At 46.5% G+C, this 144179-nt stretch overlaps 1 non-coding gene across 1 annotated transcript; it reads left to right on the top strand.

Annotated features, from left to right (window-relative positions):
• Positions 1 to 45647: 45647 nt before the first annotated feature.
• Positions 45648 to 45736, top strand: trnap-cgg (transfer RNA proline (anticodon CGG)). The gene is given in 2 exon segments: positions 45648 to 45683; positions 45701 to 45736. It is a non-coding gene; the product is annotated as a tRNA-Pro (tRNA).
• Positions 45737 to 144179: the final 98443 nt, after the last annotated feature.

Raw genomic sequence — 144179 nt, 5'->3', positions numbered from 1 at the left:
GACCAGCGCTGTATCGTTGCGCGAACTGTTTTCTGTAGATCTGTACAGAAAGTTGAGAGAGAGAGAGGTTGTACTTGACATACAAACTGTTAAATTGCAGGAACGGTCCGTCCCGCGAGTCACGGGGAACTGTTGGGCTTCCTGGTTGATAATCAAAAAGATATAGCATCCCCAATAACGTCTATTTGGTTGGTAAGGTCCGATTACATTGCCCAGTTTCAGGCGCGTTGTGACGATGAGCGCTCACCGCCTGCAGAGCTGTGGTTCTTCTTGTGTTCCAGAGCCTCAACTTTTTTTTATTGTTTTAGAAGTTTCTACTCTGCTAAAGGTCGGTCCGGTCTCGTGCCTCAAATTAGGGTGCCCCTTACCGCCTACCCCCCAAAAATGTCTTGAACGCGTCCCGACGTCTTCTATTTCTCCTAACGCCCAATTGACACGTAACAGTCCACGCTGGGAATCACTGCTCTACACCGTCCTATCACACACCCACGGCGTCAGACACAGAGTGAAGTTCCCTGCGCACCATAGCATCACACACTCCCGGGGTCAGACTCAGAGCAAAGCTCCCTCCACACTGTCCTATCACACACTTACGGCGTCAGCCACAGAGTGAAGCTCCCTCCGCACCGCCTTATCACACACGGCGTCAGACACAGAGTGAAGCTCCCTCCATTCCGTCGACACGCTCCCAGGGTGAGACGCAGGGTGAAGCTTTCTCCCCACCGTCAAATCGCAGACACCCGGGGTCAGACACAGAGTAAATCTCTCTCCACACTGTTTTATCACACACTCACGGCGTCAGACGCAGAGTGAAGTTCCCTCCGTACCCTATCACATACTTCCGAAGTCAGACACAGAGTGAAGCTCTCTCTACACTGTCCTATCACACTCCGGGTTCAGACACAGAATGAAACTCACTCCACAATGTCCTACCACACACTTCCGAGGTCAGACACAGAGTTAAGCTCTCTCCACACTGTCTTATCACACACTCACGGCTTCAGACGCAAAGCTCCCTCCACACTGTCTGATCACATACTCCCGAGGTCAGACACAGTGTGAAGCTCCCTCTACACTGTCCTATCACACATACTCGGGGTCAAGCATAGAGTTAAGCTCCCTCCACCTTGTTCTATCACGCAGTCCGAGGTCCCACACAGAGTGGAGCTCCCTTCACACTGTCTTATCACACACTCACAGCGTCAGACACAGAGTGAAGCGCCCTCTACACCGACACATCACACAATCCCGGGGTGTGACATAAAGTGATGCTACCTCCGCACCGTCCCATCACAACTCCCAGGGTCAGTCACAGAGTAAAGCTCCCTCCAAGTTGTCCTATCACATACTCCCGGTTTCAGACACAGAGTGAAGCTTTCTCCATACTGTCTTATCACATACTCACGGCGTCAGGCACAGAGTGAAGCTCCCTCTCACCGTCCCATCACACAGTCCCGAGGTCAGACACAGAGTGAAGCTCCCACCGCACCGTACTATCACACACTCTCGGGGTCAGACACAGAGTTAAGCTTTCTCCACACTGTCTTATCACACATTCATGGAGTCGGACACAGAGTGAAGCTCCCTCCGCACCCTATCACCTACCTCCGAGGCCAGACACATAGTGAAGCTCTCTCTACATTGTCCTATCACACATTCCCAGGTTCAGAAAAAGAGTGAAGCTCACTCCACTATGTCCTATCACACACTCCCGAGATCAGGCACAGAGTGAAGCTCAGTCCGCACCGGCCCATCACACAGTCCCGGGGTCAGACACAGAGTGAAGCTCCCTCTACACTGTCTTATCACACACTCCCGGGTTCAGACACAAAGTGAAGCTCACTCCACACTGTCCTATCAAAGAGTCCCGGGGTCAGAGACAGAGTTAAGCTCCCTCCCCACTGTCCTATCACACACTCCGGAGTCAGATACAGAGTTAAGCTCCCTCCCCACTGTCCTATCACACACTCCGGAGTCAGATACAGAGTGAAGTCCCAGCCGGAACGTCCAATCATCAACTCCCGGGTTGAGATATAGAGTGAAGCTCCCTTCACCTCGTTGCATCACACACTCCCGGAATCAGACACAGAGTGAAGCTCCTTTCACATGTTCCCATCACGCACTCCCGAGTTCAGGCACAGAGTGAAGCTGCGTTTGCACGTTTGCAATCCCAGCCTGCTGTTCTGTGCCGTTGCCATAGTGGATGGACTTTCCCAGACTGCCCTGGTCAGGTGACATCGAGAAGCTGAGAATGACTAGGTGGGTCTGTGGGTGAGAGACGGCAGTGAGGTAAGGGTGAAGAAAATTACACTATCCCTGCCCTCCCTTCCTGTGAGTGGAGAATCTGATCTGTCCTGATGCTTCCGATTGCATCCTCTCGGTCTCGGAACGTGCCTCCATTCTGCTAGGACACCGCCAGCCTTTGTTCCCCTGCAATGCGGGCTTTGAGGAGCTGATGTGACAGCTTTTCTGTCCTGTTCTGGTGGAGCTAGAAGATGCTTGGAATTTTTTTTCAGTTTCAATGGGGAGCCTCGAAGTTTCGCCCAGAAACTGCCATTCAGTTATGTGGTATCCGTTTCACATCCTTTCAATCTCTCCGTGGATTGTCACCTTGTCGTGGTGGAGAAGCCGGTGTGGTCCTGTGATACAGAGAGCGATGTCGTCTGGAGCTATGCTCCTGGTAGGGTCACCCATGGCTGTAAGGTCGAGGGTGAGGTCCCTGACAAAGAACAATCCAACCAAGACCTCAACGGTGGAACAGGCGGACGAAGTTACTTCGAACTAAATGGCTGTGAAGGCGGATGAAGGATGCAACAAATCCATCAGCTCCAGTCGTCGTGGTTTCCATGCCATTGGAATCAGTTGGTTGATTTGTGAAGTATCGTGTGTTTCTTGGAGTGCGACATCAAGTACACGTTAAACAAATACACACACAGGCGTCTTCGCTCTGTGGGCCGCTTCTTCAGAACGAAGACCATCGTCCTCGACCTCGCCAGTAATTACAGATGCACTATAGATACGGGTGGCAGGACGGAGATATGTCTCTACCAATGGAGGTGTAAAGCGCTTTTTCCCTCGAGCCTGCAGGTCACCCTTGGGCAAGGTGTAGCACCTGCCCTGCCCCACGATCAGGGTCACGTGAAGCCATGCGAACAGCTGATAGATGGTTGTATGAGCAGATTATGCATGTCACAAGTTCTGGTTATGCAGTCAATTAAGCCAGGCAGGCAATCTCTGAAGAGTATTGACAATGGCTGGGTTCACCCGTCTTGTAAAGACACTGTCCAGAAGAAGGCGAACCACTCTGCAGAATAATTTGCCAACAACAATCATGGTCATGGAAAGACTATGATCGCCTTCGGCATACGACAGGACACATGGTGATGATGAGTTACAGAACATCTTGTGGAGAATAATTGAATTGTACAGAGCCGGTGGGAGCGCAATAAGGGGTGGAGGGAGACTTATTTAATAGCGAGACAATGGACAAGCTCATCCCTCCAGAGGAGTCCCTCTTGATACCTGTCGTGGAGATCAAAGACTTCATTCTCACCTCTGTGGCTGCAAATTATCGGCTGAAAGTAACGTCCTAACGCTGGTCGAGCATGCATTGGTTAGTCACGTCCATACGCGTCATTCTCAGACGGAAGTGGAAGGGGATGAGGAATGCTGTGCGTGGGATTGATAAGCGACAGGTTAATTCATTCCTGGATGATCTGGTGATAGACATTAGTGTGGGGCGCAGTCTCACTCCTTCGGGGAATAACGGGTCACAAGGTGGCTTTGGCACCACTCGAGCCGGCAGAGCAAAGAGCATTCTTGCTCTTTTGGGGGAGAGCAGAGTAGAGAGTGGCTCCGCTCTTGCCGGGAATGAACTGGTGCAGAGGCCCAGTTATTGTCGATGAGCAGCTCACCGTAGCTAGTCTAAATGTGAGTGTCAGCAGGGGTTCTCTCCGCAGGTTTAATAATCTCTCCGTCCTGCAGGAAATCCATCACCATCCGAGGAGACGAGTGGCACAGAAGAGTCCACATGAGCCACTTCAGCTCTAAATCTAGAGGGGTAGCAATCCTGTTGGCCCGGTCTTCCAGCCGGAAATGATAGAAGTTCAGGATATCGGGTATTTGTTATCGGCCGTCTGCTCCACCTGGCTGTGCGCCTGGATAATTTACCGCTGCACTTCATCAACGTGTATATAATTACGCGCAAGGTGTTGCAGACACACTTATATTTCGTCAGGTGTCCATTCTGTTGAGCTCCATCGACAGCGGGGATTGCCTCATCTTCGGGGGAGATTTCATCTGTACTCTCGAGGCGGGTGACAGTTCTGAACTCCAGGGCAACCCAGCATCGGCCAAGAAGTTAAAGGAGCTAGTGGGCTTCTTTGACTTGGTGGATACCTGGTGGAATCTTCACCCTGACTCTAGAGGGGGAGATTTCTGCATGGACCGCCTCATTATAGGAAGGATGTGGAAACCATAGAAAGGATGCAGAGGAGATTTACAAAGATGTTTCCTGGATTGGGGAGCATGACGTATGAGAATAGGCTGAGTGAATTCGGCCTTTTTTCCTTGGAGCAACGGAGGATGAGAGGTGACCTGATAGAGGTGTATAAGATGATGAGAGGCATTGATCGTGTGGATAGTCAGAGGATTTTTCTCAGGGCTGAAATGACTAGCACTAGAGGGCACAGTTTTAAGGTGCTTGGAATTCGGTACAGATTCGATGTCAGGGGTAGTTTTTTTGATGCAGAGAGTGGTGAGTGCGTGGAATGGGCTGCCGGCGACGGTGGTGGAGGCAGATACAATAGGGTCTTTTAAGATACTCCTGGACAGGTACATGGAGCTCAGAAAAATGGAGGGCTATTGGTAACCCTCGGTAACTTCTAAGGTAAGGACACGTTCGGCACAGCTTTGTGGGCCGAAGGGCCTGTATTGCGCTGTAGGTTTTCTATGGTTCTACATCTCTCGGGCGTACATCTCCCGCGTGTCAACGTCCTCCATGCGGCCGGTGTTGTGCTTTGTGTGGATGGAGTTAGCTCCCCTGTACTCTCGGGTGGGATCCAGGCATGGCATTTTAACAACTAGCTGCTTAAGTGCCGAATTCGTTCCGCAGCTAGTCACATGGAAGGAGAGACGAGAGGATTTCTGGGTCACATGGAGGGAGAGAAGGAGCATTTCTGCTCCTTATCAGGAGTGCACTAGGGGGTTGACAGAGAGGCGGGCTCTGAGATTGGGCGGCTTGAGAGAGAGGGGCTTGACAGAGTTCCGTTCGCGGTCTGACCGCTGGGAATAACAGATATGGCAGGAACTACAGGCGAAGGAGGACCCAGTAAGGGATCTGCAGCTCCAGCAGTCCCGAGGTGCCTACGTAAGGTCGCGGATCCAAATGCTGCAGGATTTGGAGAGTGGTTCACCCTTCTTCTAGTCGTTGGACAAGTGACGAGGAGTCTAAAAGGAGGTAATAGAGTTACTAGCTGCTGATAGCGACTCTGTCACAGATCCTGACAAAATGAGCACACAAGTCCACTCCTTTGTTCTCCCCAGACCCGTGCAGTGAGGTCTGGAAAGGGTTAAGAATGGTCAACTCAGAGGACGTAGAGCGGCTGGATGCTCCTCTGACTCAGCCTCTCGGCAACTCCGGAGGGACAAGTTACCTGGCCCACATGGCCTCACCGTGGAGTTCTTTCAGGCTTTCTGAGAGATCCTGGGAAAATAACGACAGCCGTGAACTAGAGCCCAATCACTGGAGAAATGCCCAACAAGGAAGACCTCCGCTTGCTAAAGAACTAGCGTCCGGCCTCGCTCAATTGCGCCGACTACAAGATTTTCGCCTGAGCAATGGTCAACCGTCTTGACTCAGTGTCGAGACAGGCGATCCACCCTGACCAATCTTACACAGTGTCGGGCTCGTCCATTCAGGACTATGTCCATCTAGTCCAGGATCTGATCCAGCTGCTCCAGGATACTAGGTCCCTCTATTGCCAAGCAGAAGGCGTTGACTGGGCAGACCACAGTTTCCTGCAAACATTTGGGCTAGGACCAAATTTTGTGGCCTGTTTATGGCTCTTATACTCCTTTTTAAATAATAACTATAAAAGATTATTTACAACACATATACACAAAGGTACACACAATGAATATTTACAAGACAGTAGCTATACTCAAATTACAATATGGTTACTACTGTCTATAGAACAGTCTATACCACGAGGACACCACCGCTCACAGTAATCCCCCAATGTGCCCGCCGCGACCGCGTGCTCCCTCTCCAAGGACAGCCAGTCACACGTATCCTCGTAAAAGGGGTAGGCAGTCGGCCCGGGCAGCGCCCTCCACCTTCCGCCACCTAGACCTGTGAAAGGCCATCTCGGCCAGGCTGAGGACCAAGCCCACCAGGAGAAGCGGCTGTTATAGAGTGCTCTGTCAAGGTCAATGGATCACTGACAGGACCCACTCCCTTTAGAAGAGAAGTACGTCAGGAGTACCCCATGCCCGGGCAGTTGTACGCCGTCTGTGCAGAGCTATTTCCGTGTTTTTTTCGGTTGAGGTTAACGGGTCTGTTTCTGCCGAACCGGAAATGGAGGTTGTCGTCTGGCATAGGCCGACGACGTGGTCCTGATCTCAGTGACCTGCAGAGAATGCGCGAGTGCCAAGAAATGTTCTCTTCGGCGTCCTTTGCTAGGATCAACTGGGTGAAAGGTTCTGGACTCTTACTGGGTCAGTGGCAGGTGGACTTCCTGTCGGAGCAGATGAGACCTTTTGAGTGAAGCACCACACATTTCCTCTGTCTAGGAGTCTACCTTAGTCATTCTGGGAAGACCTGGCGGGCAAACTAGCAGGACCTGGAGGCGAGAGTCATGACCGGCTGGGACACAGGTCAGGGCTTAGAAACAGAGAAACATAGAAAACCTACAGCACAATACAGGCCCTTCAGTCCACAATGCTGTGCCGAGCGTGTACTTACTTGAGAAATTATTTCGGGTTACCCATAGCCCTCTATTTTTCTAAGCTCCATGTATCTATCCGGGAGTCTCATAAAACACCCTATCGTATCAGCCGGCAGCCCATTCCACGCATCACCACTCTCTGCATAAGAGACTTACCCCTGACATCTCCTCTGTACCTACTTCCAAGCTCCTTAAAACTGTGTCCTCTCGTGTTAGCCACTTCAGCCCTGAGAGAAAAGCCTCTGACTGTCCACACGATCAATGCTTCTCATCATCTTATACAACTCTGTCAGGTTATCTCTCATCCTCCGTCGCTCCAAGGAAAAACGTCTGAGTTCACTCAACCTATTCTCATAAAGCTATGCTCCTCAGTCCAGGCAACATCCTTGTAAATCTCCCCTGCACCCTTTCTATATTTTCCACATCTTTCCTGTAGTGAGGTGACAGGAACTGAGCACAGTATTCCAAATGGGGTTTGACCTGGGTCCTATACAGCTCTAACATTACCTCTCTGCTCTTGAACTCAATCCCACGGTTGATGAAGGCCAATACACCGTATGACTTCTTAACCACAGAGTCAACATGAGCAGCAGCTTTGAATGTCCTATGGACTCGGACCCCAAGATCCCTCTGATCCTCCACACTGCCAAGAGTCTTACCATTAATACTATATTCTGCCATTATATTTGATCTACCAAAATGAACCACCTCACACTTACCTGGGTTGAACTCCATCTGCCACTTCTCAGCCCAGTTTTGCATCTTATCAGTGTCCCGCTGTAACCTCTGACAGCTCTCCACACTATCCACAACACCCTCAACCTTTGTGTCGTCAGCATATTTACTAATCCATCCCTCCACTTCTTCATCCAGGTCATTTATAAGAATCATGAAGAGCAGGAGTCCCAGAACAGGCCCCTGAGGTACACCACTGGTGACCGACCTCCATGCAGAATATGACCCGCCTACAACCACTCCTTGCCTTCTGTGGGCAAGCCAGTTCTGGATCCACAAAGCAATGTCCCCTTGGATTCCATGCCTCCTTACTTTCTCAATAAGCCTTGCATGGGTAACCTTGTCAAATGTCTTGCTGTAATCCACATACAATACATCGACTGCTTTACCTTCATCAATCTGTTTAGTCACATCCTCAAAAAATTCTATCAGGCTCGTAAGGCACGACCTGCCTTTGACAAAGCCATGCTGACTATTCCTGATCATATTATGCCTCTCCAAATGTTCATAAATCCTGCCTGTCAGGATCTTCTCCATCAGTTTACCAACCACTGAAGTAAGACTCACTGGACTATAATTTCCTGGGCTATCTCCACTCCCTTTCTTGAATAAAGGAACGACATCCGCAACCCTCCAATCCTCCGGAACCTCTCCCGTCCTCATTGATGATGCAAAGATCATCACCAGAGTCTCAGCAATCTCCTCCCTCACCTCCCACAGTAGCCTGGTGTACATCTCGTCCAGTCCCAGTGACTTATTCAAGATTCAAGATTTAAAAAACTTTATTGTCATTCTAACCATACATCAGCTCTGCAGGGCAGAATGAGACAGCGTTTCTCAGGGGCAGTGCAATCATAACATAACAAATGCAACACTAAATAATAAACATAACAATAAATAGTAAAACACAACAGCCACATCCAAATCAATTATAAGTGTCCAGTGCAAGTTAAAAGTGTCCAAAGCAGAGTCAGGTAGAGCAGCTATTTAGCAGTCTGACTGCCCATGGGAGGAAGCTGTTTAGTAGCCTTGTGGTTTTGCTTTGATGCTCCTGTAACGTTTGCCTGATGGCAGAAGAACAAACAGTTCATGGAGAGGGTGTGAGGGGTCTTTAATGATGTACCGTGTCTTCTGGAGGCATCGACTCTGAAAGAGGTCTTGGGCAGAAGGTAGGGAGACCCCAATAACCTTCTCTGCTCCCCTAACCACCGTCTGCAAGGCTTTTTTGTCGACAGCACTGCAGCTGGAGTACTAAGCTGTGATGCAAAAGGTCAGCACGCTCTCAACCACGCCTCTGTAGAATGTAGTTAAGATGTCAGTGGGGAGTGATGCTTGTTTAAGCTTCCTCAGAAAGTGCAATCTCTGCTGGGCCCGTTTCACAATCCCAGTGGTGTTCCTGGACCAGGTGAGATTGTCTGACATCTGCACCCCAAGGAACTTGATGTTTTCCACTCTCTCCACTGTGGAGCCGCTGATGCTGAGGGGTGTGTGCTCAGGCTGAGACCGTCTGAAATCGACGATCATCTCCTTGGTTTTGGTGACATTAAGCATCAAATTGTTATCCTTGCATCAGCTCTCTAGGTGTCTGACCTCCTTCCTGTAAATAGTTTCATCATTTTTGCTGATGAGCCCCACCACTGTGGTATCGTCTGCAAATTTAATGATCAGGTTCTTCTTGAATCTGACGGCACAGTCATGTGTTAGCAGTGTAAACAACTTATCCAACTTGATGCTTTCCAAAAGCTCCAGCACATCCTCTTTCTTAACATCTACGTGCTCAAGCTTTTCAGTCTGCTGTAAGTCATCCCTACAATAGCCAAGATCCTTTTCCATAGTGAATACTGAAACAAAGTATTCATTAAGTACCTCTGCTATCTCTTCCGGTTCCATACACACTTTTCCACTGTCACATTTAAATGGTCTTATTCTCTTACGTCTTATCCTCTTGCTCATCACATACTTGTAGAATGCCTTGGGGTTTTCCTTAATCCTGTCCACCAAGGCCTTCTCATGGCCCCTTCTGGCTCTCCCAATTTCTTTTTCAGTTCCTTCCTGCTAGCCTTACAATATCTCTTCTTTTTTTCTTGACTAGATTTTCAACAGCCCTTGTACACCACGGTTCCTGTACCCTAACATCATTGGAACGTACCTATGCAGAACTCCACGCAAATATCCCCTGAACATTGGCCACATTTCTTCCGTACGTTTCCCTGAGAACATCTGTTCCCAACTTATGCTTCAAGATTCCTGCCTTATAGCCTCATATTTCCCCTTACTCCAAATAAATGCTTTCCTAACTTGTATGTTGCTACCCCTCTCCAGTGCTATGGTAAAGGAGATAGAATTGTGATCATTATCTCCAAAATGCTCTCCCACTGAGAGATCTGACACCTGACCAGGCTCATTTCCCAATACCAGATCAAGTGCAGCCTCTCCTCTTGTAGGCTTATCTACCTATTGTGTCAAGAAACCTTTTTGAACACACCTAACAAACTCCACCCCATCTAAACCCCTCGCTCTGGGGAGATGCCAATCGATATTTGGGAAATTAAAATCTCCCACCAGGACAACCCTGTTATTATTACACCTTTCCAGAATCTGTCTCCCTAACTGCTCTTCGATGTCCCTGTTACTGTTGGGTGTTGTATAAAAACACCCAGTAGAGTTATTGACCCCTTCCTGTTCCTAACGTCCACCCACAGAGACTCAGTAGACAATCCCTCCATGACTTCCTCCATTTCTGCAGCCGTGACACTATCTCCGATCGGCAGTGCCACGCCCCACCCCTTTTGCCTCCCTCCCTGTCCTTTCTGAAACACCTAAAGCCTCGCACTCGAAGTAACCATCGGAGTCTCTGTAATGGCCACAACATCATAGCTCCAAGTACTGATCCACGCTCTCATCCACTTTCTTCGTGATGCTTCGTGCGTTAAAATAGACACATCTCAAACCATTGGTCTGAGCGCATCCTTTGTCTATCACCTGCCTATCCTCCCTCTCGCATTTCGCCAAGCTTTTGAACCTTTCGTAAGCTTTTCTTTTCTTCTTGACCTGATTACCAACAGCCTTTGTACACCAAGGCTCCTGTACCCTACCAACCTTTCCCTGTCTCATTGGAACTCACCTATGCAGAACGCCACAGAGATATCCTCTGAACATTTGCTACATGTCTGCCGTACATTTCCCTGAGAATATCTGTTGCCAATTTTGCTTCCAAGTTCCTGCCTGATAGCCTCATATTACTCCGTACTCCAAATGAAAGCTTTCCTTACTTGTCTGTTCCTATCCCTCTCCAATGCTATGGTAAAGGAGATAGAATTGTGCTCACTATCCCGAAAATGGTCTCACACTGAGAGACCTGACCGACCAGGTTCATTTCCCAATACCAGATCAAGTACAACCTCTCCTCATGTAGGCTTATCTCTTTCGTATTACCTGCCTATCCTCCCTCTCGCACTGTCTCCAAGTTTTCTCTATATCTGAGCCAACCATCCCTTTCTCCGTCTCTTCAGTTCGTTTCCACACCCAAAAGTCTATTTTAAACTGTCCCCAATAGCATTAGCAAACCATTCTGCCAGTTTATTGGTCCCCCTCGGATTCAAGTAAAACCCTACCTATTTGTACAGGTCACGCCTGCCCAAAAGAGGTCCCAATGATCCAGAAATCTGAATCCCTGCCCCCTTCTCCAATCCCTCAGCCATGCATTTATCCTCCACCTCATTCTATTCCTATTCTCACTGTCGAGTTGCACAGGCAGCAATCCCGAGATCACTACCTTTGAGGTCCTGCTTCTCAACTTCCTTCCTAACTCCTGTAGTCTGTTTTCAGGACCTCCTCACTTTTCCTACTTTTATCGTTGGTACCAATACGTACCATGACTCTGGCTGTTCACCTTCCCACTTCAGGATATTGTGGACGCGATCAGAAACACAACCTTGCAAGACGGGTGATCCCAGCCGCTATCAATACTCTACAGAGAGCGTTTGCCTGGCGTCAGATTTCGCATAATCGGCAATTGTGATATGCATCCGCTGCTCCTCCGTCCATCCACCACCTTCTCCCATGGTTTCATGTGACCTGGATCGGTGAGATGTGTGTGTGGGTTGGGGGGCTGTTGTGGGACTAAGCCGGAGCAACATCTTGCCATAGGCTGACCGGCAGACTAGCAGAGGGAAGAAGCGCCGAACTCATCCTTTGGTGAAGACGTATCTCCACCCCGCCAACCTGTTCTGTAATTACATAGCTCATTATAGACTCCGGCTCCATTCCCACCACAGGTCAGACTGCCCCCGTTTCCTCTCTCGTTATGTACTGCCTTTCTAATCTACACGGGGGCAGTTACAACGTAGAACAGCACAGCAACAAACCACATTCAGGCCATTGTGTCTGTGCGGACCACGTCATCAATTTGAACCTGTTGTGTCTGGCCGTGTCGATCTCTATCCCTTCACTCCCGCATCTTCACCTCTCTGTCTGAGCACCTCTACCGTATCTGCATCCACCACTGCCCCCGGCACAAGCCACGCTCCTGCAGGTGTAAAATCAAACTTGCCCTACTCATCTCCCTTAAACTTTCTTCCCTCAGCTTTAATTCACGCCCTCCTGTATTTGAAACGACTGACTCTGAGCTCTATCTATGACTTCGCCGACGGTCAGGTTCGACCATGGATGCTGCGTCCTAGTCATCTAGATATGCAAGCCTGTGCAGTACGGTATGCGGAGGAAGTTGTTGCCCGTACCGCAGGTCCCACTCCACACATGTGATGAACCCAAAGGAGCATCATAGGACGATGCAGTTTGAAACCAGCAACGTTTCATGACTTGCCAGGCAACGGTAAACACAACGACTGCCTTAGGGACTCCAGCTACGGGTTTTTACACAGCGTTTACTCCTGAAACTTTCCCCATGAGTGGGTATAGCTGCAAGGCAGGAAAGATCAGAGTTTATCTTCTCCTAGAGCAGCTGCCAACCACAGCTGTCGAGCCCCATCTGCCCGAAGCCACTGGTTTTAATACGAAGGTAACCCGCCTATGTCCATTCTCTTGTCTATATAAATGGTTCCGCCGAGCTTAGCTGTGCCATTAGTCGAGGCCATGAGCTGGCTTTCATTTCCATAAAATAGAAGGTTGGGAAGCCCTGGTTTAGTCTATCATCACCGGAGGACAAAAGCGGGCAGGGAAAAAACACCCCCATCCTGCAAACTGCCTTTTCCAAAAGTTCCCTTCTGGGAAGCGGTGTAGAGCCTTTGACACAAAAACTTCACGCCATCTTAAACGTTTCTTCCAGCAGGCAGTTAACTTGATCAACCATTATAATTAGCCCACGCTACCTCCACTATCTATTGGCCACATCAATGTACTGTCAACCCCTTAAACCACTTTTCATAATGCTGTTTACATTGTCAATGCATTCTGGTATTTACTTATTTCTGCACATATTCTATTTCTGTCCTCTAACCTCTAACTTAATTAGCTTTTTATTACGTATAATTCTTTATCATATATAATTTTTATTCTTTATAATTGTTTAACGTTTTTTGTTGCAAGAATGAGGGGGCCTTTATTAAACCTATCGAATTTGAAAGGCCCAGATGGAATGGATGTGGAGAGGATGTTTCTGATAGTCGGAGAGTCTAGGACCAGAGGGCACAGCCTCAGAATAGAGGGAGGTCCATCTAGAACGCAGATGATGAGGAATTTCTTTGGTCAAAGGCTGGGGAATCTGTTGAATACTTTGCCACAGGCGTCCGTTCATGATAGGTCATTGTGTGTATTTAAGAAGGAGGTTGATAGGTTCTTGATTAGTCAGGGAGCGAAAGGTTACCCGGAGAAAGCAGGAGAATGGGGTTGAGGGGAAATTGGGTCAGCCATGATGAAATAGAACTGACGCGACAGGCCGAATGGCCCAATTTTGCTCCGTTGCTCTTATGGTCTCATATCGTGCCCTGGCAAACTCACCACGGTAAATTCCTAACATGTGAAATTGTAATAGGCAGTTGATCCTTAATTCTTGATAGTGAACGGATATTTTTGCGTGCCACCCCGAGAGATTATTCGATAAGTAAATCTATCGAGGTGATGAAGAGAACGCAAAACATAATGTTAGAGAGAACGTGCACTGCAGGGAGACAAAGTATCGGAACCACCACTGCTACAGAGACGACTGCAAGATGGGGTAGCACATAACTGGAAGGCCGAAGGACTTCAAGGCAGAGATAAAAACCTCCCATTGCAAATGAGTACATTTTCTACGAATCTTCTGGCTCCCCAGAACAGGACAAGAAAGCTGTCACATCAGCTCCTCAAAGCAAACATTGCAAGAAAACAAAGACGGGCGGTGACCTGGCGGAGCAGTGGCACATTCCACGCCTGAGGGAGAAATCGGAAGAAGCAGGGCAGATCGGATTCTCCACACTTGGGAGTGGATGGGCAGGGATGGTGTAGTTTTCCTCACCCTTAACTCCGTGTTGTTTCTCACCCACAGATCGTCCTATTCATTCTCAGCCTCTGGATGTCACCTGATCAGGGAGGCTCAGAAATTTCACCCAGAGTGGGAACGGCACAGGACAACACCAGGCCAGGGGGAGCAGAAGTGTAAACGAAGCGTCACACTGTGTCTGACCCCTGGTGTATGTGACAGGACGGTAAAGAGGGAGCTTCAGTCTGTGTCTGGTCCAGAGAGTGTATGTTGGGACGGCGTGGAAGGACATTCACAGACACAGTGTCTTTTTTACAAATACGGTGCTACAAAGACTCACTGGTCAATAATTTCCTGGGCTATCTCTACCCATTTTCTTGAATAAGGGAACAACATCTGCAACCCTCCCACCGTCTGGAACCTCCTCCGTCCTCATTGATGATGCAAAGATCACTGCTAGAGGCTCAGCAATCTCCTCCTTCGCCTCCCACGGTAGCCTGGGATACATCTCTTCTGGTCCCGGAGACTTATCCAACGTGATGCTTTCCTCTTTCTTAATGTCTATATGCTTTATCTTTTCAATCCGCTGTAAGTCATCCCTACAATCGCCAAGATCCCTTTCCCTAGTGAATACTGAAGCAAAGTTTTCATTAAGTACCTCAGCTATTACCTCAATTTCACACTTGATTGGTCCTATTCTCTCACGTCTTATCCTCCTGCTCTTCACATACTTTGTAACATGCCTTGGGGGGTTTTAAATCCTGCTCGCCAAAGCCTTCTTATGGCCCCCTTCTGGCTTTCCTAATTTCATTCTTAAGGTCCTTCCTGCTAGCAATATAATCTTCTAGAACCCTATCATTACCTAGATTTTGAAACTTTTGTAAGTTTTTCTTTTCTTCCTGACTAAATTTTCAACAGCCTTTGTACACTAAGGCTTCTGTACCCTACCATCCTTTCCCTGTCTCGTTGGAACGTACCTATGCAGAAGGCCACGCAAATATCCCCTGAACATTTGCCACATTTCTGCCGTATATTTCCTTGAGAACATCTATTGCCAACTTATACTTCCAAGTTCCCCCCTGATAGCATCATATTCCCCCTTACTCCAACTAAAAGCTTTCCTAACTTGTCTGTTCCTATTTCTCTCCAATGCTATGGTAAAGGAGATAGAATTATGATCACCATCTCCAAAATGCTCTCCCTGTCAGAGAGCTGACATCTGACCAGGTTCATTACCCAATACCAGATCAAGTGCAGCCTCTCCTCTTGTAGGTTTATCTACATATTGTGTCAGGAAACCTTCCTGAACACACCTAACAAACTCCACCCCAACTCTAGGGAGATGCCAATCAATATTTGGGAAATTAAAATCTCCCACCACGACAACCCTGTTATTATTGCACCTTTCAAGATTCTGTCTCCCTATCTGCTCCTCGATGTCCCTGTTACTATTAGGTGGTCTATAAAACACCCACTAGATCGTTTGACCCTTTCCTGTTTCTAACTTGCACCCACAGAGACTCAGTAGACTTCCTTCATTTCCACAGCGGTGACACTATAGCTGATCAGCAGTGCTACGCCCCCACCGCTTTTGCTTCCTCCCTGCCCTTTCTGAAATATCTAAAGCCTGGCACTCTAAGTAGCCATTCCTGCCTCAGAGCTATCAAAGTCTCTGCAATGACCACATAACATCAAAGCTCCAAGTACTGATTCACGCTCTAAGCTCATCCGCTTTGCTGATGATACTCCTTGCCTTCTCAGGGTGTTTTCCTATCGAGGCAGCGTGGTGGTAACAAACCAGCTTCTGGTACGGGATCACCTTGGACCCACCCGCTCTGCAACGATATAGAGGAACATCTTCTTGGGCAGCAGGAAACACTGCAGCCGTCCCGATTTTCCCAATGGAAGAGGACGCATCCTTGGACGCGGGTGGTAGCTCTCCGCCTCAGGACTTTGCAGAGGTTAGCACCCTCCCAGGTAGCACGTGTTGGTGATGTACTATCTCCCGGGTTCCGGCTTCTATCAGGGCCTGCTGAGAGTCTGAAACATGGTTCTCAGGCCAGGAAACCCCTCCGCCAGCAAAGAGCGGAGGCCAAGATATCGGTGAGGCGGCTCCGGCTGATTTCACCTCCGCTCAGCCAGAGCTGCTTGTCGGACCTAAGCTCTGGAATCTTATCCAGGCCTACAAAACGTGATCCGTCTCTCATCGACACCCACAATCCTAATTTGTGATTCAGGGAGGAGGTACCTCTATGGGCTGCTGCTCCACACCCTCCACTTCCTAGCTCTTGTCTACCGTCCCGGCATGCCATGGAGGTCTGCCTGTACACCCGGGGGCAAAAGGGTCCCTAATAGCAGTCCCTTTACGAGGGAATTATTACCCTGCTCCTTGGGGACCTGGGGTGCTGGCTGCTGCACTGAGCCGTGGCCGGCAATAAGTTTATTAGTTTGTACGTGGAACTCCCAGACACTTCTATGGGCTGGAGGAGACCGGGACATTGAGTGTGAGAGGCTGCAGTCGCTTTTCGCAAATCCCATCGCCTTCTGGTTGCATTCTAGTCAATCCCTATGTGTATATGGTCATCCAGTAAGGAGGGGGCAAGGAGAGATGAGGTTGTCCTTGTCACCCTGCTCTCGGCGGTGGCTAAACAGCTGTCAGTGGGTCCTGAAAGCGGGTTTCAGAGGGTTCTATCCGGACAGACTGCCTGGCAAAGTTTAGGGGCTAAGTCCGTGCCCGAGTAACCTCTGAGAGGAAACACGCACTGTCCACGGCGATCACAGAGACATTTCAGAACCGCTGGGCTCCGCGGGGTGTTAGGGCCGTCATGGATAGCGAGGGGAACATTTTAGTTTAATTTAGGTTGTTGAATAATTGAATCAGTCACTGTTTTCCACATGTACTTGTTGCACTGTATTTGATTAAAAGGAGGGTCAGACAGAGTGCAGCTCCCTCTTCACCATCCCATAACACACTCCCGGGGTCAGACACCGAGTGAAGCTCCCTCCACACCGTCCCATCAGACATTCCCGGGACCAGACACACAGTGAAACTCCCTCCACACCGTCCCATCACACACTCCCAGGGTCAGACAGAGAGTGAAACTCCCTCCACACCGTCCCATCACACACTCCCGGGGTCAGACAGAGAGTGAAGCTCCCTCCACACCGTCCCATCACACATTCCCGGGACCAGACACACAGTGAAACTCCCTCCACACCGTCCCATCACACACTCCCGGGGTCAGACACCGAGTGAAGCTCCCTCCACACCGTCCCATCACACATTCCCGGGACCAGACACACAGTGAAACTCCCTCCACACCGTCCCATCACACACTCCCGGGGTCAGACACCGAGTGAAGCTCCCTCCACACCGTCCCATCACACATTCCCGGGACCAGACACACAGTGAAACTCCCTCCACACCGTCCCATCACACACTCCCGGGGCAGACAGAGAGTGAAGCTCCCTCCACACCGTCCCATCACACATTCCCGGGACCAGACACACAGTGAAACTCCCTCCACACCGTCCCATCACACACTCCCGGGGTCAGACACCGAGTGAAGCTCCCTCCACACCGTCCCATCACACATTCCCGGGACCAGACACACAGTGAAACTCCCTCCACACCGTCCCATCACACACTCCCGGGGTCAGACACAGAGTGAAGCTCCCTCCACACCGTCCCATCACACATTCCCGGGACCAGACACACAGTGAAACTCCCTCCACACCGTCCCATCACACACTCCCGGGGTCAGACACAGAGTGAAGCTCCCTCCACACCGTCCCATCACACATTCCCGGGACCAGACACACAGTGAAACTCCCTCCACACCGTCCCATCACACACTCCCGGGGTCAGACACAGAGTGAAGCTCCCACCACACCGTCCCATCACACATTCCCGGGACCAGACACACAGTGAAACTCCCTCAACACCGTCCCATCACACACTCCCGGGGTCAGACACAGAGTGCAGCTCCCTCCACACCGTCCCATCACACATTCCCGGGACCAGACACACAGTGAAACTCCCTCCACACCGTCCCATCACGCACTCCCGGGGTCAGACACAGAGAGGAGCTGTGCTGACTGAGCTGGGAGAAATCGAAGGAAAACTACTGGATAAAGTTCGTGGAATACTTTGGAGCTGGCTCTAAAAGTCTCTTGGACAACTGAGTGAGTGACGGTGTTGGTGTGGAAGCTCGGTGTGGAGTTTTACTGCCGGTTTGGACTGAGTTTGTTGGCGGCTGCTAACTGCGTAGCTCCCAGCTGCGGCCGCTGGCAACTCGCCAGGAAGCCGGTTCGCTCCAAAACCGGAGGCAAACGCCGTCGTTCCCCCTATTGACATCGGGGCAACGTTCCTCCTCCATTATTTTCCTGATTTTCGTCCGGTGTCGGAGCCGGAGCATCTGGAAGGACGTTTCGACCTCTCCCGGCCTGGGTCTCTGCAAGTCCGACGGAGCCTTTCCTGGCGCCGAGCCAGCGAGGAACTGTCGACTGCAAACTTTCCCGGCCAGTTATTCGACTCGCTCCAGGACTTCTAACTGGCGCCGCTGTAAAATTCGCGGACTGGAAACAGCGCCAGCATGCCGGACCGGTCTCCAGGGAGTCGCGGGCCTTCGGGGAGTTACGCAAGGGCGGCTGCCTCCCCGGCCTCGGACAACGCCCTGTTTCGGTCGGTGAAGGTGGAACGTGGGGTGCAATGTATTTTGCGCCCTGGAATGACACTAGAAAAGTGTGCGGACGCAATGGAGGACCTTGTGGGGAAAGGCGGTATTCTGGCCACCGAAAAGGAGTTCGGAAAGGCGGTGTTCTATCTGGCGAATGAAGAGCTAGTGCACCGGGCCCTAAGCAGGGGAGTCACGGTAGACAACATCTTTTTACCGATGGAGCTGGTGACGGCCCCCACGCAACGTATCGTGCTTGGGCATGTTAAGCCTTTCATTCCAAATGAGGACCTGCTTCCCCCACTGGCCCGTTTAGGGCAAGTAAGGTCGGAGATCACTGCCATCCGACACAAATTTAAGAGACGCACGCTCCGCACCGTAATCTCTTTTCGGCGTCAGGTATTCATGCAGCTGGAAAGGGAGGACGACGTTGAGGGCCGGTTTACTGTCCGGCATGGAGGTGTGGACTATCAGGTGTATTGGAGCTCCGAGCGCCCACGGTGCCATGCGTGCAGGGAGGTGGGGCACTTTCGGAGGGACTGTCCTACCACCCGGAACCCGAGGGAGCCCACTTCGGGCACCAGTGCCCCAGCTATCTCTGCCCCTGATCCTACTCCTGCGCGTGCGCCTGCATCTGACCCTGCCCCCGCACCTGATCCTGCCCCAGCCCCTCAACCTGCCCCTACCCCTGTCCCTACTCCTACGGTTGGGTCGGTCCCTGCTCCTCTCCCTGTGGTTCAGGTGGGGGATGGGGTGGAGTCTGTGCGGAGTAAGAAGGCAAAGAAGAAATCCAAACACCCTAAGAAGCCGGCCTCTGAGGCCGCAGAGCTCACGCCCATTTCGCCTGAAGTGGAGCGTGGGGCTCGGGGAGGTGCGCAAGCAGACGGGGCGATGGAAACAGAAAGCGCCGCCCCATCAGTAAAGCCTGCACCTGTGTGCTCCTCCGGCGTGAAGAGGAGAAGGGAACGTTCCCGCAAGAGGGCAGGGGATGTAGATGCGGGGGAGTCCCAGGAAGGGGTGGGAATCCGGGTAGGGGTTGGTTCTAAACCTGAGTCCCCAGATGTAGCCACCAGTCCTGGGGTAGATGGTGTGGTTGTGCAAAAAGCTTGTGACAGCCCTGTTTGCACAAATGAGGCAGCCCTGGAGGCCTCCACCCAGGACCTAAAAGTCTGTACCTCTCTGGAGGCAAGTGTACCGAATAGTGTAAGAGGAGACGAGACAAACTCTCTCATTCTCAGCACCAGGCTGCTTGTGAATCCCTTGGACCAAAGGTGCCGGGTTCCCCTCTATACCTGCCCCCTGGGGAGGACGATATTCTATGCACGTCGACCCCAGCAATAAATGACTTGCAGGGAGTCCCTGGGGATTGTCCCTCCACTGTCGCAAATGTAGATGAGGCTGATGCGACGGTGGAGCGGGCAGTTAAGAGCGAGGTGCCCGCTGCGCGGTATGGGTCACAAGCGCAGCCATCTATTGGAACATGCGGGGAGGCCGATGGGGATTCTGTCTGCAGTGACGGGTTGGAGGGGGACTCCTTCGATAGTGAAACAATGGACATCCTCACCCCTCCTGAGAAATCCCCATTGATACCTGTAGAGGAAATTAAGCATTTCATTCTCACCTCTGAGAGTGCCAAGCACCGGCCTCAACTAGCCTCGCTTCGCTGGCCCAGCATGCCGAGGCTGGTGAGGTCCCTGCGAGTCATCCTCAGACGAAAGGGAAAGGGAAAGAGGAATGCGGTGTCGGGGAACGACAGACGGCAACTAAAATCTTTCCTAGATGACCTAGTAAGGGACATTAGAGGGAGAAGCAGCCTCGCTCCTACGGGGGATGGTGGGTCACAGGGTGTCGCTGGTACCGCTCGAGCCCGGAAGGCAAAAAGTATCCTTGCTTTCTTTCGGGACAGTGTGGTGGAGGGCGCCTCCGCTCTCACCGAAATGGGCACAGCTGCTGAGACCTAATGTGCTCCCGCCATGAAGCTTACCATAGCTAGTCTCAATGTAAACGGCAGCAGGGGTCCTCTTCGCAGGCATAACAATTTCTCAGTCCTCAGGGATGGGCGGTATACGGTGAGTTTCCTGCAGGAAACCCATACCATCCCTGGGGACGAGTCTGCTTGGCACCTGGAGTGGCGGGGCGGGGTCTACATGAGCCACCTCAGCTCCATTTCTAGCGGGGTGGTGATCCTGTTGGCCCCAACCTTCCAGCCAGTAATTGAAAGAGTCCAAGATGTTGTGCCCGGCCGTCTGCTCCACCTGGTTGTGCGCCTGGATGGCGTACCATTGCATTTTATCAATGTGTATGCTCCCAGGCGCGGTGTGATGCAGACGCGCCTATTCTGCCAGCTGTCCACCCTGCTGAGCTCCATCGATCCTGGGGATTGCGTCATCCTCGGGGGAGATTTCAATTGTACCCTCGAGGCGGAGGACCGCTCGGGCCTCCAACGCGACCCAGCATCAGCAAGAAAGTTAAAGGAGCTAGTCGGCTCCTTTGACTTGGTGGACAGCTGGCGGAATCTTCACCCCAACTCTAGCGCCTTCTCGAGAAGGTCTAGAGAGGGGGGTTCCAGGATAGACCGCATTTACATCTCTCGGGCCTACGTCTCCCGCGTGTCGGCGTCCTCCATGCGGCCGGTGTCGTACTCGGATCATCACTTTGTGTGGATGGAATTTATTCCACTACACCCTCGGGTGGGATTCGGGTATTGGCATTTTAACAACCGGCTGCTGGAGGACAGCTGATTCCGGGATTCGTTCCGAGCGTTCTGGGTCTCCTGGAAGGAGAGGCGGAGAGAGTTCTGCTCCCTACGGCTATGGTGGGATGTGGGCAAAGCCCACATCCGGTTTTTATGTCGGGAGTACACTAGGGGGTCGACAAAGAGGCGGGGCTCTGAGGTTGAGCGGCTTGAGAGAGCGTTGCTTGACCTGGAGTCCCGCCTCGGTCCGACCGCTGGAGACCAGCAGCTCTGGCAGGAATACCAGGAGAAGAAGGACGCACTAAGGAACCTGCAGCTTCAGCAGTCCCGAGGTGCGTACGTGAGGTCACGGATCCAAATGCTGCAGGATTTGGACCGTGGCTCATCCTTCTTCTACTCGTTGGAGAGGTGGCGGGGAGTTCAAAAGCAGCTAGTGGAGCTGCTGGCTGCCGATGGCTCCTCCATCACGGACCCTGATGGAATTAACAACGAAGTCCGTTCATTCTATCGGTCCTTATTCTCGCCTGATCCGTCAAATGCGGAGGCGTGTAATGAGGTCTGGAAGGATTTGCCTAAGGTCAGCCCAGAGGACGAAGTGCGTCTGGACGCCCCCCTGACTCGGGAGGAGCTGTCTACTGCCCTTCGGCAACTCCGGAGGGGCAAGTCCGCTGGTTTGGATGGACTGAGTGTTGAGTTTTATCAGGCTTTTTGGGATGTCCTGGGGGATGATTACAGCCTTGTCCTAGGGGAGAGCCCAGCCACCGGAGAAATGCCCCTCTCATGGCGAAGAGCTGTTGTGGTCCTACTGCCCAAGAAGGGAGACCTCCGCCTGCTAAAGAACTGGAGGCCGGTCTCCCTCTTGTGCGCGGGCTACAAGATCTTCGCCCGGGCAATGGCCAACCGTCTGGGTTCGGTAATTGGACAGGTGGTCCATCCTGACCAATCTTACGCAGTCCCAGGCCGCTCCATCCAGGACAATGTCCACCTAGTACGGGACCTGATCCATCTTCTCCAGGAGACTGGGACCCCGGCAGCGTTTCTTTCTCTTGACCAGGAGAAGGCGTTTGACCGGGTGGACCACAGTTTCCTGGTGGGCACCCTGCAGACTTTTGGGCTCGACCACACTTTGTGGCCCGAGTTCGGCTCCTGTACTCTGCCGCAGAGTGCCTAGTTAAGATTAACGGATCATTGACAGGACCTATCCACTTCCGAAGAGGAGTGCGTCAAGGGTGCCCCATGTCCGGTCAACTGTATGCAATCTGTGTCGAGCCATTCCTCGGCCTTCTTCGGAGAAGGCTGACAGGTCTGGTTCTGCGCGAACCGGACATGGAGGTCGTCCTCTCGGCCTACGCCGATGATGTACTCCTCATGATGACAGACCCCTGTGACCTGCGGAGGATGCGCGAGTGCCAAGATATTTTCTCGGCGGCATCCTCCGCGAGGATCAACTGGGCGAAATGTTCTGGACTCTTAGTAGGCCAGTGGCAGGTGGACTCCCTGCCGGAGGAGATGAGAGCTTTTGAGTGGAGCACCAGACGCCTTCTCTATCTGGGAGTCTACCTGAGTCCTTCTGGGGAGACCTGGCTGGCGAACTGGCAGGACCTGGAGATAAAGATCATGGGCCGGCTAGGGCGCTGGTCAGGCCTTCTCAGGGTGCTTTCCTATCGAGGCAGGGTGGTGGTCATAAACCAGCTGGTGGCCTCCATGTTGTGGTACCGGATGGTCACCTTGGCCCCCCCCCCCGCCTCTTTTGTCGCGAGAATACAGAGGAAGTTAGTGGACTTCTTCTGGGGAAACAGGAAGCACTGGGTCTCTGCAGTGGTTCTGAGTCTCCCAGAAGGAGAGGGCGGACAGTCGCTGGTGTGTGTACGCACACGACTGGCGGCTCTCCGCCTCAGGACTCTGCAGAGATTCCTGTACGCCGAGCACCCTCCCAGATGGCACGTGTTGGCGACTTTCTTCCTCCGGAGGGGCTGCTGTCTTCACGAAGATATGCAGCTACCACCGGCGAGCGTCAGCCGTGCAGCTTTGCAGAGGCTGCCCGGCTTCTATCAGGACCTACTGAGAGTCTGGAACATGGTTGCCTCAGGCCGGGAATCCCCTCCTCTGGCAGAGGGCAGGGTCCTGGCCGACCCCTGCCCTGCCTCAACGGATGTCGGTGCGGCTCAGGTGTGTGGATCGACTCAAGTTGAGCTGCTCGTCGGGCCCAGGCCCCGCAGCCTTACCCGAGAGACGAATCCACACAACTTGAGCCGTCTTTCATCGACACCCACAATCCCATTCAGGGATGCAGGCAGGAGGTACCTTTGTGTGCTGCTGCTCCACACCCTCCACTTTCTAGCATTTGTCCACCGTCCCGACACGCCATGGCGGTCGGTCTTTCCACCTGGAGGTGAGGGGGGTCCCCAGTGGAAGTCCCTTTACAAGGGAGTCCTTCCCATGCACCTTGGGGATCTCGGCTGGAGGGTGCTGCTTAGTCCCCGCCCCCCCCCCCCCCCACCTCCGCGATCCGGGTCACGTGGAACCATAGGAGAAGGTGGAGGATGGACGGAGGAGCAGCGGATGCATATCACAATTGCCGGTTATGCGAAATCTGACGCCAGGCAAACAGTCTCTGTAGAGTATTGATAACGTCTGGGGTCAACAATCTTGCAAAGTGGTCAGAGAGGCGGTTCTCTGGACGCAGGAAAGAAACGCAGATGGCAGTTTGCCTCCCAGGTGCCAGGGTCGGGGATGTTTCTGATCACCTACACGATATCCTGAAGTGGGAAGGTGAACTGCCAGAGGTTGTGGTACATATTAGTATCAACGACATAGGTAGGAAAAGGGCTTAGGTCCTGAAAGCAAACTACAGGGAGTTAGGAAGGAAGTTGAGAAGCAGGATCTCAAAGGTAGTAATCTTGGGATTACTGAATGTGGCGCGCAACAATGAGTATAGGAATAGAGTGATGTTGAGGATAAATGCGTGGCTGAGGAATTGGAGCAGGGAACAGGCATTCAGAAAATGAGGAAGTCATGGAGCGATTGTCTACGGAGTCTCTGTGGGTGGAAGTTAGAAACGGAACGGGTCAATAACTATACTGGGTGTTTTTATAGACCGTCGAATGCTAACAGGGCCATCGAGGAGCACGCAGGGAGACAATTCTGGACAGGTGTAATAATAACAGGGTTGTCGTGGTGGGAGATTTTAATTTGATTGGCATCTCCCTCGAGCAAGGAGGTTCGATGGGGTGGAGTTTGTTAGGATGTTCAGGAAGGTTTCCTGACACAAAATGTGGATACGCCTACAAGAGGAGAGGCTGTACTTGAGCTGGTATTAGGAAATGAATCTGGTTCGGTGTCAGGTCCCTCAGTGGGAGAGTATTTTGGAGATAGTAAATACAATTCTATCTCCTTTACCCTAGCATTGTAGATGGGTAGGAACAGACAAGTTAGGAAAGCTTTTAATTGGAGTACGGGGAAATACGAAGATATTAGGCAGGAACTTGGAAGCATAAATTGGGAACAGATATTCTCGGGGAAATGTACGGCAGAAATGTGGCAAATGTTCAGGGGATATTTGCGTGTCGTTCGACATAGGTATCTTCCAGTGAGACAGGGAAAGGATGGTAGGGTACAAGAACCTTGGTGTTCAGAGCATGCTGGAAATCTAGTCATGAAGAAAGGAAAAGGGTGGCGTTCTCAGGATTGCTGCCAGTGCTACGTGACAGAGATGGTAAGAATTGGAGGAGATGGCAGTTGAATGCGTGGCTGAGGAGTTGGTGCAGGGAGCAGGGTTTAGGATTTTTAGATCATTGGGATCGCTCCTGGGGAAGGTGGGACCTGTACAGATTGAATGGGTTGCACCTGAGCTCGAGGGGGAGCAATAGCCTTGCAGGTAGGTTTGCTAGCATGGTTTGGGAGGGTTTAAACTAATTTGGGAGGGGGGTGGGACCCAGAGCGATAGAGCAGTGAAAGAAGTGCATGGAGTAAAGCCAGATCTAACATATAGAGAGGCTTTGAGGAAAGAGAAGCAGAATAAACGGTGTAAAGACAGTAAGGTAGAAGGGCTGAAATGTGTGTACCTCAATGCAAGAAGCATCAGGAACAAAGGTGATGAACTGAGAGCTTGGATACATACATGGAATTATGATGTAGTGGCCATTACAGAGACTTGGCTGGCACCGGAGCAGGAATGGATTCTCAATATTCCTGGATTTCAGTGCTTTAAAAGGGATAGAGAGGGCGGAAAAAGGGGAGGAGGGGTGTCATTACTGGTAAGGGATACTATTACAGCTACAGAAAGGGTGGGTAATGTAGCAGGATCCTCTTTTGAGTCAATATGGGTGAAAATCAGGAACAGGAAAGGAGCAGTTACTCTATTGGGGGTATCCTTTCGGCCCCCTGGAAGCAGCAGAGATACAGAGGAGCAGATTTTGGAAAGGTGCAAAAAAAAATAGGGTTGTTATCATGGGTGACTTTAACTTCCCTAATATTGATTGGCACCTGATTAGTTCCAAGGGTTTAGATGGCACAGAGTTTGTTAAGTGTGTCCAGGACGGATTCCTGTCACAGTATGTGGACAGGCCGACCAGGGGGAATGCCATACTAGATCTAGTACTAGATAATGAACCGGGTCAGGTCACAGATCTCTCAGTGGGTGAGCATCTGGGGGACAGTGACCACCGCTCCCTGGCCTTTAGCATTATCATGGAAAAGGATAGAATCAGAGACGACAGCAAAAATTTTTAATTGGGGAAAGGCAAATTATGAGGCTATAAGGCTAGAACTTGCGGGTGTGAATTGGGATGATGTTTTTGCAGGGAAATGTACTATGGACACGTGGTCGATGTTTAGAGATCTCTTGCGGGATGTTAGGGATAAATTTGTCCCGGTGAGGAAGTTAAAGAATGGTAGGGTGAAGGAACCATGGGTGACAATTGAGGTGGAAAATCTAGTCAGGTGGAAGAAGGCAGCATACATGGGGTTTAGGAAGCAAGGATCAGATGGGTCTATTGAGGAATATAGGGAAGCAAGAAAGGAGCTTAAGAAGGCTGAGAAGAACAAGAAGGGGGCATGAGAAGGCCTTGGCGAGTAGGGTAAAGGAAAACCCCAAGGCATTCTTCAATTATGTGAAGAAAAAAAGGATGACAGGAGTGAATGTAGGACCGATTAGAGATAAAGGTGGGAAGATGTGCCTGGAGGCTGTGGAAGTGAGCGAGATCCTCAATGAATACTTCTCTTCGGTATTCACCAATGAGAGGGAACTTGATGATGGTGAGGACAATATGAGTGAGGTTAGTGTTCTGGAGCATGTTGATATTAAGGGAGAGGAGGTGTTGGAGTTGTTAAAATACATTAGGACAGATAAGTCCCCGGGGCCTGACGGAATATTCCCCAGGCTGCTCCGCGAGGCGAGAGAAGAGATTGCTGAGTCTCTGGCTAGGATCTTTATGTCCTCGTTGTCCACGGAATGGTACCGGAGGATTGGAGGGAGGCGAATGTTGTCCCTTTGTTCAAATAAGGTAGTAGGGATAGTCCGGGTAATTATAGACCAGCGAGCCTTACGTCTGTGGTGGGAAAGCTGTTGGAAAAGATCTTAGAGATAGGATCGATAGGCATTTAGAGAATCATGGTCTGATCAGGGACAGTCGGCATGGATTTGTGAAGGGCAGATCGTGTCTAACAAGCCAGATAGTGTTGTTTGAGGAGGTGACCAGGCATATAAATGAGGGTAGTGCAGTGGACGTGATCCATATGGATTTTAGTAAGGCATTTGACAAGGTTCCACACGATGGGCTTATTCAGAAAGTTAGAAGGCATGGGATCCAGGGAAGTTTGGCCAGGTGGATTCAGAATTGGCTTGCCTGCAGAAGGCAGAGGGTGGTGGTGGAGGGAGTACATTCAGATTGGAGGATTGTGACTAGTGGTGTCCCACAAGGATCTGTTCTGGGACCTCTACTTTTCGTGATTTTTATTAACGACCTGGATGTGGGGGTACAAGGGTGGGTTGGCAAGTTTGCAGACGACACAAAGGTTGGTGGTGTTGTAGATAGTGTAGAGGATTGTCAAAGATTGCAGAGAGACATTGATAGGATGCAGAAGTGGGCTGAGAATTGGCAGATGGAGTTCAACCCGAAGAAGTGTGAGGTGGTACACTTTGGAAGGACAAACTCCAAGGCAGAGTACAAAGTAAATGGCAGGATACTTGGTAGTGTGGAGGAGCAGGGGGATCTGGGGGTACATGTCCACAGATCCCTGAAAGTTGCCTCATAGGTGGATAGCGTAGTTAAGAAAGCTAACGGGGTGTTAGCTTTCATAAGTCGAGGGATAGAGTTTAAGAATCCCGATGTAATGATGCAGCTCTATCAAACTCTGGTTAGGCCACACTTGGAGTACTGTGTCCAGTTCTGGTCACTTCACTATAGGAAGGATGTGGAAGCATTGGAAAGGGTACAGAGGAGATTTACCAGGATGCTGCCTGGTTTAGAAAGTATGCATTATGATCAGAGATTAAGGGAGCTAGGGCTTTACTCTTTGGAGAGAAGGAGGATGAGAGGAGACATGATAGAGGTGTACAAGATAATAAGAGGGATAGATAGAGTGGACAGCCAGCGCCTCTTCCCCAGGGCACCACTGCTCAATAGAAGAGGACATGGCGTTAAGGTAAGGGGTGGGAAGTTCGAGGGGGCTATTAGAGGAAGGTTTTTTACTCAGAGAGTGGTTGGTACGTGGAATACGCTGCCTGAGTCAATGGTGGAGGCAGATACACTAGTGAAGTTTAAGAGACTACTAGACAGGTATATAGTGGAATTTAAGGTGGGGGCTTATATGGGAGGCAGGGTTTGAGGGTCGGCACAACATTGTGGGCCGAAGGGCCTGCACTGTGCTGTACTATTCTATGTTCAATGTTAAAAGCTGAGGAAAGGTTCAAAAAAACTAGCTAATGTCAGAGATCTAGAAGATTATAAGGCTAGCAGAAGGAGGCTAAGAATTAAATTAGGAGAGCCAGAAGGGGCCTTGAGAAGACCTTGGCGAGCAGGATTAACGGAAAGTCCAAGGCATTCTACAACTATATGAAGAGCAAAAGGATAAGCTGTGAGAGAATAGGACCAATCAAGTGTAAAAGTCTGCATGGAACCGGAGGAGATAGCAGAGGTACTTAATGAATGATTTGCTTCAGTATTCACTAGGGAAAAGGATCTTGGCGATTGTAGGGATGACTTACAGCGGATTGAAAAGCTTGAGCTTATAGACATTGAAAAAAGAGGATGTGCTGGAGCTTTTGGACAGCACTAAGTTGGATAAGTCTCCAGGACCGATGTACCCCAGGTACTATGGGAGGCGAGGGAGGAGATTGCTGAGCCTCTGACAATGATCTTTGCATCATCAATGAGAACGGGGGAGGTTCCAGATGATGGGAGGGTTGCAGATTTTGTTCCCGTATTCAAGAGAGGGAGTAGAGATAGATCAGAGAATTATAGACCAGTGAGCCTTACTTCAGTGGTTGGTAAATTGATGGAAAAGATCCTGAGAGGCAGGATTTATGAACATTTGGAGAGGCAATAGATGATTAGGAATAGCCAGCATGGCTTTGTCAAAAGCAGTTTGTGCCTTCCTGAGTGAGTTTTTTGAGGATGTGACTGAACAAGTTGATGAAGGTAGATCAGTAGATGTAGTGTATATGGATTTCAGCGAGGAATTTGATAAGTTACCACATGCAAGGCCATTGAGAAAGTAAGGAGTCATGGGATCCAAGGGGACATTGCTTTGTGGATCCAGAATTAGCTTGCCCACAGAAGGAAAAGTGTGGTTGTGGACGGGTCATATTCTGCATGGAGTTTGGTGTCTAGTGATGTGCCTCAGGGATCTGTTCTGGGACCCCTTCTCTTCATGATTTTTATAACTGTCCTGGATGAGGAAGTGGAGGGATAGGTTCGTAAATTTTCTGATAACAGAAAGGTTGGGGTTTTTGTGGATAGTCTGGAGGGTTGTCAGAGCTTCCAGTGAGACACTGATAGGATGCAAAACTGGGCTAAGAAGTGGAAGTTGGAGTTCAACCTAGATAAGTGTGAGGTGGTTCGTTCTAGTAGGTCAAACATGATGGCAGAATCGTAAGACGCTTGGCAGTGTGGAGGATCACAGGGATCTTGGGGTCCGAGTCCATAGGACACTCAAAGCTGCTGAGCAGGTTGACCATGTGGTTAAGAAATCATAGGGTATATTGACCTTCATCAACCGTGGGATTGAGTTCAAGAGCCGAGAGGTAATGTTAGAGCTGTATAGGACCCAGGTCAGACCCCACTTGGAATACTGTGCTCAGTTGCTGTCACCTCACTACAGTAAGGATGTGGAAAATATAGAAAGGGTGCAGGGGAGATTTACAAGGATTTTGCCTGGATTAGGGAGCATCACTTACGAGAATAGGTTGAGTGAATTTACTCTTTTCTCCTTGGAGCGACGGAGGATGAGAGGTGACCTGACAGAAGTGTATAAGATGATGAGAGGCATTGATCGTGCGGATAGTCAGAGGCTTTTTCCAAGGGCTGAAATGGCTAACACGAGAGGGCACAGTTTCAAGGTGATTGGAAGAAGGTACAGAGGAGATGTCAGGGGTACGTTTTTTTACGCAGAGAGTGGTGTGTGCGTGAAATGGGCTGCCGGCGATGGTGGTGGAGGCGGATACGATAGGGTCTTTTGAGAGAATCCTGGATAGGTACATGGGGCTCAGAAAAATAGAGGGCTATGGATAATTCTAGGTTATTCCTAATGTTAGTATACGTTTGGCACAGCATTGTGGGTCGAAGGGCCTGTATTGTGCTGTAGCTTTTCTATGTTTCTATGCTTCCATGACGTTGTGCAGAAGGCGGCAATGGCAGCCCACTTCTGGAGAACAGAAATGTGGAAAACAGTCATGGAACCATAATTGCCTATCCCATAGGACATTGCGCAACATGTTGATGAACTACTGAACACCTTGAGTGGAATAATCGAATTGTACAGAGCCGACATGAGTTTCTGAAAAGGTCATGTTGCGCATTTTTGAGGACGTGGCTATAACAGTAGATAAAGAGAGGTCTGTCATTTGGAAGTGGGAAAAGTACATCTGTGCTTTTATCTGTTAAAAAAGGCCCTCTTATTGAATTACAATGTTCTGTTTCCCTCTGGGTTTAGTTGATGCTTCTTCCTCATACCGCTGGCACAGTGACCACTTTGATATCCTGCCTGAGATCTCCTGTTGTACGGGTACATTGTGTTCCTGGCAAAGACTGAACAGAGACCACTCCACATCTGGGCGTTTTAGTGGTTTTACTAATATCCGGGTGTCTGCAATATATCGGCCCTATAAGCCTGAGGCTACTGAACCTTATCCTGAAGTTGCGTCATCATGAAAGTTGAATTTGCACTGCCCAGCCAGGCCGGCGCTCGGCGCAATCCAATTAAGCTCTACACTCTTGATTCCTCCAACGCTCCTCTAATCCCCCTTCTCAACTGGGGAGTGGGGTGCAGGAAGATGAGGGCTACAGCGTACAGGCTCAACTAGTGAGCCACTCCAGCTCCGCACCTTCATGGGACCAAAAGGCGAGGAACCCACCGAGTCTGCTCCGCCATTCTGTCACGGCTGATATATTATCCTTCTCAACCCCATTCTGCTGCCTTCTCCCCGTAAACTTTGACGCCCCTACTAATCAAGAATCGATCAAACTATGTTTTAAATCTCGCAAATTGTTTGGCCTCCATAGCTGTCTGTTGCAAAGAATGACAAAGGTTCATCACCCTCGGGCTAAACAAAGTCCTTCCCACCTCCGTTCTTCTTTTTCAAACTTTTTATTAATATCAAATTCTCAAACATTACAAAGAATTGATACAAAGCTAATGGGATTGCATTGTTAATAATTAGTATTCATAGATACAAACACAGTGAATACACAGATATTAACCTCCCAAAATCTTACAGAGTTCAAATATAGTAGCATATAGAAAAAATACAAAAATATCATGGAAAAAGAAAAAAGAAAAAATGCCCCAATAAGAAAGAAAAAAAATTCTTAATCTAAATCAAACTAATCAACTAAACTAAAAGAAAAAGAAAAAAAGGGCTATTATATTACATCAGATAAAACCAACAGTGTCATTAACTCCGCTCCTCTCTCCATATGTTTAAAAGTAACAGAATAGAATTGGAGAAGGTCAAACTATATCATATGAAAGTACTGAATAAATGGCCTCCAAGTCTCTTCAAATTTATTAGAAGGATCATAAATGACACTTCTATTTTTTTTTCTAAATTTAAACATGACATAGTTTGAGAGAACCATTGAAATGTAGCAGGAGGATTAATCTCTTTCCAATTCAATAGTAAGGATCTTCTAGCCATTAATGTAACGAATGCAATCATCCAACAAGATGAAGAGGTCAAATGACTCTGTTCTATCATTGGTAAACCAAAAATTGCAGTAATAGGGTGAGGTTGTAAATCAATATCCGGGACAGTTGAAATAATATCAAAGATATCTTTCCAATATTTCTTCAACAGAGCACATGACCAAAACATATGAGTTAAGGAAGCTTTCTCAGAATGACATCTGTCAAATATAGGATTTATAACAGAGTAACAACAAGCTAATTTATCCTTAGACATATGAGCCTTATGTACTACTTTAAACTGTATCATCTCTGTTCTAAAGGGCTGTCCTTGTATTCTGAGGCTGCGCCCTCCTGGACATCTCCACTATCCAGTCTATTTAGGCCTTTCTGCATTCGATAGGTTTCAATGAGGTCTCCAACACCTCCGTATTCTGCAAGCTGCTACGAGTACACGCCCAGAGCCATCAAACTCTCTGCATACGTTTCCCCCTTCTTTCCGGGGATCGTTCATCGTGTGTGTGTGTGTGTGTGTGTGTGTGTGTGTGTGTGTGTGTGTGTGTGTGTGTGTGTGTAGATGGGGGTGTATTTTACAGCTACGAGTGCGCTGAAGCATGGGAGAGTCCAAGGAGTCACATGGAGAACGTGGAAACCCCACGCACGCGTACATACAGACACACACACACACTCAAACATACACTCACACATACACTCACACGTCAATTCAGGCATCGCTTCTTCCCTTCCGCTATCAGATTTCTGAACGGTCCACGACCCCATGAACACCACCTCGTTATTCCTTCACTTTGCACCATTTATTTTTGTAATTCATAGATCTCTGCCTTTGCCATCACAACAATTAATCTTAGATCCTGTTAGTGACAATAAATCTGATTCTGATTCTACACATGCAACATTACACCCCGATTTCTGTAGTCTATGCCCTGACCGATGAACATCAGTGTGCCTGACACCTTCTTCAGCACTCTGTCTATCGTCACTTCATTTTTAGGGAACCATGTGCTTTTATGTCCGTCTGTTCTACAACATACCACGCTCCACCGGTCACTGTGAAAATCAGTGTTTGAACTATACGCAAATGGATTAATTTAAGATGTGTTTCGGGCCCGCACAGTGCTCCAGCAGATGGAACCATTGCCTAATGGCAGCATAATTCAGGGTTCGATTCCGACCGCTGCCTCTCTGCCTTGTGATTCTAAAGGTTCCTCCGGGTGCTCCAGTTGCTGCCCATATTCGAGTCATAGGTCAATTCAAACAGAGCGAAAGAGGTAGAACAGAAATTAATCAACAAAACTAACAAAGGCTCAGTCAAACATGGAGAAAATCTGCAGATACTAGAAATCCAAAGCGAGAGACAGGAAATGGTGGAGGACCCGAGCATCTGTGGAAAACGGTAAACAGGCAACACGTTCTTCCTGATGAAGATTCTCGTCCCGAAACATCGACTGTTTACACTTTTTCATAAATGCTGACTGGACTGCTGAGTTCCTCAAGGACTCAGGCAAACTATAAAGAACGTTAAGGTGCTGGAATCACTCACGAGATATAGACGAACTCGGTAAGAGGTTCACCAGACAATGGTCCGCAATGACCGAGCAAAGGGGGGTTGGCATGCCCCTCTGAAATACACCTTGGAGTGCGTAGGAATTCAGGACCAATCAGACAGCCCTAGTGTCCAGACCAACCAATAATACCCAAAGTTAACAGCTACAATGCAAGACATTGAAAATCCCGTGCTAATTCAATGACCCTAAATTGAATACTAGTGATAAACACCAAGAGAGCTTAAAATCCTCATGACCCCAAATGAGACACCTGCAAAATAAAGAGTGCGACCAAAGTTAGTACAAAGACAAACGATTAGATATAAAAGGTAAGCAATCCAAGGAAAATTGCGCACCACGGGGTTACGCTGAGAAAATACAATCCATATGCGCACTGAAAAAAAAACTTTTGTTATTTAACTCTTGGCAGTGTGGAGGATCAGAAGGATCTTGGGGTCCAAGTCCATAGGACGCTCAAAGCTGTTGCGTAGGTTGACTCTTGTTAAGAAGGCATAAGGTGCCTTGACCTTCATCAACCGTGGGATTGAGTTTAAGAACCGAGAGGTCATACCCCACTTGGAGTACTGTGCTGAGTTCTGGTCACCTCACTACAGGAAGGATGTGGAAACTATAGAAAGGGTGCAGGCGAGATCTATAAGAATGTTGCCTGCATTGGGGAGCATGCCCTATGAGAATAGGTTGAGTGAACTTGGCCTTTTCTCCTTAGAGCGACGGAGGATGGGAACTAAACTGATAGAGGTATATAAGATGATGAGATGATGTGGATAGTCAGAGGTTTTTCCCCAGGGATGAAATAGCTAAGATACGAGCGCACAGTTTTAAGGTGCTTGGAAGAAGGAACAGAGGAGATGACAGGGGTAAGTCTTTTACGCAGAGAGTGGTGAGTACATGGAATGGGCTTTTTAAGAGAATCCTGGATAGGTACATTGAGCTTAGAAATACAGAGGGCTGTGTCATGGTCCGGTCCGTGAAGTCCACGTCCCGGATCTTCCGGCTGTTCCTTGTTTCAGTTGGGTTTAATCATAGGCTCGTCTTGGGGCTGGGAATATAAGCGGTCCTGGGTTCAAGTGTGGTTGCTGGTTCGTCTTGTCAGTATCTCGTCCTCGCCTCTGTGGGGTAAGTCAAGCCGTCTTTGCCGTTACACTGCGGTTGGATCTGTCCCTTCCTGTCCTTGCCTCCGTTGGGTAAGCCAGGCCGTCTTTGCCGTAACCCTGAGGCTGGACTGTTCCCTTCCCTTCCCCTTCCTTCTTAAGCCTCGCCTGCAACCTGTGTCTGGAACCTTGCCTGCAACCTTGTCAAGTTTTACCGCCAGAGGAAGACCGGAGCCTTGCTGCGTCTAGATAAGGAACTGGCTATCGTTGTTTTGAACTGTCTCTGTGTCCACGCCTTCGCTAGGTAGGTCCGGCCGTTTGCCGCTACCTAGTGTTGGAAACCGTCTCGTCGTGTTCAGCATTCTGTGTAGAGCCCCGGCCCCAAGTCCCATTCCCAAGGAGGGGTCCTGGCTCTGTGTTCCGTGTCCCTGTTTTCCTGTCTCTCAAGTCCAAGGCTCCGTGCTCCCGTGCTCTAGACTAAGGCTCCGTGATCCTGTCCTGTTTCCCAAGACCATGTCATGTCTTCACCTAGTTCCGGAGTCCAAGCCCGAGTCAAGACCCAGGTTCTGGGTTCTTGTCCAGTCTCTGGCTCGGAGTCCGAACCCAAGCATCGTCATGTCCTCGCCTCGAGGAGCCCAAGCCACGAAGAACACAAGCCTCGAGGAGCCCAAGCCACGTCCAGTCTTGTAGCCACGTCATGCCCTCGCCTATTTCTGGGGTCCGAGCCTGAGTCAAGACCCAGGTTCTGGGTCCTTGCCCAGTCTCTGGGACGGAGTCCAAGCTCAGGCTCCCAGTTCCTAGTTCCCTGTCTTGGTCCTGCTTGCCTAGCCAATGTCCTAGCCCAAGTCTGTGTTCTTGTCCCAGTTCCTAGTCTGCATCCACTCACGTCCTTAACCCAGCTCTCTAGTCAAGTCCTGTTCCTAGTACTTCAGTGTATGTGTCTTGCATTTGGGTCCGCTCCCAACGCCCCCCCCCACCCCCATGACAGGATGTGTGTAACCCTAAGTAATTTCTAAAGTAAGTACATGTTCGGCACAGCATTGTGGGCCGAAGGGCTTTTTTTCTCTGTTTCTATGTTTCTATGTTTAAACAGACCCTTGATTGTGACCGGAGTATTACAGAGAAGGTGAAGTATGGATAGGAAAGTGAAGTACGAAGGCCTTCACAGGGTAGGTTGAGAGATCGAGTTAATCTTCATCATAGAAACAGTTTTGGAAGAGTCTGATAACAGCGGATTGAAACAGTTCTTGAACTTAGTGGTACACGTTTTTTAAGCTTTGGCATTTTCTTCCCTATTGGAGAGTGGAGAAGAGAGGGTGGGGGGTCCGAAGTGGAGGCAGAGTTGATGGAGGTGAGGCTGATTTGTCTGATGGACTGGGTTGCATCCACTGCTCTCTGCAGTTTACGGTCACGGGCAGAATATTTGCCACACTAATTGGCTTCCGGATACGGTACTTTCTATGGTGCGTTGATAGAGTTGGTGGGCATCATCAGGGACAAGCCTCAATTCCTTAGCCTTCCGAGGGAGTAGAGGTGCTGGTGTGCTTTCTTGGCCGTGGTGTCTACGACACTGGAGCAGGAGACGTCACTGCTGTTGGGGGCGGCACGCTAGTGTAGCAGTTAGCGTAACGCTACTACAGCACCAGCGACCCATGTTCAAGCCCCAGACTTTCTACGTTCTCCCCATGACTGTGTAGATTTCCTTCAGTGCTCCGCTTTCCTCCCACATTCTAAAAACGCAAGCTTAATTGGCCACATGGGTGTAATTGGTCGGCGTTTGCTTTTTGGGCTCGAAAAGCCTGAATTATTTCACAATTACAAAAAAAAAAGTACACCAAGGAGCTTAAGGCTCTCGACCGTGTTCACCCTAGGACGCAGTCAGGTCGTGTATTCTCCATTGCTTCCTGAAGCCAATGACTGGTTCTTTAGTTTTGCTGTCCTGACTCTTCGCTGGGGCTGGAGAGCAAATGCCAGGGTATTTGAGGGGTGGAATCTGAGGGAATTACCGGGAAGAATGTGGCGCCGAAATGACTGCGAAAGCACAATATTGCGGGGCTGAATGGCCGTTTCTGAGCCAGTATGGACTTCAAGGCAAGGATAAAGCCGTCCCATTGCAAATGAATACAATTTGCAAGCGCCTTCTGGTTCCCCAGAACAGGACAAGAAAGCTGCCAGAGAAGCCCCTAAAGCCTGCATTTTATTGAAACAACGGCAGGCGGCGCTGTGCCACATCGGAGGAACATTCCAAGCCGGAGGGGAGAAATACGAGACACCTTGATCTATCAGATTCCTATACTGTATATAGATTGGGGAGAGCGGGTGTGTATATCTGTGCTGGGGTGGAGGTGGGGGGAAGATTTGAGGACGTTACCTCTCCACTCCTCACTGTAAATACTTAAAGGACAGATGACCGAAGGCAGAGCAGATTCGAGAGAGCGGACGTCAGACAGATCCACGAGAAATGGACGCGATGGATCTCTGGGTCAAAGAGAGTGTCGGGGCCCTTGCCAAAGGACGGCGGATGATCGGGGAGGATGTCATTTTATCTTATTGTCCTCTCTTTCCCACAGGTTAGTCTGCTTATCCTCAGCACCTCGATGTCCACTAAGGTGGTGAATTCAGTGGTGAAGGGACGTCAGTACTCTTCACCAGGTTTGGAGATAACTATAGGTGCCGTGATTGGGGGAAACAGTGAGGGCGTAAAGGGAGTCTGATCCTGGGAGTGTGTGACGGGACGGTGAGGGGGGAGTTTCATTTTGTGTCTGACCCTGAGAGTGCGTGTTGGGATGGTATAGAGGGATCTTCACTCTATGTCTGACCCCGGGAATGTGTGATCGGAGGGTGCGGAGGGAGCTTCACTCTGGGTCTGACACCGGGAGAGTGTGATGGGACGGTGTGGACTGAGTTTCGCTTTGTGTCTGACCCCTGGAGTGTGCGATGGGACGGTGCGGAGGGATAGTCACTTAGTGTTTGACTCTGTTTTACCAGAGTGACCTTCCTCTTCTAGATTCTGAGTTCAACCCACACAACCTCGGTGCATAATACCCCCACTCGAATAGTGTCATCTCTAAGCAGCGCTGTTACATCGTCTTATCGAAAAGCAACACCCCTTTCTTGCCTACCTACACTGCTGTCACACCTGAGCTCCGGAATACTGAACGGCCAGTCCTCCCTTCAGTTTCTGTTATGCTGAAGCATCTTGGTCTCCGGAGTCGACAGACGATGAATTTGTTGACCATTCCTTTTAAGCCTCGGGTATTGAAATAAATGCAGTTTCATTGAGTGTCCCTTTCCCTCCCCTTACTCCCTTCCGGCCTATCCTGGTGTTGGATGCTGATATATTTGATCCAAAGTTTTTTTAGAAGTCAGGAAAACGGTAGAAAACTTATTGCGTCACGGTTGTTTTATTCATGGAACGAAGGAATATTGAAAACAGGCAGTGGCTGAGGTACACTAAGTGTGTGACAAAGAGCTAACATAGCGTCCTGCATGGAACAGCTACTTTTCTACCCACAGATAAGGAAATCCCATTCAAACTAGATAAGAGTTAACCAATGAGAAAGCAAGCATTCCGGTAATGGAGTTCCAAAAGTAGATTCAGAAATTATACGAACATAACCACTAGGGGGTCATATTAAACTGTTATAAGCATATAAGAATTAAAATACAGGGAGATAATTAATTGTAAAACTAAAAAGAAAATTACAAATAACCAGAATAGTATAAGAATTAAACAGTCAAATCCAACACAGATTACTGAGTTCACTCCCGCTGACTACTACGTTACCCCCGAGTTGTTCAGAGACCCGCTGTCAATCTGGTTTAAATCCGCCTCTCCCGTGTAGTACTGGCAAATTTTCCTACCATACCATCGGTGCATCTCTGGCTAAAGTGCACCACGTCCCTCTTGTACAGGTCGCTTTTGTCCCAGAAGAGACCTCAATGACGCAAGAAACCGTATCCCATCCCCTTGCATCAGCACCTCAGCCACACGTCAAACTGACCGATCCGCCGTTTCGTAATTTTCTGGTACGTGGTTCCGGAAGTAATCAAGAGGTCACTTCCCTTGAGGCCTGACGCGTATCGTCTTACTTATCCCGCTATACTCGTCTGGTAGGATCTCATCCCGTGTTCTACCTGTGTCAATTGTACAAACGTGCAAAATGACCTCTGTTCACCCTGCCCCTCCAGAATGTTCCGCAACCACTCAGTCATCTTTGACCCTGGCACTTGCAAGACAACTACATGTCTTTTCGGGGCCACTGCATCTCCTCTCTGCCTCCCACCTATTGAGGGAGCTTGGCTTTCTGTTTGACCCCGAGGGTGTGCGATGGGACGGTGCAGGGAGAACTTTACTTTGTGTCTGAACCCCGGGAGTGTATGGTGGAATTGCGCTGAGGGAACGTGACTCTGCACCTGACCCCGTTAGTGTGCGATGGGATGGCGCAAAGGGAGGTATACTCCGCTTCTGACCCCAGGTGGGTGTGATGGGACGGTGTGGAGGGCGGTTCTTTCTGTGTCTGACCCCGGGGAGGGGGTTGATGCGAGGGTTTAGATGAACCTTCACTCTGTCCCTGACCCCGGGACCCGGGAGTGTGTGCTGGGCTGTCGTGGCGGGAGCTTCACTGTGTGACTGATCTCTACAACGCTCCGTGAGTAGATCCAATGGAACGGATGACTCTCCTCTTGTCTCGACAGTATCTGGAGGGCGTGGAGACCCGTGTCACTGCGTTGGAACATCACCGGGAGGACCGTAAGCGCGGTTTGGACACTGCCTTCTACGGGCTACTGCTGAGGAAGCTGTCGAAACCTTTACTTCCCACGGTGTTCAATGGTTGTATGGTACTATTTAATATCAGAGAATGTATGCAGTATACAACGTGAAATTCTTACACTCCCCAGACATCCACGAAACAAAAGAAAAAAAACAGAAGAATGAATGACAAAAAAAATTAGATCCCAAGCCCTCTTCCGCCACTTCCCCACCCCGCGCACAAACAGCATCAGCCTTTCACTCCCCCTCCCCACATAGGCTGAAAACACTAGAGCAGGGGTTTGCACCTTTTTTTATGTCATGGACCCTTACCATTAACCGAGGGGGCCATGGACTCCACTTTGGGAAACCCTGCTCTGGAGCTGTTGTGCGTGAAAATCACAGGCGATCAGAAGCTTCAGTTAACTCCATTTAGGCCGCACCGGGAGTGCCGCGTTCAGGTTTGTTTACCCCATTACGGTGGCATCACGGTAGATATAATCGTAAAGAGAAGTTCTGCACATCGGCCTTTATAACTGTTGGGATACTATATTGAAGTTGTACAAGCCATTGGCGAGGCCTAATCTGGAACATTGTATGTAGGTCGGCTGGAAATATATTATTACGATTGAAAGATAGCAGAGATGATTTACAAGGATGCTTCCAGGAAGGGTGGAGCCGAATTATAGAGAAAGTTTAAATAGATTGGGACTTTATTCCCTAGAGTGTAGGAGAATGAGGGGAGATTTGAAAATATATGGAGCCTAGATAGGGTAAATGTAATCAGGCATTTTCCACTGAGGTTAAGTGAGGTCGTGGGTTAAGGGTCAAAGGTGAAATGGTTGAGGGGAACCCCCTCTTTACTCTGAGAAAGGAATGAGTATGGAACCAGCTGCCAGTAGAGGTGGTGGACGCAGGTTCGATTTTAACATTTAAGCGAAGTTTGGATAAGTGCTTCTTTGGGAGGGCACGGTCCAATTGAAGTTGGTGGGACTAGGCTGGATAGCAGATTGGCATAGACTAAACGGGCCGAAGTCCCTGTTTCTGCTCTGTGGTTCTCCATGACTCTGACACTAGGGTGGATGTGGATGCTTTCGACAACGTGCAGAAGACAATGGGCAGTATGCTCCCCGGTTTAGAGTGTACGATCTATCAGGGGAGAGTGGAGAAAACTGGGCTGTATTCACTGGAGCGACGGGGCATAGAGAGACCTGTTACGAACATGAAAAATATGATGAGGCATAGGCACGGTAGGCAGTCTTTTCCTAAGGTAAGGGAAGACCTTGAGAGGTTTATGCTATTGTGCCATATATAGCTATTATTCCTTCAGTGGGGTCAAAGCGTTTAATACCGGAGGGCATTCACTGAAGGTCAGGGGGCAGAGAAAATGCAAAGGAGAAGTGTCCGAAGCAGGTTATATGCAGTGTGCTTGGTACTTAGAATGAGCTCCTAGGGGTAGTTCTGATACGACAGAGGTATTTAAGGGGCTCTTAGAAATAGAGGACCATAAAACCTTAAGATATCAGAGCAGAATTAGGCCTCTCAGCTCATCGAGTCTTCTCCGCCATTCGGTCACAGCTGATCTATTATTTCTCTCAACTCCAATCTCCCGCCTTCTTCCCATAACGTTTGACTTCCTGACCAAACAATACACTATCCACTTCCGCTTTAAATATACTCAATGACTTGGCCTCCCCTGCCATCCGCGGCAATGAATGCACATTACTGTGCAAGTGCCCTCAGCATCCTTGCTGTATATACATTTGCAGGGTGCTGTAGACTGAGTCTCTTTCCTCTCGGTAGGTGACCGGAACTGCACACAGTACACCAAATTAGACCTCGCCAACGTCTTAAAAAGCTTCAACTTTACATCCCAAATCCTGTAGTCAATACTTTGATGCATGACGACCAATGTGCAAGGGCTCCCTTTACAACTCTGTTCATCTCACACGCCGCTGTAATGGGGTGACCCGAAATGAACGTAATATTCCAGATGTGATATAACCAGACTTGCTTAAAGCTGCAATATAACTTTGCGAGTCTTGAACTCAATGGCTTGACTAATAAAGGTAAGGACGCTGTATACGATCGGTGGCCTCTTTATTTGGTACACCTGTGTACGTGCTTATTAATGCAAATTTCTAATGAGCCAATCAAGCGTCACCAATCCATAACGACATGGGAACATGGTCAAGAGGTTCAGTTACTGTTCAGACAAAACTCCAGAATGTGGAGGAAATGTGATCGAAGTGACCTTGAGCATGTTTGGGCCAGACCGGATGGTTTGAATATCTCAGAAATTGTAGATCTCCTGCGATTTTCACACACACCAATCTCTGGAGTACCGATCCTCTGCTGTATGAATGTCCGTTCTATCATAGCATGCTCGATCCATATATTAATTACAAACCACTGACCAGTTATAGAGGTCCTACCGAGCTGCATTTGATCCTAACGTTCTGCCCTCTCTGCTCACTAGAAGAGAGCCATGATCATCTCCACGCCGTTGTCTTCGCCGCCATTCGCGGGTCCACGAGCAGCCCACACAATACAGGGACCACTATCGTCTTCGACCAGGTGCAGCTGAACCGAGAGGGAGGCTATGACCCTGATACCGGGATCTTCACCTTCCCCGAAGAGGGCATTTACTTCTTTGCCTTTTCCTTCCTGCGCGGGCGGGGCAAGTCCGACACCACCGTGGCCTTGGTGAAGAACGACACCGTCCACAAGCGTCTCTACAGCAGTCTCCCGCCCGGCGCCACCCAGCTGTCCGAGCGTAGCTGCCTCTTACAGCTGGAGAAGGAAGAACGGGTGTGAGTGAGCCTGGAACAAGGCTCCGTGATGATGCATCAAGCCTCCTTGTCATTACAGGGGTACCGCATCTCCAGTTAACCCACCCTACTTCATTAAGTAGCACTCCCTCTCTCTCCCCCTGTTCCAACCGAGACCCTCTCTCCTTCCAGTTTTTGGGATCCTTGCAGCCACCGTCTTCAATTGGAATATATACCTCCTGGAACATACGCTTGTAAATTTTTCTCCTGTCTCTATTTGTGTTGTCAATAAAGTACTGTACCCTATTTAGCGTTCAATCCCTGTCTCAGTTTCTGTTCTGGAGTCCAGGGTTTGGGGCAGTTGGGGGAGTTTCATTTATTAGAAGAAACAGAAGACACAGGTCCAATTGAAGGCCAGGAGTTGCACATGGTTATCAGAGGCTGTTTGAGGTGCACACCACTGGGAATACTTACGAGGGATTGGGAGATTCCCCCTTACCTAGCCTGGGTACTGTACCAATTAGATGGGACATTGAGTTTAAGATTGAAAGTCATGACAGGAAGCCAAGTATAGATTGACCAATGTTAAAAACCAATTAAATGCACCAATGTGACCCCGGGAATGAAAGGGTGAATGTATAAGGAGCATTTCATAGCTCTAGGGAAGTAAGCCGCAATCGGGGTATTTGTAGATGGCGTCCCTATTTGGATCTGCATATTGCGGGCGGTTTTATTTAATAAATGACGTGCTGTTCTTGGAGGGGGTCCAGAGGACTTTCACGAGAATGATCCCGGGGATGAAAGGATTAACGTATGAGGAGCGATTGCTGGTGTATCCTATGCAGTTCAGGTTACTCCATTACAGGAAGGATGTGGAGGCTTTGGAGGTTCAGGTTATCAGCTCATAAGACGGAGGAGTTGAATTAGGCAATTGGGCAATGTGGGCTATTACGCCATTCTATCCTGGTTCATTGATTATCCCTTTGAACCCCATCGTCCTGTCATTTTCCCTTAACCTTTGATGCTCTTCCTAATCAAGAAGCTATCAATCTCCCTTTTAAATAACTCAGCGACTGCGCCTCCACGGGCGTATGTGCAATGAACTCCCGATTCACCAACCCCCTCCCCGGTTGAAGTAAGTCCGCCTCATGTCTGTTCCAAATGGACGTCCTTCAATTCTGAGGGTGTGCCCTTTGGTACTAGCCATCAGTAGATCCTCCCCACATCCACTCTATCTAGAACTTCCCATATTTGATGTTCCAATGAAATCCTTTCTCATTCTTCTGAACTCCAGCGTATACAGCCCTAAAGTTATGTATTGTCCTCCTTTCCTCCCTTGCCTCCCAGGATCATTGCTGTGAACCTCCTCTGGACCCTCTCCAATTCCGACACATCCTTTCTTAGATTAGGGAGCCCAAAACTACTCACGATGCTGCAAGTGTGGCCTAACCAATTCCTTATAAAGATTCAGCATGACATCACTGCTTTTAAGGCTGATTTATACTTGTGCATCAAACGTACACTGTAGGTACGGCATGGCAGGGTACCGTACGCTACTCTGTACCAACCCTACGCCGTAGCCTAACGCGCACCTCTCCCAAAATGTAACTACGCGTAGCGGCGTCGCAGACTGCAACAACTGTTAATGGTCCGCTTGGTAGCATCGCATTTCCTCTTAGGCTGCAATCGCTTCCCATTGGGCGACTGAAGGGCAGGGAAGGAACTCTGGCTGCAATACTTTACAGACCTCCGAAATTATGGAGGACTCTGTGCTTGACGCCAGTTTGTACCTAGCTGTTACAGCCTGTTGACTTCCACCTGTAGCTAAAACTCGAATGGTGATTGCCAGTCTCAGAGTATACTGTGCGTACACTGATGCGAAATAAGTGGTTGGAGCGATGAACTAAATTGTCAAATCTACCTGCCGACATCTGAAAATATTTGAAATGCATTTCCTCGTTTCAGCGCGAAGAAACTCAACACAGTGGCACGGAAACTCCACCGCCAACTAGCGTTTTGGTGGTGAATTGCAGAGAGATGCAGACACACCAACGCACAAGTATAAATGGTCTCAACGGTGTAGCCCACTTGCGTAGGCTACGGCGCAAGCTGGTACGCACAAGTATAAATCAGCCTTAAGACGTTCGTGCAATACTGCATTTGCCTACATGGAGCGTTGAGCGAGTTTGTAAATCTGGCGGGATGAAAGGATGTTGGGAATGGCGAGGGAGGAGAACCACGGGAGGACTGTGGGATTGGTGGCAAAGAAGGAATCCCGGGGGAAGTGGGTGGCGCGTGTGCAGACACCCCCAGCCCCGAGACACCAAGCAAGGTCATTCTCCTGTGGGGTGATGCCTTATTCTGATTGTCGAAAGTTGCTTCCGTTGTGTCTGGTTAGTTTAGAAGCTGCAGCTGATTTCCCCATTGGATAGATGCCTGGTGAGCAGTTTCAAATATCATGGGTGTATAAAACAGCCCATGGAAGAGGCTTGCGCTCTTCTTCCGTTGTTTAAGGCAAGGCGTTTGGGAAGGGATGCTCTGCGCGCACTTTCAACGAAGTAAGTATGTTTGTCAGCTTTGCAATGTCTATAACTTGGAGAACACGAATGTTTGGTCGAAATTTCAATGATAAGTATAGCTATTGGAAGTCAGTGTATTTCCTCTCTCACTTGCCAGACCCGCGAACCTGATTGAACATTACAGTCACTTGACTCCAGACAATTGGTTTAATGGTCATCACAGAATGTCTGTCTACTGCCTCCTTTTTCCTCCCCTCTCCCTCTCAATTTTCGCAACCATGATTCCTCTCTCCCTGCACCCTTCCCACTCTCAATCCACAATATATTCCCAGATCAGAATCAGGTTTATCATCATTCACAAATGTCATGTAATTTATCTTTTCTGCGGTAGCAGTACAGTACAATAAATAAAATTCAAAAGCCTCTGTGCGGACGACTTTGGCAGAGTCTGTATATAAATAATATTGAGAACGTAGTTGGTTGTATAGTTGAAAGTGAACCAGTAGGTTATGGAATCAGTTCAGTGATGAGGTGAGTGAAGTTATCTACGCTGATTCAGGAGCCAGATATTTGAATGGTATCAACTGTTCCTGAACCTGGAGGATTGGGAACTGAAGCTCCTGCACCTCCTTCACGATGGCAGCTGCGAGAAGATGGCGGCGGTCCATGGCGATGGAAAAGCGCTCCCTGCAGATGCGCTCCATTGTGGGGAGGGCTTTTCTTGTGCCGGCCTGGTTGTATCCAGTACATTTTGTAGACTTTCCCTTTTAAGGTCATTGATCTCTGTTTTAAGGGCACTGATAAGAAATATCGAAGGAACGCGGTTGTTTCAACTTCGTAAAGCATTCATGAACAATTCTGTCATAAGCAGTCGTCCCGTGCCTCACTTAGTGTGGAAATGAATGAGGAATTTTCCAGTCAAAGCCATGAGGTGAACCATTCAGCCTTTGCCTCTTTCCTTCTCACCTTGCAGGATCGCAATCTCTCCAGGCGATTGAGCGATTATTTCATGCCGCTTTTAACCCAGCGCAACCTTCATAGTCGGAATTCTCAGCTCGCTGTTGTCTGCCAATTTAATTCTTCAGTCGTTAGCACTCGAACTTGCTAGCAGGGGCTCGTTGGTCTAGAGGTATGATTCTCGCTTCGGGACGTTTGTGGACAAATATGCGAGAGGTCCCGGGTTCAAATCCCGGACGAGCCCTGTTTTGAAAACGTTTTTCTGATTTCTCCGACTTGCGGTCCATGGCTTCTCCCAACTGCCAGACGATGACGGCACTCACAGCTTGGAGATCTTGTACTTCGTTTGATTAGCCTCCAACCTGATGGTATGAACATCTGTTCAACTTCTGGTATCCTCCCCCATGTCTCTCTTTTCAGACCCCGCCCCTCACCCCGCTTCCCTCTTACCTCGTCTCTTCTCTTCACATGCCTATCACCCCCTCCCCCCCGGGGCCTCGCCACCCTCCCTTTCGCCCATGGTCCACTCTCCTTTCCTATCAAATTCCCTCTTCTTTAGTCTCTCATCTCTTCAACCCATCACCTCCTAGCTATTTACTCCATCACCATCTGCCCCTCCACCACAACCATGGCTTCAACAATTACCTTGTAACTTGTACTCCATCCCTCCAGCGACCTACTTATTCTGGCTCCTACCCCCTTCCTTTCCTGTCCTGATACAGGTTTTCGGGATGAAACGTCGGCAGTTCATTTATTTCTCTAGATGCTGCATGGGCTGCTCATTTCCTACAGCATTTTGTATGCATTGCTCTGGCTTTTCAGACACAAAATACTCCGCAGATGCTGTGGTCAAAGCAACACGCACAACACGCTGGAGGAACTCAGCAGGTCAGGCAGCATCCGTGGAAACGATCAGTCAACGTTTCGGGCCGGAACCCTTCGTCAGGACTGAAGAGGAAGGGGGCAGGGTCCCTATAAAGAAGGTGGGGGGAGGGTGGGAAGGAGAAGGCTGGTAGGTTCCAGGTGAAAAACCAGTAAGGGGAAAGATAAAGGGGTGGGGGAGGGGATAGGCAGGAAAGGTGAAGAAGGAATAGGGTGGTAGAAGGAGGCGGAATCATGAGGGAGGTATTAGGCAGCTGGGGGAGGGGCAGAGTGAAATTGGGATGGGGGAAGGGAAGGGGAAGGAATTACCGGAAGTTCGAGAATTCAATGTTCATGCCAAGGGGCTGGAGACTACTCAGATAGGGTATACGGTACATGAGGTTTTTTAGAATCGGCAGAATCTTTTGAAACAAAGAAAGAAGGGAACGAAAAATTACAAGGATTTTTCTGGGACAGGTGTACCCGATTTATAGAGAAAGGCTGAAAAGGTTTACGACTTCATTCCCTAGAGCACAGGAGCTGAGGGGAGATTTGAAAATATGCGGGGCCGAGATTGGATTCATGCTGGCAAGCATTTTCCACTGAGGTTATGTGAGGTCATGGGTTAATGGTGAAAGGCGAAATGTTTAAGGGGATCCCTCTCTTCTCCCAGGTGCGAGCATGGGACCAACTGCCATTAGAAGTAGTGGACGCGTGTTCAATTTCAAAACTTAAATGAAATGTAGATAAGTGCATGTATGGGAGGGGTCGTGTCCGGTTGCAAGTCGATGGGACTAGACAGGGCACCACTTCGATACAAATCACACAGGAAGAAGTCCTTGTTTCTGGGATGTAGTTCACCATGATTGAATGACACTAGGATGGATGCGGAGTCTTTCGAGAACGTGCTGAAGGCAATGGACAGTATACTTCCTGGTTTCGCGTGCACGATCTATAAGGGGAGATTGGAGAAACTTGGACTGTATTCACTGGAGCGACGGGGGTCACAGAGAGACCTGTAAAGAACATAAATAATTATTTTGGGGAAGATACGGCAGAGGTCTTTAAAGGGCTCTCAGGAATATAAGACTATAAGACCATAATATATCAGTTCACTGAGTCTGCACCGGCATTCCGTCATAGCCGATCTGTTACTTCTCTCAACCCCGATCTCCTGCCTTTTCCCCGTAAGCTTTGACGTCCTGACGAACCAAGAAACTATCAACTTCTGCTTTAGATATACTCAATGAACACCCGTCACAGCAATCAGCATACATTACTCTGCAAATGACTTCACCACAATTGTTATACGTACATCTGCACAGTACTGTACACTGAGTCTATTTCCTCTCGGTAGGTGAAAAAAAAACTGCACACAGTACTTCAAATTCGACCTCTATATCTTTTAAAATTTGTCTTGTAAAATGTCATCTTTACATGCCAAAGATTGGAGTCAATACTTTGACTTCTGAGAGCCATGTGCAAGAGAACGCTTCACAACTGTATCGACCTATGACGTCACTGTAATGGGGTGACCCTAAATGAACGTAATATTCCAGATGTCGTAAAACCAGAATTTCTTAAAACTGCAGCAGAACATCCCGGCTCTTGAACTCAGTGCTTTGACTGATAAAGACAAGTGCGCTGTGTACACCCAGCGCCACCTGATTAGGCAGACCTGTATACGTGCTCATTAATGCAAACATTTAATGAGTCAATCATGAGGCACCAACACAACGTATTAAAGCATTTAAACCTGGTCAAGTGGCCCATTTGTTGTCCGGACTAAACATCGGTATGCAGAAGCGAGGTAATCTAAGTTAATTTGAGCGTGGAATGATTGTTTTTTCCAGACCAGGTGGTTTCAGCGGCTCAGAAACTGCTGATCAGGACAGGACGAGGGCGACACCACCGTTGCCTTTGTAAAGAACGATGATGCCGAAGAGCGGCTCTACGGCAGTCTCCCGCTGGGCTCCACCCAGCTGTCTCAATTACTGGTCTGGAGTCTGAGGGGTTAGGGGTAGATGGGGTTTTTTCATTTATTCAGAGAAACAGCGCGAAACATGCTCACAGGAAGGCCAGAAGCTGAACTTGGTTATCAGAAGCCAATTGAGACGCACACCTTTGGAGCATTTAATAGGTAATGGGACTTTCCCCCTATCACAATCTTAAGGAACCACGTAGTCGGGGCATTGAGTTTAAGACTGAGGAAGCCATGGCAGAAAGGCATGTGTGGCTGAACCAAAGCTGGGAAACAATTATATGCACGCATGTAATACCGAGAATGAAAGGGTTAACGCATGAGAAACATTCCATGGCTCTAGCAGTGTGGTGGCATTTTGGGAGCCGCTATTGGGGTATTTGCAGATGGATTCTGTATATTGTGAGCAGTTTTATTTAATAAATGATGTGCTGGAGAAGAAGGACGCACTGACGGGTCTGCAGCTCCCGAGCTGCTTTTCGAAGGTCACGGATACAAATGCTGCAGGATTTGGACCATGGCACACCTTTCTCCTGATCGCTGGAGAAGTGGCGGGGAGTCCAAAAGCAGGTAATAGAGTCTGCTCATGGATCAATGGATCATTGACAGCACCCATTCCGCTTCGAAGACGAGAACGTCAGGAGTGCCTCATGTCTGGCCAGTTGTACGCTGTCCGTGTAGAGCCTTTCTTGTGCCATCTTTGATGCAAGCTAACGGGTCTGACTCTGTGCAAACCGGTCATGGACACCGACGACGTGCTCCTGATCTCAGTGACCTGAAGAGGATTCACCAGTGCAAAGACACTTTCTCGTGGCGTCCTCTGCTTGAATCAACGGAGCGAAATCTTACGGACTTTTATTGGGTCGGTGGTAGCTGGAAACGTGCCGGAGAGCATACTCATTTGATTGGAGCACCACGTATTTCCTCTCTTTGGGAGCCTGCCTGAGTCCTTCTGGGGAGGCCTGGCAGGTGAATTGGGAGGACCCGGAGACGAAAGTCATGACACGGCTAAGGAGCTGGTCAGATCTTCTCCGGGTGTTTTCCTACCGAGGCACGGTAGTGCTGGCCTACATGTTGTGCTAACAGATAGTCATCAGGGCCCAACGCGCTGCCTTTCTGCAAGGTTGCAGACAAAATTCTCCTCTGCCGAGGTCACTAGTCTCCCAATCGGAGAGGACGGGCAGTTCCTGATCTGCGCCCGCATGCGGTTGGTAGCTATCCACCTCAGGACGCTGCAGAGATTAGCATCCTCCCAGGTGACTCGTGTTTGGCGACGTTTTTTCCCCGCAGGGGGCGCTGTCTTAACGAAGCGATGTGGTATCGCCAGTGGGCGTCAGCCCGGCTTCTATCAGGACCAACCGAGAGTCTGGGCCATGGTTCTCATTCCAGCCACCCCCTCCGCTGGCAGAACGCGGAGTCCGTGCTGAGGGGGAATGGTTGACCCCTGCCCATCAAACGAGTTTTGGTGAGGCCTGTGTGGAGAAGTAGTTGTCAGGTCACGGAAATTTATCAGAGAGCCGGGTACACGCACACACAAACACACACACACACAACCCCAATCAGAGGTGAAGGTAGGACGTAACTCTATGGGTTGCTGCTTCACAGCTTTCACTTGTTAGCCCATACCTACCGTCTCGACAAGCCCTGGGGTCCCAGACGTACACAGTGTGTATGAGGCTATCAGTGGGCCCTGAAAGCGGGTGGCAGAAGAGCCTGCCCTGGCGGACAACCTGGCAAACTTTCGGGACTATGTCCGTGCCCTGGTAATCACTGAGGGGGAACGCGCTCTGTCCACTGCGACCAGAGAACCGTTTCGGGACAGTTAAGCCCGGCAGGGGATTAGCTACATCATTGGTACAGATGACATTATTTTAGTTCACTTTAGCTTGTTTGCAATTGTGTCAATCACTGTTTTGTGCACATATCTGTGGCACTGCGTTTGCAATAAATATATTATTTTTAATAAGTGTGTTAGATGCAGTGTTAATTCCCTGCAACCCGTCCCATCAAGCTCTCCCGGAGTCAGTCATAGTGTGAAGCTCCTTCCACACGGTACCCGCACACAGTCACAGGGTCAGGCACAGAGTGAATCTCCCTGTAAGCAATTCTAGCGCACGCTCCCGGGGTCAAACATAGATTAAAGCACCCTCCACACTGTCCCATAACTCACTCGCAAGTTCATATACAGAGTGAAGCCACACACTCCCGGGATCAGACACACTGAATTTGCCTCTACACCGTCCCATCACATACTCCCGGGGTCAGACACAGGGTGAGGCTGCCTTTACACTTTTGCTCTCCTGGCCTGGTTTTGCCCTGTGCCGTTCCCACTGTAGGTGAACTTTCTGAGCCTGCCCTGATCAGGTGACATCGAGAGGCTGAGGATGAATAGAACGGTCTGTGGTTGAGAGCGACAGTGAGGTAAGGCTGAAGAAATCTACACCAACCCTGCCCATGCCATCCTGAGTGTCGAGAATCCGATCTGTCCTAGTGCTTCCGATCCCCCCCTCCCCCCCCCCCCCGGGCTCTGAATGCGCCTCCGCTCTGCCAGGACTCCGATCGTCTTTGTTCTTTTGCAATGTTTGTTTTGAAGAGCTAATGTGGCAGCTTTCCTGCTCTGTTCTGGAGAGTCAGAAGCTACGTGAAATTTTTTTTTCATTTCCAATGGGAAGTTTCTACCTCTGCCTTAATGTTTTACCGAGAAACAGTCCATCAGCTCTTCTGTTCTGTGCTACCCTATTCGTGCAGCTTCCTCTGCAGCAGAAGTGGTGAGGGATTTCGAAACTGTAGCAATGCGTTGAGCGAGTGGTATACTGTAGCAGGTGCTCTGAGGGAGGGCTTCTGGAAGTGGTGTGGAGTACGTGACCCTGAATGTATTAGTTGTACTTGGGGTGGAGAGAGTCACTGCACGGGCACACAATGCTGCCACAGTGTTTCAGACAAAGATCGAACGAGACCTGCTTCTCCCTTCATCCTGGAACGTAGTAACTTTCTGTTGGAAAAATGTGCCAAAAATAATCCAAGTCTTACGATACGGCACATAACGGTGCTCAGTTCCGGTCGCCTCACTACATGAAGGATTTGGAAGCCATAGAAAGGGTGCAGAGTAGATTTACAAGGATGTTGCCTGGATTGGGGAGCATGCCTTATGAGAATAGGTTGAGTGAACTCGACCTTTTCTCCTTGGAGCGACGGAGGGTGAGAGGTGACCTGATCGGGGTGTATAAGATGATGAGAGGCATTGATCGTGTGGACAGTCAGAGGATTTTTCCCAGGACTGAAATGACTAGCACGAGAGGGTACAGGTTTAAGGTGCTTGGAAGTAGGTACAGAGGAGATGTCAGGGGTAAGTTTTTTACTCAGAGAGTGGTGAGTGCGTGGAATGGGCTGCTGGAGACGGTGGTGGGGGCAGATACGATAGGGTCTTTTAAGAGGCCTCTGGATAGGTACATGGAGCTTAGAAAAATAGAGGGCGATGGGTCTCCCTAGGTAATTTCTGAGGTAAGGAGATGCTCGGCACAGCTTTGTGGACCGAAGGACCTGTATTGTGCTGTAGGTTTTCTATGTTTCTATATTTCTATAACGAACGTACAAGCTATAGAATGTATCCTATCCAAATGCGTCACGGCTTACTACGGTAGCGTGGACACAGCTCAGAACTCCACACAGTCCAGCCTCACCTCCGTGGACTCCCTCTACAATCCCCACTGCTTTGGGTAAACTGCCAAATATAATCGAAAATCCTTTCCAGCCAGGTCATGCTCTCTTCTGCCCCTCCCTCAGAACTTACAAAGACATGTGGTCACGCACCAGTGGGCTCGGGGATCGCTTCTAATCCATTGACAGCAGACTTGCAAAAAGGACCGCCAAGAATTGAGAGATGGATATTTGATCTCCCAATATAGTCTACGGGAGGGGCGGGGGGGGGGGGTGATTGATAAGTTCGTGGCCTAAGGTAGAAGGAGTCACATTTGGAAAACCTAGCACATTTATTTTTCAGCGTAATCCCCTCGTACATTTACACACTTAGTCCAGCGGTCGTGCAGCATACGAATCTTGGACCTCCAGGAAGTGTCCCCAGCAGGGGTGATTGATAAGTTCGTGGCCTAAGGTAGAAGGAGATGAGGTCAACTCTTTGACACATCCTCTCAATATCCACTCTGTCAAGCCTTCCAATATTCGAATGGCTTAATTAAGAGATACCCTCTCCACTTTTATACCAAAATTCAATATTAAACACTTATAAGGAATAAAATTTATATATGATAAAGAAATATAAATAATAAGAAGCTAATTAAGTTAGAGGTCAGAAGATGATGATGGAATACGTGCAGAAAGAAATAAATACCATCATGTATTTAAATGGTGCAAACAGCATCATGAACAGTGTTTTCAAGTGTTTAAAAACAAGAGAAAATCTACAGACCGCAGTCAGCATGCTTTCCTTAAGGGAAAATCTTGCAACAAACTTGTTGGAATTCTTTGAAGAAATAACAAGCAGGATAAACAAAGGAGAATCGGTGGATGTGGCGTACTTGCATTTTTAGACAGCCTTCGACAAGGAACCACAGATGACACGGCTTAAGAAGTTTAGAACCCGTGGATATACAGCAAAACTACTCACATGGATAGAGCATTGGCTAGTTGGCAGGAAGCACAGAGTAGGACTAGCGGGAGCATTTTCAGTCTGGCTGCCGGTGACTAGTGGTATGAAGGTGGATGATGCAATTGATGGCTTTCTGTCCAATTTTGCGTTCGGTAAGAACATTGCATTTGCCTGCCTCACCACAGACTCGACCTGCAAATTTACCTTTGGAGAATCCTGCACAGGCTGTCTCAATTCCCTTTGCACTCCAGATTTTTCCATTTTCTCTCCATTTAAAAAATTGTCAACTTTGTCATTTCTTCTACCTAAGTGCATGACGCTACGCTCATCTTTATCTTTTTAATGATTTTTTACTTGCCTTCTGTTGGAATTTAAGATCCATTTAGGGCGATGCACTTGGGCATCACGATACACTACAACGTTTTCGATCTGCCACTTCTTTACCCAGTCTCCTAATCTGTCTAGTCCTCTGTGCTCTCTCTTCTTTCTCAAATCTACTTATCCCTTCACCTATCATTTGCAGACTTTGCAAAAAAAGCCATCAATTCAACCACCCAATTCATTAACATATAACTTAGAAAGAAACTGTCCTATCAGAGACCTCTGTGGAATACCACTTGTCACCGGCAGCCAACCAGAAAAGGCTCCCTGTGTTTCAACTGTTAACGTCCTGCCAGTCAGCCACTGCTTTATCCATGCTAGAATCGTCCGTGTATATCTTGCGTCGTAGCGTGTTAGCAGCTTCATAGAAACATAGAAACATAGAAAATAGGTGCAGGAGTAGGCCATTCGGCCCTTCGAGCCTGCACCGCCATTTATTATGATCATGGCTGATCATCCAACTCAGAACCCCGCCCCAGCCTTCCCTCCATACCCCCTGATCCCCGTAGCCACAAGGGCCATATCTAACTCCCTCTTAAATACAGCCAATGTACTGGCCTCAACTGCTTCCTGTGGCAGAAAATTCCACAGATTCACTACTCTCTGAGTGAAGAAGTTTTTCCTAATCTCGGTCCTAAAAGGCTTCCCCTTTATCCTCAAACTGTGACCCCTTGTTCTGGACTTCCCCAACATCGGGAACAATCTTCCTGCATCTAGCCTGTCCAATCCCTTTAGGATTTTATACGTTTCAATCAGATCCCCCCTCAATCTTCTAAATTCCAACGAGTACAAGCCCAGTTCATCCAGTCTTTCTTCATATGAAAGTCCTGCCATCCCAGGAATCAATCTGCTGAACCTTCTTTGTACTCCCTGTATGGCAAGGATGTCTTTCCTCAGATTAGGGGACCAAAACTGCACACAATACTCCAGGTGTGGTCTCACCAAGGTCTTGTACAATTGCAGTAGTACCTCCCTGCTCCTGTACTCGAATCCTCTCGCTATAAATGCCAGCATATCATTCGCCTTTTTCACCGCCTGCTGTACCTGCATGCCCACTTTCAATGACTGGTGTATAATGACACCCAGGTCTCGTTGCACCTCCCCTTTTCCTAATCGGCCACCATTCAGATAATAATCTGTTTTCCTATTTTTGCCACCAAAGTGGATAACTTCACACTTATCCACATTAAATTGCATCTGCCATGAATTTGCCCACTCACCCAACCTATCCAAGTCACTCTGCATCCTCTTAGCATCCTCTTCACAGCTAACACTGCCACCCAGCTTCGTGTCATCCGCAAACTTGGAGATGCTGCATTTAATTCCCTCATCCAACTCATTAATATATATTGTAAACAACTGGGGTCCCAGCACTGAGCCTTGCGGTACCCCACTAGTCACCGCCTGCCATTCTGAAAAGGTCCCGTTTATTCCCACTCTTTGCTTCCTGTCTGCTAACCAATTCTCCATCCACATCAATACCTTACCCCCAATACCATGTGCTTTAAGTTTGCACACTAATCTCCTGTGTGGGACCTTGTCAAAAGCCTTTTGAAAATCCAAATATACCACATCTACTGGTTCTCCCCTATCCACTCTACTAGTTACATCCTCAAAAAATTCTATGAGATTCGTCAGACATGATTTTCCTTTCACAAATCCATGTTGACTTTGTCCGATGATTTCACCGCTTTCCAAATGTGCTGTTATCACATCTTTGATAACTGACTCCAGCAGTTTCCCCACCACCGACGTTAGGCTAACCGGTCTATAATTCCTCGGTTTCTCTCTCCCTCCTTTTTTAAAAAGTGGGGTTACATTAGCCACCCTCCAATCCTCAGGAACTAGTCCAGAATCTAACGAGTTTTGAAAAATTATCACTAATGCATCCACTATTTCTTGGGCTACTTCCTTAAGCACTCTGGGATGCAGACCATCTGGCCCTGGGGATTTATCTGCCTTCAATCCCTTCAATTTACCTAACACCACTTCCCTACTAACAAGTATTTCGCTCAGTTCCTCCATCTCACTGGACCCTCTGTCCCCTACTATTTCTGGAAGATTATTTATGTCCTCCTTAGTGAAGGTAGAACCAAAGTAATTATTCAATTTGTCTGCCATGTCCTTGCTCCCCATAATCAACTCACCTGTTTCTGTCTGTAGGGGACCTACATTTGTCTTTACCAGTCTTTTCCTTTTTACATACCTATAAAAGCTTTTACAGTCAGCTTCATGTGTGGCGCATTGTTAAAGGCCTTCTGAAAATGCAAACTCACGACAACAACCGATTCTCCTTTGTCCAACCTACTTCCTGTTTCTTCAAAGAATTTCAACAGATTTGTCGGATAAGAATTTCCCTTGAGGAAACCATGCTGACTGCGGCTTATTTTTATCATGGGCCTCCATCTATCCTGAGGCCTCGTCCGTGAATAATGGGTTCAACACCTTCCCAACTACTGAGGCCAGACTAACTGGCCAATAATTTCTTTTCTTCTTTCTCTCTCCCTTCTTGAAGAGTCGAGTGACATTTGCAATTTTCCAGTCTTCCGGAAACACTCTAGAATCTAGTGATTCTTGAAAGATCATTACAAATGCCAGCACAATCTCATCAAACACCTCCTTTCGAGCCCTGGGGTATACACCATCTGGTCCAGGTGACTTCTCTACCTTCAGACTTTTCAGATACCCAAGAACTTTCTCCCTGGTAATGGTAACTTCACACACTTCATGACCCCTGACACTTGGCAATTCCACCATTCTGCCAGAGTGAAGAGAGATGCAAAATAATTATTCAGTTCTTCTGCTTTTCATTATTCCCAGTTACTAGCTCTTCAGCATCGTTTTCCTGCGGTCTAATGTCAGATACATTTAATGTATCTTAAGCAACGTTTTGTATCCTCTTTAATATTATTTTCTGGCTTACCTTCATCTTTGCATTCCTAATGACTTTTTACTCACCCACTGTTGGAATTTAAGAACTTTCCAATCCTCTAATTTCACGAATTATTTCGCTAATACTGTATATGCCCTCTCTTTGGCTTTTATGTTGGCTTCTCTTGTTAGCCTCGGTGGTGTCATCTTGCCTTTGGAATACATTTTGCTCTTTGGGATGTATATATCCTGTGCCTTCCAAACTGTTTCCAGAAATTCCAGCCATTGCAGCTCTGCCATCATCCCTGCCAGTGTTCTTTTCCAATCAATTCTGCCCAACTTCACTCTCATGCTTCTGAAATTCCCTTCACTCCACTGTAATGCTGATACATCTGAATTTCTCTTCTAAAATTCAGGGTAAATTCGCTCATATTATAACACCATTGTAACACCATGGTTTCCTCGGCTGCCAATTCTGGGGATGACAATCTCCGGACCCGCCGAACTTGTCAGATTGAGGGATGATTACACCCCAAACTCCCTGTCTGCTTGGATGGTTTTTAATTCCCTGCCCTGTTATAAATTGGCGCCATGAATTCACAGACAGTACATCGCATACGATTGAAAGATTTATCTTTATAATTCTGAATGTGACGAACGTGTTAGTAAAGAAAAGAACAAAAAGGGTCCATTTTAGTGAAACAGTCTAATGTGCACAAGTTGGAGATCACAGTTTCCCCAAGTCACCGATCCTGAATCGATCTCACCCCGGACTTCGTTGAATCAAGGTCTTGCTCCGGGTCGATTCCCACGATCTCTTCTCTCGGGCGTTTTTCCTATCCATCTCCTCTCGAACAAAAAATCCCAAACCCAACTTTAGTGTCCCACACCAGTGAAACCTCCTCTTCAATTCGACAATCCTCATAGGAGGGCACTCGACTCCTCATCTCTTATCTTCAACAATAACCGAAACTTAAGCTGAACACAAGCAGCTCTCACACAACTGCGAAAATGAGATAGAGAACAGTGCAAACTGAAATATACACGGCATGACAGTAATAAATATAAACCAGGGCATTACACTACGATCACTTGCCCATAAGGGCGCTTTAGCTTAAGTTCTCTCGTCAATTACGGTCTATTGCACAACACTCAGCCCAGAATAGCCGATTCCCGGGTGGGCTCAACTATAGGCAGCCCCATAAAGCCATCTCGTACGCATTTTAGAAACTATAAGAGTCTCGGCTTGCGATTCCGCCCATTCTCCTACATTTCTGCTGTAAATTATGGACAGCCCACGGCCCCGACGTCTCCCGGGCTCACAATAGTCCCAGGCAGTTCCACCGCCGTTGCGTCAGCACTATTCTGACCTAAAACAAAGTGTTTGCTCACTATCTTATGAAACTTCCGCTCCACAATTGTAACTGTTCCTACGACTTTAACAGCACTTAAAGTTCAAATTTAAAATTCGTCAGAGATACGAATGTCTACCTTCACACCTGCATTCGTCACCTGTAACCCTGTGGATTCGCACCACTGCTCAACCCTAACAGCGTCCACTGTAAATGCCCACAGGAAAATGAATCACAGCATCTAATATGGTAATATTAACGTACTTTGATGATACATTTACGTTGAATTTTGAAATTCCGTTCCGCAGGGTCGGTGTTGGGACCGCTGCTTTTCATGTCATATGTCAATGATTAGAGGATGAAATTGATAGTTTTGTGGCGAAGTTTGCGGGTGGTGCAAAGATGGGTGGAGGCAGGGAGTCCTTTAAGATGGGTTCAGGAATCAGCGAGTCTACAGAAGGACATACATATTCAGTAAATTTGCAAAGAAGCGGCGGACTGTGTAGATAACTTCCTTAACCATGCATATTGGTAGAAGGAATAAAGCTGCTTTATCCTTAACGGGGAGAAAAATCAAAACTCCGAGGAGCAAGCTACCTGGTGGTCCTCATGAAGGATTCGCTAAGTGTTCAATTGAAGGATGAGTCGGTGGTGTGCAAGCTGAATGCAAAGTTTGAATTTATGCGACAGAAACAGAGCAAAAAAAAAAAGCAGGGATGTCATGCTGAATCCTTATAAGGGATTGGTCAGGCCACCCTTGCAGTATCGTGAGTAGTTCTGGGCTCCGGATCTAAGAAAGGATGCGTTGGAATTGGAGAGAGTCCAGAGGAGGCTGACAGGAATGATCCCGAGAGGAAACGGAGGAAAGGATATGCGATCGATAACTCCAGGGCAGTACTCGCTCGAGTTCAGAAGAGTGAGGAGGAATTACATTACAACTTATCAAATATTGTTAGGCTTAGATAGAGTGGACGTGGGGAAGATGTTTCCTATAGCGCGGGTGTCTATGACCAAAAGGCACAGTCTCAGAATTGAAGGACATCCCGCTGGAATAGACATGAAGCGGAGTTTCCGCAACCAGGAGTCGGTGAGCCTGAGAGTGCCCAGTCATTGACTTAATTAAAACTGAAGTTGATAGGTTCTTGATTAGTAAAAACACCCAAGATGAATGGAAGATGAGAGGACGATGGGGTTCAGGCGGATAATAGATCAGCCATGATATAACGGCGGAACAGCCCATATTGCCCAATAGCCTAATTCAACTCCTACTTCTTATGAGCTTATAGTCGGAACCTTCAAAACCTTCACATCCTTCTTGTAATGGGGTAAACTGAACTGCAGACAATACCCTATCAAACGCTTTCATACGTTTACATTAACCCTTTCATTCCCGGGATCATTCCTGGGCAAACTCCTCTGGACCTTCTCCAAGAACGGCACGTCATTTCTTAAATAAAACTGCGCACAATTTACAGATATTAATTCAGACGCCATCGACAAATACCCTGATTGCGTCTTAACAAATGCGAGTACTGTCCGAGAGCCATGGAATGCTCCTCGTACATTAACCCTTTCATTCCCGGTATTACATCCACGCATTTAATTGCTTTTTAACCTGGTTAAGCCACAAATGACTTCCTACCATGACGTCCTCAATCTTAAGCTCAGTGCCCCAACTATTTGGTTCCTTAAGGTCGTCATACCCAAGGAAGGCAGTGGAGGTGTGCTCCAACTACATATTAAATGCTCCGAATGATCTGCGTCACAAAGAACCTCTGATTACAAAATCCAGTTCTTGGCCTTCTTTGGAACTGTTTCCCGCTGTTTCTCCGAAGAAATCAAACACCCTGACCCGCCCCAACCCCCAGAGACTCCAGACCAGAAACTGAGACAGGGCTTTCATGCTAAACATAGTACTTTATTGATTACATATGGGAATAGTAGAGGCAGTAGATAAACCCAGAAGCGCATATTCCGGTTAGTGGGAGTTCGCCTTAAATACGGTGGCTGCAGGGTTTTCGGAAGCTGGAAGGAGAGAGAGTGTCAGTTGGAAAAGTGAAGCTGGAGGAGGGACTGGGGTGTGAGTGATCGCCAAGAAGAAGGGGAGAGGGTTAAGTGTTGCGGTAACCCTATAAGTACAAGGAGGCCCGATGCATCAACGCGGTCCCTTGTTCCAGGAAACACACATTCGATCTCCCTCCTCCAGCTGTAAGAGGCAGCTACTCTCGGAATTCTGGGAGTTGGCCAGGGATGACGGGAGACTGCAGTCGAGTCATTCTTCTATGTCGAGGCCTTATTGCAGCCCTGGCAGGTTCAGCTCGGATCAACGGCACATGGTCGAAAAGATGGTGGGACTGCTGGAGGACGTGGCGGTGATCGTGGCTCTCTTCTAGTGGGCAGAGAGGGGAGAAGGTTAGGATCAAACACATCTCTGTGAAACCTCTATAACTGGTCACTGGTTTATTATTCACACAAGAACCCAGAGAACCATGAATGAACGGACACCAGTACAGCTCAGGAACAGTATGCCAGAGATGCTCAAACCGCCCTGTCTGGCATCAACAATCATTAAATACCCTCAAGGAAATGACCTCCACAGCTGCCTATAGCAATAAATTCCACAAAAACACTACCTTCGGCGTAAAAGAAATACCCTTTCCACATCTATTCTGTCTAGGCCTTACAACATTCGAAAGATTTCAATGAGAGCCCCCTCATCGTTCTAAATTCCAGCGAATAAAGACCCAGAGCTATCAAGCGTTATTCGAATGATTATTCTCGGAATTAGCCTTGTGAACCTCCTTTGAACCCCCTCCAATGCCTGCACATCTATCTTAGATAAGGAGCCCAACACTGATCACAATACTCAAGCTGAGGCCTCACGAGTGCCTTATAAAGCCTCAGAATCACATCCCTGCTCTTGAATTCTAGATCTCTTGAAATGAAAGCTAACATTCCATTTGACTTCTTCATCACGGACTTTAGCTGCAAGTTAACCTTGAGGGTATTCTGCACAAGGACTCCCTAGGCCCTTTGCATCACAGATTTTTGGATTTTCTCCCCCTTTAGGAAATAGACTGCGCATGCATTTCGACTACTACAGTGCAATACGCATTTTCCATTACCGTATTTCATCTGCCACGATTTTGTCCATTCTCGTAATCTGTCTAAGTCCTTCTGCAGCCTAACTCTTTCCTCAAAAGAACCGGTCCCAATACCGACCCCTGCCGAACACCACTACTCACGGACAACCAACTAGAAAAAGATCATTTTATTCCATATAGCTAACTCATATTCATCGGCCAACGATTTAACCATGTTCATAACTGACCTGTAATACCATGGGCTCTTAACTTGGTAAGCAGTCTTATGTGTGGCACCTTGTCAAAGGCTTTGTAAACGTCGAAATATAGAACATCTACTGCATACTCTTTATCTATCCTACGTGTTATCACCGCAAAGAATTCCAGTAGGTTCGTCAGGCATGATTTTCCCTTGTGGAAACAATGCTCATTTTGTCCATCTTGTTCTGTATCGCCAAGAACTTCATAACCTCATTCTTAAGAATTGACTCCAACATATTCTCAACCACTGAGGTCAGGCTAACTGGTCTATATTTCCCTTACTGCTTCCTTCCTAGTAAAGAGAGCGGTGACATTTGCAATTCTCCAGTCTTCTGGCACCATGCCAGACTCCCATTATCTTTGAAAGTTCAATACTAATGCCTCTACAATCCCTACTGCTACCTATTTCAGAACCCTAGAGTCCAGTTCATCTGATGCGGCTGACTAATGTACCCATAGGTCTTTCAGCTTTTTGAGCACCTTCCCTCTTGTAATAGTAACTACTCTTACCTCTCCACACACGTTCCCTTCAACATCTGGCACACTGCCAATCTCTACACAGTAAAGGCTCATTTAATTCATCTGCCATCTCATTGTCGCCTGTTATTATTTCTCCGATCTCAATTTCTAGCGGTCCTATATTCACTCCTATTTTGTGCTTTTTTCAACATATTCGAAAAAGCTTTCAGTATCACCTTTGATATTGTTTTTTAACTTCCTTGCAAATTTTATAATTTCTCTCTAAATGATTCTTTTAGTTGCTCGCTGTAGGTTTTTAAAAGCTTCCTAATCATCTGCCTTCCCACTAATTTTTCATTTATTGTACACCATTTTGGTTTTACATTAGCTTCGACATCCATTGTCAGCCACGGTTGAACTATTTTACCATTTCACTAATACTGTGTTTTTGGAATACCACTGTCCTGAACCATTCTCATTTTCCCAGAACCTGACGCCATTGCTGCTCTGCTGTCATCCCTGCCAGCATCTCCTTCCAATTTACTTTGGCCGGCTCCTCTCTGATACCACTGTAATTTCTTTTACTGCATTCAAATATTTCTATGTCAGACTACTTTCTCCCTATCAAATTTCCATTTGAACTCATTAATATTGTGATCACTGCTTCCTAAGGTTTCTTCTACCTTAAGCTCCCCAATCACCTCCGGTTCATTACACCCAATCGAGTGTAGATGTTCCCCTGGTAGGCGCAACAACAAACTGCTCTAAAAAGACTTCTCTACGCATTCAACAAACTTGCCCTCTTGGGATCCATTTCCAGCCTAATTTTCCCAATCATCCCGCATGTTGAAATCTCCTATGATATTACAATATTGACCTCTTGACTCATCTTTTCTATTTCCTGTTGTAATCTGTGATCCACATCCCAGCTGTTGTTGGGAGGCCAGTATATAACTGCCATCGGGGTTATTTTACCCTTTCAGTTTCTTACTCAACACACAAGATTTCAACATCGTCCGATCCTGTGTCACAACTGTCGACTAATTTAATGCTATTCTTTACCCGCTGAGCCACGCCAATCCCTCTGCAGACCTTCCTATCCCTCCATACAGCGTGTAACCTGAGACATGCAGCTCCCGGCTACAACCATCCTCAGCCTAGGTTCAGTGATGGTCATAACACAGTCTGTTCACACACAACAACTCTGGAGCAGGGGTGTCCAAAGTGGTGTCTGGGACACAAGCGGTTATTGGTAGTTTTCCATGGCATAAAAAATGTTGGGAACCCCTGTTCTCAAGTATACAGAGAATGGCGGGGGGGGGGGGGGGGGTGGTGGTTGGCCTGGGGGTGGTCGGAGAGGAGGAAGGGTGGATGCTTTGCTGCTGCTTTTGCGTGGGAGGAGGTAGTTGGGTTTTTGAAGTTATCTGTCATTCTCTTTTGCAGTTGTTTTATGCTTCATGGATGTCGGTGGAGAGAATGCTGTCTGCACGTCTGATAATAAATGGAACCATTGAACCATTGACCACCTCTCGAGCTCTGGATCCTCTCCACCTCTGCAGCACCAACACAGGCAAGGACTGAAAGTAGTATGATGACCAATATTGAAATGAGCCTAAGGGTCTGTTCCCTCATGCAGCTGATTGGACAATCTATCGAGGGATCATGTTCCACGCTATCGCAGTCAGAAATGGTCGCTGCCAAAGACCGGCCACCCACCCTAGGGGCAACACGTCATGGGTAAAACCCACACGCACAAAATCCTGGAGGAAGTCAGCAGGCCAGGCAGCAGCTACTGAAATAAAATGCAGTCGACTTTTCGGGCTGAAACCCTTCGGAAGGACTGGAGAAATAAAGCTGAGGAGTAGTTTTGAGAGGTGGGATGAGGGAAACGCCAGGTGATAGGTTTAACTTGGAGGGAGTGGAATGATGAAACAGAGGTTGGAAGTCGATTGGTAAAACAGACAGCAGGCCATGGAAGAAAGGGAAAAATGGGTGAGTAGCACCGTGGGGAGGAGATGGGCGGGCAAGGAGATAACATGAGAGAGGGACAATGGGATGGGAAATGATGACCGTGGTGTGGAGGCATCACTGGACTTTGGAGAGATTGATGTTCATACCATCAGGTTGGAGGCTACTCAAACGGAATATAAGGTTTTGATCCTCCTTTCTAAGTGTGGCTTTATCCCAGCGGTGGTGGAGGCCATGGATGGACATATCAGAATTGCAATGGGAACTGGAAATCAAATGCCTGGCCACTGGGAGAACCCGATTGTTCTGGCAGACGGAACGGTCTCCTAATCTATGTCGGTTCTCACCCATATACAAGAGGCGTCAACGGTTGCACAGAACACAGTATATGGCCCAAGAGACTCACAGGGGAAGTGTCGCCTCACCTGGAGAGACTGCCTGGGGCCATGAATGGTAGTGAGGGATGGAGGGGCAGGGACAGGTGTAGCACCTTTCCGCTTGTAAGGGTCACTATCAGGAGGGAGATCAGTGGGAGGAACGAATGGACAAGTGGTTCGCGTAGAGTGTGATCCCTGCGGAAAGCAGAAAAGTGGTGATGGGGGGCGGGGAGAGGGAAAGATCTGTTTGGTGTTGGGGTCCAGTTGGAGGTGGCGTAAGTTTCAGAGAATTATGAGCTGGGCGCGGAGGCTGGTGGGGTGGTAGAGGAACACAGGACGAACCCTATCTTGGTAGCGTGGCGAAAGGATAGGGTAAGAGGAGACGTGCGTGAAAGGGAAATTATGTGGTTGAGGGTAGCTTTGATGGTGTAACAAGGAAAGCCCATTTTTTTAAAAAAAGGAGGACATCTCGGGATACGGCGGAGACGTATGCATTAAGAAAAGGGGATGGCGTTTATTCAAGTAACAGGGTGGGACGAGTTATAGTCGAGGTAGCTCTGAGAGTGTTTTGGTATATAATAGACATTTGTAGATAATCTGTCTCCGGTGAGAGAGAGGGTAGTGAGATCGAGAAAAGGATGGTAAGCATCGGAAATTGGACAGGTGAAGTTGAGAGCAGAGTAGAATTTGGAGGGAAAGTTCCTATCGCCTGCCGTTTCTCTCTCCCCCCTCCCCACCTTTCAAGTCTAATCCTCAGTTTTTTCCCCAGTCCTGCCGAAGAGATTCGGCCTGAAAATTCGACTGTACTTTTCCCCATAGACGCGACATAGCCTGCTGAGTTTTCTGTCTGTAACTCGGACTTCCAGCATCTCCAGACTTTCTCTTATACGTCATTGGCGATTCCGGCCCCGTGGGGAGCATCGAAGAGCCTTTCCTCCTCCAGCTTGAATGATTTGGGAATGCTAGAATGGATCAACAGGATGGTCCGAATGTCCTCCTCATGCGCTGTAGGAGAAGCTGAGTTGGTGGATGATGGGAAGGGGGCGGAATTCGCTTTTCTGCCTGCGCATTGTGATTGTCCACTTCCCAATGACCGTCTCGTATTCGGCCAATTCCCATGGGGCTCAGCAGGAGCAACGCACACTTACGGAACCTTGGGTAATTTGCCTTTGCGGGGAAGCGGGCCTCCTCGTCCTTCAGATCCTGCAGAGAGAAGGAGAGAATGATCGATTCCAAAAGACATCCTCAATGTACAGGTCAGACACAGAGTGAAGTTCTTTCCATACTGTCCCATCACACAATTACAAGGTCAAACTCAGAATGAATCTCCCTCCACACTATCATATCACAGTATGTCGGTGTCAGCCACAGAGTGACGCTCCGTCTACAACGCCCCATTCCACAGTCCAGAGGTCAGACGCTCAGTAAAGTTCCGTATACAGTGTCCCACAAGAGTCTCCAAGGGCAGACAGAGAGTGCAGTTCAATTACCATCCCATTACACACACCTGGGGTCAGACACAGTCCGAGGCTCCCACTCCTTCGTCCCATCACACACTCCCGGAGTCAGAGATAGAGTGAAGTTCCCACCATACAGTCCCATCACACACACCCGAGTTTAAGCACAGACTGAGGCTCCACCACACCGTCCCAGCACCCAATCCCGAGGTCAAACTCAGACTGAAGCACCCTGGACACCATCCCATCACAGACTGCCAGTGTCAGCCACAGAGTGAAGTTCCATCTACGCCGTCGCATTACACACTACTGAAGTCAGACACAGAGCAAAGCCCCCTCTGCACCATCCCATTATGCACTCACGGGGTCAGAGATAAAGCCCGGTTCCCTTAATAGTGACAGGGTCTGACAGCAGATGTTGTGCTCCCAGATTACATGCTAGCATAGTGTGTTACGTTGTAAATACCAGGATCAAAGTTGTCTGAGTGGTTGCAGAGCTTGCTGGAGGGGCATGGAGAACAAACAGAGGTCATTGTACATAGTAATGCAATTGAGTCAGGTAGATCAAGGGATGAGGGTCCTACAAAAAACGAGAAGGGAAGCGATATCAGGGTTTATTTCTGGTTCCACGTGCTAATTCCGAAATAAAAAGATCGCTCCGACGAACGCGTGGCTGAGCTGATGCTGCAGGCAACAGGATTCCTGCTTCTTGCGTCATTGGGGACACTTCTGGGACAGGGGAGACCTGTACAAGAGGGACGTGTTGCACTTGGGAACCGATGGTGTTGTAGGGATATATGCCAGTGATACAGTGGAGGATTAAATCTAGGCGGAACTCTGAGCAAGTCTGGAGATAAAGCAGCAGCCAGCTACAGGAAATTCAGTAATCTGCGTTGGATTTGACTGTTTCATTCTTTGAATTTGCTGATAATTGTAATTTTCGTCGCAGTTTAAGAATTAATTATCTGCTTGTATTTTAAATAGTTCTTAAATGTATGTAACAGCCTGACAGCGAACCTGGTGGTTATGCTGGCATAGCTCTGGAAGCTTTTCATGTTATTCTGTTATCGGAATATGTTCTTTCTCGTTGGTTAACTCTTATCTACAAATTTGAAAAGAATTGTCCTCATCTATGGGTATAAAATGCAGTTATTCCGTGCTGGGCGACATCTTTGCAGTTTGTTCCTGCCTTCATCTGGTAGACTTCAATCACTGTCCGTTTTCAATTTTCCTTGGTCCTTGTCCTTTCAATGAAACGATCGTGAAACAACAAGGTTCGCGCCTCTTTCCTGACTTCCGACAGAACGCATGGTTAAAAACATCAGGATCCAACAGCAGAATAGTCAGGACATTGTAAAGGGATGGGAAAGGGATAGACTGAAGTTGCATTTATTTTCATTTCCAAGGGTTAACAGAAAAGGTGGACAAACTCAGCGTGCGTCGACTCTGGAATCTCGGTTGTGAAATCATGAGAGAAATTGCCTCAGAAAAGGGAAGGCTTTTTAATATGAGGGTGTAACAATGCTGGTGATAGATGACACCTTTGGGGGTGTGGTATCATACAGCGGGGCTGTGTGCGTAGAGTTGAGAAACTAAAAGGGGAAGGTCACTCTCGTTCAAAATGTTCAGACACTAGAGCGTGGCTCCCTCTGCACCAACCCATCACACCCCCTCCCGCTGAGAAACACGGAGTGAAGCTCCCATCACAACATTCCAAAACACACTTCCAAGGTCAGACACAGCGTGAAGCTCATTGCACACTGTCCAATCTCACATTCCGAGAGACGGATACAATGTGAAGCTCTTTCCAGACCGTCCAACGATACATTCCAGTGGTTAGACACAGAACAAAGCTCCTTCTACACCGCCCCATCACACACTTCAAGGTCAGACATACAGTGAAACTCCCTTCACACCGTTCCATCTCACACTCCTGGGGTCAGACAGAGTGAATCTCCGTCCACACTGTCCCATCACACACTCAGAGTGAAGCCCACTCAGCACCATACCATTACATATGCGCAATCCTCCGACCCCCGGTAGATAGCGGGAGCGGGAGGGACATGTTTGAAGACAAAGTGCTCGTAGTTGTAAGCATAATAGTGTTGTGCTCGCAGTAGATTTTATATTTCTCGGTATTGATCAGACTAGCCAGGATAACAAGGGCATGAGCGTCATAGAATTTATGAAATGCGAGCTGGAAATTCCGCTGGATTGAATATAGAGGTGCTTTCGAAAAGCGTATGACACTGGACCACTTCCTGGGGAATGACACTGGACAAGTGGCGAAAGTGTCAGTTGCTCCACAACACTGGTCCCGTTACCATAATTCTGTTAGTTACAGCATAAGACCATAAGCAAAAGGATTATACTCGGCTACTCGGCACATCGACTCCTCTCCGCCAATCCATCATCGTTGATTTGTTATCCCTCTCCTCCGTTATCCTGCCTTCTCCTCGAAATCTTTGATGCTCTGGCTAAACAAAAGCTTAGAAACCTCTGCTTTAACTATACTGTTACGTACTGTCTAAAGGAATTCTTCCTCCAATCTGTTCTAAGTTGACGGCTGAGGCTGTATCCTCTGGTACGAGACCCCCATTATAGGAAACTCCTACTCACGTTCACTTTGTCTCAGTCTATCAATGTTTGTTAAGTTTCACAACACTCCCCACCCCACCCCCGCCTTCCATGTTCTTCTAAACTCCAGTGAGAACAAGCTCAGCGATATCAAACGTTCCTCAGACCTGATCCCTTTCGTTCACGAGTATGTTTCCAAAAGCGGAGCAGGACTACATTTGGTGGAATTAGGTAGACGCATCTGGTAGACGCGTTTGGCTGAAATAATGGAAGGGTTTGGAGGATGTTGTGAGGTTGTGAGCCTTAATTCCTTCAAAAGTGTTTATCTATCTATCTGTCTGTCTATATCTCTACCTCTGTAAGTATCTGTTTATCTGTATGACAGTCGGTCAGTCTAATCTTACATCCATCGAAATTTCCATTTAGTTATTGATGAAAATACAGCGGAATATAGGCCATCCCAGTCCTTCTTGCCGCGTCGCCCACCAGTTTCTCATTTAATCCTCGACTAATTACAGGAAAGTTTACAATGGCCATTTCACCTGTCACCGGTACGTCTTTCGACTGCGGGAGAAAACCCAGCATGGTTGCAGGGAGAATGTAAAAGCTCCCTACAAGTCAGCGGCAGCGACCTGAGAGGTCTTTAAAATCAAGGCCGAGAGGATCAGTTAAATCTATGTGTCAGAGGTTTAGTGTGAGAGGGAAAGATATAAAAACGGGCCAGAGGTGCAACATTTTCATCCAGAGAATACTGGATTCATGGGCCGAGTTCCCAGAGGAGGAGGTTGAAGCATTCGCAATCCTATGAATTAAGACGAGTGTGGATAGCGTGGGGATTGGAATGAATGCAGGGAACTTGGACTAGCTGCGTGGGAAACGAAATCAATATGGACTAGTTGGGGCGAGGTGTATTAATCAACACTGCATTACACAGTGACACTAAATGTCCCATCACGCACTCCAAGGGTCAGGCACCCTGTAAAGCGCCCTCCACACCGTCTCATCACACAGTCCTGGTGTCGGACACAAAGTGAGGCTCCCTCTGCACATCTCTACCACACTCCCCCAGGGGCACATTCCCATCACATACTCCCGGGGGCAGACGTAAGGAAGATCATAGGGTAAGACTCCCTCCACACCATCCTATCTGACACTCCCGGGACCAACCGCAGAGTGGAGATCGATCAACACTGTCCCATCACGCACACCCGGGGTCAGTATCCCTCTATACCTTTCCTCCTCCCCGCAATCCCCGTCATCAGTCTTTATCATCCAAAATAGTGATTGAAACTGTTGAGCTGGGGTGGACGTGAATCTGTCATCCTGGTGGACATCGAGATGCAGAGGACGAACAGGACAGTCTGTGGGAAATAGACGACAATTAAGTACGAGTCAACAAACAGTCCTCACCCCTTCCTCCCCGATCATTGACAAGGTCCCCGAAATTCACCTTAATCCAGAAATCCATCTCGAGCATTCCTATTGATCTTCCTTACGTCTGCTCTCTCCAATCTGCTCTGCCTTTGCTCGTCTGTGTTTTAAACAGTTACGGTGAGGGCTGGAGCAGGAGGAGGAGATACGTCAGCTTCCACAAAACTTAAGCTCCCCCCCCCCACACACACACATACACGCCCTTCCCAATCTGTATATAGGAATCAGATAGGTTAATGTGCCTCGTATTTCTCCCCGCGGTCTCGGACTGCGCCTGCGATGTGCCAAGGCACCGCCTGCCTTTCTTTCAATGCAACGCTGGCTTTAAGGCGCTGATGTGTCAGCTTTCTGGTCCTGTTCTGGAAAGCCAGAAGGTGCATGTACATTGTATTCATTCGCAAAGGAGATTCTGTTTCTCTGCATTGACGTCCATTCCGGCTCAGAAACTTCCCTTTGGCCCCACAGCGTTGTGTTATCACATTCACTTCGGCATCACATTCTTTCCGTAAATCCCCCCAGATCCCACCACTCAAACACCCTGGCGTCTGCCCCCTGGCCCTAGCGGGGATCCAGTCAGCATAAATAAAGACATCATTAGCTTCTGGAAACTGTGGTGAGTCTCCGCCACTATTTGCGTTCGTGGTTCTCGGATGTTTCCAGGTAATGCTCAGTAAGCGGCGGGACGGAGTAGAAGTCCCTGTCCGTGTCAGTCACTGGTGTTGTGGTGGAGATGGTTGAGAGCATTACGTACCACAGTGTATTTTCTTTATTTAGAGATGCAGTTAGATTTGGAGAGTACTTTACCGAGCATCTGCGCTACATCTGCCAGAACAACCGGTATCCCCCAGTGAACATCCATTTTAATTCCAGTTCCCATTAACATTCTGATATGTCCATTCATGGCCTCCTGCATCATCGCGATGAAGTCACACTTCGGTCGGAGAAACAACACCTTATATTCCCCTTGGGTAGTCTCCAACCTGTAGGCATGAATATCGATCTCAGACTTCCCGTAATAACCCCCAAAACCCCCACCCCACTCACTTCACTAGTTCGCATCCCATTTTATATTCTTGCTCACCATCTATTCCGGTGTGTGTGTGTGTGTGTGAGTGTGTATGTGTGTGTGTGTGTGCGTGTGGTAGTGTGTGGGAGTGTGTGTGTGTGTGTGTGTGTGTGTGTGTGTGTGGTAGTGTGTGTGGTGTGTTTGTGTGTGTGTGTGTGTGTGTGTGTGTGTGGTAGTGTGTGTGGTGTGTTTGTGTGTGTGTGTGTGTGTGTATGTTTGTGTGAGTGTGTATGTGTGTGTGTGTGTGCGTTTGGTAGTGTGTGGGAGTGTGTGTGTGTGTGTGTGTGTGTGTGTGTGTGGTAGTGTGTGTGGTGTGTTTGTGTGTGGTAGTGTGTGTGGTGTATTTGTGTGTGTGTGTGTGTGTGTGTGTGTGTGTTAGTGTGTGTGGTAGTGTGTGGTGTGTTTGTGTGTGTGCGGGATTGTGTGTGTGTGTGTGCGTGTGTGTGTGGAGTTTACATGTTCTCCATGTGACCTCCATGTGTTCTAGCTTCCTCCCATGTCCCAAAGAACATCGATTGGCAGCTGTAAATTGCACACACCCAGCCACACCACACACGCACACACCCTTACTGAAGGGTCCCTGGAATGAAATGGTTTACGAATGAGGAGCGTTTGATGTCTCTTGCTGGAATTTAAAAGGACGGTGGGGAGGGGGGTCTCATTGAAACCTATCAAATATTGAAAGGGCTAGACAAAGTGGAAATGGAGCAGACGGTTTGAATAATGGCGAATTCTCAGACCAGAAAGCAGAGAAGCACAGCCTAAGAATACAAAAACGCCCTTTTCAAACAGATATGAAAAGTAATTTACTGAGCCAGAGGGTGGTGAATCTGTAGGAGCCATTGTCACGGACAGCAGTGGACGCCAAATCCTTTATGTATATTTTTAAAGCGGAGGTTGATAGTTTCCTGATTAGTCAGGGAGTCAAATGTTACGATAGGAAGGCAGAAGAATGAGGTTGAGAGGGAAAATAAATAAGTCATGTTGGAATGGCGGAGCAGACCTGATGAGCCGACTAGCCTAATGCTCTTCCAATGCCTAATGGTATTATGGAGTTGCGGAGACGGAGTGGTTCAGTGTTTGAGCCTGTACCCTGTAGCCCTCCTTTTCCTGCACTGCACACCTCAATTGTGAACGGCATTTATAGGAGCGTTGACCTTGAGTTCAGAGATTAAATGGATTGTGCCGACAGCAGGCTTGGCTGGGCACAACAAACCCGACTTTCGTAATGACACAATTTAAGGATAAAGTAGAAAAACCTCAGGCTGGTGAAGCTGATATATTGTGCACCCGCCCTGACATTAACAAACACTCTAAGATACAAAGGGTGAAATGAGCAGGTGATTTGGGTTCGATCTTTGCCAACAGCACAGTGGGAGAATTGTGTGCCCAGGTAACGAGAGGACTCAAGCAGAGTGTCAAGGTGATCAATCTTGTAGAGGTATGAGGAGGAACCATCTACTAAAAGTAGCAGCAAGCAAAAGAGCATTATAATTCAATAGAGGTCCCATTGACAGAATAAACAGATATGCACCTTCTCACTTCCAAAAGACAGAACTCCCCTTATCTATTGTTACAGTCATGACCTCAAAGAATGCCAAATATGAACTTTTCAGAAACTCCTGCTGGCTCTGTAAAATTCAATTATTCTATTCGAGGTGTTCTGTAATTCAACATCATGAGCTGGGCAATCATGGTCTTTCCATACCCAGGTTGTTTTAGGCTATTTTCTCTGCAGAAGTGGCTTGCCATTACCTTCTTCTGGGCAGTGCCTTTCACGACGGGTGACACCAGCCATTGTCAATGCTCTTTAGAGATTGTCTGCTGAACTTTTGATGTTCACCAGCAGCTCATACAAACATCCCGACCACCTGCTCCCGTGGCTTCACGTGACCCTGGTCGGGGCTATACAGATGTCACACTTTGCCCTAAAGGCCACCTGTAGACCAGCAAACGTAAGGAGAACCTGACACCTCCGTTGGTAAAGACGGATCTTCTCATCGCCAACCAATTCAGTAATTACCTCTTTCATTCCCACCGCAAGTCAGACTGCACAGGAACAGACCTCTCAGCCCACCGTGGTGAACCCTATCCTTTCAGTCCCGCCTCTTCACGTGTCTATGTAATTGTCTATATTGTATGCTCCTCCACCACTATCCTGGAAACCCACTCCAGCATCAACCACTCTCTGAGTAAAAGAAAACTTACCCCCTACTCAAGTCCTGAAGCCTTGGTACGTGACCACAAGGCTTTCTAACTTTTGAGCAATGGGAAGGGGCAGAAGAGGGAATGACGGGGCTTGAGGGTATTTTGGTTTTGTTGGCAACATTTCCAAGGCAGTGGCAAGTGTAGACGGAGTCCATGGAAGTGAGGCTGGACTGTGTGGAGCTCTGGCAGTTTGGGAAACAGTACTGAGCGCACTAAGCGGTGGTTAACCCGGATAGGTTGATTTTTAAAAACGCAAACACAAGGAAGTCTGCAGGTGCTGGAATTTCAAGCAACACACATAAAAGTTGCTGGTGAACGCAGCAGGCCAGCCAGCATCTATAGGCCAGACATACCTCTTCCTTCCCCAGTTGTGTTCACCAGTAACTTTTATGTGTGTGGCTTGCTTTTTGTAGCTTTTACGTGACATAAGACCTGGGTGATCATGGACTTTCGATGACCATGATTATTCTTGGCAAACTGTCCAACAGAAAGAGGTCGCGTTCCAGGATGAAGAGAGAAGCAGGTCTCGTTCGATCTTTGCCTGCAACGTTGTAGCAGCCTTGTGTCCCTGTGTAACGACTCTCTCCAACCCAGCAGAACTAATACATTCAGGACAAAGTACACCACACCACTTCCAGAACCTTCCCTCAGAGCACCTGCTACAGTATAGCACTCGCTCAACGCATTGATAGTGTCGAAATCCCTCACCACTTCTGCTACAGAGGCGACTGCACGAATGGGGTGGCACAGAGCAGAGGAGCTGGTGGACAGTTTCACAGCAAACTTTCAAGGCAGAGATTGTCATGGTCCGTGTTCCGGTTCATAGTCCGGTCCATGGTTCCTTGTTCCGGGGTTTCTGGTTTTCCCCAGTTTCTGTTGTGGGCACATGTTTCTCGTTTAGGGACTGAGAGATAAATACCTCTGCAAACCAGGGATTCCTTGCTGGACTGTTCTGCTCCTTGTCTTTCTCCCCTCTTGCCTGACTCTCTGCCTGGACTGTCTGCCTGCTCACCTAGTCTGGATACCCCGCCTGTGTCGCTGAAGTTTTTTCGCCAGAGCAAGACCGGAGCCTGGTTAGGTCAAGATAAGGAACTGTCTTTCGTTGTGTGGAAATGTCTCTCTGTGTCCACGCCTTCGCTAGGTAGGTCCGGCCGTTTGCCGCTACCTAGTGTTTCGAACTGTCTCTGTGTCCTCGCCTTCGCTAGATGGGCTCGGCCGTTTGCCGACAACTTGTGTTGGGATACGTCTCTTCATGTTCAGTGTTCTGTGTATGAGTCCTGGCCCTATGTCCTGTTCCCAAGGAGGGGTCCCGGCTCTGTGTTCCGTGCTCCTGAAGGCCCTCGTCCAGTCTGTGCCTAGTCCAGTCCTACCTGAGTCCTGTCCATGTGCCTTTACCTGTGCTTGTGTCTCGCCCTACCCTGGAGTTTCTCACCCAAGCCATGTCCATTCCTGTAGTCTCGTCTTGTCTTCGCTTAGTTCTGGAGTCCGAGTCCGAGTCAAGTCCCAGGTTCTGGGTCCTTGCCCAGTCTCTGGCTCGGAGTCCATACCCAAGCCTCGAAGTACCCAGGACCCAAGCCCCCAGCCTCAAGCCTCAAGACCAAGACTCCAGCCTCAAGTCTCAAGACGAACACCCCAGCCTGTCTCCAAGCTCAAGACCAAGACCACAGCCAGTATCCAAGCCTCAAGCCTTAAGACCCGAAGCCTGTCTCCAAGCCTCAAGCCTCAAGACCCCAGCCTTCAGTCCTACAGTCATGTCCATATCTGGTTCTGGGGCCGGGACCCGAGCCCGAGGCAAGACCCAGGTTTGGGTCTTTGTCCAGTCTCTGGCTCGGGGTCCAAGACCTAGTCTGCGTTCTTGTCGCTGCTCCTTGTCTGTGTCCTGTCACGTCCCTACTCTAGTCAAGTCCTATTCCTTCTACTTCACTGTCTGTTTCTTGCATTTGGGTTCGTTCCCAACTCCCCCCACTGTGACAGAGATAGAAACTCCCCATTGCAAATCAATAAATTTTCCGCATATCTTCTGGCTCTCCAGAGCAGGACAGGAAAGCTTTTCAAAGTGAACAAGGACGGTCGGTGTCCTGGCAGAGCGGGGACACATTCACAGCCCGAGGGGAGAAATCGGAAGCACCAAGCCACATCGGATACTCTACACTCAGGATGGCATGGGCAGGGTTGGTGTAGATTTCTTCAGCCTTACTTCACTGTCGCTCTCACCCACAGACCGTTCTATTCATCCTCACTCTCTCGATGTCACCTGATCAGGGCAGGTTCAGAAAGTTCACCCACAGTCGGAACGACACAGGGCAAAACCAGGCCAGGGGAGCAAAAGTGTAAACGCAGCTTCACCCTGTGTCTGACCCCTGGAGTATGTGATGGGACGGTGTAGAGGCAGCTTCAGTGTGTCCGATCCCGGGAGTGTGTAGCTTTACTCCGTATATGAATTTGCAAGTGAGTTATAGGACAGTGTGGAGGGCGTTTTAATATATGTTTGACCCCAGGAGCGTGTGATAGAATTGCTTACAGGGAGATTCACTCTGTGTCTGACCCTGTGACTGTGTGCAGGTACCGTGTGGAAGGAGCTTCACACTATGACTGACTTCGGGCGAGTTTGATGGGACAGGGTGCAAGGAATTAACACTGGGTCTAACCTACTTATTAAAAAATAGTATCTTTATTGCAAGCGCAGTGTCACAGATATGTGCACAAAACAGTGATTGACACAATTACAAACAAACTAAATTGAACAAAAATATTCGCATTTGTACCAATGACGGCGCTGATCTCACGCGGGGCTCAACTGTCCCGGAACGTTTTTCTGGTCGCAGTGGACAGAGCGCGATCCCTTCAGTGATTACCAGGGCATGGACATAGTCCCTAAACTTTGCCAGGTAGTCCACCCGGGCAGGACCTCCTGCTACTCTCTTTCAGGATCCACGGATAGATGTTTGAGCTCGCCCCAAGACAGGTTCACCAGGGCATTCTCATCCCTTTTGCCCCCGTTCTTTTGGATGACCATATGTGAATAGGGTGGGGCTAAAATGCAACCATAAGGAGACGTGCGAAAAGCCTCGCACATACTGTGTAGATCTGGGACCCCAAGGCTTGTCGGCAAGACGGTAGGCAAGGGCGAGCAAGTGGAAGATGTAGAGCAGCATCCCATAGAGTTACCTCCTACCTGTACTTCTCATGAGGATTGTGTGCCCGGCTCTCTGAGAAATTTCCGTGGTCTGGGCCCGACAACCAGTTCTGCACACGAGTCTCACCAAAAACCGTTTGATGAGCAGGGATGGACCATTCCCCCACAACATTCCATCCAGCGGAGGGAGTGGCTGGAATGAGAACTATGTCCCAGACTCTCGGTAGGTCCTGATAGAAGCCAAGCAGCCTCCGCAAAGCAGCCGGGCTGACGCCCACCGGCGGTACCGCATCTCTTCGGTAAGATAGCGCCCCCTGCAGGGAAGGTACGTCACCAAACACGAGCCACCTGCTAGGATGCGAATCTCTGCAGCTTCCGGAGGTGGAAAGCTGCCAATCGCATACGGACGCAGATCAAGAACTCGTGACCTCTGCAGAGGAGACTTTTGTCTGCAACCTTGCAGAAAGGCAACACGTTGGGCACAACATGTAGGCCAGCAGCTGTTTATGGCCACAACCCAGCCTCCGTAGGAAAACACCCAGAGAAGACCTAACCAGTTCCTTAAACGTGTCCTGACTTTAGTCTCCAGCTCCTCCCAATTCACCTGCCAGGCGTCCCCAGAAGGACTCAGGTAGACTCCCAAAGAGAGGAAATGCGTGATGCTCCGTTCAAATGGAGCACCCCCTCCTGGTCGTTTCCAGCTACCACCGACCCAATAAAAATCCATAAGATTTCGCCCAGTTGATCCAAGCAGAGGACGCCACGAAAAAATTTCTCGGCACTTGCAGATCACTGAGCTCAGGAGTACGTCGTTGGCACAGGCCGAGAGGACGATCTCCCTGACCGGTTTGCACATAGCCAGACCCGTTAGCCTCCACCAGAGATGGTATAAGACAGGCTCCACACAGACAGCGCGCAACTGGCCAGACATGAGGCACTCCTGTCGTTCTCCTCTTCGAAGTGGAATGGGCGATGTCAATAATCTATTGATCTTGACAAGGCAAACTGTACCAGTGTATAACAGCCGAACACAGGCCACAAAGTGTGGTCCTAGCCCAAACCCGCGCAGTGGGCCCACTAGCAAACTGTAGTTTACCTGGTCAAACGCTTCTGCTGGTCAATGGAGTGAAACGCTGCAGGACACCCAGTTTCCTGGAGCAGGTTGTCAGGTCAGAGATGCGACGGACATTGTCTTGAATGGCAAACAAGAGAAAGTCTGCACATGCTGGAAATCCGAGCAGCATAGACAAAATGCTGGAAGAATTCAGTTGGCCAACAGCATCTATGGTAAAAAAAAAAAGATGCTGCCTGCCCTGCTGAGTTCCTCCAACATTTTGTGCATGTTGTCCTGAATGGACCGGCCCGGGAGTGGGTCAGATTGGTCTCAACAACGAGTCGGGATAGTTGGTTCTTGCGCAGGTGGAAATCTTGTAGTTCTCGCACGAGAGAGAGAGAGACCGGAAGCCAGGTGTTTTGCAGGCGGAGGTTTCCTTTCATTCGGAAGGGCCGCTCTCCATCATGAAGTGGAGCAGTTTCCCGGTGGCTCGGCTCTCCCCTGGGAGAAGGCAGTTATCATTCCACAGAAAGTGTGGAAGAACTACGGTCAGGCCATGTAAGCGAGGTGACTTACTCCCTCCCCGCCCCCACCCCCGGAGTTACGGGGAGCAGCACACACGCTTCCCAGAGCCTGGAGAGCATTCAGTTGCTCTGTCGTCTCTGTGTTGACCATTGGTAAACTTTTGCAGACCTCACTGCACGTGTCCACAATGGACGGGTCTGGCGCGAGAAAAAAAAAGAGTCCCGTCGTATGAGCGGACTTGTGTGTTGATTTCTTCAGGATCCGTCATGAAGGAGCCATGAGCAGGCAGTAACTCTATTATCTGCTTTTGGACTCCCCGCCACTCCTCCAACGATTAGAAGAAAGGCGAGGCACGGTCCAAATCCTGCAGCGTTTGTATCCGTGAACTTCGAAAAGCAGCTCGGGAGCTGCAGATCCGTCAGTGCGTCCTTCTTCTCCAGCACATCATTTCTTAAATAAAAATGCTCACAATATGCACAGGCCATCTGCAAATACCCTAATTGCGGCTTCCAAACTACGACTACACTGCTAGAGCCATGGAATGCTTCTCATACGTTAACCCTTTCATTCTGGGTATTACATCCGTGCATATAATTGTTTTTCAGTGTTGGTTAAGCCACACCTGCCTTCCTGCCATGGCTTCCTCAATCTTAAAATAAATGCCCCGAATATTTGTTTCCTTAAGGTTGTGATAAGGGGATATAAGGGGGAAAGCTTCCACCTATTAAATGCTCCAAAGGTGTGCGTCTCAATTGGCCTCTGATGACCAGTTTCAGCTTCTGGACTTCATGTGAGCATGTTTCGAGCTATTTCTCCGAGCTAGTGAAAAACCCCACCTACCCCTAATCCCTCAGACTCCAAACCAGAAATTGAGACAGCTGGGTGGAGCCGAGCGGGAGACTGCCGTAAAGGCGGTCTTCGGAATCATCGTTCTTTACAAAGCCCACGGTGGCGTCGCCCTCGTCCTGTCATATGTTGAAAGATTGGAGCGACTGGGGTTGTATACACTGGAAGGATGAGAGGGGATCTGATTGAAACATGTAAGACTACTAAGGGATTGGACATGCTAGAGGCAGGAAACATGTTCCCGATGTTGGGGGAGTCAGGAACCAAAGGCCACAGTTTAAGAATAAGGGGTAGACAATTTACAACCGAGTTGAGGAAAACTTTTTCACGCAGAGGGTTGTGGCTCTGTGGAATGCTCTGCCTCAGAAGGCAGTGGAGGCCAATTCTCTGGATTCTTTCAAAAAAGAGTTAGATAGATCTCTTAAAGATAGCGGAGTGAAGGGATACGGGGAGAAGGCAGGAAAAGGGTACTGATTGTGGATGATCAGCCATGATCACAGTGAATGGTGGTGCTGGCTCGAAGGGTCGAATGGCCTACTCCTGCACCTATTGTCTATAGTCTATTGTCTATTGTCTATTAATACATTGTATTGGTGCCTCATGATTGGCTCATTAGATATTTGCATTAATTGGCAGGTATACAGGTCTACCTAATCAAGTGGCCACTGATTGTACACAGCGTGCTTGCCTCAGTGCTAGCCAAGGCACTGAGTTCAAGAACCGAGAAGTTATGCTGCTGTTTTAAGAAACTCTAGTTATACCACATCTAGAATACTACCTTCATTTAGGATCAACCCATTACAGTGACGTCATAAGTCGATACAGCTGTGAAAAGTGCTCTTGTACATGGCCTTCATAAGTCAAGGTATTGACTCCAGTCTTTGGGATGTATTGATGAATTTTTATAAGACATTGGTGAGGTCCAATTTGAAGTACTGTGTGCGGTTCTTTTCACCTACCTAGAGGAAATAGAATCAGTCTACAGTGCTGTAAAAACGTACGTATAACAAGTGCGCTGAAAACATTTGCAGAGTAATGTATGCTCATTGCCGTGGACGGATGTTCATTGAGTATATTTAAAGCGGAAGTCGGTAGTTTCTTGGTTCGTCAAGACGTCAAAAGTCATAGGGAGAAGGCAGGAGATCGGGGTTGAGAGAAGTAACAGATCAGCTATGACGGTGCAGACTCAGTGAGCCGAGAGACCTAATTCTGTCCGATATATTATATTCCTGAGAGCCCCTTAAAGACCTCTGCCGTACCTGCCTGAACATAATTTTTCACGTGCTTAGCAGGTCTCACTGTGCCCCGATCGCTCCAGTGAATATAGTCCAAGTTTCTTCTATATCCCCTAATAGATCGTACATTCTAAACCAGGGAGTATACTGTCCATTATCCTCTGCACGTTCTCGAAAGACTCCTCATCCATCCTAGTGTCATGAAGTCATGGTGAACTGCAGCCCAGAAACAGGGACTTCGACCTGTGTGATTTGTATCGAAATGTTACCCTGCCTCGTCCCACCGACTTGAAACCGAACAAGGCACCTCCCATACATGCACTTCTCCGCATCTCACTTGAGTGTTGAAATTGAACCACTTCTAATGGCAGTTCGTCCCATGCTCGCACCTGGGAGAAAAGAGGGATCCTTAAACATTTCACCTTTTACCCTTAACATAAACTCAGTGGAAAATGCTTGCTGGAGAAGATGTAAGTGGTAAGGTTTTTACGCAGAGGGTGATGAGTGCGTGGAATGGGCTGTGGTGGAAGCAGATACGATAGGGCCTTTTAAGAGACTACTGGATAGGTACACGGAGCTTAGAAAAATAGAGGGCTATAGGTAACCCTAGCTAATTTCTAAGGGCCTGTATTGTGCTGTAGGTTTTCTATGTTTCTATGTTTCTAACCATTGAACACAGAGGAACGTAAAGCTCTCGACCATCTCCTTTTCAGCACAACTGACAAAGACACGAGCGTGTACGCCGCTCTGCTCTGCCTGCTGAAGGGAGTTTGAAGACCAACATCGAAATAGTAGACCCAAGGGCCTTATTCGGTCAAGCATCAGATTGGACAATCAGCTGAGAGATCATGTACAATCGCCGACTCAAGGTCAAATGGTCGCTCCTAACATCCGCACGCCCACACCTCCTCACCCAATGGCAAGACGACCCTTGCGGCAACTCGTGGTTGGTGATTGCTGTTCCGTGGAAGGCATTGATGACCACAGCCCACACCACGCCCTTAAATTTCAATTATTTGAGAATACTGGGATGAATCAACAGAATGGTCCGAATGTCCTTCTTATGGGTTTTAAGGGAAGGTGAGTTGGTGGGAGATGGGAATCGGGTGGAATTCCCATCCCTGCCTGTGTAATGTGATTGCCCCACTTCCCACAGACCGCCTAGAATTCTGAATGTTCCACTGGGGCTTAGTAGGAGCCCGAGGAAGTGGTTGGAAACCAAACTTACGGTCCACCAGGTGTTGTTCCATTGTGGCGAAGCGGCCCTCCAGGTACTCCAGATCCTGTAGTGACAAAGGGAGAGTCATCCATTCCACAGCATCTCCTTACAGAATGTTATGCAGGTCAAGCGCAGAGTAAAGCTCTCGCCACACTATCTCATCACACACTCCCGCGGTCAGCCACAGAGCGCAGCTCAGTCCATAGCGTCCCATCACGCATTCCCGGGGTCAGACATAAAGGGAACGTCCATCTTCACCAATCCATCACACTCTCCCGGGGTCAGACAAAACAGTGAAGCTATCTCTCCATTGTAGTATCCCACACTCACGGGTTCAGACACAAAGTGAAGCTCCATCTACACCGTCTCGACATGTACACTTGTGGTCAGACGCAGCGTAAGTCTCCCTCTGTACCTTCCCATCACACACTCTCTGGGTCAAACACAGTGCCAAATTCCCTTCTTTGTCAGTGAGGCAGGCAGGAGATAGAAGACGTGGTCCCAGAGGGTGAACGTGTTGCTGAGTTGCTGATGCAAGGGGCAGAGATAACGGTTCTTGGGTCATTGGTGTTCTTCTGGGACAGGGGCTACCTGTACAAGAGGAAAGCTGTGCACGGGAATCTGATGGGTACCGATGCTACTGTAGGGATATTTGCCTGTGCTACACGAGATGATGTAAACTAGATTGTTCGCAGGTGAGACTCTGAGCTAGTCAGGACATAAAGTAGTAGCCAGCGAAAGTAAATTCGAAAATCTGTGTTGGATTTGACTGTTTAATTCAAATTATCCTGTTGAATAGTTATTTTCTTGTATTTTAGTTAGTTCTTATATTCTTTTAACTGTTTAATATGCCCCCTGGTAGTTATATTGGTATAATTCCCGCAGCTTGTCTTGGAAATCCATTGCCGAAATACGTGCTTTCTCATTGGTTAACTCTTATCTGCAAATCTGAGCGAAATTTCCTTATCTATGAGCTTAAAAATATCTACTCCATTCAGGGTGCCATGTTAGCACTTTCACTTAGTAGACCACAGTCACTGCCCGTTTTCAATTTTCTTTTTGTTCTATCAATATCAAACAAGCTTCTATCAAAAACCATGTTTTCTGCTGCTTTCTCTGACTTCTGAAAGAACTTTGGATTAGAAACCTCAGGACCCAACACCAGGATAGTCCAGAACAAAGTAAGGGGGAAAGCAACATTCAGTGAAACTGTACTTATTTCATTGCCCGGGGTTTAACAGAAAAAGCAGAAAATCCCAACGTCGGTCTACTCCAGAGACCAGGAGACCAGCATAACAGAAACCGAATGAGCGAAAGAAAGGACTGGGGCTAAATATTGCAGAATACCGATCTGATGATCACACTCACTCTCCACAAATTCAGAGATCCGGTCTCGTTAGCCTCTCTTCTTTCTCAAATCTACCCGCCCCTTCATTTATCTTCGTATCGTCTGCAAACTTTGCAACTACGCCATCAATTCCTGCAACAAATTCATTAACATATAATGTGAAACCAACCTGTCCTAACACAGACACCTCTGGAAAACCACTTGCCACCGGCAACCACGCAGAAAAGGCTTCTTTTATTCCAGTTGATTGGCTGTTGCCTCTCAGCCATTTCCTTATCCATGCTACAATCTTCTGAAAATTCAAATACACTACATAAACCGATTTTCCTTTTTCTATCCTGCTTACTATTTCTTCAAAGAATTTCAACAGATTTGTCAGGTAAGAATTTCTCTTGAGGAAACCATACTGACTCCGGCATATTTTATCATGTGCCTCCAAATATCCCGAGGCCTTATCCTTGAATAACGTGTTACATCTTCCCAAACACTAACGTAGGACTAACTAGCCATTAATTTCCTTTCTTCTATCGCTCTTCCTTTTTGAAGAGCGGAGTGACACTTGCAATTCTGCATTCCGGCAAACACTCCAGAATCTAGTGATTCTTGAAAGATCATTACAAATTCCTCCACAATCTCATCAAACACCTCCTTTAGAGCCCTGGGGTATACACCATCTGGTCCAGGTGACTCCTCTACCTTCAGATCTTTCAGAATCCCAAAAACCTTCTCCCTATTAACGTTAATTTCACACACTCTTCAGGATCCCTGACAACTGGAATTCCACCATACTGCTGGTGGTTCCAAATTGAAGGCTACTGCAGCATAATTATTCAGTTCGTCCGCATTTCCTGCCCCAGTTACTACCTCTCCAGCATCGTTTTACTCCGGTCTAATGTCAGAAACGTTTTATGTATCTGAAGAAACAGTTAGTATCCTCTTTAATATCATTAGCTGGCTTACTTTCAGCTTTACCTTCCTCATGACTTTTTACTTGCTTTCTGTTGGAATCTCATTTCATTAATTATTGATCTATTACTGTATATGCCCTCTATTTGGTTTTTATGTTGGCCTCTCTTGTTAGCCGTGGTTGTGTCATTTTGAGATCCAGAGCAACACACAGAAAATGCTGGAGAAATTCTGCAGGTCAGGTAGCATCCATGGGAATGAATAAACAGAACATGTTTCGGGCCGAAACCTTTCATCAGGACTGGAATACAAGGTGGAAGAAGCCAGAATTAGTAGCTGCGGGCAGGGGATTGTGTACAAGTTACTATGTGGGTTGGAGAGGTGAAGATGGTGATGGAGTAAGTAGCTGGGAAGGGATAGGTTGATGTGCAAAGGGCTGGAGATGAAGGAATCTGAAGGAACTGTATTGCTCCTCGTACAGGATACACTTAAGGTTAACCTCCAGGTTGAGTCTGTAGTGAAGAAGGCGAATGCAATGTTGGCATTCATTCCTAGAGGAATAGAGTATAGGAGCAGGGATGTAATGTTGAGGCTCTATAAGGCGCTGGTGAGACCTCACTTGGAGTACTATGGGCAGTTTTGGTCTCTTTATTTAAGAAAGGATGTGCTGATGTTGGAGAGAGTACAGAGAAGATTCACTAGAATGATTCCGGGAATGAGAGGATTAACATATGAGGAACGCTTGTCTGCTCTTGGACTGTATTCCTTGGAGTTTAGAAGAATGAGGGGAGACCTCATAGAAACATTTCGAATGTTGAAAGGCATGGACAGAGTGGATGTGGCAAAGTTGTTTCTCATGATGGAGGAGTCTAGTACGAGAGGGCATGACTTAAGGATTGAAGGCCGCCCATTTAGAACAGAAATGTGAAGAAATTTTTTTAGTCAGAGGGTGCTGAATCTATGGAATTTGTTGCCACGGGCAGCAGTGGAGGCCAAGTCATTGGGTGTATTTAAGGCAGAGATGGATAGGTATCTGCGTAGCCAGGGCATCAAAGGTTATGGTGAGAAGGCGGGGGAGTGGAACTAAATGGGAGAATGGATCAGCTCATGATAAAATGGCGGAATGGCCGACTTCTGCTCCTTTGTCTTATAGTCTTATGGTCTTATAGTCTTTATTGCTCTTGTGCGGGGTGGGGATGGGGTGGCTACGATGATTTTTTTCCTGTCACCAATAAAGTAGCCAGTGAGTATAAGTTCGTAGTTTTCTGCTGCTGAAACCCATCTACTTCAAGTTTTGATGTGTGTGTTCAGAGACGCTCTTCTGCACATCACTGTTGTAACGTGTTAGGTCAGGGACTGTCGTCTTCCACTCAGCTAAACCTGCCTGGCCATTCTTGTCTGGCCTTTTCATTTGCAATGCGTTTTAGCCCGCAGAACTGCCACTCACTGATATTTTTTTTCGTTTCTCTTACAATTCTCTGTAAACTCTAGAAGTTGTTCTGTGGGAAAATCCAAGGGATCAGCAGTTTCTGAGATACTCAAACTACTCCATCTGGTGCCGCGATCAAACTACTGCACGGTCAAAGTCAATTAGATCAATTTTTTCCGTATTTTGATCTTTGGTCTGAAATTCCTGATCATGTCTATATACTTCTATACATTAATTTGTTGCAACAGAATTGGCTGATTTCTTATCTTTTTTTAGATTATGAGGACACTCAGTCCTCGTTTATTGCCATTTAGAAATACATGCATTAAAAATGACAAGATGTTCCTCCAGAAAGATATCACGGAGACACAGGACAAACCAAGACGAAAACTGACAAAATCACATAATTATAACATATAGTTACAACAGTGCAAAGCAATATCGTAATTTGATAAAGAGCAAACCATGGGCACGGTAGAAAAGAAATTCTCAAGTCCCGATAGCCCCATCATCTCACGCAGACGGTAGAAGGAAGACACTCTCCCTGCCATGAACCCCTAAGCGACGCAAACTTGCCGATGCATTAGAAGCACCCGAACGCAGCCGACTCTGAGTCCGTCCGAAAACTTCGAGCCTCCGGCACCGAGAACCGAGCACCATCTCTGCCGAGCGCTTCGACAGCGCCCCAGCTGCCGAACGACAAGCAAAGCCAGGGACTCGGGGCCTTCCACTCCGGAGATTCTGGATCACACAGTAGCAGCGGCAGCGAAACAGGCATTTCAGAAGTTTCACCCAGATGTTCCAGCGTGCTCTCAAGTCTGTCTCCATCAAATCAGCATTGTGCATGGCACCCTACTTGACAGATAACAGATCTCATTCACCGAAGTGGCCGCTGCAAGCTGCGTCGCGCCGCCATCTTCTCCTCCTATTAGCATGAATGACGTGTGTACATAATCTAGTGACCACTGAGTGCAATACGTACATAGTGCCCATCATTCCACTGGCGAATAAGGCAGGGGTGATGGTCATCTATTTCTTTTTGTCTTTGGCTATCTTCTCTATTGTGCTCCAGATATGGTTCAGTGTCCTCAGTCGCACACAGATAGAGTAGGATTTCCATTACATTTCTGTATGACCAGTCAGCGTTGTTAGTTCTGATCTGAACCATCACACCTGGAAGATCGGTGGAACATTCTTGCTCTGGCCAATACCCTTTGACCCGTTTGGCACGGCTGACCCTACCAAGAGCCAAAGCACAGGGACCTGACACCGACCTACATAACTCCCCAGGCCACTGAGGCAGGCAAGCCTCCAAACCCTATGACAAGGTTGGAGGCACTGACCAATGCCCTTGAAGGGAAACGTTTACAAGATATACTGGAAACAGCCCAGGCCATCACAACCAAATCCCTCCTCACCACTGAGCACATATACAAGGAGCACTGTCCCAGGTAACCAGCATCTATCACCAAGTGCCAGATTCAAAAACAGTTCAATAATCAGGCTCCTGAACCCGTATGGATAACTTCACTCCATTTAACACTAAACTGATTTCACAAACATTGGATTCACTTTCAAGAAATCTACAGTTTATGTTCTCATTGTTATCGATTTATGTACATTTCTGTGCAAAAGTCTTCATTTCTGTGCAAAAGTATTTAGAGCATGCATATAGCTCGGCAGCACGGCACAGTGGTAAGTTTATGTATTGCACTGTTACGCTTTGGCAAAAAAAAATACAAATTTCACGAGAAATCTGAGTAATGTAAACCCTGATTCCAATATGGGTCTCGATCGTGGACTGAGAGACGGAAGGGCACAAGGAGGGGGAAATCATGATAGGGGGAAAGGGAAGGGAAAGAGGAGGGAGGAAGAAGCACCAGAGACATATTCTGTAATGATCCACAAACCAATTGCTTGGAATCTAATGACCTTGCCTGCTGTCTCAGAGCTGGTTGTGTCTGCACCCGTGCCACCACACGACTCTGACACTCCTTGTCTGCCATCTGACGTGCGCACATCCGACGGCACACCACCCTCTCCATACCCAGCATCCTTTGCGTTCCGCCAGGTTTAGAAACTCGCTCTCCGCGCCACCTCGACTAGTACTGTTCTATGTCAATGTCGTAGTCACCCTAGCTGTATATATATATGTGTGTGTGTGTGTGTGTGTTTGTGTGTGTGCGTGTGTGTGAACACTTTTGCACAGTATTGTATTTCTTATTTAGTCACTGATTGACTAATTTACACATCCCTCCATCCATACACTCATTTATATATTTATTTAAGTATCTGTACCGGCGCTTATTTCTTACTTATCTATTTACTTCCATGGAACAGAGAAATTTACAGCACATTACGGACCCTTCGGCACATAATGTTTATCTTCCAGGTTTTGCTTTTCTTTTTGAATTTGCAAAATTCGTTAGCCCTTTGCGCATAGGCTAATTGTCCATCTTTGTGTGAAGCCTTTCATTAGTTCTCTTGTATGTCCTTGTATCCACTGTAAATGCCTGCAGGAAAATGAATCACAGCGTCGCATATGGTGACGTAAACGTACTTTAATGATACATTCACAATGAACTTTTGTAATTTAGTTCCGCAGGGTCGCCGTTGGGACCACTCCTTTTCATGTCATATCTCTTTTCTTTTTCAATCTTTTTATTATTTTCATAATGGTAAACATAACATAATATTGATACAAAGTTGTTGGGATTGCATTGTTGTGATTAACATAGTTAAATATAAACTCAGTTAACACATGGGTATTAAACCTCCCAATCATACAGGATGCAAATGTAATAAACAAAAAAAAAAGAAAAATATAGAAGAGGAAAAAAATCACGGGAAAGGAAAAATATATACCCCAAAAGAAAAACTAACCTAAACAGTGTTAATCAACTAAACTAAGAAAAAACAAGACATGGGTTGTTATATGACATCAAAGAAAAAGGAACCATTAGTGTCGTCGACTCCACTCCCCTCAACATATATTAAAAAGGAATAGAATAATTTTGGAAAGGTCAAATTACATCATATGAAAATGTTGAATAAATGGCCTCCAAGTCTTTTCGAATTTAATAGAGGGATCAAAAATAACACTTATAATTTTTTTTCTAAGTTTAAACACTACATAGTTTGAGAGAACCAATGAAATGTGATGGGAAGATTAATCTCTTTCCAATTCAGCAAAATGGATCTTCTAGCCATTAATATAAGAAATGCAATTATCCGACTAGCTGAAGATGGCTAAATGTCTTGATTCTATTATTGGGAACCCAAAAATTGCAGTAACAGGGTGAGGTTGTAAATCAATAATCAGAACAGTTGAAATAATATCAAAAATATCTTTCTAATATTTTTTCGTGGTATTGAGTTGGGTAGTGATGGAGAGAGAGAGGGAGAGATTTCAGTCTTCAGGTGAGCTGACGCCGTCGATCTTCTCGTTGTCCTCCGAAATCCTTTAGAAGTCACCGACAGTGACCACAACAAAGGGGACCGTTTATTCTGTGGTGTAATTATCAACTCAGGCGAGGGTTGGCATACAAAGAGCTCCCCACCGGTCATTCCCTTTTCACACTGCGAAAGCCACCTTCAACAGGATCCTCCGCAACTTCCATCACCTTGAACAGGACCCCACCACTAAGCACATCTTTCCCTCTCCACCCCTCTCCGCTTTCCGCAGGGTTCGTCCCCTCCACGACTCCCTAATCCACACGTCCCTCCCCACGGATCTCCCACCCGGCCCTTATCCCTGTAAGCGTAAGTGCTACACCTGTTCCTACACCTCTTCTCTTGTCACCATTGAGGGCTCCAAACAGTCCTTCCAGGTGAGGCAACACTTCACTTGTGAGTGTGTTGGGGTCATCTATTGCATCCGGTGCTCCCGGTGCGGCCTCCTATACATCGATGAAACCCGACGCAGATTGGGGGCCCGCTTCGTCGAGCACCTCCACTCCGTCCGCCACAACAGACAGGATCTCCCGGTAGCCACCCACTTCAACTCTACTTCCCATTCCCATTCAGATATACCCGTACATGGCCTCCTCTACAGCCATGACGAGGCTAAACTCAGGTTGGAGAAGCAACACCTCATATACCGTCTAGGTAGTCTCCAACCTCTTGGTATGAACATAGAATTCTGGTAATTCCCTCCCCCTCCCTTCCTTTATCCCTATTTCACTCTGCCCCTCCCCTAGCTGCCTATCAACTCCCTCATGGTTCCGCCTCCTTCTACTGCTCATTGTTTTCCTGCCTATCATCTCCCTGCTTCCCCTCCCCCACCCCTTTGTCTTTCTAATTACTGGTTTTTCAACTGAACCTACCAACCTTCTCCTTCCAACCCCTGCCCACCTTCTTTATAGGGCCTCTGCCCTGTCCCTCTTCAGTCCTGACGAAGGGTTCCGGCCCGAAACGTCGACTCATCGTTTCAACGGATGCTGCCCGACCTGCTGAGTTCCTCCAGCGTGTTGTGAGAGCCACTGAACGATCCGCCTGATCGATCCTCCAAAACCCACTTTTTCTGTGGGCACAACAGAGCTCATTCAGTGTCCAAAACCATGTGACTCCAGGTCTATCATCTAACCTTCTATTTATCTCCCCGTACTGAGTACCAACTATCTCTCAAACAGCTCCTCCTTTCGCTTTCTGTAAGAATTTCCAAGCAGGCAGCGTCCTTGTAGCAAGTATAAACATGCTGTGAGCAGTCTCCGCCTCTCTCTCTCTTTCTTCCTTTCTCTTTTTAACAAGGTGTTTGTGTTGGGCACCCCTCTCTCTCTTTCCAAAAGCACAGTTTCTAGGGCTAATTCAGGACCCCGTCACAATCCTGTATTAATATATTCAGACGGTTATTATGGACTGTAATAATGTATTATCGGAATATAATTTGTAGTACCCAAACTCTAGAATGGGACCAGGTCTTTAGTTATAGCAAGGAATGGAGTCCTTTATGAGTTTGTACTTTAAAGTAAGATTTTGGTGAATCATGTTTGCCACTTGATTGTGCCTGTGTAGGTAATCAGGTTGCATTAAACTGATGCATTAAACTAAATGCTCTTCTGCACACCACTGCTGTGGTTTGAGTTCCTGTTGTCTTCCTGTCAGTTTCAGCCAGTCTGGCCATTCTGCTCTCATTCCTCTCTCATTAACAAGACGCTTTCACCCTGAGGAGTGCCGCTCACTGAATCTTTTTTTCTTTGATATTTAGTAGGAGACTGCTATGCGTGAAATCCCAGACCATCAATAGATTCTGAGACAGTGAAGTTACCCCGTCTCGGACCAGCAATCCCTTCAAGGTCAATGTCACTGAGATTACATTTTCCCCATTCTGATGTATGGTCTAAACATAGCTGAACGGCTGGAACATGTCTGCTAGCTGTAATGATTTGAGTTGCTGCCACGTGATTAACTGATTCGATACTCATATTAATGGTCAGGTGTACACGTGTATATAACAACGTAGCCATTGACGTTGTACACGATAGAAACCACGCTTCCGCTACACTTGCCATAAGCGAACCCGGAAAACTAGGATGAGTTCGACAGTGGAATTCACAAGAGCAGAACAAGTGTCATGGGCTTGGGATTAAAGTTTCTGCTTTGGGGGGAAATATGCGGCAGGAGCATTTGGCATCAAAACGGTGATGACCGAAGCGGAAAAGCATGATGGTCGGCTGATCAGTAGTGTATGCTCCGGACTGAAGCGGGCACTCTATTAATCACTGGAGCACTGTAACTCAAAGGAAGCGATTGGAATTTTTAAAGTATATCTTTATTTCATTATTACACTCGTATTCCTTATTTATCTATCTTACTTATCTCTCAAATAATTCCAAAAAGTAAAAATTATATATTCCGTCTGTCGTAAACAAATTAAGATACACGTGAAAATACTGATGCTTTCGACTGGACTCAAGCTCTGGTCTGGTTGTTGCATACAGTTCTGGTCACCCCTCTATGGGAAGAATGTTGAAGCTTTGGGGAGGGTGCAGAAGAAGTGACACCATGTGCTATCGCGAGAGGCCAGATAAACCGGGGTTCTTTCCTCTGGAGCACGGAAGCTGAGGGGAGATCTGTTAAAAGTCCATAAGATTGTGGGAAGCATTGTTAGAGTAGAGAGGGAGCATCGTTTTCCGGGGGTAGAATTGTCTCATACCAGAGAGCATGCATTAAGGGTGAAAGGAGGTAGGTTCAAGACGGATGTAGGGGTAAGTTCTTTATTCCGAGAGTGGTGGGTGCTTGAAATGCGTTACCTGGCTTGCTGATGGAGACAAATATACCGGAGGCACATGGGTGTGAGGGAGATGGATGGATATGGGCATGGTGTACGTAAGAAGGATTGGGGTTTGAGTATTTTTTATAAGCTTTTTAGCTTGTTCGGCACAACATTGTGGGCTGAATCGTCTGTTCTTGAGATGTACTGTTCTATGTTCTAGGACCGTGTTCGAGAGATCAGGCTTTTCTCTCCGTTGGTTACAAGATGGAGAACGAACTGTTGTCATGGTCTTTTATTTGGGCGACAACAATTGGAGACTTTGTTTGCTCAGTGACTGTACATAATCCCAATTACGAGGACGTCTAAAGAGGTCTCTCTGGGATTTCCCTCTGGTCTAAATAAGGAGCTCAATGGGTCGCGCTACTTCATACTGTCAGCGGGGAACCTTTATCTAAGACCCACAGAAAAGAAACTATGAAGTCGACCAAAGTCATCGCACACTGGCTAGAAGTTCTACGAATCAAGGCGGCTTTTCAGGCGGTTCAGAAAGTTTACTATCCCCTCCTCGCAGCTGTTAGTGTTCCCGGTAAGCAGCAACGGTCATTACTGAACTATGTGTGTCTATTATGGAGCACGCTGTTGTAATATGTTATGGGCGCCACAATGACAGACCTACTGGACCTGTGTTGTTGGCGTGGGAGTATTTCAGTTCCTTAGCGGGAACAGTGCTTGGGATTTGGGTCGCCATGGCAGCGTAGCAGTTAGCGCGACGCGATCTCAGCGCGGAACTTCGTCTGTAAGGTCTCTCTGTATCCCCTCCCTGTGGAATGCGCCGATTTTGACCAAATGGTCCTGCTTCCTGTCTCAGTCTAAAGGATACCGAACAGGTTAGTTAGTACAGTAATTGTAAATAGCCGTGTGATTAGATTAGGATTAAATCGGGGTAGTCGGGGGTTGCTGGGGTGACGCAGCTCAAAAGGTAGGAGGATTCAATCCATACTGTACGTCAATTAAATAATAATAATTGATTAGAATCGACAAGAGTTAATATGGTGGCAGTGTACTACAAAGTGGCTTGTGATAATGTAGCTGGTTTAATAACGTGATGCGAATCTGTGGTATTGGTGTGATGTATGGGCGCACGATAAGAATAGTTTTATCAGCAGAAAAGAAGACCAGGAAGTGTACAGGCCAGTGAAGCCATACTCTCAGTGGCCACGTTGTTGGGTTAGGAGATTCCTGTAACCAATAAATCTGTTCGTGGTCTTCCGCTGCTGTAGCCTATCCACTTTATAGTCCTACGTGTAGTTTTGCTGTGGGCAAAAATTCGTACACGGGCAGGTTACGCGGTGGTATGCTCACGCTACTCTACATTTAATCGCTATCTTTATTATAATTTTTTTATAGATACAGCGTGCAACAGGGCCTTCTGGCTGAATGGAGCAACCTACCTACTTAACATAAGAAAAATAAGCACTTTAGCAGCTGCTGTACCATTGTGCCCCATCTCACTGAACTGACTGTACTTGACCCTTCCGTACGTAACTTTCGTGCTCAATTTTTCCTTCTTTGCAGTTAACCTGACGACAATTGTGATCCTGTCCCGAGGCAAGTGCGGCTTGTCAAGATGCGTTACTCGTTACCTGGTTGCCATGGCAGCGGCGGATCTCCTGATGGTTATCCTGGACCTGATACTGAGGCACATCCCCATCATATACTGGAGAGAGTTCAGTTTCGTGAAATCCCTCCCAGTGTGTAACATCCACGCTGCCCTGCTGTTCGCAGCTACGGATTGTTCTGTCTGGTTCACCGTCACTTTCACCTTTGATCGGTTTGTAGCCATTGGTTTCCAGAAGTTAAAAGCGAAATACTGCACAGAGAGAACGTCGGCAGTAGCGATCGGGACGGTGACTGTGCTGAGCTGTTTAAAGAACATCTTCTGGTATTTTATGCTGACGGGACAATACCTGCTGACGAACAACCCCTGGTTCTGTGCAGTAATTGACAGTGTTCGCACTTCGAATGTTTGGGCAACAACAGAGTTTATTGAGTACGTTATTACTCCGGGAGCCCCGTTCATTCTGATTCTGCTGCTTAACACCTTAACAGTGAGGCACATTCTGGCCGCGAACAGAGCGCGCCGGAGACTCCTGGGGCGGAACAGCAAAGACTGCGGACAGAGCCCCAAAGACCCGGAGATGGAGAGCCGAAGGAAATCCGTCATTCTGCTCTTCGTTATCTCGGGCAATTTCATATTTTTGTGGTCACCGTATATTGTGAATGCTATCTGCAATCGGATACTAGCTTTAGGGCATTTCTCTGTATCTGTGAATATCTTCGTGGAGCAGATTGGATTCATGCTACAGCTCCTGAGTTGCTGTACCAACACTGGCATTTACGCCGTGACACAGTCTAGGTTCAGAAGGGAGCTCAAGATAGCGGTGAAATATCCCTTTATTGCAATCCTCAAACTGATAAAGTGAGAAGGTTCTTCAAAGCCACAAGAAAATTGTGCAGGAGAAGGAAGTTTGGAGATCGATGTTCTTTCTGCGTTTGTATTTGATCTTTTGTTCGGCAGAGGGGACAGCGTTCTTGCCTTGTTTCGTGCGGGGGAGGGGATTTGGGACTTGATAATCTGTTTCCGTTCTTTTATTTTTCTTGGTTTCGTGGCTGTCTGGAGAAGAAGAATATCAGAGTTGTATAGTTTGATAATAAATGAACCTTTGAACTCTGAACTTCGAAACTTTAAAAATTCTGGTTGAACGCTAGCCTTGGCTGACTATTTTACCTTGGGGGAGTGTGGATTCTAAACTGCTTTGACAAAGAGAGTCCTAGCGTCATAGAAAAGTACACCACAGCAACATTTTGTGTATCTCCATCAAATCTCTCAATCTTCGACGTTCAAAGGAACGAAGTCCTAACCCATTCAATATTTCCTCATAACTCAGATCCTCCAGGCTTGGCAACGCCCTTGTAAAATTTCCCTGTAAACTTTCAACCTCATATACATCATTCCTGTAGGTAAGTAACGGGTTGGAGAAACGTCTCTACCAAAGTAGATGTAAGGCCTTCCTTCTACTAACCTTGGGTAAGATGTACCACCTACTTAGGCGGTCAAACAGGGTGCTGTGAAGCCTTGGGACCAGCTGATAGATGGCCGTATGAGCACATGATTCATGTCACAAGTACTGGTTATACAAACACTGACGCCAGGCAGAAAATCTCTGAAGAGTATTAAGTTTGGCTAAGGTCTCCCGTCTTGTAAAGACAATCCCCAGAAGAAGGCAATGGGACACTAGTTCTGTAGAAATAATTGCCCAGAGCAATCATGGTCATGAAAAGACCATGATTACCCACATCATACGACATGGCACGGTACCAAGGTCCACAACACAATATGTAAACTCGCGCACCTAACACCTAAGATTATAATATCACATATAAATTCACAAATAATAAAATATATTCCAGAAGACTGAAATAGTCATAGTAGTCATAGTCATAGTCATGCTTTATTGATCCCGGAGGAAATTGGTTTTCGTTACAGTTGCACCACAAATAATTAAATAGTAATATGTAAATTATGCCAGAAAATAAGTCCAGGACCAACCTATTGCTTCAGGGTGTCTGATCCTCCAAGGGAGGGGTTGTAAAGTTTGATGGCCACAGGCAGGAATGACTTCCTATGACGCTCTGTGCTGCATCTCGGTGGAATGAGTCTCTGGCTGAATGTACTCCTGTGCCCAACCAATACATTATGTAGTGGATGGGAGACATTGTCCAAGATGGCATGCAACTTGGACAATGTAGCATAAGTTGCATTTATGACACAAGTTAATCAGTAAAGACCATAAAATATAAGTACAGAAATAGGCCATTTGGTCCATCGAGCCTGCTTCGGCATTTCATCACGGTTGTTTAATATCTCACTCATCCTCCTTTTCTTGCCTTCACCCCGTAACTTTCGATGACCTGATTAACCAATAACCTATTAACATCCGCTTTGATAAAACTCAATGCATTGGCCCCCACAGCCGGCCGCGGCAATGTATAATGCTGTGCAAATGTCTTCAGAACCCTTCCTATATGTATATGCCTTATTCTTTGTATGGTACTGTACATTGGTGAATACTTTATTGGGTACAGCAGGTACGTAATAAAGTGGCCACTAAGTGAATTTCCTGCAGGTAGGTGACTAGAATTGTAGACGATAGATAGATAGATATACTTTATTGATCCCGGGGGAAATTGGGTTTCGTTACAGCCGCACCAACCAAGAATAGAGCATAAATATAGCAATACAAAAACCACAAACAATCAAACAGCAAAATGCAAACTATGCCGGATGGAAAAAAAAGTCCAGGACCAGTCTATTGGCTCAGGGTGTCTGAACCCTCCACAGGAGGAGCTGCACGTTCGATGCCCACAGGCAGGAACGACCTCCCGTGCCGTCCAGTGATGTATCTCGGTGGAATGTGGCTGAAGTCCAACAGTAAAAAGATCAATATCCGATCTACAAACACGTTCCTCGATCGTAATATGACCCGGATTACACCATCCGTTGTTAACCAGAACAGTAAGCACCCAACTCCTTCACGCTTATCGCTCTCAGTGCACTTCCGGTCAGCCGGAACGGTCTGGAAGCCGTCCATGGAGAAGTTTTGATCGGTTATGTCCTCTTGCAGCCCCGTTCCAGTGAAACATATAACACTGCACTCCCGAAATGTTCTCTGACGCCTGGCTAGCGCCGTGAACTCGTCCATTTTATTACCCACCGAACTCCTCTTCTTTCCATAAATCTTTGTTGTCTCGACCCGGTCCTCTTTCCTCGACTTTGTGATACCCCTCTGCATCCTCTGTGTGTTTTCCTCCAGCTTTCAGCAGGGGTGTGTGCCGCTCTGCTCGCTAAACCGGCTGACATTAGCGCAAGCAGCTGGTCCCTGGAATGAACCATGCGACCATGCTTCTGTCCCGCGTGTCGGGATGTAACTATACACCAAATGACACCTCAACGTCTGTTATGAAATTTCAACATTACATGCCAAATCATGTACAGTAGTCAATACTTTGTGAAGGTAAATGCGCAAGAGCTCTCTTTGTAATTCTATCTATGACACCACTATAATGGGGTGACCACAGCAGAACCTAATACTTCGGATGTGGTACAAATGGAGTTCCTTAAAGCTCTCAGAATAACTTCCTGACCCTTGAACTCAATGCCTTGACTAACAAAGGCAACCATGCGAAAAACACTTAGTGGTCTCTTTATTAAGTACACTTGTACACCGGCTCGTTAATGCAAATATCTAATCAGCCGATCGTGTAACAGCAAGTCAATGCATAAAAGCGTACAGAGATGGTCAAGGGGTTCAGTTGTTGCTCAGACCAAACATCAGAAGGGGAAAGAGATGTGATCTGTGTGACTGTGACGGTGTAATGAATGCGGTGGCACACGGGGTGGTTTACGCATCTCAGTAAATGCTGATCTCCGGGGATTTTCTAACGCAACAATCTTCAAAGATAATTGAGAATGGTGTCAAAAATCCACTTAGCAGTAGTTCTGTGGACAACAAGGGATTGCCGATGAGAGGGATCAGAGAGGAATTGCCAGACTAGCCGGAGCTGACATTCGGACCAATTCTTACAGGATACTGTCGAGGTTGTCCTGACCAGCTGCAACACCGTCTGCCACGTGAAACGCAAGGCAGCAGACCGCAAAGAATTGCGAGGTCTGCTGAGAGAATCGGCCACCCAAGTGAGATATTTAACAGGAATACTGCGTAAGCAGGGGCAGAGCGTTGACAACGATCTCTCCCATCCGTACCACAATCTCCTTGGCTCCTTACCATTGGGCCAGATGTACGAAACATTAGGACAAGGAGTGTTAGGATGGGAAGCAGATTGTTCCCTCTGGAAGACGCAGCTCAACCCTTTGCCATTTCCCAGATCTCATCACGTAGTGTTGTACTGTTTACTTTTTAACATATGCCGTAAATTCACTTCAACTAAACATTAATCCTCTGCAATATATTTAATTACTTATTACTTTATTTGTGGTAATATTACTTGATGCGTTGCGTGTGTATTATATGCACTATGTTCTGTTGCTTGGTTCAGAGGAACGTTGTTTCGTTTGCCAGTATACAAGTGTATGGTTGAATGACAATGAGCTTCAAATGCGACTCGCAAGTATGTGCTGGCCTTGGTTGGGGTCCAGAGAAGTTTCACGTGAATGAATCCCGGGAATGAGCTGATTAAAGCACAGGGATGAAACACGAGGCGTCGGGAGGAATAGAGGGGTACCTCTGCTTGGATTTTCAGAAGGCATTTATCAAATGCCACCTGAAAATCCGGTGCACAGCATAAGAACTGATGGTTATAGTGGAAGTCAGTTATCATGGATTGAAGATCGGTTGTAGCAGAGAAGATAGAGTATCCGAATTAACGATTTTTTCATACTGAAGAGAAGAAAGAGTGGAGTTATCCAGAACGAATGAATGAAAGATTAATAAGAATCATGACTGGTAAAATCTAAGCTTAAAAGCCTTTCCTGCTTTATCTGCTACTCACCGGTTCCTCCTGGTTAAAACCTCTCGAGCTAAAGCCTTAGATCTTAGACTCCTCCACTGGCCCATTCACACAATACCCGAACCACAATAACCTCTGCCTATTCCTTTAGAAGTCCTTTGAGCCAAATCCTCAGTTCTCTCACTGTTCCATCTACAATGGCGGCTTCGATTAAATTAATCAATATAATTGTATGTCTGTAGTATGAAGAAAGCGTTCGAATACTTTTATTACAGGCTCTGTTTTCATTGTCACTTGCCAAGTGCCTAATTAGCCCACGATGGCAAGTTTACTGGATACCGAAGCTGGCATGGCTCTTATTTTTAATCCCGCTCCCAACGGTTCCGCACCATCTCAAGCCCGCCGAATGTTTCTACTGGGCCCACTCGCATTTTTTTATTCAACCCGGGTTTCGAGGCCATGTTGAGGCGTTTATTGTAATTGAAAGGGCATCCTGACGACCAATCAGCTCTATCAAATTTCTGTGAACTGCCTCCTTCTTCATTCGCCATTCTTCTATCCAACATCGCTTTCGGGAGTTTCCTGTGAAAAAGTTCCAAACCTCCATTATTACCTATAAAGATTCTTCAGTACGCGAGTGAATGGAGGATAAAGTGACTATTTCTCCGGCGCAGCACAGTAAGTATACATAGCACAATAAAAATATAAAAAAACAAATTGAAAAGCAATCCTACAAGTTACATAACTTACTCGTAACAGTATGATGCCCGAGTTTCCTCCGGGTGCTCTCATTTCCACACACAGTCCGGTTGGTAGGCTAATTGGTCACTGAAAATTGCCACGTGATTGACAGCTATGTCCGTGCCCGGGTAACCGCTGAGAGGGCACTGTCAATGACTATCATAGGGACTTCCCGGACCTGTTGGGCTCCGCTGGGTGTAGAGCCATCATTGATAGCGATTGGAACATTTTAGTTAAATTTAAATTGTTTAGTAAATATGTCAGGCACTGCTTTGTCCATATATTTGTAGTACTGTGTTTGTAATAAATATATTTTATTTAAAAAGAGGATCAAACACAGTGTGAAGTTCCCTCCACACCGTCTCATCATACGCGCCCGGGGGCAGACACAGAGTGAAGCGCCATCTACACTGTCCCATCACAGACTCCCAGAGTCAGACACAGAATGAAGTTCCCACCACACCGTCCCATCACACACTCCCAGGGTCAGACACAGAGTGAAGCTCCCTCTACACTGTCCAATCACACACTCTGAGGGTCAGACACAGAGTGAAGTTCCCATCACACCGTCCCATCACACACTCCCGGTGTCAGACATGGCGTGAAGCTGCGTTTACACATTTGCTCCCCTGACCTGGTGTTGTTCTGAGCCGTTCCCACTGTGGATGGACTTTCCCAGCCTACCCTCATCAGAGGTGACAGCAAGAGGCTGTGAATGAATAGGACGGCCTGTGGGCGAGAGAACAATGAATTAAAGGTAAAGGAAACTACACCATTCCTGCTCTGAGTAGGGAGAATCCGATCTGTCCTGGTGCTGCCGAGTTCTCTCCTCAGGCTCTGAATGTGCCTCCGCTCTGCCAAGACACCGACCGGCTTTGTTCTCTTGCAATGTTCGCTTTGAGGAGCTGATGTGACAACTTTCCTGTCCTGTTCTGGAGAGCCAGAAGATACGTAAAAAATTTCATTCATTTGCAATGGGGAGTTTCTATCTCTGCCTTGTAGTTTTGCTCAGGAACAACATTCGGGCCTCCAGTTCTGTGCCACTCCATTCATGCAGTTGCATCTGTAGCAGAGCTGGTGAGACAGTTCAGCACTGTAGCTGGGGCGTTGGGCGAGTGCTATACTGCGGAACGTGCGGTGAGGGAGGACTTCTGGAAGTGGGGCGGCGTACGTGGCCCTGTTTGTGTTAGTTCTGCTGGGGTGCAGAGTCTCGAGTTTCAGGTTCCGAGGCATAAATATCACCGAATGTTTGCCCGGGTCGCGCCACGTGACTGCGGTGGGGAAAGAAGCTCACCAGTGGTTCTACCTCCGGAGGCTGAGGAAATTTGCAAAGTAACCGATAACGCTCGCCGTTATTTACAGATACAGCGTAGAAACGGGTGACGGGGTGGAGCTAAATCTCTTCCAAAAGAGGTCATGGCTCTCCACCACTCCGCTGACCTGGGGGTCACCCTTGGACATGGTGTCGCTGATGCATGGACTCCCGCTTCCCATCACCCCCCCCCCCACCCGAACAGGTTCGCATGATACCATGGGGCAGTGGTGGATGGTCGTATGAGCAGCTGGTGCACATCACAAGTCCTGGTTAGGCGACCACTAACACCATGCAGACAACCTCGGAAGACAATTGATAATGACTGAGGTCACCTGTCTGTTAAAGACACTGCCCAGAATAATGCAATGGTAAACCAGTCCTGCAGGAAAAGATGCCAAGAGCAATCGTCATATGATACGGCACATGACGATGATGAATTACACAACATCTTGAGTAGAATAATCGAGCTGTACAGAGCCACTTGGTATTTCTGAAACAGTCATGTCTGGTATTCTTTGAAATGATGGGTGAAACATATATAAGTAAAGTTCTGTGTCTTTGGCAGTGATAAAAGTCCATCTGTGTTCATACTGTCAAAAGATGTTCTGTTAAGTTACAATGTTCTTCTGCTTTCTTCTGCTTTCAGTAGGTGGCTCTTCCTCATACCTCGGGCACGCTGATCACCTTGACATTCTGCTTGAGACCGCTTGTTACACGGGTAACCCAATGCACAGGCACACTATGTTACTGGCAAAGGCCGAACAGGGACCAACTTCTCACTTCATCCTGGAACGCGGCCTCTTTCCGTAGGAAAATTTGCCAAGAATAATCTTGGTCGCGGAAAGACCACGATTGCTAAGGTCACAGGACACGGCACATAACGAACGTACAAACCATAGAAGTCATCATATGCGGATACATCATGGCTTAGTATAGATAGGTATAGATAGGTTGAATGCAAGCAGGCTTTCCCTACGCGGTTGGTTTGGACCACAACTACAGGTCATGAGTTACGGGTGAAAGGTAAAAAGTTCGAAAGAGGGTCGAGAGAGTGCAGAATGAGCTGCTAGCACATGTCGTGCATACGAGCTTGATTTCAAAGTTTAAGATGTGATGGATATGGACTGTGCCTTTAATAAGGGGGGGAGAGAGAAGGGGAGGGAGAGAGAGAGAGAGAGAGAGAGAGAGAGAGGAGAGAGAGAGAGAGAGAGAGAGAGAGAGAGAGAGAGAGAGAGAGAGAGATAGAGAGAGAGAGAGAGAAACTGACTCCAGTACAGCTGCTTGTTTCTAGGTTGCTATGGTGAAGAAAGAGGTAGAATTATTTGATAGACTGTTTGATGTTACAGTTGTTTCGCAGCATGTTTTATTTAAGCAAGGTAGAGGACTCTCTCTCGGAGGCACACAGAGTGGAACACCGATTAAGGAGACCGGTCAACGAAAAGGAAGCCAGTGGCAGAAGAGTCACTGGATGAAACTTTCGAGTGCCCACAAGAGTGGGTTGAGGATCGATCAGTGGCTATCACGTTGTGTACAAGGGTGACCCTGTGGAGGCTACTGGTGCGTTTACCCTTGCCTGGGTGGTAGTTTTCTCTCGAAGACAGTACCCTTTGTGATATGCTACGTTTGGCTAACTCGAGAGTGTATTCGGGCTGACCACGGAAGACCAACGGCACCTATTTATTTGTTCTTCTCCTATCGTAGATTTCACCTTGGTTTAAACATACCTCTCTCACACAACAACAACAGTAACTCCGTGCATTGAACTGAACTTTGTTACATTACCATCGTAAGACTTTAAATCTTGCCACGTGAGCTTGAACGAGTTTGGGAATTATACTTACACACATATACGTGCAAAACAATGCTAACATTTGATTTACCCGGTTTAAATTACTATATTAAGTAGTTACTAATAAATAGTGGTTTTTAACATCAAAGCCAGACTCCAGGTGTGCCCTATTGCTGCCGGTTCTTGAAAACCGTTGCATGTACGGAACAAAGAGAAGTTTGTATATCAGCGGAATGGATTGGTTGCTGATCTATGGGACTGGGCAGGTTAAGTAATCCACCACGGACTAGATGGGTCGAAGGGCATACTTCTGTGCTGTCCCTTTCTATCACTTTATAACTCTGTGAAGGCGATCGTAACTGCAATAACCACGCGTTACAGAAGCGGTATGCAGGAGAGTATTTCTGAACGCACTGCACGTCCAGATTTGGCTACAACAACAGAAGGCGACACCAGGGTCTATTGCTTGACGTAAAAAAACGGCCACTGAGTGTATATTGCCCTGTGTTGTGAGGCTGTAGTTGTGCCTTTCCTTGCGTTGGAGACTGGAATGAACTGTACACTGATACACTGATGGCGGGGATGCTGCGGACCTTGATGATGGATGCTGCTTTCTTGTAGCAGCGCTCCTTGTCCATGTGCTGCAAGGCGGGGACGGCTTTGCCTATGATGGACTGGGCCATGACTTTGCCCTATTTACTGAAGTGTCCATGTACACTGGTACTTTGGGCGACTAGGGGAGGTCATCCATCTGTCCATTCATTCAATGGGTCCAAGTCGTACCAAAGCTTCATTGCGACACCCCCGCCCCCGCAAGATGTTCGAATCTGTCTAATATATCTGTCATCAGCAAATGTAGAATATATATATGTGTGTGTTTGTGTGTGTGTGTGTGCCGAATAACGCTTAATATTACTCAACTATTACAAAGCTAAGTACTGCCATTTCTGTCTTTCCAACCTTCCTATATTAACCAATATAACACGGTTTATATACACACACACACACACACACACACACACACACACACGTAGGTATATAGGCAATAACTGGAGTCTGACGGGGCTACGTTTTGTTCACAATATTCACAAGAAGTCTAAGTATTTTGAATGCAGGAGGGACAAATATTCTACATTTGCTATATTACTGAGATATGAAGGTGGTTGGGCAACAGAAACGAGAGTACTTAGCTTTGTATTAGCTCAGTAGTATTAAGTGTATGTATACACCTACACATACATAGATATACCATCTCCAGAATTTTTTTTACCGCTTTTTATCTCCACAAGGTTATTAAAGTTAAAACACGGTTAAAAATAGAGCTTTTAAAATCATGCTCAAGTGAATTACGACAGCCGAGTGAAATTCCTACTGGGACAAATTATGTTTCACTCCGATATGCATTTGGGAAATCTGAACAACAGGAAAATCTGATGACTGAGATGGGTGAGGATTGGGAAATTCATTCTGGTGATAATGCATCAAAAATCCCCAGACACGTCGCTCTAGCCCACGGTGTTTGGTTAACGTTCTTCTGTCAGCTTCATCACACAATGGAACTCCTAACCCCTTCAGACGAAATGATCCGTGTAGTCTAATGGTGGAAGTTTTGGGTTTAACCGATGGATAACTGAATTAATTCATTTAACTAACGAACACATTACATAAAACTGAAAAAATGAACCAAACACACAAAGGGACAGTAAATCAGAGCTCCTCGGCGTATTATGAAGGTCGCAGCAACGGAAGAGTTAAGATTGGGAGGCACGGTAACGTAGTAGCTAGCACAACGCTTTGCAGTACAGGCGATAGGGAGGCAATGTACATCCTCCCTGTGATTTCTTGGTTCGCCCTCAGTCCAAAGACGTACCAGTTGGTAGGTTAATTGGATGATATAAATTGTCCCGTGATTAGACTGGGGATAAATCGGAGGTATTGCTTGAAGGGCTGGAAGTCTGTAAATCAATAAAATGAAACAGTGCCCAAGCAAGGATACATTACTGGTAGTGTATTTATTTCCACAGATACTGCATGACATGCTGAGTTGCTCTTGCATGTCTGTGTGTTACAGATAGTGAACAGTCAGCCCAGGCAAGAAAGGATTTTAAAAAAATGTCTTTTTAGAGAATAGCTTCAAATCTATTTGAAGGATTTTTTTTCATGTGGTTCAGCTCGTAGCCGGCCGCTCCCTCCGGCCTTTCGAGCCGCGCCGCCCAGAAATCCCTGAAAGAGGATCCTCGGAAGGTCCCATTCCGTGATGTATCTCAATATATATGAAGAGGGATCCAAATAAAAAGAATTCATAAAGGAATAAGCGGGTAATCACTTTGAAGAAATCAAGCTTTAGTCACGCCAGCCACGGCAAAAAAGTACGCGTTTATTTGTTTGTTTGTTTGTTTGTTTATTTATCTAGCTATTTATTTATTTAAGTATTGATTAGTTTAGCAATGCATTGTGGTGGAGACCCTACGGGTCCTTCGAGCAGAGCCGCACCGGCAATTCTGAACAACTCTCATTTAACCCTTTAATCAAGGGAAACTTTACAATGACCAATTAACCTACCCGCTCCGTCTTTGGACTGTGGCAGGCAACCGGAGCCTGGGGAAAACACACGCGTTACAAGCGGGGGACGTACGGAGTCTCGTTTCAGATGACAATGGGATTGAATTCCGAATTCCGTCACCCCAAGCTGTAACAGCGTCGTGCCAAACGTTATGCAACCACGGCACCCACTAGTCAACCGGAATTCGACCAACACACAGGACGGAGAGTACATATCCGTGCCGAGAAATATATTGAAAGAGATTCTGAGAGACAAGGTATATATCCACTTCGAAACATACGGATTGACAAGGGATGTTCACCGTCGCTTTCTGCGTGGAAAATACTGTCTGGCAAATTTCATAGCGTTTTTTGAGGGAATAGGCGAGCAGAAGGCTGTAAAACGTCTCTAGATGGGTTTAAACGGGATCACTGGCAATGCCTCATATTGACAAGTCCGAAAACTTGTGGAGCGCAAGATATCAACAGTGAGCGAGCCAAATTAATACAAAAGTTGACTTGTTGACCAGAAGTAGAGTGTGGTCCTGGAAGTATTTTGTTTTCTTTTTCTTCAACTTCAAGACTTGGGAACAAAGCTGTACCACAGGGGCTGGTGGTGGGCCCTGTGGCGTGGGTCAAAGATCCTCATAGTTTGAAAGAGAATGTAGTTGTCATGATCAGTAAGTTCACAAATGACATCGAAATGCAGAGAATCTTCAGTGACATTACTGAAGATTCCGCTAAGTCACCAAGAACACTTGGCCAACTGGGAAAGTGGTGAAATGAATGTCATGTGGGGTTTAGTGTGACGTGATACACGTTACAGGGGTAAGCCAGGGTCTAGGAAAAAATGCGAAGGTCAAGGCTCAGGTGAATGGGAAATAACAGAGAAACATTCCAATACAAGTTTTTAGGGTTAACTATCTAATTGTTTATTCATTCATTCATTCATTCATTCATCTATTTATCTGTTGATTTATTTATGTTTTTATTTATGTATGCGTTTGTTTATTTATTTGCTTGTTTATTTACTTATTGCGATACAGCACGGAGCGGGACCTTCTGGCCCCTCGAGCCGCTCCACTCAGTAAACCCTCGATCTAATCCTAGCCTATTCATGGGACAATTTACACTGACCAATTAGACAACCAAATTGTCCGTCTTTAGACTGTGGGAGGAATCCGGAGCAGCCGGAGGAAACCCACCCGGTCTTAGGGTGAACAAAGAAAGTTGCTACAGGCGGAGACGCGAATTTAATCCGTGTCGCTGGTACTGTAAAACTGTGCTAAACATAACGCTACTTTGCCGCCTCGATTGTATTCTGAAGGAGGTGAGCCGATGAATAGTTTGCCGCAAGACTCAAATTTATTTCTCACTTCTACATCAAAACACACAGACTCACTCACTCATGCTTAACGGCTCAGAGACATTATGTCCTGCTTGGACCTTGAAAAGATTCATTATTTACTTCTTATTTCGAACATAAAGTTCCAAAAGGTGTGGGGACCTTTTCTTGAATATTTTCATAATTCCAGTATTTCATAATCCCTCCTTTTTTCCTTTTGCATTTAAACCCCTTACTTCCAGCTTCTTTCGGTTCAGATTTGCGGGGTTTTTTTTATGTGTAAACATATTATAGCTCAGGTAGTAGGCAATATATCTTTTGTTTTATATATACAGCACTGTGGTGATAAAAATTCTGATTAACTTTTCTATTTATCGTAAGGTTGGCTTGGAGTTGGGTAGTGGGAGGGTGGGGTAGTAACTAACTTTATACGATTCTACTATGGGTGCTTTTCCTTAACTGTTATGAACTGTACATTTGATATGTTTGTTTTGCACTGTATAAACCTTTTTTTTACTGATTTTTGTTGTTGCATTGTAGAAACTTATAAAAAGATTAATTAAAAACATACAGCGACTTGCGTATTTTGCGTTAACAGCCAACGCACTCGAGGGTATGCTGGGGGGAATCCCGCAAGGATCCCCACACATGCCCAGATACGGCAGTGAAGAAAGCGCGTGGCATCCAGTGCAATCGTTGTGACGTCACTTTATGGCTGTATAAAATGGTTGGTCGAGAATGGTTTTATGTCTGTCACCGCGACCTGTGTGGCAAGGAGGACTTGAGTCACAGCTGGGATTGAAAAGGCTGCTTATCCTTTCTTTAGATACTTCGATATCGAGAGATGATATGATGGATATTATGCCCATTAGGAGACGCAGATTTCGAGAAGATAACATACTTGTTCCCCATGTCAGAGTGTTTAAAATTTGAGGTAGTTGGTTTAAAGTTGCAAGGAGATTTTAAAGAGATTCTTCCGGTAAATACTTACCGTGAAGAGTACTCTGGGTGTTGTTATCCGGAATGATTTGTCGGCAGCGATAATGGCCGCATGAACATTAGTAGTCATTTCAGAGACACGTAATAAGTACTTGGACAAGCAGGACAGAGAGAAATCTGGTATAAACACGTACAAATGTACTTCGTATAGATAAGTATGACAGTTGCCATGGTTGCGCCTGGCCGAAGGACTTTTTCGTTCTAATTTCAATTCAATGTGTCGATAACGTGAAATATCAGTCATCGCAAATTGTCCGTGATTAGGTTAGGCTTAAATCGGGGATTTCTTGGCGGTGAGGCTCTAAGGGCTGGGAGTGCCTATTCCACGCTGTACCTCAATAAAATAAACTCAACTGCATGTGTGGATTCTGAGAAAACCGTTCAAATATTTGTTGTGTAGATTTCATCGAGTTCAGCAAATCCGTACTTGGCGTTAGCGCTGTGGGAGAGCCGGTTATGTGACCGGTATTTAATTGTACTTTTCATTTTTTTATTTATCTATTTTCTGATACACTGCGGAGCTGCTCCTTCTTTCCCAACGTGCCGCCCCGCCAAACAACCCGCCTATTTATGGCTTCTACGGGGTTAACCACGTGTTATTATCCTATTTTATGATCACAAGATCCTCCTGGACATGAAGATCTTAACATACTGCAGGTCTACGACATCGGAGAGTTGCTCCTTGGCCAAGGAAGTGAAGGAGCTGGACTTGGTGCGGACCTTACGGCTGCTTGCTTGTCAAAAATCGTCGGAGGCGTTGGTGCGTGAGGTAGGTGTGCAGTCTAATAGAGAGTGATCCACTGAGTCAGTTTTCTTGTGATCAGAAGAACCTACTGGTGATTCTTAATTTGGAATACTGCAAGACCGATATATTGAGAAACCAAAAAAAAAAAACGAGTGGGTCCAGTCGGAATATCCGGCTGGCTCGAGATGGAGAGAAACCGTTGACAGCTGGTTTAAAAATGAGAGCAAGAGCAGTTTGAGCAGCGGAGGGCTTGTGATCGTGGGCTAATTATGTTGTTAAGGGACAGAATCTACGTAATTCGCACGTGCAATTAAGTTGGTTATGTTAAGCGAAGCGGCAATTGTGGAAGTAGGATACTGTGAGCGCTCAGGCTTTGGCTGAGCGAGCTTCGGGAAGAGGCTAGCTTGGGATCGGGCATTCTATAAATGGGCCAGTGGAGGAGTCTTTGGCTCAAGATGCTTTGGCAAGAAGAAGCAAGTAAAGTTTTTATCAATATATATAATATTAGCATAATTGTTAACTGTCGTTCATTCGTTCGTTATGCGCTGTGACTTATGACGTGGGCGATCCTTTCATGACCATGAGTGTTCTTGGCTAGTTTTTGTACAGAAGTGGTTTCCCATTGCTTTTTTGTGGGCGGTGTCTTAACAAGAAGACGGGTGACCTTAGTCATAATTGATACTCTTCAGAGATTGTCTGCCTGGCGTCTGCGGTTACTTAACCAGGACCTGTGGTGTGCATCAGCTGCTTACATGACCATCCACCACCTGCTCGCATGGCTTTCTGTGACCCTGATCGAGGGCCTAAGTCTGTGGTACACCTTACCCAAGGACCAAGTGTGACCTGCAGGCTAGCGACGGGAAGGCCTTTGGTAGAGATGTGTCGTTATTTCAAGTATGCATTTCATTGGTTCGATATCTCGCTCGTCAGGCGCTGTTTACCTAGCGGCGTTTGAGTGATAGACAGAAAAAATATCAACCCACACCTTCGGGACTCACTAACTCGCAAGTCCTGGGACTGTGGGAGGAAATCACAATACGGGGAAGAAACGCACGTGGTCATGGTGAGAATGTTCGACCTCCTCACAGAGAGCGGCGAGAGCTGAACCTTCGTAGCTGGCGCTGTAAAGCCTCGTGCTACATGGTACGGTTTTGAATTTACTGTTTCTTTCTTCAATTTAAGTTTATTCGGCGGCAGCAGGACCAATTCATTGGGGACTAATATTGGCTAGAGGCTGATTAAAATCATAGGGGTGAGAGATTGAGAGAGAGAGAGATAGAGAGAGAGACAGAGAGAGAGAGAGAGAGAGAGAGAGAGAGAGACAGACAGAGGGGGAGGGAGAGAGAGAGAGACAGAGAGAGTGGGAGGGAGAGAGAGACAGACAGACAGAGGGAGTGAGAGAGAGAGGGAAGAGGAGACAGAAAGAGAGAGGGGGAAGGGAGGGAGAGAAAAGAGAATGGGATAGTACAGAGAGTAGAGCAGGTGAAACTTGGACTACTCTAAGCTGCGGAAGAATTCCGAAAACTTATGCCTTGAGGCTGGGAGACGGGTGGGGATATATTGCTGATAATGCGGGTGTTTTGTGGAATGCATTGCTACAACCGGCCAGGTATTTGGTGATACATAAAGCGGAGGGTGAGAGGTTCCTGATTAGTCAGGGCATCGAAGGTTACGGGGAGAAGGCTCGAATGGGTTTGGTAGGGATAATAAATCAACTATGGTGGAATGATGGATCAGATTTGATGCGCCGCATGGCCAAAAGCCATCCCCTTCTCACAATTCCTCCGTCTCCGCCGCATCTGCTCTCAGGATGAGGCTTTTCATTCTAGGACGAGTGAGATGTCCTCCTTTTTTAAAGAAAGGGGCTTCCCTTCCTCCACCATCAACTCTGCTCTCCAAGGCATCTCCCCCATTTCACGCACGTCTGCTCTCACTCCATCCTCCCGCCACCCTACTAGGAATAGGGTTCCCCTGGTCCTCACCTACCACCCCACCAGCCTCCGGGTCCAACATATAATTTTCCGTAACTTCCGCCATCTCCAACGGGATCCCACCACTAAGCACATCTTTCCCGCCACCACCCCTGCTTTCCGCAGGCATCGCTCCCTATGCGACTCCTTTGTCCATTCGTCCCCCCCATCCCTCCTCACTGATCTCCCTCCTGGCACTTATACTTGTAAGCAGAACAAGTGCTACACATGCCCTTACACTTCCTCCCTTACCACCATTCAGGGCCCCAGACAGTCCTTCCAGGTGAGGCGACACTTCACCTGTGAGTCGGCTGGGGTGATATACTGCGTCCGGTGCTCCTGATGCGGCCTTCTATATATTGGCGAGACCCGACGCAGACTGGGAGATCGTTTCGCTGAATACCTATGCTCTGTCCGCCAGAGAAAGCAGGGCCAGTGGCCACACATTTTAATTCCACGTCCCATTTCCATTTTGATATGTCTATCCATGGCCTCCTCTACTGTAAAGATGAAGCCACACTCAGGTTGAAGGAACAACACCTTATATTCCGTCTGGGTAGCCTCCAACCTGATGGCATGAACATTGACTTCTCAAACTTCCGGTAATGCACCACCTCCCCATCATACCCCATCCGTTATTTATTTATTTATTTATATACACACTTTCTTTTTCTCTCTCTCCTTTTTCTCCCTTTGCCCCTCTCACTATACTCCTTGCCCAGCCTCTGGGCTTCCCCCTCCCCCTTTTCTTTCTCCCTCGACCTCCTGTCCCATGATCCTCTCATATCCCTTTTGCCAATCAACTGTCCAGCTCTTGGCTCTATCCCTCCCCCTCCTGTCTTCTCCTATAATTTCCGATCTCCCCCTCCCCCTCCCACTTTCAAATCTCTTAATAGCTCTTCTTTCAGTTAGTCCTGACGAAGGGTTTCGGCCCGAAACGTCGACTGTACCTCTTCCTGGAGATGCTGCCTGGCCTGCTGCGTTCACCAGCAACTTTTATGTGTGTTTATTGAGTACAGGAGATTGAATGTTATGCTTAAGTTGTATAAGAAGTTGATGAGGCCTAATTTGATGTTTTGTCTGCAGGTTTGGTCACTCACCTGCAGGAAAGATGTAAATCAGATTGAAGGAGCCAATATACAAGGATGTTGCCAGGAGTAGAGGTCCTGAGATATGAGGAAATATTGAATAGTTAGAACTTTATTCCTTAGAACGTCGCGGATTGTGAAGAGATTTGATAGAGGTGCACTAAATTATGAGCAAATGCAGTTTTTCCACTGAGGCTGGGCTGGACTACAACTACAGACCACGGGTTGAGGGTGAATGGTGAAGAGTATAAAGGTAGCATGAGAGGAAAAGTCTTCACTCAGAGGACAATAAGAATGTGGAAAGAGCCGCCAACACAAGTGGTGAATGCGTGCACAATTTTAGCGTTAAATAAAAATTTTGGATAGGTTGATGGATGGTAGGGGTATGCAGGGCTACGGTCCCGTTGTAGTTCGATGGGAGTAGGCAAAACAATGGTTCAGCGTGGACTAGATGGGCGAAAGGGCATATTGCTGTGCTGTACTTTTCAGTAACTTTATGACTGTCTTTCCCAAAGAATTGTAGAATTCCCCCAAGGTAAAATAATGCTTAAAACAAAAGTTAAGCCAGAATTTTCAAAGTTTCAATGTTCAGAGTTCACTTCTTCATTTATTATCAAAGTATACCACTCTGAGATTCTTCTTCTCCAGATAGCCATGAAACCAAGAATAAAAAGAATGAAAACACGATCATCAGTCCTCAAGCATCCTCTCCCAGAATCGGAGTAAGAACACCACTCCCCAAATATCCCACTCATCGCACAGTAAAATAATCGAACATAAACGCAACATGAACATCGATCTCAAATTTCTTTCTCCCGAACAATTTAATTGTGACTTTGGAAACTCTTCTCATTTTATCAGCTTGAGAATTGCACTGAAGGGATATTTTACTGCTTTTTTCAGCTCCCCTCTGCACTTAGTCTGTGTCACGGCGTAAGTGCCAGTGTTGGTACAGCAACTCAGGATCTGTAGCATGAATCCAATCTGCTCCACGAAAATATTCACAGATACAGAGAAATGCCCTAAAACTAGTATCCGATTGCAGATCGCATACACGATAAACGGTGACCACAGAATTATGGAATTAGGTAACTAACAGCAAAATGACCGATTTCTTACGGCTCTCCATCACCGGGTCTTTGGGGCTCTGCACGCTTCACCACTGTTCCGCCGTAGAAGTCTCCGGCGAGCTCTGTTTGCGGCCAGAACGTGCCTCACTGTTAAGGTGTTAAGCAGCAGAATCAGTACGAACGGGGCTCCCGGAGTAATAACGTACTCAACAAACTCTGCTGTTCTCCAGACCCGCGAGGTGCGAACACTGGCAACTACTGCACAGAATCAGGGGAGGTTCGTCAGCAGGTATTGTCCCGTCAGCATAAAATACTAGAAGATGTTCTTTAAAGAGCTCAGCACAGCCACGTCCCGATCACTACTGCCGCCGTTCTCTCTGTGCAGTATTTCGCTTTTAACTTCTGGCAACCAAAGGCTACAAATCGATCAAAGGTGAAAGTGACGGTGAACCAGACAGAACAATCCGTAGCTGCGAACAGCAGGGCAGCGTGGATGTTACACACTGGGAGGGATTTCACGAAACTGAACTCTCTCCAGTATATGATGGGGATGTGCCTCAGTATCAGGTCCAGGATAACCATCAGGAGATCCGCCGCTGCCATGGCAACCAGGTAACGAGTAACGCATCTTGACAAGCCGCACTGGCCTCGGGACAGGATCACAATTGTCGTCAACTGCAAAGAAGGTAAAATTGAGCAAGAAAGTTACATACGCGAGGGCCCTAGCGCAGTCAGTTCAGTGAGATGCGGCGCCACAGTACAGTAGTTATTAAAGGGCATATTTGTATTGTGTTAGATTGGCAGGTTGCTGGGCGGCATACCTGAATAAATAAATGAAATAAAGATGACTATTAAATGTAGAGTGGCGTCAGCATGCGATCGTGTAACCTGTCGGTGTACTGTACGAACTTTTGTCCACAGCAGAAGCACCGGATGGCACACTTTGGACCGGAAAGTTGACGGGTTACAGCAGCAGAAGACCAGGAGCATATTTATTAGTTACAGGAAGGCTCTTAACCCAATAATGTGGCCACTGGGAGTACAGCTTCAATGGCCTGTGCGGTCTTCTTTCCTGCTGATAAAAATATTCTCAGCGTGCGTGAATATATCACACCACTACCACCTATTCGAATCACGTTAGCAAACAAGCTATATTATCAAATTCCACTTTGAAGTATACTGCCAGAATATTAACAGTCATTTATTCTAATCAATTATTACTATTATTTATTTGATGTACTGTATTAATGGTACCTTCTGACCGTTCGAGCCGCGCCTCCCCACAACCCCCGAGTACCTCAGTGTAACCGTAACCTAATCACAGGACAATTAACCTATTCGGTATTCTTTGGACTGTGGCAGGAAGCAGGACCACTTGGTCAAAACCTGTGCATTCAACAGGGAGGGGTGCAGAAAGTCCTTACAGAGTACGCACCGAGCTTTAATAGCGTCGCGTTAACAGCTGCGCTACTGTGGCGCCCCAAATCCCTAGCACTGCTCCCTCTAAGTAACTGAAATGCGCCCTCGCCCATAAACGAGGAAGAGCCATCCCCACCGAGGTATAGTGCCGGTCGGGATGGGTCAGTCACTGTATAATATTGTGGCGCCCATAACATATTACAACAGCACGCTCCATAATAGAAACACATAATGTAGTAATGGCGGTTTATGCCTACCGGGAACACTAACAGGTGCGAGAAGGGGATAGTAAACCTTCTGAACCGCCTGGAAAGCCTTCTTGATTCGTAGAACTTCCAGCCAGTGTGCGGTGATTTTGGCCGACTCCATAGTTTCACTTCTGTGGGTCTCAGATGAAGGCTCCCCGTTAACTATGTGCAGTAGCACGGCTCATTGAGCTTCATATTTAGACCAGGGGAAAATCCCACAGAGACGTCTTCAGATGTCATTCTAATTTGGATTACGTGCAGTCACTAAACAAACAAAATTTCCAATTGTTGTCGCCCAAATACAAGACCATGGCAACATTTCGTTCTCCATCTTGTAACCAAAGGAAAGAAAGGCCTGATGTCTCAAACACGTTCCTAGGACATAGAACATGGAACAGTACAGCCCAGGAATAGGCCATTCAAGCGAAAAAGTTAATCAAAGCTCCCAAGCACCTCCTCCGTACACAATGTCCATTTACCCCCAGTTTCTTTACATATATGTGCCTAAACAAGCTTCCCTTAAAAGCCACCAATGTATTTGCCTCTACCTCCATACCAGGCAGCGCATTCCAAGCATCCACCACTGTCTTAGTAAAGACCTTACCCCTTCATCGGTCTGGAACTGAGTGCCTTTCACCTTCAATGCACTCTGTTTTGTTAATGAGAGAGGTCAGAGGAGAATGGCCAGACTGCCTGAAACTAACAAGATGGCGACAGGAGCTGAACTAACAACAGTGTTGTGCGCAAGAGCATTTCTGAACGCACAGCACGTCGGAGCCTAATGTTGTTTGAAGTACAATGAAAACGCCGCAACTAATTTCGAGCAACACAATAACTTGATATTTTATATAAATGGTGATTGGATTTGGTAGATTGGATTTTCAGACAGCCCCGGTGTATACAAATCATCAGAAAATAAAGTGAGCGCTCAGCAAACAACGAGGACTTTATATCTAGTCAACGTGAAGAGTTGCCAAGATGTTAGTGCAATTGTATTGGACCACGCAGGAATTGCACGTGAAGTATTTTGCATTGTTCCGCTTCCATATAGAAACTGACCACCCAGTCTATCGCGAGTGAAGCCCTCTCCACTACTGAGTCTGTCGACAGGGAGCACTGTCGCAGCAAAGCACTGCTCTTCATCAAGCACCCTCACCGCACAGGACACACTCTCTTCTCTCTACTGTAAGCAGGAAGAAGGCACAGCTGCCTCAGGCATCGGGCTCCTGAACCACAGTGGTAACATCACCCAGCCTCATTCGGCCCATTACTGAAGTGTTTCCGCAACCTATGGATTCATTTCCTTCATCTCATGTTCTCCATACTTATTGTCTATTTGGTTATTATTATATTTTTAGATTTTTGTTTCTCAGCTCTAGCTGATAAAACCTGAAATACGGTGATATTCAAGCTCACTCATTTCTCAATTGCTAGGAATTTTCAACAATTCCAGTGGTGTTTAGCTTTGTGGCTTTCTGATTCGTTGTATGAATATAGTTCAGTAGGCCTAATTGTTTAATGTTATTGTGTAGTATCTTTCAGGTGATACCTGTTGGATTTGATTTTGATAGTGAATCTAACAACATGAAAGATTTCCTCTTTTCCGTCGAACCTGGGCCTCCATACCTCCCTCTGCGATTGGATTCTCGACTTCCTAACCGGAAGACCACAGTCTGTGCGGATTGGTGATAACATATCCTCCTCGCTGGCGATCAACGGTGGCGCTCCTCAGGGCTGTGTGCTTAGCCCATGACTGAGTGGCGAGGCATAGCTCAAATACCATTTAAAATTTTGCTGACGATGCAACCATTATTGGTAGAATCTCAGGTGGTGACGAGAGGGCGTACAGGAGTGAGATATGCCAACTAGTGGAATGGTGCCGCTGCAACAACCTGGCATTCAACGTCAGTAAGACGAGAGGGATGATTGTGGACTTCAAGAAGAGTAAGACGGAGGAACACATACCAATCCTCATAGAGGGATCAGAAATGGAGAGAGTGAGCAGCTTCAAGTTCCTGGGCATCAAGATCTCTGAGGATGTAACCTGCTCCCAACATATTGATGTAGTCATAAAGAAGGCAAGACAGCGGCTATACCTTATTAGGAGTTTGAAGAGATTTAACATGTCAACAAATACAGTGACATGCAAATTTTTGGGGACCCCTGGTCAAAATTTCTTTTACTGTGAATAGCTAAGCAAGTAAACGATGACCAAATTTCCAAAAGGCATAAAGTTAAAGATGACACATATCTTTAATATTTTAAGCAAGATTACTTCTTTTATTTCAATCTTTTACCTTTTCAAAATAACAAACAAGGAGAAGAGCCCGAAGCACCCCGCATGGTCAGTACTCAGTAACACCCCCTTTGGCGAGTGTCACAGCTTGTAAACGCTTTCTGTAGCCAGCTAAGAGCCTTTTAATTCTTGTTTGGGGGATTTTCGCCCATTCTTCCTTCAAAAGGCTTCTAGTTCTGTAAGATTCTTGGACCGTCTTGCATGTACTGCTCTTTTGAGGTCTATCCACAGATTTTCGATGATGTGTAGGTCGGGAGACTGCGAGGGCCATGGCAAAACCTTCAGCTTGCGCCTCTTGGGGTAGTTCATTGTGGATTTTGAGGTGTGTTTAGGATCATTATCCTGTTGTAGAAGCCATCCTCTTTTCATGTTCAGCTTTTTTTACAGACGGTGTGATGATTGCTTCCAGAATTTGCTGGTATTTAATTGAATTCATTCTTCCCTCTATCAGTGAAATTTTCCCGGTGCCACTGGCTGCAACACGGACCCAAAGCATAATCGATCCACCCCCGTGCTTAACAGTTGGAGTGGTGTTCTTTTCATGAAATTCTGCACCCTTTTTTCTCCAAACATACCTTTGCTCATTGCGGCCAAAAAGTTATATTTTAACTTCAACAGTCCACAGGACTTGCTTGCAAAATGCATCAGGTTTGTTTGGATGTTCCTTTGCAAACTTCTGATGCTGAATTTTGTGGTGAGGACGCAGGAAAGGTTTTCTTCAAATGACTCTTCCATGAAGGTCATATTTGTGCAGGTGTCGCTACACAGCAGAAGAGTGCACCACCACCCCAGAGTCTGCTAAATCTTCCTGAAGGTCTTTTGCAGTCAAACGGGTGTTTTGATTTGTCTTTCTAGTAATCCTACGAGCAGTTTTCTCGGAAGGTTTTCTCGGTCTTCCAGTCCTATACCTGACCTCCACCGTTCCTGTTAACTGCCATTTCTTAATTACATTATGAACTGAGGAAACGGCTACCTGAAAACGCTTTTAAATCTTCTTATAGCCTTCTCCTGTTTTGTGGGCATCATTTATTTTAATTTTCAGAGTGCTAGGCAGCCGCTTAGAGGAGCCCATGGCTGATGATTATTGGGACAATGTTTGAGGAGTCAGAGTATTTATAAACCTTTGAAATTTGCATAACCTGGCCTTTCCTAACGACGACTGTGAAAACGCCATAGCCCTAACAAGCTAATTAAGGTCTGAAACCTTGGTAAAAGTCATCTGAGAGCTCAAATCTCTTGGGGTGCCCAAACCTTTGCATGGTTCTCCTTTCATTTTTTCACTCTAAAATTGTACAAAGTAAAAATGATACACTAATCTTGCTTAAATGTGGAAAATAATGTTTCATCTTTAACTTTATGACTTTTGGAGATCATTTTATCTTCTACTCACTAAACTAGTCACAGTAACAGGAATTTTGACCAGGGATGTCCAAACTTTTGCATGCCACAGTACACTCAAAAACTTCTATAGTTGCGCCGTGGAGAGCATTCTGTCAGGCTGTATCACTGTCTGGTATGGAGGGGCTACTGCACAGGACGGAAAGAAGCTGCAGAAGGTTGTAAATCTAGTCAGCTCCATCCTGGGCACTAGCCTACAAAGTACCCAGGACACCTTTAGGGAGCAGTGCCTCAGAAAAACAGCGTCAATTATTAAGGACCTCCAGCACGCAGGGCAAGCCCTTTCCTCACTGTTACCATCAGGTAGGAGGTACAGAAGCCTGAAGACACACGCTCAGCGATTCAGGAACAGCTTCTTCTCCACTGCCATTCGATTCCTAAATGGACATTGAAGCTTTGGACACTACCTCACTTTTTCAATATACAGTATTTATGTTTTGCACATTTTAAAAAAATCTATTCAATATACGTAATTAATTTACTTGTTTGCTTATTATGTTTTATTTTATTATTATTATTTTCTCTCTGCTAGATTATGTATTGCATTGAACTGCTGCTGCTAAGTTCACAGATTTCACGACACATGCCGGTGATAATAAATCTGATTCTGATTCGAATTCTGACCTGATTTAGAATTACAGAATCTATTATCTGTTGTTCTTTACATCCTTAGATACTCTCACGACATCCTTTCTGCTCTTCTGTAAATATATTATAGTTATCTAAGTCTGTAGTGATAAGTTGTGAGATGAATGATGTTACAATTTTACATATAGTTTGTAAACAAGTAATAGGTCGATATTTTGATGGGTTATTTGTGAATTCTCCTTTAGGTAAGAGATATGTTTCACCTTCTGTCCAAAATTCAGCAACTCTCTCAGGATTTTTAAGACAAATTATTTTCCAGTCAAGGGTATTTTATTACCGTTTTGCCATATCCACTGTAACTGTAGGTATCTACATTGCTTTAATTTTGTGAGTGTGCTTTGTTTCCTCCCGAAGCTGGCTTTCTTCTTGATTGTGAGTCACCCTGTTTCGCCAGATATGAACTTGGAAGTTCATTTTCTCTGTGCTTGTAGGTAACTCTGTGTGAGAGTTGGTGACATCTTAACACGTTTAATTTAATTTCAATGTCCTCTGCAAACCATTTTCATTGTTTCTGAACTGATAATTTTGTTCTTTTCGTCTAGCGCGTTTTATACATCTATTTAGTCTGGCTTTGTATGCACCAAGTTTTTGTTGTAGTGTATCTATAAACTCTGCAATGCTTTTGTTGGGCTGATCGCATCTTGCATGGACCTTATTCTTCCTTAGTATTTCCACAGCCTTTCTCTTAACTTTCTTGCTCGGTATATCCATCTTATACTCCATTGAGTGAGTTATTGCTGCTCTTAAGGTTTCATTTGTGTTTCTTATCTCTTCTGCCATTTCGGTGTTCTCAATTCATTGCTGACTTTTGGGTTTCCATGAATGAGTACCTCTATTTCGGAGGCATTACACTGCACTGCTCATAATGCTACACAGTGTGTTATTGTTTGTAGTTCTTCTAAAGATTCAAATTTCCCAAACTACCGTAAAAGAATGATATGGTGCAGGGAAATAACAATATTTGCAAACTTTGATTTCGTGTTTTGTTCTGGTAATAAGGATATTTTTCGTTGGGTCAGTTATGTTAGTATGTTGATTTGCGAAGGCTCTGTGTCTGATTTCTTATTGTTATGGCCAGGTTTTGCAACAGTTGAAGAAACCGTATTTTCATCACTGCTTCAGTGGACCGCGCCATCATTTTTTTTTTTTTTTTGGCGTAGCATTGTTGTGGTCTTTAGGTTTGTATTTTTCTATCTCTTGTGAAACTTAATGTATTATTTGATTTAACGTGTCTATACGGCCTAATTCGTTTTTATTACCACTCCACGTTAATCTGTTATTCGCTGTGCATTTTCTGCAGGAACCTAACATGTGTTGCGTTACTTCTGGTTTCTCTTGGCCTTGTCTACATTTATCATCTCGTATTTTTTGGTCTTTAATGCCGTGTTTTGACCTTTTGTGTTAATCACACGGACCTTTCGGGGAAGAAGGTCTCCAACTCTGATCTCGGTCTGCAACAGTCATTTTTTGTCATCTACTCTGATCAGATCATGGGGAGACTTCCAGGGAGAGTCATGCTCGTCCATTGGTTAACTTCCTCTTCTCTTCTTAAAGTTCCTTCACTCTTCTGTGCTGTATTTCATTTAAGAATTTCATATTCTTAACTAAGGAGGAGAAGGTGGCGGCGCGACGCAGCTTGCAGCGGCCACTCCGGTCGTGATGTCTGTTATCTGTCAAGTAGTGTGCCGTGCACAATCCTGATTTGATTGAGACAGACGTGAGAGCACGGTGGAATATCTGGAGAAACTTCTGAAGTGCCTCTTCGCTGCCGCTGCTGCTGTGTGATCCAGAATCTCCGGAGGAGAAGGCCCCGACTCCTCGGTTTTGCTTGTTTCTCGGCGGCCGGGGTGGAGTCGAAGCGCTCGGCAGAGATGGTGCTTGGTGCTCGGTGTCAGAGGGCTGGTCGGAGGCTCGAATTTTTCGGACGGACCCACAGTCGGCTGTGGTCGGATGCTTCCAATGCATCGGCAGTTGTCGGTGCCTGGAGGTTTATGACAGGGAGACCTTCTCCCTTTTGCCACCTGCTATCGGGACTATCGGGAGTGGATCTGAACTTTGAGACAATTTTTTACCGTGCCATGGTCTGCTCTTCATCAAATTATGGTATTGCTTTGCACTGCTGTGACTATATGTTATAATTATGTTGTCTTGTCAGTGTTAGTCTTTGGTTTGTCCTGTTTTTTTTGTGTGGTATCACTCTGGAGGAACATTGTATCATTTCTTAATGCATGCATTTCTAAATGACAATAAACGAGGACTGAGTGTCCTCATAACCTAATCTAATCTTGATTTCCTTGATGAAAATATATACTTAGAAGTTTTGTCTGACTGTTGTGTATTTTTGTGTCTGTTATTCCTCTCCCTCCCCTGTCCAAGATAATGTTAATCCCAAGTGCGTCCGAGTGCACTTAAAACTTGTCATATTAGTTCTTATTTTCCTTTGTATATTTTTCAGCTCGGTTTCGGATCAAGATATTCAGGCAAAAGAACTCGTTAATATGGGTATAGCGAAGGTGTTTACTGCCTTTGTTATATTTTTACCATGGAGCTCTGTTTGGCAGGTTTTCTTAGACCTTGAAGTAAATTCTGTCGAAAGGTTTTTTTTTCCTTTATTTCAGCATAATATATTTTCTTTGAATAATATATCAAATATTTTTACTTGTTTCATATACATCCATCAGTTGCATTGTACCTGTACCCTGCTGCTCTGCTCTCTGTACTATTAGCTCTATTGCACTTTTCTTTATGTCTAACGTTCTGCACATATCCACTCCAAAGTTCATGCTTATGTCTTTCCAAAATAGTTCTACCATTTGTATAATGGTTTTATCTTCAGTGATAAAGGTGTGTATAGCTATAAATCGTCCATGTATAAAAGGTATGTCAATTCGTTTCGCTGTTTCTGATCTGATACTCTACTTTCGTCCGAGTTAAAAAGAGCCGGTTTAAAGTTAGACAAAACCAAGCTAAGAGAGTCGGCCTTGAAAAATGCCTCGGTTTATTTTGTTAACGGTCCTAAGATTTTACTGTCAATCATCCTTTCGAGGTTTTTTTCCCCACTCTTTCGTATATGTCTACTAAGAATAAGAATTTCAGGTTATACATTGTGCACATTCTCTGATATTAACATGAACCACTGAACCATTGACTATCGGAGGTTGTTTTTTTTGTGGTTGTTAATAAATAGAGTGATTGTGGTGCACTAATTCTTCATGAGATGTTGTCGGAATTTCACGAGTATTGTGTTTAGTTTATATATATAAAGAAATTCTATTCAGCGTGCATGTGGACAGAATCAAACGCTTTTTGGCAGTCAATATAACTATAAAAGACACCTGCCTTTTCTCCGGGCTTGATTTTGAATGACAAAATATATTATCAGTTGTTCTTTATGTGTTTTCATATTCGATAACGCGCCAGTAAGATGGCGACGTAGTTGAATGCAGCAGCCTGTCGGACGCCAACTTAAGGTGTACTTTTATTTTATGTGTTTTTGTGTGATCATAAGACTATACCGGTCTCCAGAAACAAGGAGTATAACAAGGGGTCTATCGCATTGGTGATTTTTTCGCAGTTCAGAGCAGTCGGTCGGGGTGTCGAGGGAGCTAATGGAGAAGAGGAATCCGGAACTCCAGCCAGAGAAGGTGAATCCGGCGGTTGGGTCGGATAAAGAGAAGCCGGCTCTCGGGTCAGAGGAGAAGAAGCTGTCGGTCGGACCGGAGAGGTTAAGTCGGCAGGCGGTCCGGAGAACGTTTGGAGGAGCTGCTCATAGTGCAGACCGCGCTGCTGCCTGCTACTCTCAGGTATCGGAGTTGATGCGCGAAAGCAACGTGCATTGTCTCTCCCTTGCTATTTTAAATATGTGATTTACACCTCGACCGTATCCATGTATGGTTTGAATGATATTTAAAATTGATTTGATTGATTTAACACATTCATTTCGCTCTTGTGTAAGTATATTTTTGTTGTCGAAGTGAGTGGTGATTAGCAGCGACATGCACGATGTTACAAATTTCTACATAGTTTGTAAACTAGTTAGTATTTGTTATTATTACTAACGTTTTCTCTTTTCTTTATGCATTTCACAATTCAGCATTTGTCTTCTGCACATTGGTTGTTGTCCGCCCTGTTGTTTGCGGTCGTTCATAAATTCTATTGTGTTTCCAACTTTATTGTTATTTTCCACAAGGAAATGAAACTCAGGGTTATGTATGGTGACAAATATGAACTTTGATAATAAATTTATTTTGAACTTTGAACTTTGAATCGTATTTACACTTTTCTGTCATAACCCCTGACTTGTAATTTCAGTTCCTCCCGTCCATAAAACCAAAAGATATAGAACATAAAGCACAGACACAGTGCAGACCAGGAATAAACTTTTCATCCTTCACTGTTGTGCCGGACCAGCTGGAAAGCAAATCAAAAACATCCAATATGAATCCCGCCTGTCCTACACAATGTCTATATCTCTCCATCTGTCTGTCTCAGTCAGTCAGTGGGTGCCGTCCCGAATCCGGGGTTGGCGGCTGTGCACCTCCATCTTCTTTGATCTTGCGACAGCACCGAGTACAGCCTCTCCTGCAGTTTGTTCTCGCTGGCCGCCTTGGCACCGCCCGCCGCCGCCCACGCCGAGCTCGAGCCCGAGGCAGTGTCGGCATCCAGCCGTGGCCTCTTCTTCGAGCTCGGCCCTTCCTTAGGCGGAGGCCTTGGGCAGGTCCAGGCACACGGTGCAGCGACCAAGTTCATCATGTCTCTTCTAACTAGGTGCATAGCATACGATTCGTCGATACGTGGTGAGGCTTTAATCACTTGCACGGAAATTGGTCATTGGCTCACAAGGAGCTCATCCGCCCTTTGTCAGGTCTTGTTTTTTCAGTCCTGCTGGGTGTCCTCTGTCTGTCTAAACGTCAACTAAAAGCCATTCATGTTTCTGCCTCTACCACCATACCAAGCAGTGCATTGCAGTCATACACATCTCTCTAGTAAAAGGCTCACCGCTCACAACCTCCTTGAACCTGCTCCCTCTCGCCTTCAATGCGTTCCTTCTGCAATTAGACATTTCAGCTCTAGGGGGACAGATACAGTATTCTCTGACGACTGAGTCTGTGTCTCTCATTGCCTTATGGGCCTCTATCAGATCTCCCCTCAGCTTCTGGCGCTCTTGAGAGTTTATCCATACTTTCATGCCAGCCAGGTCCTCTAAATCTGCTAAAACTCTTCTGTACCCTCTGCAAAGCCTAAATATCCTATTACAGTGCGGCGATCAAAACTGTATGCAATTCTCCAGATCTGGCCGAGGAGCACAAATAGGCTACTCTATTCTACATAATTTGCTGAAGAATCAAGAACCTCCATTTTAAATTTAGGGAGCATATTCTCATAATTTCAAGATGACTAGACGATAAGGACAAGAATGTGATGCCGAGGCTATATAAGGAATCAGTCAACCAGACATAGTACATTGTGGAACGCAGACAGGCTAGGCAGCATCTACAGGAAGAAGTACAGTCGACGTTTGTCCTGACAAAGGGTCTCGGCCCGGAACATCGACTGTACTTCTTCCTATAGATACTGCTTGGTCTGCCTGCGTTCCACCAGCATTTTGTGTGTGTTGCTTGGATTTCTAGCATCTGCAGATTTTCTCATGTTTGCGGTAGTATATTGTGAGCGATTTTCGTACCCTTATCTAAGCGATAATGAGGAAATTGTAACGAGTGAGGCTTCACCACCCCCTGCCCTCCCGTCCTCTCCTCTCCCGCCCCAACCCAAAACGGACATTTGTACCAATTTTTATAGGAGCACCATTGTGGGTTTTTGACACTTTGCATCTAAGTGCAAATAATTGCGAGAGCTGCTGACAGGACCATCGAGGTGTCTGTTCTATCCATTCGAGATAGTTGTCAGGAGCGCTGCGTATCCAAGGCCCTTAGCATTGCCAAGGATCATTCTCATCCTTCCCACAATCTTTTTGACCCATACCATCAGGTGGGAAATACCAAAGCATCAGGACAAGTACTGTGAGGAGGGGAACAGCTTCTTCCCCTGACACTACTGAACTCTCTCCCATCACCCAGGTTTCATCACGTATCAAGCGCCAGCGGCATTATTCTCAATATTTGTTAACTTGTGCCGTAAATGCACTTGAGGTAAACGTCAATCTTCTGGAATATATTTTGCTGTTTGTGAATTTGCAAGTGGTAATATTAATTTGTGTATTGTGCGTGTGTTATATGGGCTGTGTTGTGCACATTGTTTCGTTTGGCAGTATGCATGTGCACAGCTGAATGCCATAGACTTCAACCAGCAGCACACCGTTCTGAGATCTGAACAAGGAAATCCCATTTTTATACAGAATTGACTAGCAATTGCTTATTGATCAATTGGTAATCTTGTGTTGTTCAAATTCCTTATTTGCACGATCAGTCACCAATTCCACAGCGACAACACAGGTATTAATAGAGAATCCAAGCGTAAATGACCAATACTATTTCAGAAATAATAAAATCAGTGACTAATAGTAATTGAATACCTAGAATCGGGAGCCATAGTAGCGTAGTGGTTAGCGCAATACTTTACAGAACAGTGATTCTGAGATCAAGTCCCAGCGCTATTTGATAGTAGTTTGTACGTTAACCATGTGACCGCGTGGATCACCTCCGCGTGTTCTGGTTTACTTCCAAAGTCCAAAGATGTACGTTAATCGGTCATTGTAAATTGCCCCGAATTAAGCTAGAGAGAAATCGGGGTTGCTGGGCGCCTCGACTGAAGCTGGAAAGCCCTAGGGGGCGCTGTATCTCAATTTTTTTAAAAAAGCTTCGTTTGCGTCTTTGAATGTCTGAATGCAAAATGCTATGAAAAAGGAAACTAAGCTCTTCAAGGTCCTTTATTAAAAGTCATTTCTTGCCTGGCCCGACTGCTAATTATCTGTAACACAGAGAAATGCTGGAGGAACGCAGCAGATAAGGCAGGATCCATGGAAAGGAATACATTATCTGGAATCTATCCTTGCCCGGGCATGATTTTGGTTTATTGAGTTACATCGACCCACGCCGCCCAGAAATCCCTCGATTTAGCCCCAGCCTAATCACGGGACAATTTTAAAGACCAATTAACCTACCAACCGGTATGTCTTTGGACAGTGGGAAGGAAGTAGAGCACCCGGAGGTAACCCACGCGGTCACGGGGATAACGTACAAACTTCCTACAGGCAGCGGCGGAAGAAAAACCCGGGTCGCCTGCCCTGTAGAGCGTTGAGCTAACCTCTGCGCTACCACGGCGCCGCATCTTATCCCTTACCTTGCTGCGACCTTCATAATACTCTGAAGATACGCTCTGGGGCCCATATTTAGTGGTACTTTGTGCGTTTAGTTAATTCCATCAGTTTCATTCAAATACTTCGTTTGTATTAATCTACTGAAGAAATTCTGTTACCCATGGGTTAAGTCCACCATCAGACAAAACGGGCCATTCCGTCAGAAGGCATTGGAAGAAACATTGCGAAATGAAATAGACTGAATTACATTAAAGAAACAATATTGGCTGCAGCGACGGGTCAGGAGGTGTTTGAAACAGTATCCCTATCTATCAGAACGACTGCCGCAATCCTTTCCCATTTCTGTGATCACGTTCTCAGGTTCTTCAGATTCCTCAATTGCATTAAGGAGCCAAACATTACTTGGCCCAGTAAGAATTGCACTCGTCTGTTATTATCATTTGAAAGCCCTATTTTTAGCCGTACTGTTACTTTAATGTCCCTATGGAATAAAAGGCGGTATATATTTCTGGAGATGGTTTTCTGATGTGTTATTCGGAAGGACTGCATGCAAAATAACGGGACGCGTCGTTTCACCCAAGGAAAATGGTACACATATATTTCCCCGTGGAGAAAATACTCTATATGATCATTGCCGTCATTGGAGTTCCAGGTAAGTGCGGGCAACCTTTCAAGTTATGTAACTCCGTGGCGACTGTACAATGAAAACAAGGAAACTGCGGAGAAACGAATAGGTACAGTACTGTGCAAAAATCTTAGACTCATTACTCATCGTTTCTTTTTATAGCACAATTATACACACTTGGTTTTATATACAGAAATACGCAAAAGTTTTGGGCACGTATTCACAGCTAGGGTGTGTAATACTTCTGCACAGCACTATATTATGTTTTCCAGTGACCAAATAACACTTTATACAGCGAATTCTCTTATGGTTTCCCACCCACCTTCTTATTTTAACCAACATACAGTATTGTGCAGATATCCTAGGTACCTTCTGTATGTATATGTGCATAATAACTTTGGACAGTACTGTACAGGGACGGTGAATGGGAGTTAATGTTTCGTCCTCGGTGTGGTAGGCAGTAACTGGGTTCTGGCGGGGGTCGCCTATTGTTTCCAATATTTACAATGAGTATTAATATTTTGCATTATGGAAAGAGAAAGAAATATTCGACGTCTGCTGATGACAGATGTATTAGTGAGATTCGGACATGTTTCCTGGGGGTGATGCAGTGACGCTACGGTGCGAACTAATGGACAGACTTATGATTGTAGCTGGTCACCCAAAGTGCCAGTATGGATCAGTAGTCAGTAAGGAAGGCAAAGCAGTGGCCCAGCCCAGGACAGACAACCCGTCCCCGCCATGCAGCATATCTACAGGGAGAACTGCCACAAGAAAGCAGCACCCATCATCAAAGGCCGCACCATCCAGGCCATCCGGAAGCCTCAAGTTCAATACCGCTGGGTTCAAGAACATTTAATACCCTTCAACCATCAGGCTGCTAACCTTCACTCACCTCAACTCTGAACGTACCCCATAATACGTTCAAGTGGGGTCTGACCAGGGTCAGACAAGGACAACACAACTCATATTCTCAGTAATATTTATTTACTTAACCATCTGGCTCCTGAACCAGCGTGGACGACTTCACTCACGCCAACACTTAACTTACAGAGTATTCCGCAACATACTGACTCAGATTCAAGAACTCTTCAACTGGTGTTCTCAGTTTAATTATTATTATTATCATCATCATCATCATTATTATTACTATTATTGTTGCTGTGATACCATTTTTATTACGATGATTATTATTAACGTAAGTTGATTTTTTTCTCACCATAAACTGATAAACGCTGAAGTACGGGCATAGCCAAGCACTCTCATTTCTCAGTCGGTCAGGTGTTGGACTATTCTAGAGGTGTTTAATATTGTGGCTTTCTGAAAATTTCCAGAAATATTGTGGTGCAGTCCTAATTGTTTAGTGCTATTGTGCAGTGCCTTTTGATTGGTTACCATCAGGACAATGTTCCAAAGGCTTTCAAGGCCTTCATAACAAGGAGACTTGAGTATAGGAGCAAAGAGGTCCTTCTGCAGCTGTGCAGGGCCCTGGTGAGACCACACCTGGAATATTGTGCACAGTTTTGGTATCCAAATTTGAGGAAGGACATTCTAGTTATTGAGAGCGTGCAGCGTAGGTTCACGAGATTAATTCCCGGGATGTCGGGGCTGTCATATATTGAAAGATTGGAGCGACTGGTGTTGTATACACTGGAATTTAGAAGGATGAGAGGGGATCTGATTGAAACATAGAAGACTATTAAGGGATTGGACACGCTAGAGGCAGGAAACATGCGCCCGGTGTTGGGGGAGTCCAGAACCATTGGCCACAGTTTAAGAATAAGGGGTAGACAATTTAGAACGGAACAGAGGGAAAACTTTTTCACCCAGAGGGTTGTGGTTCTGTGGAATGCTCTGCCTCAGAAGGCAGTGGAGGCCAATTCTCTGCATTCTTTCAAAAAAAGAGTTAGATAGAGCTCTTAAAGATAGCGGAGTGAAGGGATATGAGGAGAAGGCAGGAAAAGGGTACTGATTGTGGATGATCAGCCATGATCACAGTGAATGGTGGTGCTGGCTCGAAGGGCTGAATGGCCTACTCCTGCACCTATTGTCTATTGTCTATAATTTACTCTTTTAATTCAGCATATTTCTGGTTATACATTGTATGTTGTGTGTGTTTGAAATGGCTAATTCTCTTAAGTAAAGTTATTCTCACTTGTTTTTGCTACAATATTATATCCGATGCTTATTATGGATTTTCCTGCCTGTAATAATTAATTGGTTGTAACGTAATCTGCAGGAGCCTGACTCTGAAACTTCGTCGGCTTGTATTTATAGTAACGTGTGGTGTCCTTTATGAGTACGTATTTTAAAGCAAGATTTTGGTGGAATGACTTGATTGTGCTGTATATGTAGTCAGAATGAGTTAAACCGCCGCAGAATGGTGTAATGTGTGGGATATTTCTGGATTCTCTTGGCACTTTCTGCATTTATCGTCTTAAATTTGATGATCTTTTATTGTATATTTTGATAATGTTTTTCTGTTAACCACCTGGTCCTGTATCGCCAAAAGGAGCACGGCTCCTTCCGGAAAGAAGTTTCCAACTCTGAGCAGGCATTCGACATCTAGTCTCCTCAGTCTGTAAGGGGGTTCTCCCATGGAGGGTCACATTCTTCCGGTTGGTTGACCTCTATTATTATTATTGTTGTACCTGCATAGTTTTATTATTATTGTAGTATTGGCTGTTTGTCAGATATTGTGTAGTTTTTCATTGATTCTATTGCATCGCTTAGTTCTATTGTGAATGCCTGTAAGGCGATAAATCTCAGTGTGGTTTATGGTGATATATGAGGGCTTAGATAATAAAATTTCTTAGGACTTTTAAGTCTCTCAATTTGGGTTTGGATTGTTCCTTAGAAAGTCACAACCACAGACCTGAAGTAAAATTTCTTTGCATTAATTGATGAAATCGAGCCTAAGGGCCGCAAATATGTGCTCATAATTTCTATCGTCTGTTCCCTTTGTAGTTTTGTGTGAAGGTGTGGATTTTTTTAATGTCAGTTTTGCTTCTTCCTCATTTTGTCCCAAGTAGTGTTAACGCAATTGCGTTCGAGTGTACATAGTGTTTTCTAAAAATTCCCATTTCAGATGTTGTAGATCTTTGTAAAATTTCTAGGTCGGTTTCGTACCAAGGTGTTATGCTAAAGGGATACTATAATATGTGTATAGAGAAAGTGTTTATAGCCTTTGTTGTACTTATAGCATTGAGATTTGTTTGGCAGAATTTCTTAAGCTGTGAAGTAAATTCTGTCAAAAGTTTTCCGTTAATCGCAGTATGGTCTATTTTCTTTGCTTTTTGATATTCTAGATAGTATATATTTCATATTCATCCATCGATTGTACTATATCCTGCTGCTCTGTTTTATGTTCTGCTGGCTCTGCAGCACATTTCTTTATATTTTGTTCTGTTCTTTGAGTTAGCTGCTTTTGCTTTAGTGATGAAGGACGTATAATTTCAATTAAAAATCACAATGTATAATTCATTTGGTTGTCTCTGATTTAAAGCCCCACTTTCGTTCGAGTTAGTGGGGCTATAAAGCTACAGGGACCATACTGGTGGTAGTGAGTCTCTCTGGAAAATGCCTCGATATATTTTGGTAACGGTGGCTGTTCTTTTCCAGTTGTTAATAAATAGGGTGATTATTGTATGCCAATGCTTCATCAGATGTTGTAATAATTTCACAGGTGTCGGGTGTAGTTTATGTATATGAAGATATTATATTAACCATGTGTGTGGGACACAATCGAACGCTTTTTTGGTAGTCAATATCGGGGCATATCGGGAGTGTATGGGGTGGCACGGAGAGGTAGCACCTCTGGTGGGGGAACATGCCGTGTTCTTTTCAGGGCAGTTTGTCCACCTTTGGTCCCCACCTGGAACTCAGCTCTCACCTGTGGCTCCCCGTAGCTGTTTGCATGCGACAGGGGCCACACCCCGGGCAACAGCTTCGACAAACCGGCTAAACCAGGTGAGGGTAGCCGACTGGTCTCAAACCCTCAGTGAGATAGGGAGTCGTCTATCCCAGCATGTGAAGACAGACTCCGGCAGATTGAGCGGACGAGACCAATGGAAGGTCCAACGGTCAAGAAGGCGGTCTCTGCAAGCGTCGTGGAACGTGTAGATCAGGACAAGACACGGAAGATGTCCTGGTCATCCACTGCGCCTAGTCCCATCTCCAGCCGTCTCGACTCTTATCTCGCCACTGGATCCAGATGGGAATTGGGAAGAGAGAGTGAGGCTGACGCTGCGCAACTCTCCCTCACTTAAATCCAAATCAAGCGCTAGTCTCGACACCATCATAGCCAACTGGTGGCGCAGTGACATCAGAGCCGGACTTCGGAGCGAAGGTTCCTGAATTCATATCCAGTCGAGCCGTTCCCGGGCACGCTTTCCACCCGCGCCGGGTTGAGTGTCGAGCTCGCAACTCGACCTCGTAAAAAAAAAAGTACTAATGGTGTCGAGGGTTGTCGAGGTCTTCATCGATGACGATGTACGAACCTTTAATCGGGGCATAAATGATTCTGCTTTTCCCCGGGCTTCACTTGAAATTACGGAAACTATTACCAGTTGTTCTTTGCATCCTTTCATAGCATTATGGCATTCATTCTGCTGTTCTGTAAGTACACTGTGGTTGTCTAAGTGAGCGAATGGACCGGAAATAGCACATCGAGGTGGAGAGATAATAAAAAAAGAATCTTAGACATGTCAAACAAAATAAGACACAAGGTTGCACAAAAGGTAGAAAGAAACCAGCCGAAAGACCATAACTAAGTTATGCAAGAAGATGCCGACCCTCGAGGCGCTGATGAAAATGGAATTTCTTTAATAAATGCTTCACAGCCTGATGGTAATAGCAACATTACAGAGGTAGTGCATCTACAGAATGCTGACGATGCAGCTGAGCTGACAGCCATAATTGTCCTAACATTTCACACCACGCTCGGAGAACTTACGGGCACGGACTCAACAAAAAGTCCTGCAGATCTGACAAAACACGTCATCAAATTTGCAGAAATTGTTCATACTCTCTACTGTTATATCACCCCATCGTTTGAGAAAACCTGAGTCATTTGAAGAATACAAATAACAATAACACACTGCTCAGCATTAACAGCAGCGCAGTGCAATAGCTCCAACCTAGAGACACTCATTAATAGAAACCCAAACCTGAGCAATTAAAAGAGAATGCCGCAAAGGCAGAAGGGAATAAGAAACAAAATTGAGAGCTGAGCAGCAGAAATAGCGTAGAAAATAAATAACCCGAGCAAGAAACTCAAAAGACAAATTCAGGAAATACTCAGGAAACATGGGTTCCATGCAAGATCCGATGAACCAAATAAAACCTTTATAAAGTTCATAGATATACTAAAACAAAAGCTTGTTGTATACAAGGCAAAATATATAGACACATGAAATGAGCCCGACGAAGAATAGATAGTGTGCCTTCGTATAAAGACAAGGCTGATCTGCTTTTAGATTCAGAGTCCTGTAAACTGTATTATAACCGATCCGTTATTACAGATAGGACGATCCATAGAAACATAGAAACATAGAAAATAGGTGCAAGAGTGGGCCAATCGGCCCTTCGAACCTGCACCGCCATTCAGTACGATCATGGCTGATCATCCAACTAGTTAACCCTGTACCTGCCTTCTCTCCATACCTCCTGATCCCTTTAGCCACAAGGGCCTTATCTAACTCCCTCTTAAATATAGCCAATGAACTCGCTTCAACTGTTTCCTGTGACAGAGAATTCCACAGATTCACCACTCTCTGTGTGAGGAAGTTTTTCCTCACCTCGGTCCTAAAAGGCTTCCCCTTTGTCTTCAAACTGTGACCCCTCGTTCTGGACTTCTCCATAATAACCACCCAGTCACAATTTTACAGTATAAACAACCAAGAACAACTTGGTTAATGCAGATCGCCATTTCAAGCACACAAAAATCTCAGGGTGATATGTGGTGATACATGCGTAATTTAATAATGTTTAATTTGAACTTTCAAATCACCAAATTCGCCAATGCATACAGCAGGTATTGTTTCTTATTAACGTGCAGCCACTGACCTGAATTAATATTTCTTAGTATTGGTTCATAAAATCGAGTTTACGGACAGAAAATATGTACTCACTGTTTCTAATGTCTGTTCCATTTGTTTCTGTTTATCCTTGCAGTGAATTTAGTGACGATTGTGATCTTGTCCCGGGGAAAATGCGGCCTCTGCATCTGCACCTGCACCACCCGTTACCTGGTTGCCATGGCAGCGGCGGACCTACTTGTCATCATCACTGAGGTCATCTTGTATCAGATCAAATATCATTACTTCCCAGTGAGCTTCCTCAACAAAACTCCCGTGTGCTCTATCATCCGGGTGTTGACGTACATCGCCGTAGACTGGTCTGTCTGGTTCACCGTCACCTTCACCTTTGATCGGTTTGTCGCCATTTGTTACCAGAAACTGAGAGCGAAATATTGCACCGGGAGAACAGCAGCTGTGGTGATCGGAATCACCGGCTGTCTTCTCTGTCTGAAAAACGTTCCCATCTGGTTCACGCATGGACCGAAAAAGATTGTCGACAATTCCGGTGATTGGTTCTGCTATCCGCAGCCGAGTTACTTCAATGAAGTCGGCTGGGCAGCGTATGATTGGGTCGATACCATTTTAACCCCATTCCTCCCGTTCGCTGTCATTCTGCTGCTGAACGCGGTAACCGTTAGGCACATCTTAGTGGCCAGCCGGGTCCGTAAGGGGCTGATGGGTCAGAGCAACCGGGAGAACCGCAGTGACCCGGAGATGGAGAGCAGGAGGAAGTCTGTGATTTTGCTCTTCACACTGTCCGGCAACTTCATACTCTTGTGGCTGACCCTCGTCATTAATTTCATCTACTACCAGATCAAAGGAGAAATATCGGAACAGGGTGAGGGGGATTATCTGTTTTCACAAGTCGGAAGGTTGCTGAGTAATTTCAGCTGCTGCACGAACACTTTTATTTACGCGGCGACGCAGTCCAAGTTCAGAGAGAACGTGAAATATCCGGCTATTTCCTTGTTTCGCTTAATTAATAAAGTTTCCTCCTGAGTGTGACCCTAGTCGACCGCCGTAACTCTGTTCAAGGTTCCAGATCCTCCCTCTGATCGGAAGAGCCTCAGAGTTAAGTGCAAGGGTAATGTTGTGGAAGCAGCCAGCGACTCTGGGACATGAGTACAATTACAGCGGCAGCCGCTCCCAGCGTGTTCCCGTGGTTTAATTTCAAAGTCAAGCCCACGTCCGCGGTTATTGTCATTCAAACGTACATTGCACATAGCACATTATAGTACAGCACATTACAGGCCCTTCGGCCCATAATGTTGTGCAGACCCTCAAACCCTACCTCCCACATAACACCCCATCTTAAATCCCTCCATATACCTGTCTAGTAGTCTCTTAAACTTCACGAGTGTATCTTCCTCCACCACTGACTCAGGCAGTGCATTCCATGCACCAACCACTCTCTGAGTAAAAAATTTCCTGTAATATCCCCTTGAACTTTCCACACCTTACCTTAAAGCCATGTCCTCTTGTATTGAGCAGTGGTGCCCTGAGGAAGAGGCGCTGGCTATCCACTCTATCTATTCCTCTTATTATCGTGTACACCTCTATCATGTCTCCTCTCATCTTCCTTCTCTCCAAAGAGTAAAGCCCTAGCTCCCTTAATCTCTGATCATAATGCATACTCTCTAAAGCAGGCAGCATCCTGGTAAATCTCCAAATGCTTCCGCATCCTTCCTATAGTGAGGCGACCGTGTACACATGTATACATCTAAAGAAAATATCGTTCCTCATAGGACCACGTGCAAAACATTGTCCATATATCACACAATAATATAATTACATTAGTATTCACGGATGAAAGTGTATTCTCCGGATACATTTTACAGAATGTAACTCCATCTGTAGGCCGAAATAGAGTGCATGTGAAGAGGAGCTTTCCTATAGCTGGGCGGGGGGGTGGGGGGTGGTGGTCTCGGACCATACGGCACATCCTCAGAGTAAAGGGATGTCCCGCTAGAACAGATATGAGGAGGAATTTCTTTAGCCAGAGGGTGAGGAATCTGTGGAATTAGTTGCCATCGGCCAGGTCATTGATACCTCACCATCGTTTTATGAAGATTCAACATTATGTCCCAGATCTTGCAGTCAATACTTTAATTTATTAAGACTAGTATGCAAGATCTCTCTTACAGCTCTGTTTATCTATGACGCCATTATACTTAGCTGACTACAACAGAGCCTAATACTTCGGATATGTTAGAACTGGAGTTTCCCTGAGCTTCAGCGAAACTGCCTGACTCTTGAACACAATGCTTTGACTAATAGAGGCAAGCGCGGGAAAACTACTCAATGGCGTCTTTATTCGGTACACTTGCGCACCTGCTCGTTAATGCAGCAATTCAACGCATGATAGCATGAAGACATGGTCAAGAAGTACAGTTGATATCCCGACCAAATATCAGAATGGGAAAGAAATGTAATCTAAGTAACTTTGACGGTGGAGTGAATATTGTTACCGTACGTACGGGGTGGTTTGAGCATCTCAGAAAGTGCTGGTCTCCTGGGATTTTCTGTCGCAAAAATCTTCAATGTTTATAGAGAATGGTGTCAGAAATCGAGGGAGCCGTAGTTTTGTGGGTAAAAAGGCCTTTTTGATGACAGGGTTCAGAGACGAGTGGTTAGACTAGTTCAAGCTGACAATGGGACCGATTTTTAGACGATACCACTGACAATGTCCTGACGCTCTGCAGCACCGTTTGGCACGTGAAATGCCAGGCAGCTGACCACAAGATTTGGGAGGTCTGCAGAGAGAATTATATATCAGGAGCGCTGCGTACGCAAGGTTCTTAATATTGTCAAGGATCGGTCCCATTAGTACCACAATCTCTTTGACTCCTTACCATTTGAATGGAGGCACCAAAGCATTAGGATAAGGAGGGTTAGGATGGGGGAAGAGACTGCTGCACTTTCTGCCATGACGCAGGTCTTGTCAGGTATGAAACGCCAGCTTCGTTATACTCTTTACTTTTCAACTTGTGCCATTAATCTAGCTGAAGATCAATCCTCTGAAATATATTTCATTATGAATTAATTTATTTGTAGTAATATCACTTTATGTGTTGTGTGCTTGGGTAATGTGTACTGCATTATGCAGAATGGTCCAAAGGAGCGTTACACATATGTACGGTTCAATGACTCGAAACTTCAAAGAGATCTCAGAAGAATGTGCTGGCCTTGGTTGGGGTCCAGAGGAGGAGTTTCATAATAAGGATGGTTAATGCAGGAGGATGAAATACGTGGAATTGGAATGAGTAGAGAGTAACCGATGTTGGATTTTCGATAGGCGATTATCAAACTGACGTGCAAAAATCCAGTGCACGGTATAAGGGACTGATGATTATAACATGGATTGAAGATAGGTTCTGGCAGAGAAGTCAAGATATCGGAATTAACGATTTTTTCCGTACTAAACAGAAGGAAAAAGTGGATTTATCCAAGTATGGGTTTCTATTCCTTGGCGCCATGGTAACGTAGTGGTTATCGCGTCGCTATTACTGCTCGGGACGTCGGGGTTCAGAGTTCAATCCGGCCTCCTCCGTAAGCAACTTTGTATGATCCTATCCATGGCCGCGTGGGTTTCCTCTGTGTACGACGGTTTCCTCCCACAGTCCAAAGACATACTGGTTCGTAAGTTAATTACTTACTTACTGCCCATTCCGCTGCTGCCATTTCGGGCAGTAAGGTAGATCTTCCATTTCTGCTGGTGTTCACGGCTTCCTCCATCATGTCAACTGCTTCTTCTCCGTTTTCTGTCAGGCATGGAAATCCCGGGCGGCGGCACAGAAATACCACCACGCTCAACTGTAGATGGATTCTTCATTGCTGATTTCATAACAATTTTTTTCACCAGTCCGGGTTGTTATCCCTGAGCTGAATCCCGAACCTGGAGGGCCGGTGGGCCACTCTTAAACTGGCATCTACTCTTTGACCTGTTACGCATGGGTAGCCCTTTTAGGACCCAAAGCATAACGCCCTGACTCCTGCCAACATAGCTCTCTGGATCACTGAGGCACGCAAGCCTACAAACAAAGACAAGGTTGTGGTCCTCTTGGAGGCGTCAATTAATTGGTCATTGGGTTAGTGAAAGTAGCTGGGTTGTAGGCACGAAGAGCCTGTTCGGCGCTGTATCTCGAAATAACTAAACAAACAGACAAATGGACAGAAAGATACAAAGATAGATTGATTGATTGATATATAGACGGATAGGGAGACACAGACAGAGGGACAGATATGTAGACATAGATAAATAGTCAGCTAGAGATAGCTAATAAACTAATATAAGACTCCTAATTTAATCAATGTCCCTCTGAACACTATTTGCTCTATGGATGTCTACATAAATACACACTTGCAAAGAACAGGTTAGTTCTAATTAGAGTATCACTCTCTTCCTCTCACAACAGATAGAGTTCTAATACTACACGTTAGAACTATTCATAGCTTACACAGTGGGGTGGAGATACATCTCTACCAAAGGAGGTGTAAGGCGCCTCTTCCTTCTGCCTGCAGGACACCCTTGGGCAAAGTGTAGGACCTGCTTAGCCCTCCCCCCCCCCCCCACCCCGAGCAGACTCACGTGAGATCATGGGAGCAGGTCGTGGATAATCGTATGAGCAGCTGGCGCATATCACAAGTCCTGGTTATGCTACCACTACCGCCGGGCAGACAACCTCTGAAGTGTATTGATAATGCCTGGAGGTCATCCATCTTGAAAAAAAAAACAGGACAGGAGACAGCAATGGCTTCTGAGGGAAACAATGTCCTAGGTGCAATCATGGTATTAAAAAGACAATACTGTAATCGACCACTTTATACAGTACGGCGCAGAACTAATGAATGAACGATACGTAAGAATTATGACGAATATCATATCAGTATAAAAACCTCGCTTGCTTTATCTGCTACTCACCTGTTCCTCCTTACCAAAGCCTCTCGAGCCAAAGCCTTAGATCTTAGACTCCTCCACTGGCCCATTCACACAATGCCCAATCGAAAATAGCCTCACCTTCTTCTTTCCAAAGCCTCAACTCCCATAATAGTTGCTTCGCGTAACTTAATCAGCTTAGCTGTATCCGCGACTTACGGAGAAACAAGTCAAATGCATGTTTTGTAGATTCTGTTTTCATTGTTCCTTGCCAAATGCCTAAATATCCCACTTGAGGAGGGCAGGGAAAATGGGCATTTAATTGTAAGTTTTATTTTGTTCTTTATTTGTTTTGTGACACAGAACGAAACATGCTTTTCAACTCAATGACCCACGCTGACAACCAGCAGCCCACTGAACAAAGACTTAATGCAATCTGTTTTTATGCACTGTGTCGCTGTGCAATAAATACCGCTCCTCGAGGAATATTATATAAAGTAATTCTGATATAATTTATTAACCTCTTCCGAAGAGAATAGTGCTAAAGTTGTTAGTATGTCATGGTTCTCGCGGTTTAAACCAAGCGTACCATATTACTTACAACACGGCAAACAATTAACAGGGACTATCTATAAAACTAAGAATAGCAGCTCAGTTTTGTAAGTAAAATAAAGAAAATGCCTTCCTGCAGGAAGGAGCACTATTACACTGTACAACAATGATTTTGCTTCCTGCATGGATGTTACTGTATCTTATCGATTTTGGGCTGTTAGTCATGAAAGCCACCATGAGATTTTCCATTCACGCAACAGTTGTTTGAAATAACCCATTTTTGTTCTTCCAATTCACAACTCAAGTCAGAATAATTGATGCCAAAATGTTTGTTGTGGGACGGAGAAAATCGCATGGAAGGCATTCAAGGATGTTCTTAATATTTTTCTTCGCCGCTACAGAGTACCAAACTATGTGGAGCGGGTTGACAACATGCTTCGAGCATACAAACCCATGAAGTGCAACATGTTACGAAAGGTATCCCTATTTAGACTTCTTAACCAGCAAATCTTGCTGCTATCATATTTCTCTGCTGTATTTTTCTATGACTCTAAGACACCCTCGGTGTGAAAGAACTGCCCCTCTGCTACCTTTTAAATGGTCTATTCTTACCCAACCATTGATAGTACAAGTCCTGCATTGTTTTGACTTTCCAGAATTCATCGTTGTGTATCATCCACAACCTTACTGATCACGACTGATTCATTTGCATCCGACCCTACATCTCACCACTAGTCTCACTGTAAATTGTAAATTGTCCTGTGATGAAGCTACTGTTGAATAAGTGTGTCGCTGGGGCGGTGTAGCACGTTTGGTCGGAAGGTTGTATCTCAAAATAGGTAACAGTGAAAGAATCAATGAGAATCTGCACACGAACAAAGATGGGCAGACAGACAATGGACAAAAGAAAACAAATTGAGCGAATGATAAAATAGAGAAAAACAAAGTAATAGTAATCAATAAATAAATGTTCACTATTGAGAACACGGGTTATAGAGTCCTTGAAAGTCAATCAATATGTTGTAGATTCATTTAAGTGTTGGGATGAGTGAGGTTATCCACTCTGGCTCAGGCGCTTGATGGTTGAAAGGTAATAACTGTTCCTGAACCGGGTGATGGGGGGCGGCGTTTCAGTATCAGGTACTTTGTTCTTTCGGGGGCATCTGGGTGGCTCGACCGATATATATGCTGAAAATCCCTTCCCTGCCTTCTCGTCTTGTACAAACTCGAGCCAGTTTCTTTTTGGTGAAAGTCTCCCAGCGTTCCTCACCGAAGATTGCAATAACTGTATGAATGTTTTGATGAAGTTAGGGATTGGACTAAAGTCTATTCCTGTGAAATCCGACCTGTTTATGACTATTGTTTCGCGCTGTATCATAATAATAATAATAATAATAACAATGGACCACAAACTTTTTCGAAAGTGTTGCATCCTCCGATTTTTTGTTTGTTTATGATAGACTGCTTACAGCTGAACTGAAATATCGTTTCGGACTATTTGTATCACGTAGGAATTTGGAGAAACAATAAATTAACTTCTGTTGAATATAATGTGTTTAATTGCACAAAGGTGCTGGCGCTTTACAATACTTCAACTAACCTAAAATGTTTTGTTGATGATTTTCGTTTGTGCTTGGTGTCTAGGGCTTCTCCCTTCAGTATCGAGCAATAATCAGCTCGCATTGATGAATTCCAGTTCCCTGATACGGTTTCTCTGTTACCGCAATATCCTAGTGAAGCATTCCACCATACTTGTCACTGACAGCGCCAGGACTGGCTTGGAAAAAGTCCAAATGGAAATGCAGCAAATAAATCCTTAGTGACGTGTTGGAATTCGAACAATTGTCGAACTATGTCGAACAAATGATGCGTGATAGGGATATTTAATTGTGGCTTTCGTGATCAGCAGCCCAAAGTCCCCAACATAAACTCAAGAGTATTCAGGAAGCAAAATCGATGTTATCCAGTGTAATAATGCTGCCCCCTCAAGACAAAACATTTTCTTCATTTTACCTACCAAACCAAGATGCTGTACTTAGCTTTATAAACGGCCCTTGCTAATGATAAGCTATGTTTGGATTAAGCAACTAGAACCTTGTCAGACAAATACCTTTAGCACTATTCTCTACGGAAGAGGTTAATAAATTACGTTTGTAACGCGCTGCAAGGATTCACTGCTAATGTAATGGCTTCTTTGTAATGTTCACTGTTGAGGTAACGGTTTCCCTGTAGCAGCAATGTTTGGGTTATGGCTGGAGATAACAGGACTCTGGTATGCATGTTAGCCAATCAGAGATTGTTGCTCTGACTTGTGAATCTGGAAGGAGGGTTTTCGCGGTCTTTGTCGATGAGAGCTGAAGAAGGAAGACACGTGTGTAGAGAGCTGGTAGACCACCGGACGGAGTGGACTGGAATCTAAGGGTCCGAAGGTCGGCTACGCTCGGAGGAGATCGATGGTGGAAGAATGGCGACTGAGTGAGGTCCAACGTGCACTTTTGACTTTTCCTTGAATTGGGTCCCTTTTTTTTATTTTCATTACTAACCCTATATTCATGTTAAGATTCATAAAGTTCAATCATTAAATTCCATATGGTGTACTGTCTGATATTTTGCGGTGCGGGTTTGTAACTGGGCAATACATTACACAGCATCCACACAAACATGATTTCTCAGTTTGGCGGGGCCAGAGACTGTTTTCCCCGAGACGAACACGAGCTGGTCGAGCCTGAGGGCTACATGTTAAAATTATTTTTATGTGATATTCCTTGGGGAGTGTTATTTTTTGCACAGAGACGCAATGCGTAAAAATATATTATAGTACTGTATGTCTTTGTTCAGTGATTTGCTGCTGAGTGACTAAGATTGTGGTCACACTAATTGCCTCTGTGGAATTTTCCTTTCCTGTATAAGAGCAGAGCAGACCAGCCACTGGTAAACATGGGTTACTGCCATCTTCAGCGCAACTATTAGATGCTTCACATCCGTAATGGGATATCCAGCAATTTACCACACGGCAAGAATTTTCTATCCAGTACTCGTAGCGGTTGGTGTCTCTGGTAAGAAAATGGAGCGGGCGCTCTTTCTGCCGTTCTACCCTCTTGCTGCGCCCCGAGCATTGTTTTGAAAATCGGCCGCGATACCTATCATAGATGTTTCCTCACCCTATTCGTGTTACAACCTCTCCGGTTCTAAGCATTTGCAACCTTTTTCGATGTGTCCACCTTCATGCCCAGTGTTTTTAATCAAATGTACCGCTTAGTTTCGCGAGCGTGTTGCCAGCACTTAAGTGAAAACGGCTTTCCGAATCGTGGCATGCAAATAGACTGTACACCGTCTCTTCTGACGAGTTTGATAAGTTATACGAAAGTATTCTTTTATATAGAGCTAAAACTGCACGTCCTTGCGAACACCTTCAGTGGGATTCCGAGCGGGGGCCATTTCGGCGGGTACAAAGAACGTTTACTCGGCATCATCATCATCATCATCATTATCATATCATCATCGTCATCATCATCATCATCACCATCACCATCTTCATCATCACCATCACCATCTTCATCATCATCGTCGTCATTATGTGCCATCTCTTTTGGTGGTGGGTTGGTGATACGGTGAGTCTTTACTAAAGGAGTTGAAAGGCGATCCTTCCCTCCGCTTGCCTGGTAGTCATCCTAAAGCAATGTTTGGCACCTACACATTCCCACTCAAGGGTCACCTAAAGCCATGGGAATAGGAACAGCTGGTGCATTTCACAAGCGATGCGACTACTGATGCCAGGGGGACAATCTCTGAAGGGTTTTGATAATGGCTGGGGTCACGAACCTGGGCACTGCTGAGAGGAAGGCAATGGGAAACCACTCCTGTCGAAACATTCGCCAAGAATCCTCATGCTCGTGGAGACCATCATTGCTCACATTTACTTGGCACACAAGCAAAAGATATTTATAAAAATTAATCGCTTTGAGGACGATTGCAGCTAACATGTTGTTTCGTTCTTTCCTTGCAGTTAACTTAATGGCAATTGTGATCCCCTCCCGAGAGAAATTTGGTCTTTCCAAGTATATCACCCGTTACCTGGTGGCGATAGCAGAGGCAGACCTAACGATAGCAATCATTGCCGCCGGAGTGGAGCAAGTTAATAGCCATAGATGCATGGAACCATAGAACATTACAGCACAGAAACAGGCTTTTTGGCCCTTCTTGGCTGTGTCGAACCATTTTTCTGCCTAGTCCCACTGACCTGCACCTAGACCATATCACTCCATACACCACTCATCCATTTACCTGTCCAAGTTTTCCTTTGAATGTTAAAAGTGAGACGGCATTTACCACTCAATCTGTCAGCTCATTCCACACTCCCACCACTCTCTGTGTGAAGAAGCCCCCTCTAATGTACCCTTTAAACTTTTGTCCCTTCACCCTTAACCCATGTCCTCTGGTTTTTTTCTCCCCCCGCCTCAGTGGAAAAATCCTGCTTGTATTCACTCTGTCTATGCCCATCATAATTTTATATACCTATATCAAATCTCCCCTCATTCTTCTACGCTCCAGGGAATAAAGTCCTAACCTATTCAACCTTTCCCTCTAACTCAGTTTCTCAAGTCCCGGCAACATCCTTGTAAACCTTCTCTGCACTCTTTCAACCTTATTAATATCCTTCCTGTATTTCGGTGACCAAAACTGCACACAATACTCCAAATTCGGCCTCGCCAATCCCTTATACAACCTCACCATAACAATCTAACTCTTATACTCAATACTTTGATTTATAAAGACCAATGTATCAAAAGCTGTCTTTACGACCTGTGACGCCACTTTTAGGGAATTTTGTATCTGTATTCCCAGATCCTTCTGTTCTATTGCACTCCTCAGTGCCCTACCATTTACCTTGTATGTTCTACCTTGGTTTGTCCTTCCAAAGTGCAATACCTCACACTTGTCTGTATTAAACGCCATCTGCCATTTTTCAGCCCATTTTTTCAGCTGGTCTAAATCCCTCTGCAAGCTTTGGAAACCTTCCTCACTGTCCACTACATCTCCAATCTTTGCATCATCAGCAAATTTGCTGATCCAATTTACCACGTTATCATCCAGATCATTGATATAGATGACAAATAACAATGGAACCAGCACTGATCCCTGTGGCACACCACGAGTCACAGGCCTCCACAAAGAGAAGCAATCCTCTACTACCACTTTCTGGCTTCTTCCATTGAGCCAATGTCTAATGCAATTTACTACCACTCCATATATACCTAGCGACTGAATCGTCCTAACTAACCTCCCATGCGGGACCTTCTTAAAGGCCTTACTGAAGTACATGTAGACAACATCCACTGCCTTCCCTTCATTCTCTTTCCTGGCAACCTCCTCGAAAAACTCTAATAGACTTGTTAAACATGGCCTATAACGCACAAAACCATGTTGACTCTCCTTAATAAGTCCCTGTCTATCCAAACACTTGTAGATCCTATCTCTTAGTACTCCTTCCAATAATTTACCTACTACGGACGTCAAACTTACCGGCCTATAACTTCCCGGATTATTTTTAGAGCCTTTTTAAACAACGGAACAACATGAGCTATCCTCCAATCCTCCAGCACCTCACCCATAGATACCGATATTTTAAAAATATCTGCCAGGATCCCTGCAATTTCAACACTAGTCTCCTTCAAGGTCCGAGGGAATACTCTGTCAGGTCCTGGGGATTTCTCTACTCTGATTTGCCTCAAGATAGCAAGCACCTCCTCCTCTTCAATCTGTATAGGTTCCATGATCTCACTACTTGTTTGCCTTATTTCCATTGACTCTATGTCAGTTTCCTTAGTAAAGACAGACGCAAAAAAAAAAACAGTTAAGATCTCCCCTATTTCTTTTGGTTCCATACATAGCTGACCACTCTGATCTTCAAGAGGACCAATTTTATCCCTTATTATCCCTTTGCGCTTAATATACCTGTAGAAGCTCTTTGGATTATCCTTCACGTTGACTGCCAAAGCAACCTCATGTCTTCTTTTAGCCCTCCTGATTTCTTTCCAAAGTATTTTTTGTACTTTTTATGCTCCTCAAGAACCTTATTTGCTCCCTGTTTCCTATACATATCATACATCTCTCTCTTCTTCTTAATCAGAGTTCCAATATCCCTTGAGAACCGAGGTTCCCTATTCTTATTCACTTTGCCATTAATCCTGACAGGAGCATGCAAACTCTGCACTCCAAAATTTCTCCTTTCAAGGCCTCAAACTTACCAATCATATCTTTGTCAGAGAACAACCTGTCCCAATCCATACTTTTTAGAAATTTTCTCATTTCTTCAAATTTGGCCTTTTTCCAGTTTAGAACCTCAACCCGAGGACCAGATCTATCTTTATCCATAATCAAGTTGAAACTAATGGTGTTATGATCACTGGAACCAAAGTTTTCCCCTGCGCACACTTCTGTCACCTGTCCTAACTCGTTTCCGAATAGGAGATCTAATATTGCATCCTCTCTAGTTGATACCTCTATATACTGATTTAGAAAACTTTCCTAAACACATTTTACAAACTCTAACCCGTCTAGACCTTTAACAGTACGGGAGTCCCAATCAATATGTGGAAAATTAAAATCCCCGTCTATCACAGCTTTATGTTTCCTGCAGTTGTCTGCTATCTCTGCAGATTTGCTCCTCCAATTCTCGCAGACTGAGCACTGCTGTGACATACTTTATACTTTATACTTTATTGTTGCCAAACAATTGATACTAGAACATACAATCATCACAGCGATATTTGATTCTGCGCTTCTCTCTCCCTGGATTACAAATATTAAATATTAAAAATAGTAAAAATAGCAAAATTAGTAGATATTAAAAATTTAAATTATAAATCATAAATAGAAAATAGAAAAATGGAAAGTACGGTAGTGTAAAAAAAACCGAGAGGTAGGTCCGGATATTTGGACATTTTCCCTGATTAGCAGTGCCACCCCTCCACCCTTCATTCCTCTGTCTCTATCACGTCTGAAACATCGGAACCTTGGAACATTAGCTGCCAGTCCTGCCCCTCCTGTAGCCAAATTTCACTAATGGCTATAATGTCGTAATTCCATGTGTCAGTCCACGCCCTGAGCTCGTCAGCCTTCCTCACAATACTCCTTGCATTGAAATAGACACACCTCAGAAGATTATTACCACCACACGCAACCTTTCCATTTGTGACTTTGTATGAACTTTTAACCTCATTTATTTTCACCCCCGCTCCACTATCTGCTCTGGCGCTGTGGTTCCCATTCCCCTACAAATCTAGTTTAAACCCTCCCCAAAAGCACTAACAAAACTCCCTGCAAGGATATTGGGCCCCTTGTAGTTCAGGTGTAACCCGTCTCTCTTTTACAGGTCCCACCTGCCTCAGAAGAGGTCCCAATGATCCTGAAATCTGAAAGCCTGCCCCCTACACCAGTTCCTCAGCAAGAGCATCCTATTCTTACACTCACCGGCACGTGGCACAGGTAGCAATTCTGAGATTACCACCCTCTAGGTCCTGCTTTTTAACTTCCTACCAAGCTCACTATACTCACTCTTCAAGATCTCCTCACTCTTTCTTCCTACGTCATTGGTACCGATGTGCACCATGACATCTGGCTGATCACCCTCCCACTGCAGAATGCTGTGCACCCGATCAGAGGCATCCCCGACCCTGGCACCCTGGAGGCAACAAACCATCCGGGAGTCTCTGTCACGACCACAGAACCTCCTTTCTGTACCTCCTACTATCGAGTCCCCTATCACTATCGCTCTCCTCTTCTTCCACCCTCCCTTCTGCACTGCAGAACCTGACTCAGTGCCAGAGATCCGGCTGCCGCAGCTTGTGCCAGGTAAGTCATCCCCCCCTAACAGTATCCAGATCGGTATACTTGTTGTTGAGGGGAATGGCCACAGGGGAACCCTGCTCTGCCTGCACTTTCCCCTTCCCTCGCCTGACGGTAACCCAATTACTTCTGCGCTACTCCTTTGGCGTAGTTACCTCCTTGAAGCTACTATCTGTAAACACCTTATTCTCCCGAATGATCCGGAGGTCATCCAGCTCCTGCTCCAGTTCCCTAACGCGGTTTGTTAGGAGCTGCAGTTGGGTGCACTTCTTGCAGGTGCTGTTGTCAGGAACACTAGAGGTCTCCCTGACTTCCCACATCCAGCAAGGGGAGCATTCCAACATCCTGCTTGGCATTCTCTCTGAACTAATAGTTAAAAAAGAAATCGATTGAGGGAAAAAAAAAAACAACAACTTACCGGAACCTATCCTCGCCTCTG

This window comes from Mobula birostris, chromosome 29 (genome assembly GCF_030028105.1).
Source record: "Mobula birostris isolate sMobBir1 chromosome 29, sMobBir1.hap1, whole genome shotgun sequence".
Taxonomy (NCBI): domain Eukaryota; kingdom Metazoa; phylum Chordata; class Chondrichthyes; order Myliobatiformes; family Myliobatidae; genus Mobula; species Mobula birostris.
This window is presented reverse-complemented; position numbering and strand designations above follow the sequence as displayed.